Source organism: Scatophagus argus, chromosome 9, assembly GCF_020382885.2.
Source record: "Scatophagus argus isolate fScaArg1 chromosome 9, fScaArg1.pri, whole genome shotgun sequence".
NCBI classification, from domain to species: domain Eukaryota; kingdom Metazoa; phylum Chordata; class Actinopteri; family Scatophagidae; genus Scatophagus; species Scatophagus argus.
In genome coordinates this window covers 22,509,968-22,632,467 of record NC_058501.1, presented here as the reverse complement: position 1 = coordinate 22,632,467, position 122,500 = coordinate 22,509,968, and the positions used below count along the sequence as shown (strand labels likewise).

Below are 122,500 nucleotides of genomic sequence, written 5' to 3'. Positions count from 1 at the left end.
CATCAGCCACATGGTGACAAACCCCGGGAGCTGATGAGCCACGCGGCTGTGGTTGGTCGCCGTGGTAACAGCATCCTCTGCCCCTCACGTGTATGAAAGACACCGCACAGCGCGCAGCTCAGGAGTTAAAAGTTTGCACTCATATCATAACGGAAATGTTTCCAGCCGGCAGAGTCATCACCGTAATGAGGCTGTCACCTTGGCGATGTCCCAGGGTTACCGGTGACAGCCAGGACAGGTGACGCATGCCGCCGGCTTTGGCGTGACTCTCGGGAGGCCTAAGCTTGTGTTTTTCCTTGACATATCAACAACAGCACTTTGGTGTCACCTGTTTGGAAAAGGTTGTTATCTGCCTCCAATTGCTATTAATTTTACTAACATCTCTCCCTTTTCTGTTTTGCTATTCTCTGTAATATTCGGTGTAATGAAAATAGTGAGTCAGACTTGTCAGCCCGTGAGAGTTTTTTATATTTTTCTACGTTTAAAACGTTGTGTTGGAAACATAAAAGAAAACATCCTGTGGTGCTCAGAGTGTCGTCCATTTTACACTTCTGGCAGCACCAACAACACAGCGCAAACACAGCAACACAATGATCACTTTGAACCGAAGCTGCTGCAGAATCGATGAAAACATGTCATACGGGTGCCTGCGAAAACACGGTCATGACTCGTTTGATGGCTGGTTTCCCCTGTCGTCAAGGCACCAAACAGACTCTCCGTGTTTTCAAAGACGATGCGTTCAAAGACATTAAGCGCTAGGCCCAGTTTGCTCATCATTCCAATAAAAACACCTTCTTTGGTTAATTTTGTCATAGCTAAAATCTTATAGCACACAACAACTACAGTGTGAGAAATGTTTAAGTCATCTTTTAACTCTCTAAAGCTGCATTAACCTTCTTGAAATTCACCCAATTCAAGATTTTATGTAGATGAAACTGATGAGTTGTGAAAAGTGGGCATCAATCCGACGGATCAACATTTTCAGTGCAAAAGCAGTTTTGAAAGATCATGAGTGATATTATTTACTGGGTTGTTTTGGAAAGTGGACCTTTTTCTCCTCAGATGGTAAGACTGTTGGGAATATTAGTATAGAGATACAATGCAATGCTGCCCCCACATGGCGACTGAAGTGTAATGCAGTTAAAAGCTCTGGACCCAAAGCTTCTGTGAAGCCTGTTATGAGGTGTAAATCAGACATACTTCAAGCTTCAGGGTTTAAGGACCTCATGGACAGACACTACAAGTAGTGATATTTTAGCACCAGGCTGAATTAATCCAGTCAGAAAATGGAGCCAGAAAATCACCCAAACTCTGTCTTATGAATTATGCAAAATCACCTGCCCGCAAGCGTTTTAGGACAAAAACTAGTTTTGTGTCAGAATTAACTGACTGACCTGTGTGAGTTTAAAAGTGTGTAATAGAAATTAATAGGCTTGTATGTTGTGGCCTTTTCACAGCAGACATTTTGACTTGTCTTAGAAGGACAAGCACAGGTGTTACTGATAATATTAACGACGGCTCTGCTCTCTCCAAGTGTCCCTGCAACAGACGCAGCTGGATAACATTCAGTAATTATGTGCTTTTCCTACTGTGGCAAGTCAAAATACCATGTATGAAAAACTGAACTTCTGCTGAGATAATCAATCAATCAATCGATGACAGACATCACTGAACAATAATAATAATGTGGTCAGTCTCTGCCACGGTGGGCCCAGTTTGAGTTGTGAAATCCTTTCCCATGTCAGAACTTCAGAGTAGCTTCCACACTTCACATGTGAAAACTTGAATGCACCTTGTTTACAGGCTTATGACCAGATCTGAGCATCCGCTTAACATTTTGTTCCCACTTTATTCTCTTCTTTGCCAGGCTGCAGGCATTCACATCCTGCACGGTTCAAAAAGTGATTCTGTTGCCAGGGAAACTGTGGAAAGGTCGATAAACAGCTGAATCCAGTTTAAAAGACTTTGATATCTTCAGACAAGCAGAGATGGACTCCACCGTTATTGCTTTACATCTAGAAATATGGGCTGGTGCAGAGTCTGAGAGCTGGATAATAAAACTCCTCTACCCATCAGCTTCAACATTCAGCTATGGATTTCTTTTAAAAAAGGCCCTACTGGGGTGTCCTTCTTAGCACACCTTTGATGAAAGTAACTTCAGCGTGCTTCAAATCTGAAACCGCCTCTCCAAACGCCTTTCTGATGTCTGAATTGTCCAACAGCTTTTGTGACTTCTCACCAAGCGAACCCAAACGGATGTGTGCGCAGTGAAAAGAAATCAGGTTTTTTTTGCTCAAGCTGTTTCTTTCATTTTTCACAAACTTACACTGAATGTAGCACCATGAATGCATCTGAACAGACACTGGCTGAAAAGTGTGCATCGTTTTCCCCATCTGTTTGACAGCTTTTCACGCCGCTTTTCAGTGTGATCTTTGGGAACACACACACATTCAAAATAAAACTTAAGTATGTATTAGTATCAAAACAAACTTGGAGTGCCAAAAGTGAAAGTAATCATCATGCAGAATGGCCCATTTGGGAATAAAATGCACCTATCATTGGATTATAATTAAGTGATTCATTAATGTGATCAGCAACAGATGCTACAGCTGGTAGAGTTTTGGACTAATTTCAACTCTGTATGCACTGTTGGGTAGTTTAATCCATAATATGACATCGACGTTTATTAGCTGATTTATATCTTGTATGCATAATTAGAATTTATGAAGTAACTATTAACTAATGGTGTCAAATAAATGTAGTGGGATTAAAAAGAGTCTAAACTTCCCAGGTCCTTTCTGTCCCACTTTAAAGGACTCTTTCAGACAGGGGAGGACACGTACCTGACAGCTTCCCCCCGTGATAATGTTTGCACAGTGGTGCACCTTTTTGACAGCAAGACAGATCCATCCATCCATCCATCCATTTTCTATACCGCTTATCCGTCAGGGTCACAGGGGAGCTGGAGCCTATCCCAGCTGACTACAGACAAGAGGCGGGGTTCACTCTGGACTGGTCGCCAGTCAATCGCAGGGCCAGCAGGACAGATCAGGGGTTAAAATCTGCAGAAGCAGATGAGCGTTTCTCCCAATAAAGCAGCATGTGACACAATGACTTTAACAACCCAAAATTTGTTTTTAACTTCCACTGTGATGGAGGCAAAATGGCATCTTAAAAGTTGCCTTGTGCATCTGCGCGGTTTGTGGTGGTGCTCAGCATGAAGAAAGGCCACATCGTGGGGAGACAGAGGACCAGATAAAGTGGATAAACATGTCTGCAAGTGTCATCAACCACATTCGTTTGAGATCTTTGTGTCAACCCATGTGAATGTAAAACATAAAATAATAGAGAATTAAAATAAAACATTTGGTGTCAGAGTTATCTTTGCATACAATCAGCTTCATTCAGCTTTTTCATAATGCAATAACATCCAACAGAAACCAGCAAAGCTTGTGAAATCTTGAAATCATTTCCAAAATGAAGGTTCCACCTGCCAGAAAGGGTCAGTCCAGCCAAATTATACGCACAGATTCAACATGTTAAAATATGAAAGTGAAAATGTGAAATGTGAAAACGTGTTCAGTATTTGATCAAATAAAAAGTGAATCAAAAATTTTCACTTTTCTAGTGGTATTTATCGATTCAGATACTTCTGCTTTCGAAGCTCAAAGTTCATCTCCGTCCTTGAAAACAGCAACTGAGCAAGAAAATCTCACCACCAGGTCCATCCTGTGTATTTTGTCTCATCACATGATCAACATGTTTCTGACTGGCTGCTGGTGATGTGAGCAAAAACCTCCAGACGTGTTGGGTTTATGTTCTCAGGTCAAGATTTAAGTTGCCACACGAATTCAACGGAGGTGAATAAACGAAGTTCTGACTCTGCCTTATACAACTCATGTTGTGTAAAACATAAATGAAGCAGGACGTGATAATTTGCTAATCCTTGCTGACTGCATACTGTTTCGTTTTACTCCATCGACATCTTCGATTCCAACATTTCAAACAAGTTGGGACAGGAGCACCAAACGAGTGGGAGGGCTGTGGAAAGCACCAGTCTGCAGCAGGTAATCAGGTTCATTGGTAACAGGTGACGCAATCATGACTCGGTATAACGAGAGGTCTTCTCGAAAGGCTTGTTCACAAGCGGGGGTGGGGTGAGGATCAGCACTTTGTGAAGCACATGATTGTGTAAGGGACGCTTTGTAAGACTGTTGTCAGTAAACACAGCTTATTTCCAAATGACTGCAATTCTGTTTTTGTTACACAGCATCCCAACTTTCCGGAGGTTGTATCAGGGTGCTGGCAAACATCTCGAAACCAGGGCTAACCACCATGACTAGATACCACTTGAGATCACAGCACCGAGGGACATCATCAAAGCTACCAGAGGTCTCGGTCACTCTGACGGCTGAGTATAATCGGTTATTGATCCCTGCATCCCACACCCTCAGGATTCCTCCTTCTGTCTCTTATCTCCAGTTGGTGTGTGGGTGGTGCTGGATGAACAGGCTGTTAATGAGGTTGTAAGGACTGTAATTGATAGGAGCAGGAGGTCATCTCTGCACAGAGATTTGAGTCCTGGCCAAACACGCGACCAGGCTGGTTGAGAGTTCAGAGGCCTCGTCGAGCGAGGAGGATGGGGAGCGTGTGAAGCGTCGGGATGGAAGGCAGCCAAGAGCTGAGAGAAATGGCAGACAGTGGAAATATATGAGAAGCTGACAAGAGATCAACCAAGGGCGTTTAAAATGTGGTTAGAAGAAGGGCTGCAACTCACTGTTATTTTCATTATCAACCCATTGATGAACACACCAACTTTACACTACAGCACTACACTACCTACAGCTTCAAGAGCAACTTCCAGTGACATAAAACTGGGAAACGCATGAAACTACTGACATGTTAAAAATGCACAAAGCCAAAGCTGTCTGGTTTTGCTGATCCCGACTTCTCCTCAAGCACCACAAGGAGCTTGACGTTTGGGTTTTTGAGTGAACTTGGCACACACAATCATGTTTCCTTACGTTTCATCTGGCGCCATCTGCAGGTCAAAAGTGAAATGTTTCAGGAAAACACACCTGCCAAACAAAGGGCTGCTTAGTGCTGTTGTTATGTTTAGTTATGATGGCGACAGAGGTAAACTGACCTTAGCTGTTAGCCTCAGATCCATTTACAGACTGGTAGTCTTATTCCAGTCCGCTAATAACCGCAGTCCTGAGGACTCGCCTTAATGTTCAGGTCTGTACAGATTTTGCGGATTTGGACTCTTTCATTCTGTTTGTTTTGTCGTGTCATATTAAGTCAGAACCTCACACAGATGTGATGCCGCTGACGTACTCGGGGCAAAAAGACGTACAAGAGACCTCTTTATTGAATTTATTAAGTTGTTTTCAGACACTCAAAACTGATCAGCCCGTCACTAGTAATGCTGTTTTACATCATTAAAATTCATTGAGCTGTAAGAGACACCACCAGTAGGGTTAATGATGCTACCTGCTCATAGCTGTAGGTTAGCAAGTCCAATACAGTCTGTCATATAAAATCGAAGGGCAGTCATTAATTAAAACATGATCAACACTGTGCAATGCAATAAAAGTTCTTTTCAAACATGACCATGGACCATTTCTGAGAAAAGTAACAAGACACCAGAGAGGGATTTTGTTAATAACACTACATATACCTAAAAAGACCACCACTGTTTAACATCTGACCTGTTTGTGACAAGGTCTAAGGATGAAAATTTAAAAAATAAAAACAAAAAGCAGACCCATGTTGAACTGTACAATTGTTCGGAATCTCTAGATAATTTCCTGGTGAGCTCACGAGTCCTGCAAGCTGTTCTAAAGGAGGAAGAAGACAACATTGCAACATTGCACCCTATAACAACATTAGAGTATAATTTTTTTCCACAGACTTGTGATAATGGGTAGCAGTCCAATCGTGTGTTTGTGTGCTGTCTGAAGTCCATTCTCAAAACAATCCCCTCCCGTTTTACTGAAATCACCCAAATTGATGGAGGTTGATTACTGGCCTGAACAGAAACAGAGTGGATCAACAAAGACAAGAGTTTAACACAGAACTAGCCAAGTCTCTGCAAGACATCTCACGAAGCAGGATGTTCGACGGTCTTCAAGATTCCTGTTGATTTTCTTTTCAATGTGAAGCCATATCAGTGCCAGAATTCGATGATGGCGCAAACATGAAAGCATTTGTTAAATGGCAAAGCCAAATTTAAAAACCCTGTCATATCAGACACATGTTGGCCTGAAACTGTTGATTCCTGATGATCCTGCACTTCCAGAACTTGTTTTTCAACATGATGTATGGCAACGTGACGAGCCCATATCGCTCTGCAGATGGCTACGCATAACGATAAGCCAGATGTGTATCGAGACGCTTTGTCTTCAACGTTAAAAAAGACTTTTCTGTGCATTTTCCAACTTTCCCCCCCAAAAAAACAGCCAGAACCAAATTTATTTTCTGCACTTTCCATTCGGAGCCTTGGATGAAGATGTCTTCTTGTGTAACAGATGTGAGGAGGGAGAGATTCTTGGTTTCCTGGCACTGTCTAAATACCTCGATGGCTCATGACAAACAGTCCGAGAAGCCAGGCGTCTCGAGATTCAACAATTTGGTTTTCTCCTGATTGTGAGCATAACTTAACCCGCACACGAAGAGCATTACAGGCAACGTCATTCGCATCCAGTCGACCCTGTGAAGTGACAAATGAGGCTACACCTTCTCATCAGCAAATCACGCTTGGAAATTCACACACGACACAATCACACGTTCACAGGTTTCTCGCTCGCTCGTCTTTCTCAAACGGGGTTAGTCTTACAACTGAACAAGAAATAAAAATGTGTGTGTTTTTTTTAGGCGTTGTAGTGATACATGCATCCATTATACTGATATACACTTCTTAAAAAAAGTTAAAAAAAAAAAAAAGAAAAGAAAAAAAAAGAACATCAACAAAAAGGTATTAGAAATGCAGCTATACAGAGTCTTTTAGCTATTCCAGGGGAGTGAGGCTGACGGTCAGGTCTGACATCAGGAAGCCAATGAGCCTGATGTCCAGATGCTGTTCAGCTGAGAGGGTGGGGGCAGAAGGGGAGGAAGTGTGTGTGTGTGTGTGTGTGGGGGGGGGGCGGGGGTGAGCAGGAAGAGCTGGGTTAGTTACTGCAGCAGGGACGGCTGGTGGGCTGAGCCGTCTCTGTCAGGTCCACTCCTCGGTTCCGCCCGCTGCTGCCGCTGGCTGCTTGAGGCTCGTTCTTGGGTAGCTTTTTTGCTGTAATGACATAGAAACAAGATTGGCGATAAAAAGAAAAAAAATTAAAATAAAATAAAATCAGACAGCTCCACCTACGGTGACACCAAATTAGTGCTTAAGGCCACTTTCACACTAAATCCTCTTTGTTTGAGTTCATAACTTACATGTACAGTCACATTGCTGGTTGATCCCAGCCTGCAGTGCTCATAATATTAGAAGTTATTACATTTTTTTTGCAGAGCAAAAGCACCTAAAAATCTGTGACAAACAGGGATGAAGCTGAGAAGTTCCTACAAATGCTTTTAGCCCTGGGCTAAGTGCAGTGTGAAAAGCCCTTGCGGCGTTCTCAGGGACATCACGCCTCCGCATTAACCGTTATCAGCGTGGGCAATATGGAGCTGTAATTTGCAAAAACGTGTCGAAACCATCGCTCTCGGTTGCCTCTGCCGCACCTGCTGAAGCCTTGTTAAACTAAACCAACAGTTCAAATGGAATAGACCCGAAGGCGTATTTTGACTTTGTGAAGGAGGCACATTCAGGCTCAAACGGGGTGTTAAGCTGCTCTTTAAAGATAATTTGTCGATAATCATTTGGATACATTAGTATAGTTTAGGACAACAAATAAAATCACATAAGAGAGGAATAACACATAACAGGCACAGATGTTTTAGGGCCCTACACACCCACATGGGTGTCTTTACGCACAGCCTGTGGGTGATAAGAAGTCAGGCAAAAGAAGTGAAAACACCTGCACGGGCGGTGTGATGGTGTGTAGGGGGGTTTCATTTATTTTTGAGCAAAATGTGACCATAATGTGAACTGAGCAGATTTATCAGCACTCTCTAGTGGACAAACCGTGTATTAGAAACACCATTTCTATACGTGAAACTACATTTTACTTTGTGAACACTGAGGCCACCTGTTAAATCACTTTATTCATAAAGCCCAAAATCACAGGTCACAACGACTCACTGCGATTGTTTTATGAAATAAACTGTGTGTTCTTCACATGTAAGTGGAGCTAAAGCTTTCAGGTGTTGTTTCACAGTTCAGGGACAAAGGCCACAGTGTCCTTCAGACAACCTGAAGGTGTGGCTAAGCCTACATGTCTTCCCCTGAGGAGACGTTCTTACTACACTGAGACCAAAACTGCATTCCAACAAGGTCTAAAAACCAGGACATTTACAAAAAGACTTACAGGTACATTATGGGCTGCAACATCTAATTTCAACCGACACTCGACTAAACAAGTGGACTAACAACTAAACAACATACCAGCTTAGTCGTAACTAACGTACACCCATTTAACCTGCAAATATGTGAAATCAACTCCATTTGGAGGCGACTAACACAACAACAGTCACAATATTTGCTGTTAAACAGAACATAATGGATTTATTTCATATTACTGTTGGCATCTGCAGAAATACAGCTGGAAAGCTTAAGATATATGAGACACTTACCTATGGCCATGAATATTTCATTCACGTTCATAGAGGTCTTTGCTGATGTTTCCATAAAAAGCAAGCTGTTGTCATCTGCGTATGACTGTGCATCCTACAAAAATGAAATCAGGAAATCATTAATTAAATAGGTTTAAGTACCTCACAGTTTGTATGGACAAAACAGCTAAATGTGGATGAAGCACAGTCAGGCTTTGGACCAATCAGGCAGAGACTGATGGTGTGTCACCATGTCTCACAAATAATAATCACTCTGTTAATGATTTATGTAACCTTCATCAGACGTTAATGCAACATGTTATAGTTAATTAATAGAGATTTAAAGAACCCACACCTGGAAGTCCAGTGCTCTCTTGTTTGAGAGATCAGCCTTGTTCCCAGCCAGAGCTATTACAATATTTGGACTGGCTTGTCTCTGAAGCTCTTTAACCCAGTTCTTCGCCCGTACAAATGACTCCTGGCAAACAAAACAGGGAGGGGTGAGGGTTGGAGGATGGGGGTTGGATGGGGGGGGGGTGACTCAGTTAGTGAAAATAACAATAAGATCCATGTGATGGAAAGATGAGGACAACAGGAGCCTTCCCATGACATCTGGCGAGGCTTTCACAAACTATGCTTCCCATGAAATAAATGAAAATGTCTTACACTCAGGTAGAGTAAAAGCAGCATTTCGTACAGCAAGTTCTACTGTGAAGCAGAAGTTAAGCACACGATTTTATTTTAAAACGTGGACTACATGTTTGCTCTTTGAGCTCTGAAGACAAAGGACTCTCTCTCTCTTTGTTCAAGACACTGTTTGTGATTGAGGAACGCTCATAGCTTATACAAATGTTGCCATTAAACTCTGTCTATCTCCTCATCCTATTGTGTCACCAACTTTTTACAAAACCAAGTGACTATCGTCGTTTTAGTGGTAACTGTGAACACCTGCCTTATTGAAGTGGAGCAAGTAGAAATATTTTTAGGTGTTAATGTAATGTGTAACCTATTTTGAGTCAAGTGACTCATGTACATATGAGGTATAGACTGCCTACAAAACACTGTGCTCCTGAATGATGACTCATCTCTTTTTTGATTGAACTAAATGTAAGATGGAAACTCCCCACTATCATCTCAACGCTGACAACAGTGCTGTTAGTGAAAGCTGCGCTGGTAACAGCAACTACATGACAGAAGACCCGCGACCTGACTCACCTCATTTGTTATATCATACACCACAATGGCTGCCTGGGCACCTCTGTAGTACATGGGAGCCAGACTGTGGTAGCGCTCCTGACCAGCTGTGTCCCAGATTTCAAACTTGACTGTTGTGTCGTCCAAACATACTGTCTGAGTCAGAAAGGCAGCTGCAGGGACACAAAAGCAGAAAAAGCTCTGAAAACTGGGCCAGTGGCTACTGATCTACACAAAATGTGTGTAAGTGAAGGTGATAATTAAAGTACAACACTGAATGCAATCTCAGGTGGATTATCTGGTTGACTTGGTCCACATTTGGACTATGAGGCCCTAGTAATATCAAACATGTTTTAGAGTGAACATTCAAAACCTGTATGTTTGCTGAAGCATTAAGCAGGGCGGGACTCACACAAACACATTTTTAAATTTACGCCAGTAAGCTTCACTGACAACAATGCTCTTTGCTATTCTGGGGATTGTACAAATTACAAATTACACAAACCTTTCGGCCATCACTGTCCACTGACTGAATCTCTCTGGTTATGGATTTACCCAGACTCTCGTTTTAGGATTTTTTTTTTTTGTTTCTTTATTAGGCATATTAACACATATTGATGCATACTGGGTAGATCACCTCAGCTGTACCTTTACGTTATTCATGCCTAATAATCCATTGCGTACATTCACATTCTGATTCAGATTTTTTATTAATCTACAGGTGTTCTTATTTGATCTAAGCTGCAACTGAAAATAGTAACACACTATATCCTCTAAGTATTATGTTTGCCAAAGGGCAATAAGTGTAGGATGGTGCAGATAATAACAGATTTCTTCAACCTCACCCAAGCTACTGGACATGCCAGGAACTATGGGCAGATGTCCAGGAAATCACCTTATTATTTCTACAGTTCTCTGTTAGTATCTGTCATTCTCAAACACTCTCACAATTCTTCATCTTCAGTTGAAAACTAAAAACTCATGTCATCATTTTCCCTTTTTTCCTCAAATCAATCCTATATTATACACCATCATGCGCTTTTTACTGTGTTAAAACGTTTCCTCCGCTCTCAGAAGTACTGTCTTTACTCTGACTCTATAAATGCTAATCCTGTATTTTGTAATTTTGTGATCTTATTACTGACTGGGACTAGAGCTGCACCACATGGAGAAAAAACCCAAAAAAAATTCAAACATGCCGGGATTATTTTTGACAGATATAACTGTTGTGATATGATTCATGATTCAGAATTGGTGGAATGATCATTTCGTCCTGACAAATTTAATCTTCAATGAGAAAACTATTAAAATCACAATGATGTGACATTTTTTTCACTGTGACAGTTTTTCTGGGACCGAAGACTGGATTTGTTTGTACCTTTATGATGATATTTCATGCTTATTCCACTCTTTGATTTATTGCAAGTCTTTCCATAACAAGAAGGTGAGTAAAGTATGTCAGTGATATCACTCCTTGCACACAGTTTTGCAGACCTGTTCATGACTTGGCCTCATGGAGATACTTACCTCCGATTGTGCTCTCTTGGAATTCGTGAAACTGTCCTTTGACAAAACGAAGGACGAGACTTGACTTTCCCACAGCCGACTCTCCTAAAAGCACAAGTTTGAATTGGCAGATCTTGTTGCCTGCGTTTGGCCCATTGGGTCGTGTAGCTCCGCCTCTACTTGCCATGTCACACTGTCCGGTCTCTTCCTCTGGACGCTGAGGTGCCGTGAAAAACCGTAGAAAATACCTGAGCAGGAGAGAGAAAAGAAAGCCAAGAGTCACTGTCACATAAGAAAATCTAAACGATTCAAACATATATATCATTTTGGTTAAAACTTAAACTTACAGGTTTGCTGTGTTTAGAAAACAACTGTATGATTTTTGACATTTTATTGTCTGCAAGGGTAATCACTTAGGAATCTCACTGTTTTAATGTTATACTCTTGGTCTGGCAATATTTCCTTTAAAACAATCAATCCAAACCCTGTAGCCAAAGCACCACAGATGTCAAATTTTCGTGGAGGGAAATTCACTTTAGTTTGCTTCGCACCAAGTCAACAAGAGTTTCACTTTACCAGCTACACTTTATTTCCTTTCCAAACAATAGTTGGTGGCTTGCCATGACCAGCTGAGCAAATAAGTGTAACAGGTATGACAAAAATATACTAGGGCTTGCAGATAGTGTAATGACAGTCAATTTTCCCCCTGAGAGAGACGCCAGCATTTTGGCAACTGATGTTGCTCAAAACACATCTGAACTTTAGTTTCCAAAATTGCCAAGGTTTCTCTCCTGCCAATGTATCTGGTGTAGCTTTTAAAATCAACAACAAACCTCTGGCAACTCTGGCTTGTAGATTTAGGTTATGTGAGACAGACTGTCACAACAGGGATTAGTATGACTTGGGCCTGGGCACAGACAGTTACAGACACTTTTTTATCTGCCGGTCTGGAGATTTAAGGTGAATATCAACACTAACCATATCAACCAGACAACAACAGATTCTCTTTGTAACTTAGACATTCCTCATTACCACCAATCAAGTAAAAACGGAGCATCAGTCCGAAAATAATTGCTGTTAACTTCGTCCAAATCGCGTTACGACACAGTTGCCCACAAATAACCTGTTATGTTGTTGTTGACTGGCTCGAATTAGCCGAGGAACGAGTGCTAGCGTTAGCAACACAGCTAGCTACCTAGTAAGTTCAAAATGTCTCGCCCAAAGCCAATCTCTGCCTGCGAGAAAGCGTAATTTACCATGTATAACCTTAGTTCCAGTTTGGCTATCATAGTACATACCGATCTTATTCACACCAGATCTGAAATTTATATTACGTTAGAGAATGCCAAGACACAGATGATGCAGTTTTGGGTGTGTACAGCTAATGACAGCTAGCTAACCTTAGCCGCATGACGCTAATTTAGTGAAATGTCTGATCAACCAGTGGACTAAACAGAGTCACAGATGTTTGTTGGTTTAAACCAGGGTTAGCGCTGACATGTGAATGGTCGAGACATGACGACTGATCCGGATTCAACAACCGAACAACGTTAACTTACTGTGCTAACTAGCTTGGCCCTTCCAGTGTCGGATAGCTAACGTTAACGCTAGCCAGCCTGATAATAGACACTGGGCTGGCTAAAACAGTGAGTGAACGCTGTTTAGCTGTGGCCGCATCGGGAGGAGCCCCCCCGGATAGCCGCTAGCTAGCTAGCTAACGCTAATAGTAGCTACTCACCTTCCAAAAGCAGGAAGCCAGATAATGCGAATGGTGTCTCCAGGATAATATTTGTGGCACCTCACAGTGTGTCGAGTACCCAGTCAGCTACTGTAACGTTAGATTTCATAAGGCTCCGCGATGTCCCTCTCCCACTTCTTTCAACTTCCCTTTTCGCATTGTACGAAAGATGATGACAGATCGTATGACTGGAATTGACAATCCGCCTACGTATTGCTGCGATGGACCAATCATATGTTAGGATTTATTCCCAATTTAGTGGTGTGTGATTGTCCCCCAAAAATTAGACACAGCAATAAAATACTATCGAGACTTTCACCGGAATACTAGAGAGAAAGTAAAAACGTAAGAGGAAATTTATTAAGCTGTCTGTAGAGTAGTTATTGGAAAAGAAATACCAAAACGAGTTTTGTCATATTTTTTGATTGACTATCAGTGTGCATTACCTGGGCATATAAATCTCACATTAAATTAGTCCACATAAATTTATACTGAATTGAAAAGTATATTAGCCTGTAACAGCAATTTGAAGTGAACTGACTGGTGTTGCTAAGCAACGGAACTCAAACAGGTGCACTACGTAGCGTTTAACCGAAGAATTTGCTGTAGCTATCAGGAGAATTGATTAAAAAAAAACAAAAAACTTTTCCCAGGTAGAGAAGACGAAAGGTAAAGATACAAGGTGAAGTTTAAAAGTTGTGGATTTAAGATGAATGCGACTGACGGGAATACCTCTTACCAACTGAAATTTATCAATAGAAGTCCGAACATACGAACGGTAAGTCAGCATTAAGATAGCTAGCTATCTTACGCCTGCTATTTTGAGCTAAATAGGCTATCAGGCAGAATAGCCAACTGCATTTTTTTTCTTTTTTACCACCAGGCTGGGAAACTAAAACCTGCAGGAGACAGCGCGAAGACCTGCTTCCAAGAAATGGCAAGGGTAAGTCCACTTTCTAAGTGTGTGTGAGCTTTTTGACAGAGGAATATAACGTAAGTTAGCAGTTTAGTATTGCAGCTTTATCAGTGGAGAGCCTTCCTTTACGTGCAATATCAGTTTTATCTCTGACTTTGGCATTGAAAAGTGTATGTTCATTCTGTGAGGTGCCATATGAATTCCTTTTCCTTTTCAGTCCCCTACCCCACCGGTGGTAAGGAAATTTCGCAACAGCATCCAGCCAGAGCCAGGAGCTGCCAGAGTGCACCACGGGAAGGCAGACGATCCGGTTGTCGCCCCCACTCTTGTTCATGGCATCAGCACCAAATCTACCCTCACCGTCAGTGTACTTTTGTGTTAAAGTGGCAGTTACTTTGGGTTTTATTATCCCAGATCGGGTGGGTTGAAATACTTTTCGATTGCTGACACTGAATTATTCATTACTCTGTTTGGCGATGAGATTTATGTCTTGACTAAATTGAGGACCAAAAATTCTTAATTGCTGCAATCCAACTTGTACAATGTGTCTTTTGTCAGCTAATGGATCCTTTTAAGGAAAGAGGATCACTGTAATATGTTCAGTGTTTGCTTTAACACATACTACATGCTAAAACATAAAATACTGTGTGATTAGTTAACGGCACAAGCTGACTTTACATACACCGTCTTAAGCATGCTCAGTTTAGATGATATCCACAATGTGGATTTACATTCTTTACTTTTATGTGATTCCAACAGGGCACAGGCTTACTCAATCCTCCCCAAAAGACCCTGTTCCAAGAGAAGTTGCAAGAGCTCAGTGAAGCAGTGTACACCTCAAGTCAAAAAGCACCGTTGGGCAGGTCCTGTGATCGGCACGTTAGACTTCCCGCTTGGTGTGACGACAAAACTACATATGGTGTGAAAACAGTTAGAGGTATGTGCATCCTCAAACAAGGTTGTGGTGGATACAAATAAGAAGAAAATAGAAAAAAATCAAGCTTATACTTATGTTACTCTTCTCCTCCAAATGTTTGGTTTTGTTCTGTTTGGGGTATAGTAAGAGTAGGAATAATTTTACTGAAATGAAGAGCTTCCTCTTTTTTGAATGTCTCACTTTCCTTTTTTGTCCAGATTTGGATGTGCGTGAAATTATTCGTCCTTCAAAAACCGCAGAGGAGGTGGACAAGGAAGCTCAGGAGGGACACAAGGCTTACGTTCGTAGCCACAACGGCTATTTTGTTGGTAAGAAGAATGTAAAAATATATGTTATTCATAAGGTCTTGTTGATCATTTTGAAATGTGATGTCTGCCTTTTACCACAATAAAACCACCTTGCTCTACTCCAGGTGAGCAGATTGACAGGAAGTACGACTGGAGTCACTACAGTAAAGACAGCAGATTTGGGATCCTCACCCCTCATTTCAACGATGGCCGTAATGTCGGCAAAAGTCTCCGGTGGCTGGGGGAAACACAAAAGTAAGCGCTGCAATAAGTGGCCACAAGTGTTTGGTTGATCATTTCTATAGCACTATGCACTATGTATATACAGTGTGTGCAGTATATGTTGCTATTGTGTTGTAGGTTTTACAATCCAAAAACTGTTTGGAAGAGATCTGGAAACAGGGAAAAGATGGCGCAGCAACTTGGCAAAACAAACAATGCGTGAGTTCCCGTCACACTTCCTCTGACCAGTTCTGCGACCTCTGTGTACACACTACTGAAATATGTTTAACAACTTTTATTTCAGGAGAGGAAATACCTTGAATGTTCCACCAGATCACACTTTTGGAATTCTCTTACCGCTGGATGAATATGGTAGAGTTTATTTAAAAAAATGTCTTTCCTGTGTTCCATATAAGAAGACGTGTCAGCAGATGGCGTGTCCTGTAAATTACACTCTGGAAGCTGGAGCTTTTTTTTTTTTTGTTCAAGTTCATCAGATATTTTGCTTCCTTCCTGCAGGTGTTGGAGACATAATCTGCTCCACTGAGCCAGGTCAGTATGTGAGAGGCCGAGACCAGCAGCGCAGCCTGGTCAACGCAGTGCGACACCACCTGAAGAAGGTCAACTTCCACAACTTCCCCTCCCTGCTGCAGGCGTTCAGACACTATGACAAGGTATGACTGGAGTCACTTTGGCTCCACATTGCTGACTTGTATTTTCCACCTGCTGACTATTTAACTTATCATGTTTAAAGCAATCTGAAAAAAGACAGTGCCACTTTATTCAACACACAAAAGCAACATAGCATGACTTCCAAAATTCACCTTTTTATATTGAAGAATAATCAAAGAAATCTGGAACAATGAATGAATAACATTAATAAACATGTAAAGCCCTGGCAGCTTTTATTGATGTTGGTTGTGTTTGACAGTTCGAAATGTCTCCTGTGAGCAAAGACCAGCTGTTTTTATGAGGCCAGGGCTGTGACACTGTTGTTAAGACATGTGATAAAGTAACAGTAGCTTTAAAATTCCTATTACTGTCTCACACGGAACATATTGTAGTTTTTGAGCCTGTTTTGTTTATGTGAATCCCTAGAAAGGCAAAGGAATGATTGACAAAGAGGACCTGCAGGCAGTGTGCCGCCAGTTCCAGCTGGACGTGAGCGAGCCAGTCTTGGATGACTTGATGGACTGCTGTGACGCAGACAAGGACGGACTCATCAACTTCCTAGAGTTTTCTAACTTTCTCAACTGGAAGAACAAGATGCCCATCAACAGTCGAGAGCAACGCATTATGACAAATGGTCAGTAAAATGGATTTTAATGTATCGGTTTATTCGCTAAGATGCTGGTTATGTCATCCTTAAAGTGGGCATAATTTTCCAGAACTGCTCTGCTTCACATTCACATTTCTACGCATTAATTTCCCCTCAGGTCTCAGGAGCCGAGTTACAAATGCAGTTAGGTGTTTTGTGTTTATGGTATTTCAGGTTACAATAAGAATCTGGAAATGAAAGACTTGAACACTTTCTACTTGTTTTGTCTCCTGCAGAGCGTCAGACCAGCTCGGCACCAGCCAACACAGGGAGAAAGCCTTCATCAGAATCGGCACAGCTTCCTGCCTCTCAGGCCTTGGTTAAGCCTGAGGACCTGGAGCCTGTTGAGCCAGGCAGCTCGTTGAAGATCCTCAGGACCCTGAGGCGACCCAGGGCAGTCCCAGACCACTTCAAGACCTCCTCCTCCCTCATTGGAGATGGCAGTAATGTTCCATTTACATCAAGTAAGTCACAAATAGAGATGTGTCGTGTTAAGTATGCTGGATTTGTGGGTGACAACCTATGTTGGGATCCAGACTGTGGACGGTACAGAAAACAGGGGAGGTCAGGGGGGAAATAACAAAGAACAGCAATTTGCTCTTTCCTTTGCATGCAGATATCTTTCTAATGACACAAGTGCACATATTTGGAATCACGTTGTGAATAACAGAAAAAAATCTAGGCGATGTTATTATAACCTGTAATTATTAGAGATGGTGAGTCTTGCTTCTTATAAGATCACACTGTCTTAAATGCGTCACAAGTGGATTAATAAAAGTTTCCTTGAATTTCTGAAGCTCATGATTGACACACTTGTTGCTTTACAGGCCAGTTTGAGGACATCGTCTGTTTTTGACTGATGTCCACTGCATTTATAGGCACTAATTTAACATAAATATTCCATTCACTCGGATCATCTAAAAATAATTCATCATCAAGTGGTCTCTCTTCACATAGGCAGCCGCGCCTACGGGATCCCATCTGTGCGCTCCGACCTTCCAGCTCCGCGCATAAAGAGGATCAGTGACACTAACAACTACGGTGATGCATCCACGGCTGGAGATCTTCTGCATCCATCAGTTCACGCCCTTCGCGGTGTTCACGAGGAACACTTCTTCTGTCCTCGCACCAAGGAGGAGGTACGCACTGACGCACTGACGCACTGTGCACGAGATCAGTATCCGTATCGTGTACCCAAATAACCAAGGTGAGCAGATACATTCAGACCCACAGGAGAGGCCACCATGAAAACTGCTATCCAGGGTTTGTATGGTAATGAAAAAGGTGTTAAATTTAATATTTTAATGGACTTCTACGAATATCCGTTTTCAACATGACCTGACGTGTATGAACGCTGGCCATCTTTGAGTTTTATTATCCAAACTCGGTGTCACCCTTAATATTCTTTTATGTTAATTCTGCTGTTTCTGGTTCACACAGATCATTGACATTACAGAAAGTAAGATTTGAATGTTTAAGCTTTGCATATTCATATTGTTATTTCACATTCCAGTCCTTCCTTTCCTTCTTTTCTATTTGTTTTTTAATCTATTTTTTTTTAATTAAACTTTTGTCAAAGATTTGTTGATGGAACTTTTCCACCTTTTCCACCGTCAGCCTGTTTCATAATCATCCAGTGCATTTAGATAAAAATTAAATGAAAAAAATACTAGAAATACATAAATCTCAGTTATAATGTGACCTTGTTTTTGTAAAATGACTTTCTAATACTGACACTCTTCACCCTCTTCTTCACAGATTGCAGAGATTTTCAGGAATGTGGGTGTGAATATTTCTGAAGAGACGTTTGAGGAGGCCTGGAAGCTGGCGTCCATGAAGCATCCGGCAGGGGAGGTTTGTGTCGAGGTTTTCCGTAACGTACTCGCGGAAATAAAAGCGATGTAGTAACGTTCAGACTGTGTTTGCTCATGACAGCCAGTGTTTCTGTGTGAACGTTATATCTGCTGCCTGGTGGAAACTTTGCAGGACTAAGATGTTATTTTACACGACCTTCTCAAAACCTCAAAATAAAGCTATTTTAAAGAGCTGCAAGAAGGCATTTCTACTGAAAAATACAGTCCTCGTACACATCTGGAACAACGCAGACTTTTTCCCTCTGATGGTCAGAACTGATACCTGATGGTGGCGAGCCATGGTCTGAAAGCGAGCACCTTTTGTACTTTATCGTATTCTATTGTTAACATGCGGGATCAAGTTCCCTTAATAGTCACTCTGTCTGCTCTGCTCAGAGGAATAACTATGAATCCTATATATTTAAAGAGCATTAAAGAGCAACACATGCACATTAAATTTATGGAAATTTTTTTCACTAGAAACATCTGCTGGGCCGACTTGGATCTTGTGGCGGGGCCCTCACAGGCCCCTCCTTGGGCAGTCCAGGTCTAGAACCATCCATCACTTTTTGTCATTATATTGTTGTTCATGTGAGCTGGTAGGTGACCTGACTAAATACAGAGAACAACATCCTCTGCAGGTAGTTTCTTTGTGCTGTTGAATATTCTACTGCTGTTCTGCTATTCTGTTCAGCTGACTTAACCTTTTATTTCACCCTGTTACTTTATCAGGATCGCGGTTTTGAATCTGTTGAAACAACAATTACAAAAAGGGAACACACAAACATTAATGTTTAATGGCTAACATTAGCCTAATGTGTTTCATTATGAGCCCTGATCTGAGAATCCTCTTGACCTATTTTTCAGATTAAGGTCTTTTGAAGTGGTGCTGTTCTGTGATTTCATGAATTCATTGGAAGCCACTTCCTGGCAGAGCACCCAGCCAAAGGAGGGTTGTGTGCTGTGTTGTCAGCTTATAACATTGTAGTATCACATACAGTGTTCCAGGTAGTCATTAATTAATTAATAATTCATTCTGAGAATTCATCCAAGAGGACAAAACTGTCAGCATATGTATGTAAGGACGGAGTTTTTGTTTTTTCCCAGATGTGAACCAACCCTCTTCTGATATCAACCAGGCTCATATTTTCTCACCCAGCTGAGAGAACATCAGTATGCAAGGAAATGTCAGAAATGCACGTATTGGTGTTACAAAGCAGAATGTGTTCATCGTTGGTTTTGGTGGTTTGAAACCAGTCTGGATACTATGACTAGTTTCCTGTCTGTGGAAAAAAATGAAATGCACAGAAACACAGTGGAAAGTATTCTGCACATTAGACCGAATGGGTTAAAAAGTACCTGAAAAAGTAACAAAAACATACCTAAATGTTAAAAGGCGTCGTACTGCCGTCAAGTATTCAGTAGCCAACACAAGACAGACACAATATTAATACCACCACAAATTAAGACAGACTTGTCAGCCAGCAAGACATGTTTCCCTGTTAAATGTCAACTTATAGAGAATCAGTTTTTCTATTAAAAACTAGAATTTCATGCACAGAAGCAGCTCATTCGTCATGTCAACGTGTCACCTTTCTTTTGTTGGAAACAACTTGTCATCTTTTGTTGGCACAGCTAAGCTGCTGTGAAACAGTGTTAAATCTTTAGTCACTGCTTTGGACTTAACAGCCGGTGTGACAATGCTGCTGAGTAAATACTGAGAGGTGCCTTATCGTTCATTCTGTCAGAGTATAAGATTTGATTTCCAAGCATATTTATCTTGTAATTCTATTAATCAGCCTTAAAATGAGAATCTGACAGGGATACCACAATTAATTTATGGCTTCCCGGAGCCGAGACACATGCAGACATCAGACAGAAACACAGACTCTCACAGAGGTATGAGGAATTGTTTGCAATCTGTTTCGCTAACAAGATTAATCAAACAGGTTGGCAGGCGGCCTCGACTGATCCACGTGTCAGAACATTACAGAACAGTAAAAGAACTAATAAAAAAAACCATTAGCTTTTTGTATATTCACCACTTGCCTTTGTTTTCTTGTTAATTTCCATTAAACTGAGTGATGCACAGGCGTGGTAAATTGTTTAATGTGCTCTCACCATATCCATGAGCATATTGACACGTGCTAAGCTAACCGCACTCATTTAATCTCATTACGACTCTGCGAGATGCTCCTCTGGAACCCAAAAACCCCCCACGCAAACTTCCACGGACCACATATCACTATGCAGCAAAAATTAGAATAATCCTCAGCGTGTTTGATTATGCATGAATTAGCGGCCGCTAATGACAGAATCCTCTCTGTTTGTCAGATACGTTGTCAACATTAATAAAACTGCAGCAGGCTTTAACAGAATGGGATGACACGCAGCATTCAAGAGAAGTCAGACGTGACATTTTTGACAAGTGACACGTTTTTGGCAGTGACCGCCGGCTCAGACGCAGGCTGCATATGAGTTGGTTGAATGAGAGGGGAATTATTTTGTGTAGAATTTCTCACTCTCGCTCGCAGCGATGCAGCCATACTATTTTCACTTGGTGTAAGGCTTGTGTTGTGATCTCTCGTCAAGTACTTTCTTGACAACCATGTACCAGAACATGCACAGCAGGATTATCTTGTTTCCTGTTGCGTGTTATCGCAAGTACCACTACATTAATATATTCAGTCCCTCGTAATGTATGTCTGATGAATCACATGCAGAGACTTCAGTCGTGGAATACAAGGACTTCACCTTTAATGCTAAAGCAGAGTCGGCCGTTAGCAACGATTCCCAAAGACAGAAAGCAAATGATTTGCAAATTAACTGTTTACCGACAAGTTTTACAAAGTGCTCCTGAGTCTGAGTAGGCTCCTTTCGTATTCCAGTCATCACACTCTGACCTGTTTAGTGGCTGTACAGAAGTTATAAAAAGGAAGGTCTTGACGGTGAGGGATCAATGGCAAACCTTCTTGATATGATGAAGCAATTTATTTATACAATGTACAAAAAAACTGCAGACTTCAGTGTCACAGTTCATTCTTGACCTTAAGAAAATAGAAGTTTGGCAAAAAAAAAAAAAATCAAGTTCCCCTGCTGTGTAACATCAGCACTGAAAGGAGGCTTTAAAGGCATCTCAGGGTCTAAGGATGACTTCAAGTACTAAGACGGGTTTATTTCTAAAGTTATGAGGTCTTCAGTCATCTGCTCAGCTTTAGTGTTGCGGCTCTGGGTCCCGTTTCATGTGATCCTCGCAGACAGTCGGTTCATTCAACAATCAGTCTTGTGGCTGCTGTGCCTGTGGTCCGGTGTCATGTTGTCTTTTACAAATAAGTAAATTCAGCCAAACACTACCCCCCTTGCTGTCTCCTGTTGACTGACAAATGGCCTCGCGGCGTCGAGTCAAATCACTCAGCTGCTTTCCACTGCCAGTGCCAAACAGTCGTGACAGTCCAGTCAGGAGAGGCTCCCCTCGTCAGCTCCCTCTGGAACCTGAACAGAAGAGGGCCGGACAGCTTTAACAGGCTTTATGATAGTTTACTCTCATTTTAAACTTGAGCAGCGCCCCAGTAAATCGTTCATACTGCATGTCTCCTTTATTTAAAATTCACAGGGGCTGCAGAGGAGCATCCTCCAAGTGCATTCAAAGTCCTTGAGGATAAGCTGGACTGACTAACACTCAACTCAAACTAAGTTCTGCTTCTGGTCTCACCTTGAAAACAATGTTCTTCCTTATCCTGCCAAACTGCCTGTTTGCTAGCCTTTGGGATAACATTTGAAGTGTAACAGGCTTTCTCAGAGGGGATTCAAAGATCTGAAACAACGGGAGAGAGAATCTGGCTTACTAGATAGGTGGGCATTAGGTAGAACAGCCACACCATGTAGTCCAGCAACTAACAGGATTACTGACTGGAAATGAAAAGAGGCTGAGAGTGAAATTACTCCCCCTCCTGTTACGGCAGAAAATCATATCAGTGCTTCTTTAGGCTCAAATCAGCACAACTGAAGTGATGTGCTGACAGAATTTTACATAATCAGGACTGGATTCTTTACTTTTTGACAAACAGTCAAAGGTTCTTTTCATGCAAGGAGCACATAACACACAACATTTCCTCCAACTTCCTTTAGACACGACGAGACATTTCGGTGAAGAGACGTCATGGCGCTTGCGTGATATTTTGAACCTGGTAAGTGAGATGGGGCAGCGGAGAGCAGAAGCTGCTGCTCTCCAGTGTCAGACTTCATGCTGGGCGAAAGCGATTTGCTGGATACTCTGAATTTCATCCATCAGCTTTGAAAATGGATTAAAGAAATGTTTAAATATAAAGAGAGAGGGACAGCTGATCTGATTATTATTGTAAATTTCAAGCTGTTGCGTGGTTTGTTAGATTGAAACGTTCTTTGCCCAAACTAGATGATAACTGATAAGAGCCAAGATACACTTTAAAGTGCTCGGTTTCCATTTATTCTCCCAGTCAGTACCTCCATTAATATTTCTTACTTCAATGTGTATAAGCATCATTTTCAACATCCTTCCAAATGAGGCATTAAATATTAGACGAACTCTCATCCACCCACACAAGACACTTTAGAACATTCCTCCAAAACGATGCTTTCCACATATATCTGATAAACAATTCGACTGCCACCATCAGCTGCGGCTCTGTTACCCGCCCAACAAAAACAGACATGCCATATGTTGGAAAGCCTGCAGGTAACTTTGAGCTTTTGCCAACATATAATTATCTCTCTAAGTAAATATTTGTACCTTTAATTGTGATTCAGTATGCTCTGTAAGAGAGAAATAAACCAAACAGAAATTTTGGCACAAAATGTCTGAGCAAATTAATGATCAAAAATGAGCTTTTAGCAAAAGGAGTCAGCACACGCTGCATGAAGCGGATCTGAACATGTCGAAGCTGAATGAGGAAAGATTTGATGGCAGTCCCTACTTTTGGACGCACTGAAATGTCTGTGATGTGTTCGCTTGACAAGCCGAGTGCTTACTCGTAGACCGCGGTCGCCATCTTCTTCTGTGGACCGCCATCTTTACTAGGGGCCACCTTGAACATCTTTGTGCCTTCGGGGTCATCGGGGCCTTCGTGTGTTGACAGAATCCAAAACCTCATGACGACGAAGCAGAACTTCCTGTCTGCAAGGAAAAAAAACGTCAGAAACCAGACAACAAGAACCTCAATACGAGGCTGAAGCTCTGAAGCTGAGGGTACGAGTCCATGACGTCGTCCTCCAGGAAATTCAAAATCTCACCGTATTGATCGAAGACGACAGACACGTCTTCGGGCAGCACAAATACAATATCATCCATTGTAACCGCTAGCTGCTGCCTCTGAGCATCGCTGAGAGACCTGCACTTCTTCTCCACGTGCTCCATCATCTGAAAGGACAAGAGAGCTCATCAAAATAAAAAATAAAAAACCAACAGGGACGACAAATGAACTTCTGTTCGCTTATCAGCTCTAGAACAAAGCTCAAACGCCCACTGTGGGACAGTCAGCTGACTACATCCACTTTGTGTGTGCATGTACAGCATGTGCGTGATGCGTTACCTCACTGGACACTATGTCCACCAGCCTGTGGTATCTGCCACTGGCCATCAAGTTGGAGACGTGGACCAAAGCCTGCGATGGATGAGGAACAACAAGGTGATTGCATCGTGGTGAATGATGTTAGAGCCTCATGTCATTCCTCCTGCTGCTCACCTGTGACTGTTACCTGTGGAACCTCACGCTTAATGCATGTAAGAGTTTTCAAGAATCAAATGTCAGAACTTCCAGAGTGTCTTAAGTTCAGACACGCATCTGGAGAGACTGGATCGGCCGATGAAGCTCATGTCATTAGATCGAAAGCTCCAGAACACCTGCTGAGTCGATGTTGAGGTGATTTCTCAGCAGGAATGACTTTGTCCGAGTGACTGAGTTCTACATGTAACTCACTAAGATTACATTTTTGTGAGTTTCAGTTACTGTTAAGATAGATTAATTATTTTTCAAGTTGTCGTCACTCAGCTTTGGCTTTTCACCAACCTTATGAGCCCTCATGTCACAACCCCAATCTTTTCAAGTTTCATTAACATGTGAAGAATTGCAGGACACTTTTCAAACACTTGCCACATAAACTGAGACCACACGAGGCCTTCTGTTAAGCTCACGACCAAATGTTTCCCAGCTGTTTGATGCTGATGCAGCAGCAGTCAGCTGGAAGGCCTGTTGTCGTCTCTGTTACCTGCTTGACTCCTCTGTCAAACTCCACAGAGTTGATGTCTACATCAAAGTACAGCTTGGTGAGATACATGATGACTTTACAGCGGATAAATGTAATCGGATCCGGGATGCCGACCACGGAGATGGCGGGTTGACCACTGCGGTTCCCCTGCGGCCCATCGGCTCCCGGCTCTGAGCTGAACTGTCTGAGTGTCTGACCGGCCATCACGAACCTCTGCCTGCACATCCGCCGGCCCTGCGCGCCGGACTCCCCGCTGAAGGGACGAGCACAGCCCTCCGCCCACTGCCGGTGCATGGCCGACTTACGGCTACAGATCCGGCCCCTCTTCCAGGCGCAGAGGTCGGGCGAACGCCCCGCGAGGCCGCTGAGCTCCCGGCAGGAAGCGAGCCTGACGATACGCTGCATCAGGAGGAGGACGCGGCGCCACAGGGTGGGTCTCAAACAGCCAGCGCTGTCACTGTTGTTACCTATGGTAACCTTATGCAACTCACCCCATGCTGCAGCTTACCCATAGTCCTTATCGTGCTCACGACGTACACACACGGCTGCTGCCTTCATGTGCTGTAGGAAATGCGGGAACAACCTCATGGAGCTAAACTGATGTGCATCTCCCACTTCTCAGCGTGCTGGAGGTGTTTCAGTCTTTCGGCTTTTTCAGCTGCTTCTTTCCTAATTATTAACTGGTATATTTATTACCGGAATTTATTTTATATGGATTTAATGGCTTTGGCCTTGTATTTGTTTGTGTGACTCTGTTTAAACAGGCAAAGCCGCTGACAAATATCAGTCCAGACAAGATGACATATATTCATCCGCAGAGACATTTATTTAATATTAACGCTTTTTAAAACATGTAGGCTGACTGCATATTTTTAATTAACGCCACACTTTAACATCAACTCGCTTACATGCTTCGAGTTTTGTCTCTCATTCATCTTTCAGCGGCTGTGAAAAACGAAATGGAACAAAAGCTTTCAGCGGATTTTCTCTCGTTGCCATTCAGTAAGTCTTAAACTTACAAGGAGCACGTGAAGGCAGCAGAGTAGTTTTACTCACAGACTCCAGTAGAGGGAGATAAATATCCATTTATCTTCCTCATGGCGTGAGTCCATCCTGTATGAGAAAACTGGAGTAACTTTGAGCGTATCTGCCGTGCATGCATTATTAGCACACACACACACACACACACACACACACACACACACAGAACACGTTGTTCCTACGGGCCAGAAGTTTCCGCCCAGGCTTTGTTTTCTGCGCAGGTGCCCAAAATGACTGCGCGAAAATGTGAAATTTGATCATCAGACCAAAACATCATTAAACCCCCGGTGATTACAGGTCAGCGCCCTTTTCCCGTCGCTCTCCGCGCGCGCTCGCTCTCACGCGGCAGACACCTGCGCGCGGCCCCGCCCACCTGAAGTTCTCCCAACTAATTTTATTTATCAATAATTAGCAGCGCAGCACTCGGTTATTTGAAATTGCGCTCAGACACGGAAACCTTTCCGGGATGTATCATAGTAATTATGTGTGTCAGCTGAGAATGCTTTTTACATCTGCGAGTCGAATGGAGCAGAATATTAACGACTCCGCGCTGGATGAGATTAATTGTGGGAGATTCTGCAGATAAACACACGAGTGAAGGAGAGCTGAGAGTCCAGGCTGCTGCTGTTTGTTGCACCAATAATCAAGACATTTAACACAGAGTGAAGGTGGGAGAAAAGACACACACACACACACACACACACAGGCTGAGGTGACATTTGCAAACTAAAGTTCACCACAGGGCATGCTCGGACACGTTTGTTTTCGTGTGATCTCATCAAATTCAACTGTCACATGCAAACTGTCAAAAGAGACGCAGTCTGCATTTGCGTGGATGAGTTCAGACAGAAAAAGCAGCAAGTGAGAAACATTTCTGGCCTTCGTGTCCTGCAGGTTAATGAACCGACTTAAATTTACACCACAAACAGCAGATTAAACCTCCTTTGAAAGCAGTTCAGCGTGCCAGCAGGTACAGGACACTGAGGTCATGTCCTCTGTGTCCTCTCTGGACGCTTAACGTTTTTACCCTCCTGTATGTTCCTGGCATTGTGGAAGATTCTGTGAAGTAGCAGTTAGAACATTAATGAGAGAAAAATAAAAGACTGGACCCTCATTAGAACAAATGTCATGATGAAAGGAGTGAAGCGTACAGTTTTGTGCAGGCAGGGACACTCCTGCTCAGAGTGTCTTCGCTGAGCTCCTTCCTCTGCTGTGCCACTGAAAGGCACTGTTGTCCACAGCTGAACACCTGGCCAGATAAACATGTCACGTTGAACAAACCTCCTGAGTGTGTGAGGCACGTCGCCGGTGGAGCAGGGGTTAAACATGGAGCCTGGATTATCAATAACGACCACCACCGGTCAATAAGACGATGAGGTCCTCTGGGATATCTGTTTTCATATTTTCCTGAAAACAGGAAGTGTGAACAGACACGACGGCGAAGCTTCAGATTTAAGTTCTCACATGTGAACGTGGTGGAAGGCTGGAGCCGCTCTGAGGGGGGGGAAGTTAACGGGAAGAGAAAGAGCAAACATGTTTCAGTGTACCGTAACTCCACATTCTGCTACACAGGTCACAGTGTTTGCTTTTGTTATTTCAGAGCAAAAAATACACAACCCTGTGATGGATTTATAAATGATAAAATGTGCCACTGCGTCGAAATCTGTCAGCGGTGACTAAAGTGTCCGAAAACTCAATTTACTGCTCGTTATAATGTAAACTGTGGAGCGTCTGTCATATAAGAGGCAGCGAATGTGTGAATGAGGAAGTTTGCTCATATTCTCATCCTTTCTTTGTTTGTTTTCCCTCTAAAAATTTAATCGAAAAGGAAAGAAATGTTTAGCTGAAGTGGTCACAGCTCAGTCATTAGCTTTCAGAAGCCTCAAAAGGTTGAGAAATATTGTGTTTCCTGTGTTTTATGTCTTTTCCCGCATCTTGTTTGTTCTGGTTCCAACTTTACTTCTTCTGAAAATGTCTTGAAAATGAAGCGATAATGGACTGAAAAAAGCAGATTTGAGTTTTTTTGTTTTAGTCTGTCTTCATTATCAGATTCATAAAATCGCTTGGTCAACTTTACGCTTGAAAAGGATGGCATTTTAAAATGAAAAAAAAAAGAAAGAAAAGAAATGTTTTGTACATCTGAATTTAATCTGGGCTACAGGTATTGGATTTTGAGTGTGCTGGCAGGGAGCCACACACAATAGCAGGCACAGGTGTTGACCAGGAAAAAAAATAAAAACAGAGAGAGAAAAGAAAGTGATTTGAATTATAATTGTCGAATGTGTTTGGCATCTCTGCTATGGAAAGCAGTTTAAAAAGAGCCACAAAGTTTTATGTAAAATTGAAGCGTGGCTATTTCCAAAATTTGTTTCTGCGTTCCTTTCTTCCCCCTCCGCTGAATGTTTTACTAACTCTGGATTTCGTAACGTCGGGCTTGTTGATCAGGAGTACAGATATCTTTGACTTGAGCATGCGGTAATAAGAGAAATTAGCACAAATGCTCTAAGTAATAGTTCCTGATTTTTTTCACTCACAAATTATTTTTCAACTTGTTTTTGTATCTATGCATAAATTAAAAAATCTGCTGAAATTTATTATTCATCTGAGATGTGATTAATATGCAAAATTATGCAAATTAAGATGCAATTAGGCTGCAATTCTCTAGTGGAATTTTCCATTATAATTTAATACAAAGTAACAGAGTAATTGGTGTCACGTGTAATTACGGTTACTCAAGTGCACTTTCAGGCATGCAAATGATTCGCTATATGTTGGTTATCCTATGCAAATGCACCATGTGGTGTTTTAACAAGTTGAGGAGAACACAATGGGTGCGTGGTTACCCAGTGGGGCTGGAACGGGGTGAGGACACCAGGGTGAGGACACCAGGGTGAGGACACCAGGGTGAGGACACCAGGGTGTATTTTTTATTTCTTTTTTAGAATGACACAAGTTGGAAAACTTTCAGCAGCTCAGATTATCACCAGTTAGACTTCCAGGTTTTTTTGTTTTGTTTTGTTTTGTTTTGCTTTTTTGATGAATTGTGGAGAAGTGCAGACTTTTCACCCGTCACCAATCAGTTAATGAGAGAAGGCTGCTTTCTGGATGTGACTCGTGTTTCAAGGAAAGGAAGCAGTTTCCAACGTGAAACTGTTGCGTCTGTTGACACGATTCACAGGAAGTGTCACACCTCACCACGTCCACCTCCGCCACCCCTCCTCCACTCATTCAGAGCTTTTGTTGTGTGTGTGTGTGTGTGTGTGTGTGTGTGTGCCTTCACTGCAACTCTGCCCTGTTTGATCAATGACACTGCAAATGTCACAAGCAATCACAAAACATTATGCGCGAGGGGGGGGACAATTACACCGCAGCCCGGTGTGACAAACTTTGCATTCGGCGGAGAGAAGAAAAGCGATTATGTAATTGATATCTATTTAGATAGAATGAAAGTCCTGTAAACGCTCGGAGGGGAAAAATGTCTCGCAGAGCAATTCCTTCTTGGGAGGCAAATTGATTTTAAATTGTTACATGGCTGGTTACATGTCCTGACATCTTGCTTTGCTCGCTCTCACTCTCAGCGACACACACACACACACACTCGTGCAGACACACACCCTCTGCTATCTGTCTTGTTCATGATCAACGCTCTGAACAAAGACATCCTCCCTCCCGCCTCATACTCCCCCCCTCCCCCCCCCTCCTCACCCATCTTCTCTCCCTCTCCGCCTCCACTCTGTGTGCCTGCCTGCTTGCACAACTCTCTCAAAGAACATAATCCCTCAACAAAATGGAAACACAAAGGAAACTTGAGCTCAATCCTATAAACGCGCGGACACAGCAGACAATGCTTCCTCCCACCCGTTTCCCCCCCATCCTCGTCCCCCTGCCTCCCCAACAGCCATAAATGCCCCGTGGCACAGATCAGGCTTTATCAACCCTCCCTCCCTTCCTCCTCCTCCTCCTCCTCCTACATCCATCCATCCCTCCTTCCCTCCCCGATTAGTACCCCACCGCCGCCACCACCTCTACCCCGCCCGTCCTGTTCGTGCCGCCAGCGTCTCCCATACCTCCACACGGACGCTTTTGCCCTTTGATGACTTGGCTCGTGTTTGCGGACATTTTTTGTTTATCTTTTTCAGTTCTTACTTTGACTCCAGAGGTGTGGTGAGGCTCCACGTCTGTTGTTGTTGATGGATGCAGATGTGACATACAGGTACTGTAGGTGTTCATCAGAAAGTACAGCATCAGTTTGACCACCTGCATTTGATCCCACATTTTCAAGGCAATATGTTTGTCTTACTTTGTTTTTTCGGTTTTCTTTGGCGTTGAAGGACTCGTTGCTTGTCAGTCAAACCACTGTGTCCAGCACTTGTACATCCTTTTCTTTAGATTTTTGTGTTGTTTTGTTTTTGGTTTTTTTTGTCGATGATGTTAAAGTGTCCATGGATGAAGCCATCATGGTAACTAACAAGGATTTCTAATTAACAAGCACAATTGAAGTATGTTTTTCATCCATACCATCTCGAACGACACACAGAAGCTTCTTCCGATCTGATGCCTCTATTTTCCAGACGACATAATTTGTCCAAAACTGTCACAAAATAAATCAGTTCAGTGATGTGACAGTGGGATGGCTAAGGTTTAGTTAGGCACAAAAACAACTTAGTTGTACTTACAGAAAGATGATTATGGGAGCGTCATCATCATGGTTACACTAATAAACGTGTGGTCAAGCTTGCGAGTGCGGAGCTTTTGTCTCCCCCTCCTGGCAGTGAGCGTAATTACACAAATGCTGTCAACATGCTGAGGACGCCACAGACCAGATGGTCAGTTTTTCCTATTGCACTGTGGGACATTATCCAATGAGAATGTTAGTTATTGAGTAGTTGAATGCTAACATTGGCTGCTGTGTAAAGGGAGCTAACGGGTTATCAAATACATTGTTTCAACCTGAATATTTCCCTCCAGATTGTTGCTATTCATACTTTTTAGTACTTGAGCTTAGTACTTCAGCTCTGACAAGCGAATATTTACTGGATAACGTTGCCGTTGCATTGCCGACAGGTGTGCAAGCACAAGGGCTTGCATGTCACGGATGTCCCACACTGCTTGCTTTAAAAACTCAGCGTCAGTTTCCACTTTTGACTTTCACTGGTTGACCGTGAGATTGAAATGGGAAACTGATAGCAAAAAAGAGCAACAATGCAAACATTTATCTGTATGAAGATGTCTCTTTGTAACTTAATACTTAAATCAAGCATCCTTCAGGCTACTTCAGTCCGACGCCACAACACTAAACTCTGCAGGCTCCGTGGGCCCACTGTGTGATATTACAGTGATGCATGCAAGAAACGTGTGAACTGAAGATGGCTTGTGGCTTTGGCAATGTAGGTCAGTGTCAGTCTCCACCTTTGGCTCTAACTGTTTTGCACCCGTTTGTTATACAGCTCATCCAAACCAGCACCTGAGCACCAGCTGACGCCCAGCGTTCTCCCGAGAGCGATTCCTGCTCAGAGCTGCAGCGGCGCCGGAGAGGGAGCCCCCTGGAGGTGGAAGCGAGGTGGGTGGGGTTTGATCTGCTCTAATCTGTGTGTCGCTGAGAGGAGGGGATGGTGTCAGGGAGTTGTTTGGCATCAGTAGCGGGACTCTGAGACTGTGTGGTCTTCAGAGAACCACTTACCGCCCCCGTGCTCTCCTGCAGCTCCAGGCTCGGGAAGGTGAGGCAGGCTCTCCCTCCCTTCTTAACCCCACCGACCTGCTGATTAAATCAGCCCTACGCAGGGCAAAGCGTGATAACAGAGGCAAAGTAGGCCATCTTCACTCGCTGTCACAGGAAGAGGAAGTTTCTTGGTGTACCTTCACCTGTGCCTGATGCCTCGCTGGTGCTGCCGCTACAACTCGCTGCACAGCTGGAGACGAGACAGCGAGCGTGTTAGATCAGAGAGCAGCTCGGCTCACGTGTAGCATTTCCTGCTGCTGCGACTGCGTGGAGTGACCATCTGAGGTGTCAGAACAAAAGAGACACACAGGAGACGGCTGTGCCTTCACTGAAATTACTTACCGCCGTTTGAAAGTATGATTCTGCGTTCATTACGCAGAAATAACACATACAGCCGTGAGTCTAAAAGCTACAATTTACATTCTGCCTTTTATACATTTAACTCAAAATATTCTGCCCTCAAACAGCACCGCAGAAGAACCAAGTGACATTCAAACACTGCGAATAAATTCATGTTGATTAAGAAAGAGTCAGGCAAGTTGTTGCAAAATGGGGCTCAATAATGAACCCAAATCAATTTGGAAATTTAAAGTCGAGGAAAGAAAAACAGGTTAGAATTATTATATATATTTCCCTACATTTCACATACCAATGAGCAAATCCCACAAACATCAGAGATCTGGGATGGCGAGTCCTTCTCTATAAATTCTATAAATGTCTGGTCTCTTTTCATGGATTACTGTCATTTGCCATCCGCTATTGTGAGCGCCTGCCAGACTGGCTTGCCATTTCTGGGCCTGTGTTTCCAACCTTGATATATTTGCCAAATGAATATTTGAAGCTGTAATTAAATTTATCCCACCTCTACACCTTCTGTAAGACGGCCACCTTGCACATTTCTCACATGCCATATTTCAGCTATTTTTTGTGTGAAAAAAAAAAGAAAAAAAAAACACACACACACAGCTTGTTGCCATTTTTTAATGATTTGGAATGAGGATATTTTTTACTGGAATAAATCTGATTTCAGGACATTCATAATGGTCCTGCTTACATATTCAGACATAAATAGACATCGTGTAGCGGGAAGAGCCTTCAGAGCTGTCACTGGCTTCATAAACAAACTTCATAAAATGTCTGTAAATATGATAAAAAGAAATAGGGGATGAAATTGTAGCAGAATTTAATGCATTAAGCAAAAATTCAGGCGCCGCTCCTGACAACCAAGTTACTATTTCCAGACAGTCGAGAGAAAGCGCTTAAAATCAGCATAAATGTGTCCACCTACAGTAATAGGACTCGTCTCATTAACATATTAACATGTCTGCTGTGGAATTTAAGATTTAAAATCCAAAAAGTTCATTGTCTGTCTGAGTAACGGAGGGCACGAGTGAGCTTTGGAAAGGTAATGACTTATTGATAGAGTTCATATGAGAGGATGCCTAAACCTTTGTTCGCCCTGAGACACGAGGCCTTGACGCATGCGAGAAACAAACAAATCATTTGATTAATTCATGACGAGGAACAAGCTGCAACAGGAACACAAAGGAACAAACACTTCTCTGAAAATACAAAACACATCAATTTATTAAAAAAAAAAAAAAAAAAAAAGTGCCTGATTTTTTATTTTTTTCAGAATAAATTTCACTTTGGTAGTTTATGTCTCAGGAGTCAAACTCACACACACTCACAGCTTCACTCGTCCATTGTCTTCGTCTCCATCAGAGGATCAAATGACTGACGTGTCCCGGCGTTGCCCTCCCTTTGAATCCTGTTAGTTACACTTTAAAGGAGCTCCACTCCTCATAATTAAAATCCCCAAGCCTCCCAATAATTACCACTGGTTCGCCTGCACTTTTGAATTGCACTTGTGGTGACATAATTCATTAGTGTTTGTCCAAAGAAATGATTTAGAGTCTTTAAAGTGCTCCTCCATGCAGAATAGCTATTAAAGCAGCCATATGCACATATGCTTGGAGCGTTAAACGGTTTGTTGAAGTCAGTCGGGGTACAACCGATGATAAACATAAATTATGACTAATACACTGCACCAGTGGCTTTTTCGAAAATAAAAAATTACTGACACAGGGAAACCACTTTGGATTCGCTGCTGCAGCGCCGCGGCCCCCCTCATCTGTGTGCGCTGAAGCGAGGATGTAGGAAGCACAACACAAATGGCTCGGGCATCACCTTGAATATTCAGATGGGTAAGCTAATCGTTTATGCCTGGATACACCATTGTGATTACCTGGCTCCTTTGGCATCACTTCTGAGCTCTCTCAAGGCGACGCAGAAGCCTTTTGTTTTCATTTGGTTCCATTTAAAAGTTTAGACCACACAATGAGACTCTATCACCGAACTTCATGCAATAAATCTGCACGATAAATGTTACATCCTCTGCTCTAACAATCTGTGATTACCGTGCAAAGTGCAAACCAGGTTCCACTTTTTGTGACAAACACCCAGAGCGAGGAGTGCGTCTCGAATGACAAAAGAGGAAGACAATTTTGCCACCTAACAGCTGGTGCAAATGAGCAAAATTTCAGTGACTTTTACACCGACGCTGTCACTTTGTGCAGGTTGCTGTGTGTGCGTGGCTCATGATTAACAAATAAAAAGATAAAGCAACATCTTATTCAAAATGTAAACATCTTTATCTTGACATTTTGGCGATTTTAAATTGTTTTTTATGGACATACTTCTCAATTATTAGGCTTAGGCAATGTTGGGAATATATATGCTGTTAAAAATGAAATCAAAAATGTGTGAAAATACATGGAATTTAAATGACACGACATTAACAGTTGGTAATACGGGATCTTGATTAGGACTGGAATACTGAGCTGATAAATCAATTAGATGACGTCAGAAAATTCATCAGTAATTATTGCGCTAGCCGAATAATTTTGCGATGCGATTTTGATCATGAAAATAATCCTTAGGTTGCTGCATCGTAGTTTTGCTCGTTGGACTCTGTTCCTTCCTTCCTGCGTTGCAGCACTTGTTCCGCAAACTGCTGCTGAACGCGGTTCTCATTGTTGTTAAGGCCGACCCGTCTCGCCGTCCCAGCAGTCTGACCTGCACCGTGAAAGCCTCCAGCTCCCCGTGAACGTGGCCTGATGTGCCACCATACACCCTGCATTCATCACTTTGTTTCCCCTTTGTGTTTCTCCTTTTTTAAGGGAACTGAGGGAATTATTAGCGGCTTAGCACCGAGGGGCCCCTAAGTAGCTCTCGGGGTGTAAGCCTCTCTCCCAAGTCAAGGCCAGAAGCACTCTGAGCCCCCGGCCCCATTCAGTGATAATGTACATGTCAGCGGGGACATGCAATGATCCCTCACTTCTCCATGCTAAATGATCATTTTCTTTCTTACACTCGGTCTTTCATTCAAGTAAATCCACTCCCCTAAAAAACTCCCATAAAATATTAACACGCTGTCGAACAATAGTCCTCAGAAATCATGAATCAGCAGATGATTCCCAATTCCATGCACACAACAGGGGATTGTATTGAGGCTAAGTGTGTGTGGTGTGTGTGTGTGTGAGGGTGGGTGGAAGGGAGCCTCTCTGTTAGCATCTACACTCCCATCCAACAAAATTCCAAACCCCCGGCATCAGTACAGAGCTTATGATCTGTGGGAAAGCTGAGGCGAGTTGCGGAGTGGTGGAGCACCTCGCCCGAGTCTCCAGACGGCCTGATTTGGGAACGCCGTGAAATCCGTGGCACCTCTCCTGGCTTCCTGGCTGAACGGCTGCCATATCTTGTGATGGACTGAGGCAGGAGAGAGCGAAGCAGCCAGGGATGAATACGGCTTAATCTTTACCCAGGCCACATGTGTGTGCATGATAACATGGTTGCTTTCTTCCTGTGCAGGGTTATTCTCCGCCAGCTGCCAGGTTAGCTGCCTCGCACAGCCGTGTTTCGCTGCGATATTTGCCCGCTGTAAAAAGAACTATTGCACCTAAGGTGGGGGCTAATGCATGTTTTTGGAAGTGGCGGTAATTCCTGACACATTTCGAGAGACAGATAGGGTGTCTTATAGCAAATGACAATATATGTAAAGACACCTAGCTTTTCCCCCCTTTTAGTTCCTAATATTTTATTTGTGAGGCGCCTCCTTACACTGGGGATAGAGGTTATTTTTATAATTAAATGGCTGCGTTGTGATCAAAAGCAGCTAGACATGCAGCAAAATACCTAAACACACGTTTAAAGTCTGGCCGTAGGTCTGCAGACATAAGGAGAACGGTATTTTTACAAAATAGCATCACACCAGGTTCCTGTACAGGATAAATATAGATCTGAATGAGTCTGTGCTTAATAGTTGCTTATTTTTCCAATTTTGACTTCTGGATTTAAAGGCAACAAAGAGAACACTGAGCAACATTAAAGCAACTTTATGGCTCAGTCTTTTCAAACTGTCTGTGTGTGTGTGTGTGTGTGTGTGTGTGTGTGAGACTTGCAGGTGCTCTTTACTCCATACATTTTCCCATCATCTACATAGGCTTTAATGCAATCAGTCCGGCAGCTTTGGCGTAAATTTCCCTCCTTTCTCTCCTTCTCGCATAAACTTTCTCCCCCTTCGCTCATCTGCCCGACTACACAAAGCCCGTTTATTATGATTGCATTACCATAAATGATTTTATAACATCTGCTTGTCAATAATTATCCTACAAATTCCTGCGCCCTCTGACCCGTGCTCTGAATGAACCCCAGGTGTAAGGCACTGTGAGGCTAATGAGCAGAGCCACGCGAGCACATTGTGCCCACGTCACCGCACACAGCCACCCAGCCTCTTCAATTAGAGCCCGGCACACGCCTTAATATTAGCCGAAAATTGATGGATTCACGCGCTAATTGAAAACATTGCATTCAAGAAGAGGCTGGCTGTTAGCAAATGGTAAAGATATCTGATCAAATATCCTGAAGGATGCACAAATGCTTGTTTCTCCTCTAGAAGGAAAACATGGAGCGAGGATGTTGCGAGGATGTCCCCCGCAATTTATTATTTGTAAGTCCAGACAATTATAAGTAAAGACACGACAATGTAGATGAAAGCAGACATGAGGGCAATTTACTCATGTACTGAGTTAAAAGTCTCATACTCGTTACTCATGTAGTCGGCAATTAGAATCATTTTAATTTCTGTTTTTATTTATGAGCACGTCTTCGCTGTCTGTCAAAAGCAAACTCTGCTGATGAAGGCCATGAGATGAAACTCAAAGCTCTGGGAGAACTCTAGTAAGTGGACCTTGATTCTGGATTTCGTTTGGATTTTGTCAAACTAGCGTTCACAAGGTCGAGAGTGAACCTTCAACATGATTTCATGATTTCAACACATTTTCATTCCCGTCTTGCAGCTGATTTGTACATCAGATGATGTTCTTCCAGACTGCACTGTAGTGTGTTACAGTCAGTTTATATTCTGCTTATAAAAGCTCAATTAAACTGTTAAAATAAAGTGTTCAAGTTAAAGTAAACGGCTGCCTTTAGAGTCAGCCACTGCCACTAGAGTCTAATACACGCCTGTCTAACAAGTGTGCTGGATTGTGCTTTCTCACCAAACAAAAGAAAACTTCGTCAATCACAATGGAGCTCATTTGCAGAAAATAATAATTATAATAAAAATAAAAACAACCAATCCGAAGTCAAATTTACACTTTTCTAAAATTCGTACCTTCATGCACCTTCAAATACACACTTTGAATTTGTTAACAGAGCAAAAGTAATATTTGAAGAAAAAAAAGTTTGAAATTACAGAGCGAATGTAATTCATTTCTTCCAAAGTGCAAACAAAAATTGTAATTGAGTGCGACCTCAGACGTCGCCAAACAACACACTCAGACATAATGATAACAGCTATCTAATAACAAAATGAAAAAGTACAGTGTCTTTAATGCCACATGCTCACATTACAAGTGCTCAAAGACACTGAAGTGCATCAAGTCTTTTTCTCCCCGAGCAGCAGTCTTGTTGCTCTGCAGCAGACACAACTGCAGTGTCAGATGCAGTCCTAATTGAAAAGTTAATTAACTTTTTGAAGTCATCAGCTGTCATTCCTGCAAATCAGACTCCAGTCCAACCCCCTGAGACCAACTGTATATCAGTCTTAATGGCTGGGGACCCACTGCTTGGCTACGTGGGAACATTTGGTCATTGAAAGCACCATTTATGGAGTATTGTTTAATTAAAGTCAAATTAAGCGAACTGTATGCAGAATTTAATTTCTGGTATGAATTATTGTCGAAAAACAGAGTGCAACTCGGATAATCAAACTTTTCATTATCCTCTCCTCCCTCCTGAGGTGCCTCCGCCGGTTCTTTGTTGACGACTCCCAAAACATAAACGAAAGCGAGATACCCACAATGCACTGCGTGTCTGCAAGTTTTCTCACATACGTCAACTTCCCACTGACGAAAAGCGGTGCCGATACTCCGCGGACGTTACGGGGACGGCTGTGACAGCCTCAGTGTTCCTTCTCAGGTGACGCCTTGGGTTTTTTGGGGGGTTTTTTTGTAAGATATTTTCCAAAACTGAGGACTTTTTTAAGAGGGGCAACGTTTTTTTCTCCGTCTGATTATCATCTGAATGGCTGAACGCTAAAACTTGAGTCCAAGTGGAGATTTTTAGCAAATAAAGTGTCCACGTCTGCTGGGCGTTACTTCCGCACTCTTACTTTCCCTTGTCTGAAAACATTTCTCTCTGGCCCAGTGTTGCCTCCATCACACAGTCTTTCTGTCTCCGTTTCCCCCCCAAGCTGACTCTTTCGTGCTGACTTCTGAATTCAGGCCAGTGTTGTCAGATTCAGCGGGACAGGAGGTAAAATTCAGCCGTCGTGCTGTCTCGTTGCAGAGGTTTTGTGGAGACGGATCCTCCCGCGTTGTTTCTGGGGGTCAGCGCAGGTTTAATTGATTCTCCCTCTCCCTCCGTCTCCTATTAAGGCCACGGCGCCTCTCCATGGGAACTGCTAATTGGGCCTCCCCAGTGGCCACTTGGAGAAGCAGGCAGACGTGGCCCAGTAGACACTCCTGCTGGTCCACAGGGACGAGCGCAGATAAGAAATTCATGCTGACTACGCTGCTCTGTGGATCTGCTTCTTAAGGGACGACAGTCTGATGTCTCCCTCCTTCACCATCTGGACACCAGATTGACTGACAAACCGATTGAGACCAGAGAGACGTAACGTGATTTGGAGAAGATAACACCTCAGTGACTGGTGTGTGTGTGTGTGTGTGTTTGGACTGAATTTTAGACTTTGGGAGGTGATTTTAGGAAACTGAAGATACTCTTAAAATTAAGGGCATGTTGACATGTACGTGACAGCTTTCCTTCAAAGTGAGGACATTTTTGAATAGTGAGGATGTTTTTGGACGGTGAGGATTGGAGGGGTGTGGACAATTTTGTAAATTGTGCACATTTTCTTGATTAAAGTGAGGACATTTTGTGTTTTTAAAGGTTAAGTACATTTTTGGATAATAAGGAACTTTGTTAGAAGCGAAGATGGTAAACACATTTATTCAAAGTAAGGTCATTTTTGAAAAGTGGGGACAGCTTTAAAAAGTCAGGATATTTTAAAATATATATACAATATATACAAATATATTGTAAAATGTAAGTTGTTTTTTTTTTTGAACAAGGACATTTGTGGACAGAGGTGGCATTTTTGCAAAAGTGAGAACGTTTGTGGAACATGAGCAGATTTTTAAAATACTTTTTTTGGTAAGACACTGACATGACATTTTTAGAAAAGTACGGATATTTGTGAGAAGTGAGCACATGATTGTGGACTGAGGACAGTCTGGTCGGTAGGCCAGTCGGTAGATGAAGAAGTGCTTTTAGGGTTACGTTAGGTTTAGATTAAAGTTTAAAGTTTGTGATGTGAAGGAGTGCATTTTGTCACAGGTGTGTGTGTGAGAGAGAGAAGAATGAAGACAAAGCAAAGCAGAGAGAAAGTGTGGGAGTATACGGGATGGTTTAAAGGTCGTGTGAGCTGTGGGCATGGTGTGTGTGTGTGTGTGTGTGTGTGTGTGTGTGACGGTGTGGTTTCATTAGCAACAGTTGTGACGGTGGTGGGCTGCATGTGTATTGTTAACCTGAGTGTTTTTCCTTTGGAGGAAGTGTGAATTGTGACTGTTGGGTTTGTGTAGCTGTCAGGTCAGGCACACTAAAATGTTTGACTTATGTGTGCTTTCCTGCCCATGTGTGACAGGACATTGGTGTGTTTGTGCAACTGACCTTGATGTTTCTTACTCAGAAGTGAAGATGAGCAGATAGGCAGCAGACTTTCACCTCAGTTGTTCTTTTCTCGCTTCCCTTCAACCACAGACACAGAAGAAGATGTTGTGTTTATTCCCTATCAAACTGACGTTTACTCAGTTTGTGCATCCTGTCTGTGCGTGATAGAAAACCAACACATTTCCTCGAATATGACATTTAAATCTTTTAAGATAAACTGTTCTTTTTAAGAGAGCTGGAAAGCAGTTTTCTTTTTTCCTCCGGTCAAACCAATTTCTTTTTAGAATAAACCTTAGAGATAATGCAATACCGAGAGAGGAAAAGAGTTTCATGTGCATATGCTGAGATATTCTCACGGTCCTGAAAGGCTGAGGATGCATAATATTTACAGTAACATGAATAATATCAAAACATTCACACTCACTTTGAGTCAGAAATTACCCGTGGCTAAAACTTTGTCTTTCAGTCTCTTTGTTGTGGCACGTTTTTAATGAAATGCCCCAAATTTACCTGAAGCACTTGTCACCACTTTTTCAGTTTCGTTTTTTGTAGACCATCAAACCGAAGTCAACCCAGAATAAAGGTTTTCCACTGTCTGCCTTTTCGTCTCTGAAAAATAATTTAAAAAATCTACATTTTGTTGTGGTTTAAATATGAACTGGAATACTGTTAGAGCAGAAGACGTGAACCAGATCTCCTCTGCACAAATCTTTTCAAAAGATATTGAGCAAGGAAACATCCTGTGTGAAAAAGAAAAAAAAAAAAATCATATGAAAACTCACCAGTCATAATGGTTGTAAAACCACAACGAAGTTACAACTGTGCAGGAAGAGTGGAATCGAAAATGAATCAGGCGTGAAGTTTCTCAGCGTGAGTACAGAGAAATCACAGTGGATTCCAGAGAGAGCCCGGGAGTCAGGATTAGCGTTTGAAGGCTAAATGGTGTTATAGGTTCTGATTAAGGAGCATGTACGTCGCACTCGCTCCACCTCTGAGACAGCCATGGATGTCAATAGGGCTAATTGGCTCATTAGACCAGGTATTTAACTGTGCTATAATCATTCTGTGTCATCACTTAAGCCCTGGTGGAGCACGAGGGGCTCTGGCGATTGAATACCCCCCTCACCTCTGGAATAATTTGAGGTATGAGACGGAGAGGCTTGTCTGACGGGAGGAGTGCAGGGTGGCTCATGACATCCTCTGCTGTGTTGATTCTCGGTTTCCCTTTTTTGAGCAAAATTTTAATTTTCCTGCAAATATATGAAAAAAAGGGTTTTCTTTGTTTTGTTTTTTGCTTTATTGTTTGATGGGTTAAACTTCTTATCTCTTTGGACACAGAATATTCACGGATATTCATGTGAATCTACTGCAGCCGCATGACTTATTTCAGTGAACAGTTAAAGAACAAGACAGTCCAAGATCAAGAGTGTACCGAGACTGGACCAAGACTCTGAGGGATTGAGACCAAGTCAAAGCCGAGCCCGAGACGGGGTGAGTCCGAGTCAAGATCCGGACCAGACCGGTGCGAGTCCCACACTGCATGGGGCGCTATGAAATGTGGAACATGAGAACCACAGGCCCTCTTCATCTGAAAGATCCACACTCTCACAAAATTAAATGTCTTCATAAGATAACCAAAATGCATTCCAGTTGGTGAAAGTTTCCAGGCAAACACTAAGAAGCTGAAGTCAAATTCATTTTTTGTCTTCTCCCTACAAACCGCCATGAAGTGCAGTTTGTATCACAGAATTATCCGATGCAGTGATGTTCTCGCAGATGTGGTCTTGACCTGTCATGAAATAAAGTCCTCCATGCCTGAGACTGAGACAAGACAGAGTAAAACAATCGGGTCAATTCTGAGACCGAGACCTTCAGATAGTGGTCTTGATACTGGACTCAAGACCATGATCTATTTGAAATACTACAGCACTACAACAATGGATTTCCCCTAAAATACAGTTTTAATCTTGAAAGCACATTTTAAACGACTAAGTAATTAAAGTGGCTTCCATTTAACCACAGGTGCAGTATATGATTAGAGATCTGGCACAAGGCAAACCCCCAAATCTGCTGGGAGCACAAACTCCTGACTGTTAGGTGGACCTTTATTGGAAAAAAAAGAAAACAACTTTGGTAATTAATGTTGCAGTTGGCACAGAAAAGGTAAAAAGGAAAAGAAAAAGAGAGATAAAACATAAAAAACAGATGATAATCCCTAAGCACACCTGGACAGTACCTGATCCGGACTGTCCATGGTCCCATCATAAAGTCTCGTCTAAATTCACACAAGTGAGAACACTTAAAGTACATAACAGAAATGCACTCACTAAGTACCTTCATAGTCACAGTAGAGATCTTACCGTTCCTCTATGAGGAACTGAAACCTGATCTGGGACGAGGTTTGGACCAGGTCTGAATGAAATTCAGTCTAATTATGTCGCATAGGTTTTACCGTCTCTGAGGTGTCTCAGATCTGTGTCTCAACATGTCTGAAACCAACAATTTAGTCTTTGAAGCACACAAAGGAGTTATTTTTGAAATACACCACTATGACTTTACGTTTGTTCTGTGACATTCTTTTCTCTTTTCACGGGATTCGGCTTCAGCAGATCAGCTAAGACACAAACTGAGAAACGGTTAAAGTGGCTGTGGCTGACACATACCATGTGACCACGTGACCATGTGACCATGTGACCGTACGGCCGATTCCAGCCATTGACTTTTGTTGCATGTCACATCCATCTCTCTCTCCTCTCCCGTGTTTCCTGTCTATATCTACACTGTAAGTATATGTAAAAGGAAAAAAGCCAAAAAATGAACACATCTTAGCATAGCAATGGACTGAGATAATCAAATATTTCTGAGGCCACTAAATTTGGTGGGCCCACTGAATAAGCTCTGTCACCAAATCCTAGCTGTAACGGTCCTACTACTCAAGTGTGTGTTCACCCTTTTAATTCAAGAGAAGCATACGAGGGGGAAACTGGTAACACAGAAGCAAGTTACTAAAATGTTAGTTAGTGCTCTGACCGTAACAGATTGATGACACCCTTTTTGCAGAGGAATAACCTGTAATGACGGAGGTCTTCGTCGAAATCCGCAGTCTACGTGTGATATAATGTGCTGCATCAAAGTCAAACAACAAAACAAAAGTGCAGCACAGCTAAAAATCAGGCAGGAAAAAAATCCCAAAAGTTGTTGACTTTGTTTGTTTTCCTGTCTGCACAGTTGCACACATCCATTGGAAGCTCGTGCCATCACCGCCATGGTCTTTGCTTAAAGGCGGGGGGTCCTAAGGGCCTGTGGAAGCTGGCATGCTGCTGACCATGCCGCCGTTTCCTGTGAAAGGAATGTCTGGTGTGGCATCAGTCACTGCTGGCATTCTGGAGATGGTCTGCCAGTCCCTCATCATTGTGCCACTGCTGCACACACACACACACACACACACACACACACACATAAACATGTCATACTCGGCTCCCACCCTGTGCATGGCAGTGATAGGCAGAGGACGAAGAGCGCACATCCTTATCGACGCCAATCCAGATGAACCTACAGACACGCTTCCCCAACACCCCAGACCCACTCGCTGCACAGTTGGCTATCATTAGCCTTCTTTTAGCTATGACAGTCCTAAGGCTAAGGGGAGGGTGGGGGGCATCACTGCCAAGGTGCTCCCCTGATTTGCTACATTTCCCAGGGCTACGGGGCCTCTAGGCTTACTGGCCCATGGAGACATAAGCCCCGGCCTCCCTGGAGGCTCTCGGCCAACCCAGACGCTTGGCATGGACCGAACCGCCCAATGGGAGCCGTCCAAGAGCAGTGGATGGCTATGATATGTTTCCACCGAGGGCAATTTCAATCATGTGGAATTTCGATGGATGAAAGGAATGTGTTTCGCTGGGGGTGGACTGAACGAGAGCAAGTCAGGCTGCTGCTTTCACACATTACCCCATCACACAGCACAAGTAATCCAGTATCTTTCATCAAAATGAGCCTGAATTCAGGGCTAGAACATTTGGATTTGGAAAACAAATACTCGCTATGAACGGCAGTTTGAAAGTCATTCACCTAAATTATGACAAAACATTTTTCTCACTTATGTATAGCTACTGTAATGTGAATTGGTTTTGTTTGATCTGCCAGACTTTGAGATATCTGTCTCTTTGTGATGCCAGCCCAGTACGGTGACTGTGAATGGGATTTAGTTTGTAGCACTGAAAGCTTTAAAAGCGATGGTCCTCCTTAATCTGAGTCATCCAGGTCAACTATGACTTAAAGGAACTTTCATTTGGCATTGACTTTGTCCCTGTGGATGAAAGTGGTGTGAACACCACCACCTTTTTAAAATCAAATCAAATCCTCTTGTCATCAAATTCATTCACTTTGTATAAAGTTAATTTGATGTGTGTCTGTGACGTGACAAAAACATGATGCTACGTCCCGTCTCGACGCCTTTACTTTGCGACTTTACTATGCGACACAAGAGACTTTTGAAGGACCTGGTAGACGAGGGAGACGCCCGATGGACTCTCCAGGTGACTTTTTGCTATATTTGAGGGGTTCCTTCAAAATAAGGTGCTTACCAGTTTCTGCCCTCCAGTTAATGGTGGCACTTTTTTTTTCTCAAGTTCATAAATATGTGAGCCCAGCAAAATACTTACAGTAGTTCATTTCACAGTTTCTGTCTGATCATGTGAACAGATGATTTTAAGTAACGATAAAACAACAAATGTAATTTTCAACACTCGACTCCTACAGACCCGTCACTTAATGCTAACACAGTGTGTGCGTGTGTGTGTGTGTGTGTGTGCAGATTAGCCAGCTGACAGCTGGGCTGTCCCGTTGATCATGTGATCACCGCCTTGCACCTCGTGGTGGTCCATTAAGAGTCCGTGTCCTGCTCACTACTTCCTGTCCAGGCACTGAGTGTCATCGTTGAATTAATTTAATGAAACTGTGTGTCATGGAATGAGAAAATGAAAGAATCACGCAGTACCAAATCCATTGCTGTCTCAATGTTACTGCTCTTCATAAGCGTCATGAACCTGAAACATTATAAATAATCCACGTTTTACAATTCATAAAGACTGTCATAATGTCAAATACTTTAATAGAAGATGGCGCACACCAAAACACACCCCCAACCAAAGGGTTAAAGGCACACCGATGAAGGATTACTATAATTTTTAATCTAGACATATTGTTTTTTTAATTTGCTCCAACTGCTCTGCCTTGATGGTTTTGATTAATATGGCCAGGAAGTGTTTATGAACAAGACATATACTGCGATTCATCTGCAAAATAATCCAATCATTACCAACTAATGACGGGGTGGGGGGCTGAAAAATGATGCGAACCCACCGCGGCTCCCCAACATGCATCAGGGCCCCATCGACGCAGAGGATTGGAGGCCCCACCTGTCACGGCGATGCAGTAATTGCATTGTGGGCTCTCTTCTCTCCTCGGCTCGCACTCCTCTCTTCCCCATCCGCCACTGTTCAGCTGCACAGACAATGCTCGTCTTAATGAAGCCGTCTGACGAGGTGGCAATTACAGACTTCTGTCACTGTCACCAGGGGCAATCGTGGAGGAGGTAGAGAGGAGGGGGAGGCGGGGGGGGGAGGCAGAGGATGCCTTACCCCTGAGGGCTTCTCCACACCCGCTGCGTTACGCTGGATGGCAGGGTGGCTAAGCTGCTGTCAAAGGCAACTCGAGAGTGCGAGCTGGATTAGAGCTTTGCCGTGTGAGTGATTGTTAGAAATGAAGTGATGCATCGCAGCGTGTGGAGATGTCTCCGGATTGACGGATGATCCGGTGACACTTCCGTGCACACTTAAAAAGGCACTTCCAGTGCTTCCGTCTCCAGCAAAAAGACATGAACAGATTGGTCTGAGGTTTTTGATTGACTTTCTTTAAACCAGCTGAATTTCTCTAATGGACGCTTTGTAGGGTCAGTTCACCAAATTAGAAAAGACAAAAGCAAGAGAAAGTTGCACAAATTTTACGCATGAAGATCAGTTTACTTGACTCACCCTGGGAAAACAGTTGTTGAATGTCAACAGGGGGTGCAGACTTTGAATGACAGGCATTTACCAGATGGGAAGGAAGTAACAAAAGACACAGCTCAGCTGCATTATGGGAAATGTTGGTTCAAGGGTTTTTGGAGCTTCAGTCAAATTACAGACTTAAGTCTCGGCCTTTGCTGCATCTGCACTTTGACCCTTCTGCTAATGTCACTTAACTTTCTTCTGAGTGGCCCAGCTATACAGAACTGCATTATTAAAGTGTGTCCCTTTGACTGTCACAATAGCTGTGCAGATAACTTTGGTTTTAGTTGCTCAGATCTTGAGATGAATATCTCTGCCACCTCAGCGCCACACAGGTGACTGGCCTACTTCTTCAGTAGGCAGGGCTTCCAATGAAAAGTCTACTGTGAACTCTGTGTGTCTCTGTGTTTCCAGAGAAATGAGGACACTGTTTCTACAAAGAGCTTTTGCTTTCAGATTTTCAAAAATTGTTCTTCAATTTTCAGTGCTGTAACTTCCATCGACCTCCGTTTTTTGGGAGTGACAGAGACAGATAATTTGTGCAAATTTAGTGAGCTGTAGTACTCAAACTGACCCTTGATTCAGGCTCAGAAATGGCATGATGGAAATGAACATGGAACTAACATTCTGATGCACTGACTTGCATTGCTCTATCCAGTAACTGGTCCAGCGGTTGCATTTTTGGCATTTGTTCCGCCTCATCCAGTCAAATTCAGTGGAAGTCAATGTTACGGCTCGCTTTATTCACAGCTTCGGTAACAGAATGGAAACAGCTGCAACGGGGTGCATTGAATCGTAATCTCAATTCCTGCACAGGTGTCATTATAACTTAGTCACTAAACAATGGATCGCCACAAAGTCTTAAACTCACCGGAATTGCCGTGTTTTGTACAGCAAACAGACACTAAGAACACAATTAGGTTAGCCAAGCTTTGCTAAAAAATGTATGCAGAATTAGAGATTCCTCTGGTGGTATCAAAAAAGCCACGATGGCTGAGACGGGAATGTGCGTAAGAGGCTTAAAGGCATTCCAATTCTTAATGGTGATGTGATGGATGCACCAGTACAAAATGGCGTTGCAGGCCCGGATAAACGGTTCAGTACAGATTTAGCTCTGCTGAAAGACGCACGCAAGAGGCCTCTGTGTTCCATGTTAATGGCGACAACCGGGAAAAAGAGTTTCACCAAAGTTCATGTACATGCATGCAGTAGGAGAACTTTCTTTTAAAATGTTCTTACGTGGAAGAAACGTTCCTCAGTGTTGATTAGTGACAATAAATTACAATGGATATGTTTATTTATAATATTTCATTAGAAAAAAGAAATTATTTGAACAAAATTCAGTCCTGCAGTTACATCCATGCAGACTCCCTGATTACAGCTGCGAAACAGAAGGAAGTCTTCCTTGTGTCTGCGATTATGTACTCAACAGGACTGACAAGCAAAAAAAGAAAATTCATTTTTAAAGTTGTAATAATGTTTTATTTTTGTGAGGTAAAAATGCTCTTTAAATATGTACGATCCATAATTATTAATCATTAAAAACTTATGATTAAAATTATTTTTCATAATCTGAACACAACAGACGGAGCAACACTTTCCACAGGAAGCCAGTAAACTAAGATAATTGTTGGTTTTAGGGATCATAATACCCACAGTACAGCACAGCACAGTAGGTCCTCAGCCCAGCACGAAGTTGCAGTTTTGGCCCTCAAAGCGAAAAGGTCGGGCAGCTCTGCGTTAGAAAATATTAGTGCCATTCAAACCTCTCCAGCAAAGAGAGTTTACACCCAACAACAACAGCTTTAGATTCCTCACACAGCAGTTTAACACTCTGCGTCTCTTAGTTGGACAGAAGTTAATTAAATCGGAGTCTTAATGCTGCACTTCAGTGTTTTGACGTCTCCAGCAAAGCTTAAACTTCAACTGTGTTTGCAGAGCAGTTCATTCCACACACACACACACACACACACACTCTTCCCTTCACCACCACACAGGTGTGCCCTGGTGCCTACAGATGTTGCCATGGTTACATCATGCCTACCTGCCCTATATAATTATGTGGGATACCATGACATGGTACACAAAACAAAGTAGTGTAAACACATCATCCATCCTTCTGTCTCGCTTCTTGCATCTTCAGTGAAGAAACCACAGCCTCCTGTTAATCTGCTTTACTTACTAGAAATGATTGCAAAGTATCTTAAAGGTTCTCATCTCTTACTCCATGTTCTTACATAATTCTGCCAAAGTTTGGTTTGTTATATTATCTTGCTTTCTTTCTTTTGACAACATTTTTGAAATTTGCACAGTTGAATACAAACATACTGGGTCTGAGGCGGACATGTTCTTCATTGTCTTTGGTGTTGGAGTTTGACTTGTGGGGGTTTCTGAGGCCTGATTTTGTGATCATTTTTCTGCCAAAATACCACCAGAGGAGTGTGTTTCCTTCAAGGATTTACTCTCATCAACAAACAAACCTGAACTCCACAGGTTGGCTGATATCCACCTACTCTAACCCCATCATGCAGTCAAACAGAGTTAGTTGTAGCAGGTTCGACCAGACCAGAAATGATGTAGAAATTAGATTTCCTTAACTTAAACAGACAAACTGTAAGTGACATAACATGAGAGACGTCAGTCAGGTTTAACAATAAGAAATTAATGGATGTGAATGTTAGTCTTGACACTGAGGAAGTTGTTGTATGTTGAGGTTTTGTTGATATTTGAATGATTAAAGGCATATAGGTTAGTAAAATTAAAGCGTTCAAGTTTACAAAATCTGATTTCTCCATACATTCTCGTCCCCTTTGATCGGGCCAATTGTGACAAAGTGACATATTCAACTTTTACAAACCTCCTGTGGTTATCACTTGTGCTTTGATTGGCTATAAATTAACTGATAGTCTAAACAATGAACTTGATCATCAGAAAATAATGCATCAGATCTGGGCTGTAATCCCGTTGGTCTGCTGCCCTGCCTGGCTAACACCTGGTCACCTCATCCAAAACTGTAGGTTAGATTACACAGCGTTAGCTAACGGGCAGAGGTCATGTAGTTTATCTACAGTCTGTGACTAACCTCAGTCACATATGCATAAGAAGTTCCAGTCTGTTGTAAACCAGGAAAGATGACGGACTGGTCTGTTTTGTAAGATCTGTTGCCTTACCACAACAAACACTTCCCACACGCTGTTTCTCATTGTTGAAATCATTATGCTGAACAATCTGGAAGTTATCACCCGTTAGAAAACAAGACTTGAGGTGCACAGCTCACATTTTCCGCCGGTGGCAGTAACCTGGTGACAGCCACCTACTGATGGCGGACCTGCTGTGTGCACTGCAGCAGCAGTCAGACTCGCAGGCCAGATTCTGTTGTCCCATCCCGAGCTCCGTCGTGCTGGCTCCACACTGGGAGCCTCCAGCCTAAAACGAGCTCTGAACGCTTTTTGTTCAAGATGCACAAGTGAAGTCCGTATCTTCACCTGCATAAAAGACACCAAGTGCCAAAGCTAGAGGAGGTTTTTCTGTCAGGAAATGGTGGTTTCACTCAGTGTCCTGACACACTGAGCTTGTAAACACATTAGTTTGCCATGACGTGAAATAGTGATACGTCATTTAAAACTAGGTGAAAAAAAATGCTGAATTACTGTTTAAGACATGCAGTCAACAACAATTAAATGAACAATGAAATATGCATAAGAAGTTGGTCAAATGAAATAAAATAAAACTCCGTGACAGTTTTTAATCACTGTGGTCGTGGAAGATCGGCTTTGAAGCTGGATGACATAAACAACCCTGTACATCGCTGAAAACTAACAGCAACAGAGGAAAGTTCCGATGCATCATTTAAACGAACCAAACTTGGTGAACTGTTGCCTGAACTTTTTAAGCAACCACTGAAGGCCTCATTAGTTTGAATTGGCATTGACCCAATGACATATCAGAGCCACATTAGCTGCAGTGGCTCTTCAGAAGCCCTCAGCTCACTCAGACAGACAGAACATGGTTTTAAACAGCAGCTGCCCTGGACGTCCAGGCTGGCTGTGATTGAGTAATGAGCACACAGTCAAACTGAGGAGACGCAGAGGGCAGAGGAAGTTCAAACTTTAACTTCGGTTTCTGAGATTTTGTGTCTTGCTTCCTCAGCTAAGCACTTCTGAGTAGCAGGCTACATTTTTTTGACAGAAAGCGTTCACACTCGATGGTGAATTAAAATGACTCACAGTTAAAATCCCCCTAATTTATTAGTGCAAAGAGGTACTTCAGTTTCTCTCTCATCTCTCTCTGTCTCTGTCAGTGATTCATCTTTTACATGTTAGTGAGAATTTCCCTGTTGCTTTCCACCTGGTTACAACTGACAGCCGTCACTAAATCCCACCCACATGCTTCGCGCTAAATAACCAGTAATCAATCTGTTATTAGTGTTCACCTTTATTGCTGACACTCCGAGCTTCATTTTCTCTTGACAGTCAGCGCTAAACTGTGATTGACAAACTTCAGAAGTGGACGTGAAACGACGCTGCCTGCATATATTACTCACACGTTCTGCAGCTCGCCAACGCCAACGTTAGTGTGTAATAGGCGCTATTAATAAAGCCAAGCCATGCGTGACTCGCCGCCTCTCATGGCTGACTCCTTACCGGGGATTCAGTTGTGTGAGTTTGGATCAGTCTAATCACATTTGTTTAATTAAGCACAGCTAATAGACTCTCCAGGAGATAGGATGTCTCACTGTGACGGTGGCGCTGCACTGAGATGCATGTCAAACACAGAGGCCTGCTAGCGCCGAGGCTCCCATGGTTCAGTGCTGGCTGATGTGCCCGACATCCAGCCGCAAGCTGCAAGCCTGACACAAACAAGCTGCAGGTTACACACGGTGGGATGGATGGGATTCGGATGAATGTCTGACGAGAACATCTCTTTGTAATAGCTTTGAACTCAGTGTTCTCGACTGATGTTGCCATGACAGAAAACCAGAGAGTTTAACGCAGCCTTCAACTCCATTAAACACACAGATTGCAGTTTCAACCACAAGGGGTCTCTCAATCAAAACAAAACAACAGACGTACGTAAGGTACGACCGTTGGGAGTTGTTGTCTTCGTTGTTAAACAACCTGGATTTCTACCTGATGTGACCGATGTGCCGAAATGTTCATAAACAAAGTAGTTTTCGGGTTTTATTCACGTTACGTTTTGTCACGTTTGTCGACTTCCTTCCTCACCCTCTGACTCACCAGTGACGTGGGATGTTTGGGTGGTTTGTGTGCGCACCTTTGGAGATCATTCCTCATATAGAGTCCAGAGAAGGAAAAAAAAACCTCATGAAAAGACAAAAAATCGTGGAGTGACCCTAACTCATGCTGATGTTAAGAAGATCCCAGCTTTCATTTACTTTAAAGCGTCAGCATTTTCTGAAAACGTGCCAACTGCAACAGCAGGTTGCAGAATGCGCCCCAAAACGTGTCAGAGCCCTCTGGTGGTCGTAGTGATTATGACAGGAGCAAAGCGTCGTGTGAGGAAGGACGCTGGAGTGAATGGACGAGTCGAAAAAACATCAGACTTTGACACGAGGGAACGCTCCTCGTTTCAACATTGGAGTGTCAACACTGGTTTCTTAACACCATTACGCCGATTGTTCCTTAACTTTAACCAGAGATTTGCCATTTCATTTAGAGGACTTGCTGGGCTAGGATCATGAGAAAGCTAACTGTGGCTGAGAGAACAGATTAAGGAGGGAAGAAGTTCTGCCGCAAAACTTACCAAGAAACCAAATCATTAAAGTCTTATTGTACACCACGTAAAATAAATTCACAAGCGCGTTTCACCAAACTCTCAGCTCGTGCAAACTTAAAAATGATCCTTGTTGATCCACATGATCCCTGGATGTGTTTGTGGTCAGGAGGTAAGAACCTGAAGGTAATCCAGGTGTAGGGAGGTTTTGTTAACAGGAGAATAGTACATCGCAGCACATCCCCCACAGTCTGACTGACAGGTGAGCTCTGGTGAGAGTGTTGCAGAAACACCTCAGGATACCTGAACAATGAAACCAGCAACTTTCCTCTCACAGAGTCCTCTAACATCTGGGCAGCTGCCACACATGTTCAGCTGCCGCGCTCCGCATGCAGTCATGTACTAAGTGACATTAAGCTGCCGCAGCTGACGGGAGGGTTCACACCAGACAGTAATTACACTTCTGGGTTGTTTTCTTTCGCCCAGCTGACTGACATCCCATTAACATCTGGAGGCGTGCGCGCTTTGGAGGCGCCGCTGCGGGTCAGCTTTTATTGTTCTGATTGGCTCTCATCTCCACCGTCCTCCTTGGCAGCACGCAAATGAGGATTAATAGTGTTTCATTTGAGAGGTGAGGCTGCGGAGTACTTCTGTTTCGCATATTCGGAGAGGTGCTGAATGGAAAAGGCGAGGAGCAAAAACACTGAGAAACCCACACCGCAATTTGTGCTAAGGTGATCACAGGAACAAAAATCTTACCTGGGATAAAGCCAGGAGACAAGTGTTAGTCCTCTCAGGAATCCTTGTTAATCTTTAAAAGGTAAGCAATGATAAAAGAGCTACTGAAGAAAGTTGCAAAGGCTAACCACAAAACCAGAGCAAAAAGGGAAAAAAAAAAGTGGCTGAGCATTCCAGATTTAGACGAGACGTCTGTCTTTTAGCTCTTGGGCATCTTTCTGAGACAAATTACTTTCAGTAGTCAATAGCCTGTAATTAAAATATACCCACTTGATGGAGAGGCAACAGTGTCTCCCTGTTTAGTTATGGGTTGGAAAGATTAATTCTGGGGTGTATAACCCTTGTAATTTTCCAAGTGCTGTTTATTGTTTTCAGAGAGAGAGAGAAAAAAAGTTCAGACGATTGAAATGTCTCAGCTCAAGGTCTGCTTTGATTTGCTTACACTTCACACTCACACACACACACACGTCTTTTTTGTGCTTTACACGTGCCCTCTTTATGCTTCAGCAAGACGGTTGCACATTATCAATTTGCATTAACGTTTTGGAACTCGTCCACAGCTCTCACACATTGCTGTCGCCGCCACCGCCGCCGCCGCCGCCTCGTCAACAGTCTTCTCTGCGTTTGAATGCAGGGGTCAGGGCCTCCTGCTTTTGAATCAACAAAATCATAAACATTTGGCACAACCAGTCAGACGACAGCACGTTAAAACCCAGAGTACATGAAGTGTCTAACAGACGAGGGTCATCATCAGCTGCCCTCCCCTCCTGCTGTCTCTACCCCTCTCTTCATGAGACTCACTGGTCCCCCTTGTGGTCAGAGTGACAACTGCAGCACATGCAAGCTGTGGAGGCAGCAACATGAACTGTTGGATAAAAACACAGGCTGCATTGAAATCACCAGCTGTTGTCTGTAATGATGAAAACATCCCTAACTTAGCATGAATTTATAATTACGCAGAAAGCAAATTTGAATCTCTTTACTGGAACTTTTCAATTCCCATTCAGTCTCCCGGGAGAGAGCCGGTGTGAATCATATGCAGAGACTGTGTGTGTGTGTGTGAGAGAGAGAGAGAGAGAGAGAGAGAGAGAGAGTGTGTGTGTGTGTGTTTGTGATTTCTTTTCTCCCTTTTTTAAATGCAGATCTCAGATGCTTCATAATGAAACTTTTGTGGAGTCCCAAAACCACAACAAATGAACTTTTCTGAGAAGTATTTGTGCATATCAGCTTACAATAAGAGCTCCAGTCCTTCTGTGTCTTCTCTGATAAATAAACTCAGTGCGGACAATCACAATCATTTTCCAGATTTCATTTCCTTCGGCTCTTACCTTCTGTTGTCTCCTGTCGACTTGTTTCAGCTCCTTATTTTTGCCCCCTAATTCTATTTTCAACGGGACGTGTAAATTAAGAGTAAATGTAAATGGATCACTGTGTTATTTATGCTAAACACGCTAAGAGAAACACGTTCATATTGTAAGTAAACAGCTGCATTACCTGTGGGCTCCTGCACACCTGCTAGTGCAGAGCAGTTAGCCTGTGTGCAGATGCAAACTGTCAATCATGTCACACACACGCACACACACACACACACTAACAAACAAACAAACAAACAAAGGCATGCACACAACAAATGGGTATAAATGTGTGGTGTGTAAGGTTGCACACACATACAAACACACACACACACATGACACAAATAAAATGTGCATTGGAACCACAATATGTGATGCACCCACACACCCACACACACACACACACACACACTGGAGCTGTTCACACGTTGGACACAGACGTGATAAAAATCAAACAATGAGTGGAGAAGAACTGTTCGTTCATGCGTGAACTATTCCGGTATTTTCATGATGTGAAAATCTTTTGTGTGGGAACATGAACGCACCACATGTATGGCGAGACGTTTCTCCCTCGTCCCGCGCTGGCTCTAACATGTTCTTCATGAGGACTGTTTCATTTCATTTCATTTCAGTTCATTTCTGAGATTTTTCCCGTCTAATTTCACACGCACATCCTATACTTCTCATGCAGCAGTCAACAGTTCCAGCTGAAAATCAATTAAAATCGCACAAATACATTCAGACAGCGTGAGGGCGAAAATAAAATCTTTTCTTTTCCCCTCCGTTATCTGTCACTGTCCTCTGCGCCTCGGCTCTTTCTGCTCCAGGCTGTGTTCTTAAAGATGTCCAAGAAAAGGGAAAAAATAATAAAGATAAATAAAAATCCTTCTGCTGTGCGCGTAAATTCGGACAAAATTTGCATTCCTTAAGCGTAGATTTTTATTTTGGTTTTGCTGTCCTGGATAGGCCGGAGGTAGGATTTTTACATGTGATGGAGAGTCTGTGTGTGTGTGTGTGTGTGTGTGTGTGTGTGAGGGAGAGAGATGGTCGGAGTTAACTAAGTGGGGAAAAGCAACAGCTTGCATTGATAAAATAAAAGCGGCTCTGGTTTAATAACGATGCTTTAAAAATGTCCACTGACAAATAGAGAGAATAATATTTATTTTCCACTAAATACTTTTGTTTAGATTGGAGAAATTAATGGGAAAAATCGCTTTCGGGGAGCAAGAGAACAAGCTGTGGTATTAGTCTCTCATCAACAAACTCAAACTTCATTTTTCTTGAAAACTTTTTTTTAAATTGTTCTTATTTTTGCGCTTTTCCAAACAAAATCGGCCACTTGAAATACGCATCTCTGTGTGTGGGTTAGAGCATCTGATGTATGGTTTCACATTCCGCTCAGGTGTGCGGGGAGGAAAGCTGGCAGGTTGCCCTCCGCTGTTAAAACAACAGGCTTTGACTCTCCACGGAGCAAAACGCACGCCGCTGCGCGCAGTCGACTGTTTACCAGACTTTCCCCTTCTTCTTCTTCTTCTTCTTCTTCTTCTTCTGCTGCTGCTTCTTCTTCTTGACGTGCAAACATGTGGCGTGTAAATATGAAAATGAATGAGTGTGAGAGCTCTCCTGGCACCGACCCCCCTTCTCTCCCCCCCTCTCTCCCCCCTTCTCTCTCTCTCTCTCTCTCTCTTTCCGTGTCCCCGGAGAGCAGCGCGTCGGAGAGGAGCGGCTGTAAAAACCAAAGTGGGGCAATGAGACAAGCTGCGCCACAGCTGGCAAATCATCGATTTGAGCATCAGAAACGGGGAGGGGCGGTTCGTTTACCTGCCACCCTCTCAAAGCAGCCCTCCTCACATGCCGCTACTCTCCTCTCCTCTACTTCACCCCCGCAGCCCGCAGCGCACGGTTGCTCACATTTCTGCGCTCCATCCGCCGTGTGCGCTCCCCAACTTCAACCTCCGCCTGTGCGGTTTCTACGAGACGACTCGTCCCCCCTCCCCACCGCTCCTCAGCCATAGGACTTTTGACTTTTTTAAAGCAGTTTTTCCTCCCACAGAGCAGTCGCCTATTTTTGGATCTCTCGTCGTGGAGCAGTGACAAGAGGCTGTTCAACTTTTGATGGAAAACAAGAGGTCGGGCGACTGCTGACTTTAAAGGTACGGTGCCATAGCGTAGCCTAACAGGGGTTATCCTCAGTGATGTGTCTCTGCTGTCATTCTGTCATATGCATCGTGTTTTTGTGTGTGTGTGTGTGTGCATCTGTTTTAAATCACATTTTTTTTTATTGCTCGACTCATAAAAATAAGGTGCCTCTGCTCGGATTTAGAAGGATGAATGACTCGGTTCTAAATGAATTAAAAGCAATTTGCAGACCTAACCGCTAAATCACTTAAAACCCACACAAACCAGAAGAGGCTGCTAGGATTTTTATATTTCATAAATAATAATAATAATAATAATTTTTTTTAAAAAAAATACAGAATCTAAATGTCCCGCGTATTGGTAAATATGAACGCTCGCACTCAGAACTTTTTCGCCATCTGATTTTAGATGTGCAGCAGAAGCAGGCCCGAGTGGTTTCTGCACGAGCAGGCAAAGCACTCGTGATATCGGCGGGGTTAAGTACATCCATCTCCTCTAATTCATTTAACAAGTTATTCAGCGCGCAGCAGAGGAGCAAGCAGGGATGCTGCCATCGCTGCTCCTCACCTGATGACTTTAACAACCACGGATTTTTTTTACATTTTTTTTATTTAGACTTTTATGGACTTATAATTTTTCCTTCACATTATGAATCTTAAAGAAATATTTTGCATTTTGTTTTCTTTCCCCCAGTGTATGGTTTAGAAATTAAAACAGGCCTTCAGGCTACTTTCATTTTTACACATTGTGATGAAATGTGTGTTGACAAACCACATTTTTAAAGAATTCAAACCGCTGACTTGTCTGTTAGAAAGGCTCAAGCTGCAGCAGCCAAAACCAACTGCCCAACCGCTTTAACTACCTTTTATTAAGACCATTAGAGCCACTTCACGTGTTCTCTCCGTATACTTAATATTTAATTACGTTTCAACTTGCTTCAACACTTTTTTTTATGGGTGCAGCATGAAACACTCTGTGTGACTCCCAGGAAGAGCTCAGCAAGGTAAAAAGAAAAGACAAAGGTGTGTCAGTATGGCTGGTAAACAAACAGTTAACAAATTTATTGCTTTCTTTCTGCCTGACCTGTTGTGAGCCAGTCAGATGTGATGATACAGAAATGTTGTAGTAATGCTGTTTGGTCTGTCTTGTGGCTTTTGTCACAGTGCTGATAAAGTAATTTCAGGTACAGACAGACGTGTGTGTGTGTGTGTGTGTGTGTGTGAGAGAGAGAGAGAGAGAGAGAGAGAGCAGTTATAAAAAGATGTATTGCCATCTTTAAAAGTGTGTGGGCACTTTTGTTCTGTGGTTTAAAGGTCTTTAAAGCTTTCCCTCTCTGCTCTTTTGGACATTAGCTGACATTTCACACAGCAGCATGGCCGGTGGCTCCGTCTCTGATATTCATGACGACTTGTATCACATATCAGCACACAACACACACTCATTTGTGATAGAGTTCTGTCACAAAGATTATATTTGTTAACTCGGCCGTGATGGCGCTGTGAAAAAGGTAAAGTGCAGGGAAAATCGTAATTAAAAAAAACCCCAAAACCTGGTGAAGAAGTTTGCAGGAAATCAAGAAGTTGATCAGATAATTAAATGGAAATTCTCCTGCATTCAGTGTCACCGGTTGTTTATTATCTTGCCGTTGTCATCAGGCTGTGTGTTTTGCTCGCTCACATGCGATTACGAGGTCAAGCATGGCACCTCAGCATGGGAAAAAAGCAGGTTATGGCACAGCACCGGTGAGTTTTCTCCTTTTATCTTTGCAGATCTGTGGCAGTTCAAGGTGCTGTGGCTTATCTGGTCAGTGCCTTTGACAGCAACGGTATGCAGCCCTTTTCCTGTCTCAGGCTGCCATGTGTCACTTCTTGTAAAAAGTCCTCAGACAAGACGAAAGCCTCAACGGCAGCTTGTGAACGTTGAAACAAAACTTCTCGGTTTTACTCCTCGGCTCTGAGTCTCCGTTTCTGCCACTTTTTTTCATCAGTCTGTGGTTGTGAAAGTGGCACAAGAAAATGCTTGCCTACATATCCACAGTGGAGTGTCAGTCTGTTTGGCAAAATGTCTCTACATAAACTTGTTTGGCAGGAATGATAAGAATCAGAGTGCGAGGACAGTGGCAGCATTGCCTTCGGCTGCCAGGTCACACAGATCCAGCAGTGAAGCCTAAACATCTGTCGCAGCTTATTAGTGTGTAATTAATTCCTCTGAATGCGTCGTTCGGTCGTGTTCAGAGCTCTTACAATAACCCTATTGTGATTTACAATTAGGAGGAGATCCGGGAAAACACCAACGTGTTTCCACCTTTGTACCTTTCTTCTTCTAACTTACAGGTTTAGCCTCAGGTTCGTTTTGTTTTCATTACAACTAATCGAAACTAGAACATGCTGCGTTTACTGTACTGTAGTAGCGTGATGGCAGGAAATCAGCTTGTGAGGGATCTCTTGTTGACTTTTCCTCTTAAAGCCCAGTGACACATTTGCATCACGACTCCTTAATTGTCACTCTTCAGGTTGTCAGGTGTGGCACCGCGTGCGTGCGTGTGTGTGTGTGTTTGTGTGTGCAGGACGGGAGATCTGTGCACCAGCAGCTAAACCTCATACGCCTCCAGTGCAGACCAGACGAGTTAAGAACAATCCGGCGGCTGCACGTTGGCGTGCCGAGCTCTCGCTCCGTGTCAGCTTAGCAGACGCCGAAGAGCAGGCTGTCAGACGAGGGCGCACGACGAACTTTGTCCTGTGACCCTCAGAGACCAATTAGTGCTCACGCTGGAGAGCATAGGTTGTGACTTTGTTGTTGTTGCCTTTGCCCCGAAAGACGGCTAAAATGCTTTGATTTGCAGCTGAATTGTGCTCTGAGACGTCAGCTTTGTTGCTCACGAGAAAATAAAAATTTGCAGGGGAAAGTTAAAAAACAAAAGAAAGAAACCTCTGGATGTGCGCTGCGGCTCCGGCGTCTCAGCTTTGTGTGTCGGTGCTTTGAATCCCACAGCAAAAAAAAAGATGCAGATTATTTAAACTGCTACTGTTGAATATTTGCTGGGAGTTTAGAGCCGGGCTGTGCCTCACTCTGCTGAGACCGATATCTCGGCTAAAACCATTAATCGTCTTTCTTTACCACCTTGATAATTATCGCTGTAGCAAAATAACAGCTCAGCAAACAGTGAAATTATACCTGTGGTAGGGAGCAGAGTAAATACCTGTTTAGCTGCCAGCAAATGTATTTATTAGACTGTCGCCAGTAAATAAGAGGCCTGTCTCGTTTTTTAATGTGTGGCTCTTTGGGGATTCCACCCGTCCACCACCCCCTCCACCCCACTGCATCCCTCCGCTGTATGAAATAGCTCTGTTATGATTGCTAATAGAGGAGAAAGATAACAATGATTCCCAGCATTTTCTTCTTCTTCTTTTTTTTTTTCTTTTTTTTTTTGTTGATGACATGTTGCGACTAGTTTGGAAAAAGCAAAGGTTGGTGTGTTAATAGGGGCCGCTGCATTCCTGGGCCCAAAAATGTAAAAGAGCCCCCCCTCAGTCACAGACAGTCACAGACAGTCACAGACATACCACCCTGGGTGAGTGCTTAGTGTGTGATTCGGGGAGTTACAGCTCATTTTGTCATTATCTGGAAAGTTCTTTATAAAAAGAAAAGGGGGGGGGGGGGTTATGTTGTCCCAGCATGTTTGACTGCATTTATTCTGGCATATGCTTTGCATACTGTTGATCCAGATTCCTCGGCTTAGTGATAAAAGCGTCACATTGTTTTTGGGCCCTGACAATCAGCCCCGTTTGTCGAATGGGTTGGCGTGTCTTCGCCGGGAGATAAAAAAAAAAAAAAAAACAACAACAAAAAACAAAAAACCTAAAGTCCGTCATGTCGGTTTTGTCACGCTTTTACAAAATGACATCCCTCCTATGTTGGATTGTTTTTGTTGTTCCTGTTATTTAGTGTGCTTCATGCTACCATGGAAAATATAATTTAAGAACGCATATACATCTAAGTTTTCACGATTCAAATCACATTATTACAGGTCTCAACATATGGTTTTTTATTTCGTTGAGGAGGGGGGGGGGCTCTTTGTCTTTTATTCCGATGCTTGTCTTTATCCAATCTGTGTAGGTTTTTCTGAATCCTTTGTTCAGAGGGAAAAAAGAGAGCGATTTAGAGGAAAGCGCATCCTGCTAAGATCAGGTTGTTAATACCCACCCACATACTCCAATGAAACAATTTCAACAGATACTGTATTCTCTCTCTGTCTCTCTCTCTCTCTCACACACACACACACACAAACACTCACACACACTCACACTCACACCCTTGCCTTATCAACTGTTTTGTTCGTCAGCGGCTGGATGATGCATCCTTTGACAAGGGATTAAATATGCAAAGAAAAATATGTAGATAGAGAAGCACATCCTTAAGTCCACACCTCTCATTCCATACTTCTTCCTAAGCCTCGATATTAAGAGCCGTTTTCCCCACATGCTCGCGTCCCATCTCTGCTTTCATCTCGGCGTAGCGTCACTTCTCGCACACTGAGGCGAGTAACACCATCCCATCACCTGCCTCCATTTCTCTAACACTCCCAAGAACTCCCCACAAGGCCGAGGGGCTGTGCCCTTCACCGCCCCCCCCCCCACTTCAGGAAAAACCCAGCAGGACGTGGCGACCTTTCTCACCCGTCCAGTCTGTCCTCGCTCGCGGTGCCACAAGGCCATCTTCAGTGTGTGTCTCTCTCTCTCTCTCCCTCACACACACACATCCTTCTTTCTAACTCTATTAATTGTTTATTTGTTGCAATCCACGAGGCAGTAATTAGTATTATGAGTTTAATTATTGGGTCATGTGATGACCGCAGTCCAGCGAGCGGTGACAGAAAAGTCATTTCTTTAAAAAAGTAATTCCTGCCCCTGATGCCATCGGTTGTTCTATGACTAATTGGTTTTCTAATTCGATGAGGGACATAAAAGAGAGCGCGTGGTGGAGGGCCCTCTCGCTTTTGAATCTTTAGAACATATTCCTGTAAGGAGGACTTGACACAGGCCTGAGCTGCGCTGGCACATCACGGCGTTTTACGATGGCGACCTGACGAAGCCGACTGCAGCATCAGGGTTCAGGCTGAGGCCCCGTCCCTAAACTCTGAGGCCTTGCTCGACGCTGCACCGAAGCACGCTCGCCGTCGCCTCTGAGCGGATGTGCATGCGTCTGTGTGGTGTGCGTCAATGTGGGAGTTGCATTGTGTACAGTGAACACCACAGATCATAAGGGTGGGTGTCGAGAGCGGAGATGGTAGAACAAGGGGCCTGAGCGGAGCGGCAGCGGTTGTCGTTTTCACATGGTCGACGGGGCGTGGCATAGGGTGGGGGGTGGGCAGGGGGGGGGTCATCCTGTTTGCCGGTGATGGCGACGCAGGCACCGTCGAGGCCAACTGGCGTTAGGCCTTCCTGTCAGCAGACCTGAGGTGGAGAAGACCACTCGGTCGGCTTCTATTTCTGTCGACTTCATGTGATTATAAAACAATTAAGCACTTAGGAGTCGACTCTCAGTTCATTACATCCCCCTTGTTCTTTCTTCCTCTTTTCTCCCTCCTCCCACACCGAAGTGCGGACATATGAAAATGCAGAAATCACCTTACTTCACTGGTAATTGAAAGCCACACTCGCTGTGTGAGAGGCTAATAGAAAACATGAAACTAATCAGATCCGTTCACAGTGGATTATTTAGTCTATCTGTGCTCACCTCGTAAGAACTGATGAGGCAATCTGACGGTGCTTCATGAGGGAAAAATTAATAAACCACCTCGACTCTGAACTTTATACACAAGTGAACCTTGGATTTGTGCAGTTTGCAACAGTTTGTGCAGAGAGTCAGTCATTTACAAACAGGAGGCCTCACAAACGGCTGCATTTCTGAGAAGACAAAGAGCAAAATGAGTCCTTAGCCGACAACACGATGACGCTGTGTGTGTCAGATCTCTAGACTGTACATGTTGTGTTTTGTAGAAGCGTTTTTTTTTTTTATCTGTTTTGATTTAGTCTGGCGTCTGTAACACATTTTGAAACTCACTTGCCTGCATAATGACCTACAAATACCGACTGTCCCTTAAGTCACCCGTGTGAACTTATTCATTGTAAATACATTAGATGAGCAATTGTTCATCCCTAAAATATTATCTGCTTCTGTATGTATTTATTGTATTTATAGACACGCCTTGATTCATTTTTACTACTCATTTAACTGCTTGTTGGTTTTGCATGGCACCTACTGTACACCACCCTCGTTTTCATTTTTTCACTGTACATCACCGTCGACTCGTCTCACCGAGTTTCATCTGTGCACCCACACTGCAGGCGTGTTTTGACACGTTCCCCGACAGATTATTAAATCCCTTGCAGTCTCTAATAATACTATTATGTTTATGTGTGTGTTTTTATTGCGGGAGACACTTGCAGAAAAGAGCTCAAAGTGGAGCCGGTGACAGCGCTAACCCCCGTTGCTGTTTGTGTTCCCTCAGACTGGATGCGCAGACTAATTTGTATTAGTAATCCAAATAATCGTATTAATGCCCATTAGAAGCATCACAAGTGGCGAGCATGAAGACATCACAACACCTACGTACAGTAAGTGATGGCGCCGGCTTCGCCTGACACAGTAAATAAAGGCGCTTCACGATTCTGAGCCAACAACGATGTGCTTTCTTATTCATATTTCCCCCCCTTTGTGTGTTGATTATTAGTGTCTTTTTAACAAAATAGACATAATATTTAATTCCTCTTGAGACATAAACGTGTGGTTTACAAAGCAGCAAGTCAGCTGTGATACTTTTGATAAATGTGTTATGATGAAAACACACGGTACCTGTGGTAAAACACACGGCGCAGGTGAAACATATCTGTGGTGTAATGCTTTGACTCCTGACATTTAAATACAAGGTGTCTTTGTTGCAATTTAGCATCCAGTCTGTCATGTTTGTCATGTCATTTTTCATGTTTTCCTTACAAACGCAGCCAACAGGCACAAAATCTTGCCTGAACAATTACACTTGTGTACACGCAGAGCAGCACGCCGCGTGCTCTATCTCTCCAGCACAAAGGCGCACGGGCTTGTAAAAACCCACCTTGAACAGAGCTAAATCTGCATTCAGCACATGATTATAACAGCACACGGCTAGTATTTTTAAACAGGCTTTCTGTATTTCAAAACCCGTTTTTTCCTCCCTATTCTGCGTGATACAAAACAGTATATGTTAATTGATAATCAGCAGTGTTGATTCAGTGGTGCATTCAGTGCAAATCTGTGCCCTTCTGGATGTCAGAGGGTTTTCACAGCCTCGTCAGTGCCAACCTCGCTGGCAGTGCCGGCACCTGTTGGCGGTGCCAAGGCCTGGCAGGGGTTATCGATGCTCTCTGATGGTGCCCGACAATCACAGTGGAAATGACTGCGGCTGCTTGCGTCATGCCAGATAGAAAAGAGCATTTGCCGACAATGGCTCGCTTTCACCGTCGCTCCTGTTTTCCGAACACCGCAAAGTGTGGCCAAGGGGGAAGAAGACAGCGAGAGAGAGAGAGAGAGAGAGAGAGAGAGACAGACAGGAGCTGCAGTGAACATCATGTAAAACACGTCAACGTGGAAAACATGACAACATGAAGAGTGTTGTGCTGCGATGGCGTGCAGGTCTAAGTGATGCAAAGTGATCTGCTGAGGAGGCTTGGGGTGAGGGGGGCTGCCGCCTGTCTGGGCGAGTCATGTTACTACATATCACAGTGACACCAGTGAACCTGAACAGTAGGCTGGAAAACAGGAAACACTATCTAAAATGCTGCAGGTTCATTTCAGACAGACAAATTATCGCCTGACATTCATTATTCCTTATTTTAAAATGTTTTAAAAAAAAATACACAGTTGCAGGACAGTATCATCCTTTTTAATGCACCGATCATGGAGCAAAGAACTCAAGACAGACGCTAACTTCAATATGATTCATTTGTGAATTTTACTTTCATGTCTTCAGTGACTGTGGAAATCTCTGTCGCATTTTTCAGAAGCTGAATAATATCTCATGTCGGAATGAATCTCTGAAAATATAGTAATTACTCCACAGTTTGGGTCCTTTATTCAGACACGTAGCACAGCCATTTAACCACACTGCACACCGCAGCTGTGTTTAGTACACAGTGCTGGAAGCTCAGTGAAACCCCGAGAATGGTTAAGATAAGAATTGATCACTGAATCTGAGCAGCAGCCTCTGCTCATGAATTCAGACATGTCGGGGTCTTATACCAGCAGTTTCAACAACCCTTCCTGTAAGAAACCACATGTGTGGGACCCTTTTAAATGCAGCCGCCTCCTCAGAACTCACACATCGCGCTAACTAGGTGTCAATATCACAAGACATTGTTCCATCGCAGGTTCCAAAGGTGAGTTTCACATTGTATTTGTTCGTTAAAAGCTTCTCTGCGGTGAATTTCTAATGTAGTCTTTTCGGACACAAATGTACCTTGAAATGAGTAAACTTTTGACCTTGTATGGGTGGGCGGAACAACGATTTGGTCTCACAAACCGGGGGTTGAATGGGAGGTGTAAATGTACTGTTACTGCTGCGCGGTGACACTACGCACTGTCACTTCTTCCATGATTGCTTCTTTGATTTGTTTCAGCTTCAGGCTTCTTTTAAAGGGACCCCAGGAGTTTTGTTTTTTGTCCCCCCTCCCCACCTTAAAGCTGAGCTGTGAACGTCTTCTGTAAATGTGAATGATTTTCTGCTGCCGCCGTCACCAGACTGCAGTTCCTGTCGAGCTAAGCCGAGGAGCTCATGTCTGTGGTGTTGCATTGTTTATGAAACAACAGCTTTGTGTTAGAGGATGTACCATTACTGTATTTATGGTCTCACACAGAGGGAGTTTATGAGCCCTGCAAAGATTTAACAGCAAGCATGCAGCGTTATGTGGCATTTCACATGCACCTGACCTCCACGGACGGCTCACAGCCTCTGGCTTTGTCGTCGCGATAGGTGTACACGCTTCCTGTTTTCTGTTGGTTTCCTGTTTTTGTTCTTACACAACCTGGACAGACGTGCTTGTGCAGTTTTGTTTGATGTGGCTATTGGCCTGATGAGTTGGATCATATTGTCTCATCTTGCTTGTTCTACACTTCTGTTGCCAAAAAAAGCTTAATGTTCAATCTGTGGCACAATTATAGGGAATAAATTAATATTTCTTTGGTATTACCTTCTGCTATTTATATGGTATCAGTGCTACCATATTTGAACACATGAACACAAAAAGCCCTGTGGTCTCCACAGCGACGTCTGCCTCGCACGCTGAGCCCTGTGGCTTCTCGTAGGACCTAAAGACGGTCCACACCTCACACTAGCAGACTGCACTGGTGCATTTATTGTCACCTGAGCCTGAGTGTCCGCCGGATATTAGTCTGGCCTTTGCTCATAAAGTCAAAGTGACACGGTTAATATTAGTCCACCTTAAGGTTAGACACAAACACCATATCAGGCCTTTATTGACAATACCAACAGACATTACCTTGTCTGATCATTTCTGCAGTTTGCTCCTGAGCAGCAAAGCCCACCAACAGGGAAAGGTTCATGAAATAATTACAAAATAATAACAGTAGCTCTCGCATCAACTTGAGAAAACCATCCTGCTTGCCATTGTTTGCATAGATTGTTTCGCTCTCCAGCCTCTAAACATTCCTCCTTTCCCTCAGTTCTTCCTCCACTTTGACAGTTCAGGGTTTTGTTGACAGTGTCAACACAGATTAGCTCGTCTAATATTTTGGTATAATCCAGTTTGACATAACCCACTGTGGAGGTAAAGTTTATGTGATAATAGCAGAATAATAGTGCAAAACATAAGTGTCGAGATGGGAAATTTATTTTATCTATGGGACACAAATTTGCTTTTTTATTTGTAGTATTTAGAGGTTAGACTGCTTTTTATGATACTCTTTTGAAAATATAAATAATTTTCTTTGTTGCATGATTATGCCAGAATACATGCATTTTATTTCTAATGCAATGAATAAATATTAGACTGAGAAATCCTCTCAACTGGAATTTGAGTACAGGCGTCTACTGACAAACCACCAACCAGGGATGTTGCTCTCCACCTTTAGTGTGCACAAGAACAGACCTTTCCCACTTTTTTAAGGCTGTCGTGAATATTTATCAGTGTAAATTCAGAGGGTGCATCACTGCTGAGAGTTCAATAAATCCTCTCTGAAATATATAGACATTTACAGTCTCTGTTATAGTCAGTTTCTAAGAATGGAAATCAGTGAGTTTTCACATTTGATTTCTGGTGTCAGTTCATAGAATATGAAATAAGAAATACGTCAATGACAAACTCTGGTTAGTTAAAAGAAGAAAAGATATGACTACAGACTGACTGTGCACATCTTTGTCATATTTTAGACAAACAGATGTCACCTATGGGGTGTGTGTGTGTTGGTGTTAGGAGACACACAAGCTTAAACATCACAGTATCCTTGGGTTCTTTTTAGTTTGTTGTGATGTTGGTTTATTTCTGAATGACCACAATCTGGAGGTCAAATCACTGAATGTTAAGTATTTTGTAAAATAAAAAAAATCTATATTTACTGGACACAGGTTATTGAAAAAACAGACAATAAATTAAGGTATCTAGTGTGTGTGTGTGTGTGTGTGTGTGAGCATCTGTGACTACCCGGTAATAAATGCAGGACCGCCTCACTCTAATCAAGCTGATTAAAAATTCCTGCGCGCACAGCCAATCGCACCACCGTTCTCCTCTGCTGTGTGTGTGTGTGTGTGTGTGTGTGCGCGTGCATATGCGTGCGTGTTAATGTGCACGTGTGTGATTTCTCTCCCTGTCCACTTTCTCCACTTTATTTGTCTCCGTTAGGACTTTTTCGGCCTGAGATGCGGAAGAATCAAATGTCGTCTTCTTCTTTTTTTTAAAGGGGATTATTTCTCTCTTCCTCACACACTCTCCACCCCCAACACACACACATACTCTCTCTCTTTCTCTCTCTCACACACACACACACACCCATCTTCTATTTTTTTCCTAATTTTTATACCCCCTCTACCACGCCATTTGAAATGAGGAGGAGAAAGGGAAAGCACAGGCAGCGGCGGCACCAGCAGGAGACGAGAGGAGAGGGGGAGTGATGAGTCAATACAACTAATAATTTAATGGGGACAGAGAGGGAGAGACGGAGCGAGAGGGGGAGAGACAGAGAGAGGGAGATAGAAAGAAAGAGGAGCTCCGTCCGGACGCCAATCCCCAACCAACAGGACACCTCCTACTATTACTATCGCCGGCAGCTCTCTGATGCGTCCGCAGCAAAGCCTTATTTATCCTCGACACCGGAAAGTAAACCGTACTTTTTGACCCCCCCAACCCTCTTTCTGCTTGTTTTATTTTGCGAACCTGTTTCGGCTGTCCGCATATCGTCTCAAGATCGCCTCGACAGCGAGCTCACACATCGGTTGTTCAGTATTTCTCTCTCAGTCAGTCTCTGCCGGTAGTCACATCTAGCTAAACCGACGTTAAGCTATTTGTGTGTACGTTTTTAGTCTTCCCCCCCACCTCCTCCTCCTCCCCCTCCTCACTCCCCCGCCGACCCCCTGTTCGTGAACATAACACAACGAGGGTGTTTGTTAGGTCTCGGCGGCGGTTATTATCATCATCACAACTGTGTCCGAGGTGCTGTGCTGTGTACTGACGACGGCTAACTGTTACAGTACGGCTGCCCGCCTGCGTGCCTGCCCGCCCGCCTGCCCGCCCGCTCGCCTGCCTGCCTGCCTGCCTGCCGATTCGGATGTTGTGGTGCGAACTAAAGCAGAAGTCGCCCTCACTTGTAAGCGATGGACGCGGCTAACCGCTCACTTTGTGCTCAATGTCGCTGGCTCTAACGGTTTCGGCTGCCGTTTTTTTCCTCCGCTTGGACGGAATAAGCTAACGTTAGGGCTACACGGACAACACACACACACGCTCACACACACACACACACACACACACATAAGCGCTCACCAATGTTCGCCTATCACGGTCCATCTCGACCTCGTCGTCTCTCCCACAGAGCCGGGTTGTTGTTTTCTCGCACCGCCTGCCAGTCCTCCGCGAAGAAGAGCAGGAGAAAACGTCTTTTTCAACACTGATTTTTTTTTTCTTTTTTTAAAAAATAAAGAACCGCTGGCTGTCATGCACACGTAGAGAGAGGGAGAGAGAGAGAGAGGAACCGGGAAGCGGGAGTTGTTTTGGGTTTATATATTTTTCTTTTTCTTTTTTACCCTGGCCAAACTTGAAGACGCGTTTTCCTGGCGGTGTTTTATGCTCCCCAGTGCTGAAGTGCAGCGTTTCAGGTTGGTTGTGGCAGATTTTTCTCTCAACTTGTCCCCTGCCTTAACTCTCCCTTTAGGGCTAATGTGTCCATTTGAACTACTGCTCCTGTTTTGTTTTGGTTTGGGTTTTTTTTTTGTTTGTTTTTTTAATGTTTTAAGGTCATTTAAAAATCCTGACCTGGATCCGGACTGTATCCGGGTCTGGATTCCTTTGGCCCCTTATTTGTGGGGAATTAGTTGCCTCATTGCATGTTATGAATGGTGGAGTTCATGATCTTTTGCGTGGGGGTGGATGATTTTGCCCTTTTCACTCTTTGACAACAGCATTCCTGTTCGTGTACATCAGCACAGTGCATTAACGTGCATGCAGACTCTCTCATAATTACTTTTCCATTGCAGGTTTATAAATGAACGTGTCTGATGTGACGATTGATTGAACCTTAAAGTTGGCACAGGCAGTACAAATAATTCAGTCAGCTTCAGTGGCTTTCGTGTCTGTGCGCTAAAGCACCTGCGGTTAAAACCTGCAGACTCCATCTTTCCATCCTCTCTGTCTTTTTGAACTTTTTGATGGCTATCCCCGTGAGTCAGCAGCTGTCTGACTTTAAGTTTTCCTACACCCAGAGTGGTAAACTTACTCCTTGCCACGGATATCGGCCTGCACTTGCAGAATCTAAAAATGAAGTTCACACCTGTAAAGTCATGCAACTGACTTTACAGTTGTGTGTCTATCACAGCAAAATGACGTCGCGGCCCTTCGCCAGCCTTCCCCTCCGAGCTGCGTCATGAATGTGGAGCCACACCAAGTGACTCAGAAACCGAATTACGTTGGTTACCCCTCGCTGCGTGCGCCGCACCAGAACCTTGTTCCTTGAACTGCACTGAATTCATTCAAGTGGAATCTCCCAGCAAATGAATGTGTTTGCACTAAAACCGGGGCTTGTTTGCCCCCTCTCGCATGGGAATCTCTAGCGGGACACCCATACATAATACATGTGTTGAAAAATGGGAACATTACAGCGGCACGAAAGCGTTGCCATGGCTCGAGTTGACGTAACTGAAGCGAATTGACAGTTATTGCCCTAACGGGTCTGTTCTCAGAGGTTTTGGTTACTTATATCACTTTATTTTTTAGCTCTGTAAAAATGATACGACACAAAAGATTTCGTGTTGGTCGCCGTTCTGTCGTTCGTTCTTGTGCTTCTTTTATGCCTCACACACACACACTCACACACACACACATCTCCACTGACGGCTGAACCATTGCGTGTCTGCCTCCCCAGGTGATAGTGAGCAGAGGTGCTGAGAATGATGGAACATCTCAGCGAGACGTGTTTGGGCAAGGAGAACTCGGAGCTGGTCAACAGCATGGCAGAGGCCAAGGCCCCGCCGGCCAAGCTGCCCCGGCTGGAGCAGAACGGCAGCCCCCTGGGCCGAGCCAGGCTGGGCAGCACCGGGGCCAAACTAGCCGGGGTCCCGTACAAACCCACCAGCCACCTGCTGAAGGCCTGCCACAAGAGAGGTAAGATGGAGAGAGGGAGTGTGTGTGTGTGTGTGTGTGTGTAATCACCAACAGTTTAGTTTGATTTAATGTCTGTCATTCAGTGAGGAGTAAAAGCACAAGAATTTGATGCTTTCTCATGATGTTTCCTCATTTGACTGTTTATTTATGTAAAGACTTCCATTTGAATTCTGGGAAATTTGTGAGGGGCACCTTTCACTGCTTCTGATCTGAAATGATTAGTGGATGAATCGATTAGTTGACTGACTTAGTTAAGTTAATCACCAAAGAACAGGAACATTAATGTGATGGGATTTGCGGCTTTTCTTTCTCTTGTGTGACAGTGAGCTCAGTATTTCTGATTTGCACCTGACAGTGGGACAAAACAAGCAATCGAAGTATGTTGTTTGTGGCTTAAGGGAAATCGTCCCGAACATTTTTCACGTTGTATACATTTTGTGAATAATTGACAGAATAAGTAGTAAAGGAGTCAGCCGTTAGTGGCAGCCTTAGTCTGTGCAAACTTGTTTTCAAACAAATGTAGTTGAGCTAACTTTGTGCGTGAGTAAGAGAATAAACCATGTAACCGGAGGAAAGCTATTTAAATGCAATTTAAATAGCCCCCCCCCCCCACACACTCATACACACCACCTTCCACCCACCAACACCACCCCCTGCACGCTCTCCAAAACTCTTAAACCTTTTTTTTTTTACAATGCATCTTTAGTCATCTCAGCACGCACACACACACACACACACACACACACACACTCTGCACACACTCCCACTTATTTGCCCAGACAATAGCTAATAGAAGAGCACTGTGAGAATTATTCCTGTGTTGTGCTGCATAGCGCTGTGTCACAGCTCCTCTCTCCAACCGCAGCCCTCCTGCTCCAACGTTTGTTTATTAAGGGAAAGTTTTGGTCCTTAAAGAGCCATTCCTGTTTAAAGGGAGCCTTTACTTTGAGATTATGACATAGCTTTTTAATATAACTGGTGTCGTCTTGTGAAAAACGCGGCAGGCAGAGCTATCCAAAACATCAACCTTTTTATGATTGTGGGGTTTTAGTTGTTTTTTTTTATTTTACTTTATTTTAAGTGGATTGGAAATGAGTTTCAAAACCTGCAGGTTTGGAGTTGTAATAGCACTTGGCAAGTAAGGGTCGTCTGTTTGTTTGTTTGGCTGGTTTGGTTTTCTTTGGGCAAGAGGGACTCAGGAAGTGTTGGAACGTGGCTGTGTGAGTGTCCTCGGATGGGCCGTTTCTCTTATTTGCTCCTTTAATCTACGTGTTGCACTCCAGCAGAGAGAGCCTAATTTTTCTCCTTCATCATCTCTGCTTCTGTTGGCCTCCTACGACGTTTGTTCCTCAAAGCCTCCTTCCTGCTCTCCCCTTCCCTCTTGCCAGTTTTCTTTTTGGGTTCCTTCCACGGTAAAGGGTGAAGCAGCCGAGGGAGGCAGGCGGTCCGTGGCGGAGGCTTCGCAGAGGGCCCACAGTGGGCATTGTGTCCAAGCCCGAAACAATATTTACCGCAGCCCTCTCTGGGCTCCCTGGAAACAAAGCCAGTATTGATCCCCCAAATGAACCTACACAGCAGTCTTTATTGTTAGATCCTTATCTATTAAAATCGGGGGAGGAGAAAAGCAGCTCTTTCAGCACATTCCCTGGCATCTGTCGGCTTATTGATTGTTTTGCCAGAGCTGTGTGCATCTTCTGGAATGCCTGGGATTGGAAAATATTAAAATGTGAATCAGTTTAATCGGCAAGGATAATAAATGTACAGAAATTTGTTCAGGTGACAGCGGAGTGAAGACATACTGAGGAAGTAGGGCTTCAGGACACCTCATAAGCAGTGTAGAGAAAGCAGTAGGTGCCTTCTCCATCAACACTTCTGCTAAATTTTCCTCTGTTGTTTCCTTTCACACTGAGACTTCAAAAGTTGTCCGCCTTCCCTCAAACTTTCTTAAATTTCATGGATGTTATTTTCGAAGAAAATGGCATATTGGGTGGTATTTGCATAGTGGGTCCCTTGAACGTTCGGCAGTCTTTGGACAAGGATTGCTCATTCCACCTAAAAGCAGAGCCGCTGTTGACACAGACTAGTAAACCTCAGGGTGTAGAGGTGGCTTGGGATTTGGAGCACTGCATCATGGGAGGATGATTTTAGGTTGGCAGGCAAAAGGAAGAGCTAATGTGAGCCCAGATCCTTAATAGTGAATGAAAAGTTTATTGTGCCAAAAAGAGGAGACGTGAGCTGAAGGATTTTTGTGGCTGCTTGATGTTTGTTTACCCTGATCTGAAGGTGATAATTCTTTCTATAACACGCTTGTATATCCTATAGTGCAACATCTCTGTAATATTATGTCATCGTCTTAAAACCTGGAAGTCGAACTTAAAAACCGCAGGAGGGAAACCTCCAGCAGTTGATAAAAAAAGCTTCTTAAAGTGGGATTACAGATGGAAAAACCAACTCAGGAGGAAGATCACTGAAATGAAATGACGAATGGAATCTGTTATACCAAAAAGAACAAATTCAGTGCAGCGTTATTGTGTACCTAAGGAGTATTTGATTCCTCACGGTGATGTGAGAGTTTGGCACTGAGACAAAGAGGTGAGAGTTTAGATAGAAATTGCCCAATAAAGGATGAAAATACCTTTGTGGTCCAAACTCATCTTTCAGTCAGTTTCTGTCCAGAACTTGCACTCAACAGCAATCTATCCCTTGACGCTTGTCAACTGTAACTTAATAATCAGTGCTAAGTATTAATCTCGTCTCGCACAGAATATTGAAGGTCAAAGTTTGCATGCGAAGAAATGCGAACCCTTCTGGTTCTCACTTGTGCCTCTGTGTCCTCAGGCAACATGCTGCCTGTGTTCTGTGTGGTCGAGCACTATGAGAATCCCATGGATTTTGACAGCAAGGAGGAGCACGCCGAGTTTGTCCTGGTGCGTAAGGACATGCTCTTCAACCAGCTCATCGAGATGGCCCTGCTGTCGCTGGGCTACTCCCACAGCTCAGCGGCCCAGGCCAAAGGTAACTGCTGCTGCCACTCGATGACTCGTCGTCATCTCTTCACTTCGACCTCCTCTGTTCTGTTCTGCCACCTTTTTTTCTCTTTTGCTTTAACTGTCTAATGCTCTAATGCTCGTTAACGTCTTCTCTACATCGTTTTCTGACATGCTGTTTCTTCGGCACACACTCAAACACACACATACACACACACACACACAGTGCACACTCTCTGACCATAATAGCCTACCGCCAGCAGATCTGAAGCCACAGTAACACATCCTGACACTGATCCCAGACAGGAGATGCTCAAATCTCTCAGGGGTCACACACACACACACACACATTCCCACACAGATACATGCTTGTTCATGCACAGTTGAAATGCACAGGCTTATTCACAGAAATGTTTACGTGCACATAAGCAAGTAACACACACACACAAACACACACACATACTGTATATATTTATACACATTAGACTCAGAGGGTGGGAGGGGCAGGTGGAGGAAAGGGTCTGCTAATTGCACTTGAGTACATGCAGGCTCAGGGTGGCTGTTTCAAGGTGCCTCTTAGCATGCTCTTTTATTATAGCCTGTCCATCACAGTTACACACACACACACACACACACCTTAGTCCAGCTCTCTCATAAGCTTACATCCCGCTGTGTGGGCTTCCACCTTCTTTTAAGGCAGGAGAAATTCTTACATTATTATTGAGTTCAGCTACAAATATAGAATATAGAGAGTGTTTATGGCACCAGGATGCCCCTGGAGTGGCTGCATGTGATTTTATACACGCTGTTCAAGTGCTGCTGTTTGAATGTGAGACCAGTCAGTGAGCTAACATGCTAAAATGATGCTGATGTGCACTTTTTTTTGTCTTTTTGTCAATGTGTTTGTGTGCCATTGTTCCCACATGTGTCCTTGTTTTTACGTGCGTGTGTTTGTGTGTGTGTGTGTCTGTCTCTGTGTGTTATCCAGGTATGATTCAGGTAGGGAAGTGGAACCCCGTCCCCCTGTCATACGTGACAGATGCACCAGACGCTACAGTGGCTGACATGCTGCAGGACGTCTACCACGTGGTCACGCTTAAGATCCAGCTGCACAGGTAAGAAACGCACACACACACACACACACACACACGTCATGTTTTCTGTTTCTGCTTGAAACTAACACACATGAATGTTTTCTTGTGTACAAAAAATGTGTGTAGATCATATAACTTTCTGTTTTTTTGTTTTTTTTTAAACTGCCTACCACCCACACAGGTGCAGTGCCATAACCTGAAACGCACGCACACACAGTCACACACACACACACACACACCACAAAGAAACACAGCTTTACCTGGTAGTGTTTGCCTCCAGCTGTCACACATACACAGCACGTATCGTATGCCCAGAGGCAGGTGCCAATCTGCAGATGCCCTCTGCATGTTTGATACTGAGATCATCATTATTAATCACACACTCCAGTCTAACCTTTCCAAGGAAATGGGAAAAACCCATTTGAATACCGAAAATTTCTGATGGTGCTCATTCGTGATTGGGGTTATTTGTCAGTTTAAGCGATCGTTGAGTCCACGCTAACAAACAAGCTCACACTGTGATGAGTGATCCAGTGGATTCTTCTCTTCCAAGTGATAATGCAGATAATGTTGGCATTTCAGCAGTGGGGATTTGTAAAGTGATCTGTGATAATGAAGTAACAGTTTCTGACTCGAGCACTTCTTTAGCTCTTTTGATGAAGAAGAAAAAACGCGGTGGGCAACTGGAGACTGCTCAAAATGCTAAAAATGACTCTGCAGCAGATGAATGTGAGGTTGTTCACCTGAAATAGTTCCATAAATAAAGCTGGCTGCACTTGCTATTTTAAGTGAAATATATTCTGAATCTACATTGCATATAATAAAGAAGACTAACAAGCTAAAACCTCCTCAGAAGGAGTACTGCTTGCTAGCTGTCTTTTGCCATCACTCACCATATTGAATGCTAAATGCTACTCTGTAGGTGTGATGCTTCGCTGTATTTATACACACAGCGAGAGCGTATGAGCATTTATAGACATGGATGCAAAGGGGCTCATATGTGCTCATAGATGCACACACGCGCGCGCACACACACACACACACACAGAAACAGAAACAGCCGAGTGGCAATGGTGTGGAGGCTTGTACCAGCTGCTGCTGCTCCTACTCTCTTTCTACCTCGCTCTGCCTCTTCTTCTCCTCTCTGCCTTTTTCTCTTCCCTCCTCTTCTGTGTCCCCACCACCATCACCCACTTTCACCAGTGAAGTAGACACGCACGCACACACACGCGCACACACTCAGTGATGTGAAGACGTCCACCAGCCAGAATACAGAAGGTTGTGTTTATTTCCGGCGTCCCAGCCCTGAATGCATGGATAGCTGCGTTTCTGTCTCTCCCTCCTTCCCTCCCCTTGTTCACTTCCTGCTCCCCAGAGGCTTCCTAGCTGCTGGAGCAGTTTAAGGTGTTCTGGAAAATCCATTGTTTGTGTGTGTGTGTGTGTGTGTCTGTGTGTGTGTTAGCCTGTGTTTTCTTACGAGCAGATGTTAGCCTCGACCATTGCACGCGTGTTGTTTTTTCTCTTCCACGCACACGCTCGTGCACCCTCTTCGCCTCTTTGCTCGGTCTCTCATCTCTCTCCCTTGTCAGGTGTCAAGGCAGGTCTAACGAAAAGTAATTCAGCGCTACTTGCGACGCGAAACACATTAAACATATGTCTTGCACGCGTGAAGTGCTCATCCAGAGCGAACTGGGCGCTCTCACCGGTGCTCAGTTCAGTTACTCCGCGCTTCCACCCACCATGTAGATATATTTCTCATTTTCAAAACCCAGAAATCTGAGTGTTCCTCAGGTAGAGCCGAATCCCTGCAGGACAGAACTCGAGCACCAGCCGACGTCAGACCCAATCTATTTGATATATAAATCTATTTTGATTTTGCTGCCTATTGTTGTCAGTATTGTTATTGTTTTGTATTTGTTTTTCCCCTTTTCTCTCCCCGCCCCACCATCACTTCAACCCCCCCTCCACCCCCACCCCACCCCGACTGCCGCAGAAATCTAGCCAGTAACACCTTAAATTGTTTCGCCGAGCACAACGAGCCAGGAAGGTAGAAGTAACACGAAATAATAGTCGCCACATGCAGCTGATGTATAATTCATGCATCAATCCAGCAGATGTGTTGTATAAAGTAATTAACTAATCAGAACAATCAGGAGAGAGAGAACGAGAGAGAGAGAGAGAGAGAGAGTGGGAGAATATGAACGAGGGAGAGGGAGCGAGGCAGGCAGAGAGAGAGAGAGAGAGACAGAGCAATCTCCAGATGCATCTGCTTGATGCGCCAAATGAAATCTGTCTGTCTTGGAGGGGTGCTTGCAGCAGGGAAAAAGAGCGTGAGCCCGTGTGTGTTCAGCTCTCTTTCTCCCCCGGTTTGCTCGCTCTGTTTCTCCCGCTCTGTCTGTCTGATTGTTCCAGAGATTTGGCCAATTTATCAATGTATATTTTAAACAGGCTTGGACTAATATTGCAACCCGGCGTTGAAGCTCTGTTTTGAGCGAAGTAATTTCCCTACCCAAATTGCCAATTTTTAATAGGGCAGTGATAGACAATGTGTCAAAAATTTTGATTATGTGGTAACCGTCATCAAGTAGAAATGCACAACAGTCACTAATTTTCATATGTGTGGATTTTGCTGCTTTCCTCTGATTTACATTGTTAAAACACTGAATATCTTTGGGGTTTTAAGCTGTCCTTTTGGTCATTTGGTAACCTGTGGTGATTTTTCTCATCGTTTTCTGTAAAGAAATACATCGACAGAATATTAATGAGTTAATCAATAATTGAAATAATCTACACTCGATGTTCATTGGTGTGTTATTTGATCATATAAAGCATTTTTCATTTCCCATTTTCTGTCAATTTAAGGATGAGGCTGCTTACAAATTGAGCTTTTTCTGAAATAAATGATGTTGGATGGTGAAGCACCGAAGTGTAGATGCTGTAGGAAAACTGCCCTCAAGTCGCCTCACGAGTTGTTTGGGTCAAATTTATTTCCAGCTTTAAAGATCAGTCTTATTACCTCTTTGCTCCATATATCAGGGAAATGTCCAACCCTTACAATCAGATTTAATAACTTTGATATTGTGTTGCTGAATGTGTGCGTTGTGTATTTTATCATTTCAGTCGAGATACCATCAGGGCTTCTGGCTTTCCTTTCAGTCTCCTCTCCATGTGAATTGTTTCTCATGCCTTCCCCTCACCCCTCTCTCTCCCCCCTGTCTCCCTATACATCCCTATCTGCCCCTTCCTCCCCCCCACCTCTCTCTCTTTCCTTTCCCGATCTTATGTTTCCTGTACCCCTCCACCCCACACCCCCATATGTCTCCCCCCACCCTCTTTCTCTCTCCACAGTTGTCCTAAGCTGGAGGACCTGCCGCCCGAGCAATGGAGCCACTCTACAGTAAGAAACGCCCTCAAGGAGTTACTCAAAGACATGAATCAGAGCTCTCTGGCTAAAGAATGTCCCTTATCACAGGTGCTGAAGCCCAGTCTCCTTATTCGAAAAAACAAAAACAAAAAAAAAAGATTAACGCCCAACCCCACCCCACTCCAGCTACCATACTGCACAACAAAACAAGCACCCCTATCTCCATCACCTCCGTCTTTTATCCTTTACTTATCAAATGCCCTGAGTTTGATCAAGTGGGAAAGAGAATTGGCATAGAAAATCCAAATCAATGGCTATTGTCATTTGTTTGCATGACTTTTTTTTTTTTTTTTACCACCCCCGACACACACACACACACACACACACACACACAGACTTGTGTGAAGCGGCAGCCAAAAAGCAGAGGTGTTGCTGAACGTATGGTTATTGTTAGATAAACATTGGCCCAAACCCAGAATGATCTGCATTGTTTTTGTTCTTTTTCTCATTTAGTGAATTCTCAACATGTCGTAGCATCAGGCTGGCGATCACGTGCGTTCACGTGCTCGGTGTTACACCCTGTGTTTATGTAAGCTGGGAGGCCTGATAGAAAGCACCAGTGCAGATATTGTATTAACAGGCAGTGTAGTCAGTATATCATGGAGGCAGCTCAGGACTGAATGGAATGAAACGGCAGTATATCTCTCACAGGGGCCAATAGTGTGTGTGTGTTACAGTGTGCTTTGTGTGTGTGTGTGTATTTGCTTGTGCATGTTCCTGAAATGTATATCAGCGCACAGGACGTATACATGAAAGCGTTATTTATAATTTCCCTGCGTGTGTATGAAGATGCAGGCTTGTGCGTAGGTGCCTTCAGTATGTAGCCAGCTCTCCTCCTAGGCCACCGTATGGTCACCTGGAGACCCTCATTTGTGCTTTGTGTGTGTGTGAGTGGCTGCTCTCAGTGTGTGTGTGTGTGTGTGTGTGTTTAGCCGAGCATGAGCAGTGCGCTGATGATGTAAAGAGTCCCTGGGTGGCGTTCAGGCGGAGCCCAGCCCGGTCTGGTAATCACCCTGTTTACGGTCCATATGTGAAGACGGCTCAGAAGAGAGCACACGCAAGCTCAGAGGATCTAACACACAGACACACACACACACACACACTCTTCCTCAGACACACATTTGCTACCCCCACATACACACTAGTCTCAAATTAAACTGAAGATTGTTTTAGCTTTTCAGTGAGGATGAAAGAAAGTCTTAAAAAACACGTCGAACCGAATCTGTTTCCGTCTTTCTTGGACGTATTTTACAGCCAATTTTCTCCTCAAAATTCAGATCTAAATGGAATAGTTTTTTCTTCCTTTTCAGTGTAGTTTTATCATTCTCTTCTGCTCTCATTGTCCCTGCCAGTAAATCGTTCAGTCAAAGGGATGCTCAACTGCACAGCTGAACTGGCTGTTAAGCCAAATGTAATCCTTGATTTTTAAAGCTTATCTTGTATTTATTAAATTTTACCTCGACAATATTTTGTTTATTTCATTTATTGCCATGTCTGATTTTAAGGTAGCAAACTTCAAAATACTAATCCATCTTGTTAGTTTTTTTTAATGTAATTTAAAGAGAAACTGGCAGCTTTGTTAGGCAGTGACTTCATACCCTGATGATCTACATGTATCTGCATCGAGTTCAAACATGGCGGCCGTGATGGTGTTTGGCATCTGTTACTCTGTGGGGTTTAATGCGGCCTGCTGCACTCGTTGAGCGGGTGGTTTGTTCCTCCTAAACCAAATGGTTTACTGGACTGGTTGTCATGTTAGTGAGCTGTTAGTGTCCACGTCGCCTCGACACATGGCCTCCCAGACCTCTGATTAGTGACGTCAACACCTGCATGTCGTCTGAACAGCAGGTCGGAAGCCAGGAAACATTCGGCCCACCCCCTGAGGTTTCTGAGTTAGCCAAAAAAATGAAATGTGTGGGACGGGAAAGGGGCGTTGCAGGAAGGAGGAGAAGTTTGGCACCTTTTTAGGATTAGCGTTGCCTTGATATTCTTGCTACATAATCCCAGGCCGAAAAGAGAGGTTAACAAATGAGAGAATCACAGCAAGTGAGTGAAAGAGAACTGACTTCACCTCTGAACAGAGCTCTGAAGAGAGAGGGGGAGGAGGGGGAGTGGAGCAGGGAGGGGAGGGCGGTGGGAGGTTATTTCGTGAAATGCTGCTTTTGTCTGGGGCCTTGTCAAACATTTAGTTTCATTCTTTTGTAGCGGGTAGTCAGGCTTTGTGTGTTTGGCCTATAAATGCCACGAGCAACCTCAGAGACAGAAAATGTATTCACTCATGCCTATTGTCAGTCTGCTAGAGGAACTGGCTCTGACCTGCACGCAAGTTTAAAGATTTCTCAGGTAACAGCTTGGAGGAACGCGGCTGAAATAAAACTTTTCCTGATTCTGCCTCAATCAGCTAATCAGGCTTATTTTTTTTTCTGAGGCTGCTAAAGCTTAGCAACCTCCTAGCCCATGTTCACAGAAACTATGGCAACAAACGAGATCCCCCATCACCCCACTCTTTCCCATTGCCACCACCTCTTCTTGCCCACCCCCTGCTCACTCTCACTGGGCGGCCCCTGATGCACCAGCTGCTGTGTTGCGTAGCAGCAAATAGTCGTCAAAATGCCATCTTTGCAGGTCCCTACTACTTCGGCTGCCATAGACACAACCTGGTTGCCAGTGTATGTGTGTGTGTTTGTATATGTTTGTATATATATATATATTTGTGTGTGTTAGAATGGGAGGAGGTTCACCCCAGTTTAGGTGCCATAATTGAGCTGTGGTAGATGTTGGTGCAGTGTTGCAAATGGGATGCGCTTTTCCCCCAACTGATTCAAGACAACAGGCTAAGTTGGTATGTATATATGTGCGTGCGTGCGTGCGTGCGTGCATTTAATTGTTTGTGTGTACGTGAGTTAATCTGCATGTGTGCATTTGTGTAACTGCACCAAGCGTGTTTGTCTGCAGGGGTTGTACTTTGTGTGTGTTTGCATTTGCCAGTGTGTGCACCACACTCTAACGCTGGCAGCTGGGTGCCTACAATACCTGCCTGCCTGCTGCACTGCTATTCTCCTACACACACACACACACACACACACACACACACACACACACGCTCGCTCACCCACCATCTCCTTCTCTCTCTCTCTTCCTGTCTCCCATGATGGGGAGTGGAGTAGATGTTGGGGACCGATAGTAGCCCAGTGCCACTTCCTGGTCTTGCTGATAAGCTCTCTGTGCTGCAGATGGCTATCACTTAAAGGGTCCACACACATGCTCATACACACACACACACACACACACTCACACACAGTGGCACTCACACACACAGCCATGCTACCTGTTGACAAGCCCTAGCACAGCCCTCCCGCTGGCACCACAGTGGCAGCAGAGGCTCCGGTTATCTGCTTGATTTCACTTAGTGCGTATGCGTGTGTGTGCGTGACAGAGTGGGTGTGAGTGCGAGAGAAAGAGAATAGGTGTGTGTGTGTGTCTGTGTGTGTGTTGTTTTGTTCACACATACACGCAGGGCCCCCTGTGAGAGGTAGAGTGATGTATTGAGGGAGAGGGCTGATTAATGAGGAGCGTTTATTAGAACATCTGTGTCAAAGATGGCGGAGAAAGAGGGAGTGAGAGAGAAAGAGAGAAAGAGAGAAAGATGGGAAGAGAGAGGGAGAGGCACACCGTCTTCTGCAGGCCTCTTGTTTGTTGCCTGGAGCCGCCTTAGCCCAGATATAGTGTAAATAAAACATGTCAGGCTGGAGGAGAGCAGTTCATTATCCCACAGACTTAGAGGGGCATTCGTCTTCCTTTAAATTTATGGTTTTCAGATAGATATTTGGCTTGGGAGTTGGCTGCTGGAACCAGGTTAAACAGGGATGTGTGGTTTGCTGCCCTACCAGTTGTCACAACGCCATTCATTATGATTTACACTGGCTTTTGGCATCACAACGAGCAAACAGGAGTTATCATTTAAAGACCATAAGAGGCTGAACTCACAACTGCTGTTTCTTAATGCCAGTAATGCGGAAATCCAGTAGGACTACCTGCTTTCTGCAGAAATGTATGACCCCTTAAAACAGGAGTTCCTAACCCTGACCTGAACTGATGCAAGTCCAGATGCTTTAACCTTCCCGGTTTTTAACATGGTGACGTGATGCACTAGAGTGACTGGCACAGACTCACACCCGTCTGCAGTCTGCACCGTGACTCTCACCTCTCTTACCTGCATTTGACTTTGAGAAAAATACGCAGCTAAATGTGTCAAAGTGCAATAACACTTGAGTGTACCTGGTGAGAGTCCATGCTGACTGTTTGAGTCGGTGTCTTTTTGTGACTTCTGTTCAAATGTACAGAACAGTGACACATGAGTGAACTCTTCCCTGACATCTAGTTACTTTTTTTTCCTCTTAGCTGTATTTTAACAGCATCAAGCTCAGTCAGTGTCTTTGGGAACTCCAGCTTTATGAACCCTTGTGTGGTGCTTTTGGCCCCAGGCATCCCATAGAAAGGTTCCGCCACATGAAGTTAAATACGAAAAGCCAACTAGCTTTTGCTTCAGTTCATCCTCCAGTAGATCCCTGCCTGCTACAGTTTGATGGATGAAACTTGTGTCCTTCGTCCTGCGTTTGTTTTTTTTCTTTGCCATGTTCTGGTGGTTCCTGGTGTGTTTGGGGTGGTGCCATCGGATAAGGTGCGGACAGCTTTAGTGGAGAGTTCAGGAGTTCAGAGTTAGACTGACCTCTCTGACAGCACAGCTGCCATCCTTTACCCTCCTTTTGTTCTAGAAAGGCTGCAGTCTGAGAACCAGAATCATCCTGTATCAGTTCATTGTGCTCACACTGCCATGCTGCTCTGCCAGAAGGTTCCCCCGCCGTCCTCCAAGCGCATACATTATAAAGAAATGATAAAGATGGCATACCTGTAATTTGAAAACAGATGGTTTGGTTCTTTTGAATATTTATAACAATCAAAAACAATTTCTCCTGCACAAACCTCGGTATTTGCCCGGAGGCCGGCAAGGTGTTGAAACATTCATTTTAATGAAACTGGAAGGGGGGGGTATCGCCTCTTTGTTTATGTGAGGCGAAGGAGGGCGGTTGAAGTGAAGTGTAGGGAGGGCACAGAGTCGACTGTAAAGGAGGAGATGGGAGCACACGCGTCTGGGAACGACATGCTCAGTGCGACCCTCGATCTGCTTGATGTTGTTGTCTTAAACAGATTGTATAAATAAAGTGCTTAAAAATCAAAGAGGTTTTTGTGTTAACATCGCCCAACTCCCCAGATGCTGATACTCAATAAGCCGCCATCGTCTTTCTTTTTGAAGGTATATGTCTTTCCTGCCGCCTGCTCTTGATCTTAACAGCAACAGAAGTCGGTTGATTTACAATGTACCCACTGTGAAATAAAACAAAAAGTTCAAACTCAACGGCATTTGATAAAACAGATAAAGCCTTGTTTGATTTGATTTGTTTTACCTTTAGAAGAGGAGAGATCCAAAATTTCTGCATGTCTGATACTTTTCAGTTGGCTTTTTTTTTCCGTGCTGGGTTTTACCCTGTCCCTATCTTTTATTTGTTTTGACAAGCTACAGTGTTACTGCATGTTTCACAAGCTTTAATATTATGTCTATATTTTCCACAATGAAAATCTAAAGTCTCTCTCTCTCTTGTTCTCTCTCCCTCTCAATCAATCTCTCTCTTTCAGAGTATGATTTCCTCCATTGTGAACAGCACTTACTATGCAAATGTGTCGGCGGCGAAGTGTCAGGAATTTGGGCGCTGGTATAAACATTTCAAGAAGACAAAAGATATGATGGGTAAGCAAAACGGAGGGGCGCAAAGTATGGCGCTCACACTTTTGTCTCTTTACACACACACACATTCACACACATGCACACGAGTCGCCATTACAATATGTTCTCTAACCAACCGTCTCTTTGTCTTCCTGGTGTTGCGTGAAGCAGAAATACATTTTTATCTTGTCATCTAATAATGCAACAGTTTCGCAGCTGAACGCAGTGTTATCTCTGATTTATCCGTTATTGCTTTAACTAACACCAATGCAAGAACCAAACCGAGGCCTCTGACTGTTTTATTTTTTTGTTTGCGAGCGAGTATAACGCCTTAGTTTTCCACGAACAAAAGGCAGCGATGACCAGTCACTGCCTCGTCTGAAATTCAATTAGATTTTCTTATCAACCCTCTAACAACGCATGCTTTATATTATCTCAAAAAAATCCCCTTTGACCCACCAGGAAATGAGGTTACATGATACACCCTAGCTGGAGATTGAATTCCTGTATATTTTTATGTGTTTTGATTAAGCAGAACACCACTCTGTTGCAGGGCTCATAAGGCACTATAATGTTGAGATATTAGCTTTAACAATCTGTTGAACAATCTTTTTTCCTTTGCTACTGCGCGCGGTTGTGACAGATGAGATATCAAAATGTTTTCACTGTCTCCATGCAAATAGCGAGTTGTGATCATATCTTAACTGATGTTTTTTATTTTTCGTCTTCTGTTAAAGTGGTAACATACGCTGGGAACATTATTTACTTCAGACCTGCTGCACTTGTGTGTTCTCTTGCATACTCCTACACACTTTCTGTCATAATTGTTGTCTATCTGGTTTTATTCTCCTCAAAAATGGGGCTGCTGCAGCTGCCAGTGTGGCCTTAATGATGCTGGTGTTTTAAATGTCATATTTCTGTTTAGCATTGGGTGGGAGAGAAGTACTGTAGAAGCTTTAACCCCATGTTTCTTTCCTCACAACTCTATGCTGTGTGTGTGTCTGTGTGTGTGTGTGTGTGTGTGTTCATGCACGTGCCCTGCCATCCGACTGTGTAGGCATGCGCCAACCCTCCCAGCTGGAGGGCTACCTGGGGACGTGTGTCCTCCGTGAGAGCCCGCGTGCCAATGCACTAGGTATGTCGCATCATGGGCACACACACAAACACACCCTTGGTTGTTTCACTTTGGAGGACGTTGCACTGACACGAAGTTCTTACAGACTTACCACAACCAGGACACACATAACCTAATCCTGATGGTTACTTTAACCAAACTTTAGACCTGCACTTAATGAACAAGAAAGAGTGAAAACGAACTTTAACTCTGAACTTTAGTGCTTTGCTTTTATCGCCATAAAGACTGTGGTGAGTGTGTGAACCATGTCAAGTCCATAAACACACACACACACACGCACACACACACACGCATTGATTTGTCTAACTTGTGAGGAGTTACATTCTTTTCTTAATACCTAACTTTACAGCCTAAATGTTAAATGAGTCTGTTGCCTAAACTGAGTCTCAATTAAAATCTTAATCTTGATCTGAAAACTAAATAGCAGTAAAGTCAAATTAAAATGAAAAAAATGACTCAATTCGCTCATACTTTGGAATCTGGGACCGATCCCTTCCTTCACCAAACTGTTAGCCTGGCCACACCCTTAACATAATGTCCCCTTTTAAACCTCATTAAAATACTATGCAGTTGACTTTAAAGAGAAGTGAACTGCTCAGTGATTCATTTTGAGCCACTCACTCTGTGAGCATCAAGTCTCGATAAGGACAAAACCGCCAGCGTACAGAGAAGCGGCGATAACATCTCAAGATATGCTTACACGCCACAGAGACTTGAGCACCCATGTGTCATGTTAGCCAAACCTCAGACACAAATTCTGGGCTTCAGACGAGCTTCCAGGTGCCTACAGCACGCCTCACCGCCACCCCCAGCCTCAGTACTCATGTGACTCTGCATTTACTTTACCACACTGTACCTACTGAGCGGTTTGAGCCTGAAGTCAGTGGGAATAAGTACCTGGTCACAAGTACTGGCGAGCTGCTCAGCCACTCTGCCAGCTGAAGTGATGCTGCCGGCCTCCAGCGGATGTCGTGTCTCTTCTTCTGACGTGGCAACCCTCAAGCAGCGAAGCCAATGTAGGAGAGAGAGTTGGGTCACTTTGTATGTCCCTCTCTCTCTCTCTCTCTCTCTCTCTGTCATACTCACACACACACACACACACACACACACACACTCACACTCCCACCCTCCCTCAGCCCACATCCCATTCCCATTGTGTGTTTAATCCGGGACTCTTTTGTGGCAGGATTCCACACGAGGACTCCCGCTTCTGTGGCAGCCTTTTTCTCCCAGGGCCTGCCATGCTCTTCTGTCACCCCTTCTCTTTTCAATTTGCATGGAAATGCCTCCGTGTGCCTGTGTGTTTGTGTGTTGTGAGCATGCCCCCCAGCAGTCTGTGTGAGCGAGCATATATACACATATACACACACGCACACACACACACACACACACACATATATACACACATTCACATATGAGTGAATAGACACGCCATACCATCAGAGCCAGGGAATGCCAGGGATTATGGGAAGAGATGTGATTATTACCAAGATTTGTTTTTTTTTTGTTTTGTTTTTTCCCCCCACATCATTTGTTCTCGACAAACGCTCAATAGACCCGTCTTGGCCGGGTGTTTTGTGCTTGCTGACAGTTGAGAAACAGGCAGCTCAAACACACGATTATTGTGGGTATTTTTGGAAAACATCCATGCACTTAATCTTTCATCTGTGGAAAAATTCAGCTTGTTGAAGACCCCCACCCCACACCCCCTCCCCCTCTTCCTCATAACAGCAATTTACTCTTTTCACAATCTCATACGACGCCTTTCTGTGGGATGTGGAGGCCGCAGCACACTTCTAAGGTGTTAATGTTGCCATCCGTATGAATTCTTAAACGCTGCCCCCTCACTTACTCACTCGGCGCACAAAAAGCCTCAGCATATGCGAATTCCTTAAAGAGAGGCGGAAACCTGAAAACATTCAGCAGCTCCAAATGCTCATTCATTTCGCTGTGGGTAGTACTTTGAATGTTAAATCATTGTTTTCATCCTCTAAGCACATAATTTAAACCTGTCTTAAAATATTCCCGAGCAGCCATTATGGACTTAAAGATTCCCAAAGCAAGAGATGCCGCAAAAATCTCCAAAATGCCATTAAATGACGGCATATAGTTATATATTTTTTGTCTCGCAGTTCAATTCGAGTCAAGTGTGTTTGCTCAAACAATGCTATTTCTCAGGGTACTCTCTGTATCCTCCCCTGTATGCACTCCTGTCTCCATTCACTGCTCCCTACATTTATATTTAGGCCACCCTCCCCTAAAAGTGTCACATTGGCTAGCTTGTGTTCCTTATTTTAGAATTAAGGATGTAAAGAGAGAATCAGATTTATCAGCATTGCTTCTGCTTTTGTGGACACACACACACACATTAATCTTCTACCTACACATACACACACTCCACTGTCTCTCCCAAGATTTTTTTTTTTTTCACATGATGAGGCCACAGTCATTCTGAACTTAATTTCGAAGGCATGGGTTGTGGAAGGCACAGGTCAAACACAATGAAGCTCTTTTATCTGCGTTTGCATCTTTTTCTTTTTTCATCCGCTTGTTGAATGATCAGCTGTTTCATATCCAATCAGGGAGGAAGAGGCCTGTGGAGGGTTCTGGTTTGTTCAAAGACACTGAACTTCTGTGTCTTTTTCTCAGTGCTTTGGGTTTCTAGATATGAATATGTGCTGGCTGCATAAAGGTCTTCACTTCCCATAACTTATGAACATAAATGGGGTTGTTAGTTGAAAGGCTAAGATTCACTAGAGGCTAAAGTTTGATCTGATGCAGAACAGATCTGCTTAATTTCCTCTGATTAGAGGCTGTGACTTCTCCTCTTTGTTTTGCTTGTGGTGTTTAAGACTTTAAACCAATAACAGACCCTGTCTTTTCTTTCTATCTCTTTCTCTCTGTCCCTTCTGCCCTACACTTTCGCCCTCTCTTTGCTCGTCTTTCTCTCTCCTCCACCAGAGATGGATGGCCTGTCCGACCTCTCTCCACCCGGCTCTAACCACAACCACAACCACCTGGGCTTCTCCCAGCAGCAGCAGCCGATCCCCGGCAGCACAGCAGAGCAGACTCCTTCCTCGCCGGTGCCCCCGCTGTCTCACGCTCCGCCACCACACGGTGGCCAGACGGGTGGCCGACAGCCCCAGCTGCCCGGACTGCACCACCCGGGCCTGGTGTCCACGCCCATCAGCCCTCAGCTGGTCAACCAGCAGCTTGTGATGGCACAGATCCTCAACCAGCAGTACGCAGTGAACCGGCTGCTGGCACAGCAGTCCCTGTCGCAGCAGTACCTAAACCACCCACCTGTCAACCGCAGCTCCCACAACAAGCCCTTGGAGCCACAGGTGGCATCAAACACGGAGGTGTCCTCGGAGATTTACCAGTGGGTGAGGGACGAGCTGAAGCGGGCTGGCATCTCCCAGGCTGTCTTCGCTCGTGTGGCCTTCAACAGAACGCAGGTGAGGAGGGAAGACAGATGGGCGAGAATAACATGGACTCCTCTAACTTTAAAAAACATAAACACAAAAGTTCAGTCATTGGCAAAACTAAACTTACTGGGCGTTACGTAAAGTTGCCCTTTCATTCAAAATTTGATAAGGAGGTTCTGATTTTGATAAGAATCCAGTTCAGTGGAACTATCATGGACTTGTCAAGAAAATGCCACGTGATACATAATGATCGACTCTGTCAAATGCAGGAAATATTGCGTGTTACATTGGTTTTCAAATTTTATTATTTATATATATATTTGCTGCATCATTTAAAGCTGATTCAAAATGTTATTTTTTTGGAGATTTTCTTTTTAATTTCATTTTTCTGTCTTGAATTTTGTCCCCTTGTCTGACTCATATCCTCACGGTGATAAAATGTGTAGAGAATAATCAGTAACCATAAAAAGATCAATCAGAGGTCCTTTAAAACAGTGAATCTTCCAGGATTTGACTGAAGTATTCACTGAAAAACATTATCTCAAAATTTCCAACAGTTACTTCTTTGAAATCAAACTGCACAATACAGCTAAAGAGTATCCCTCACTGTCTTAAGATTCCACACCAGCAAGGCAGCCGTGAAACTGGTGTTTGAATTGTTTATTTCCACACTTTCTACCTCATTCATAATTCTCACTCCAGTAATGTAGCACCTCCATCGTACTTCAAGACAGCTGGCAGCCTGCCATGTGACCCAGGCTCTGTCATGGCGTGCGTTCTCTCCCTGCCAAAATATGTGGTTTCACTTCGTAGTGTGAGGCCTTACACACATACCCACACACACAGAAGTCAGTGATAATGTTTTAAGTTGCACCGCCTGTATTTGGGGGGGTGGCTGGGGGGTGGGACGTGACAGCAAACCTCATTACGACTCCATTTGCTTTGATGTCTTTGTGTATGAGAAAAGGAAAAATAACTGAATCTGATTAGGATCTATTAGAATTAGAATGTACAGCACCCCAACCCCCACCCCACCCAAAATATAAATGTGTGCGCGTGTTATATGGTGGAGTCACACAGTGGTGTACTTGTGCCGGCTGGCAAGCTCCCACACAAACAGAGTCTTATCTGTGGCTGATATGAGGAATTAACCCAATGTGCCGTTGGAGAGTTTGTCTTTGGAGGATCATTTATTAGCCGTGTGGTTTTTTTTTTTCTTTCCACAAGTCTGTGTTAATAAAAGGAGAGGGGGAGGGGAGGGGTGTCGAGTGGTGACATGAAGGGCCTGCTGTCGATGCAGGAGGTGGATCAGAGGAGGCGGAGGGGAGGGGCTGAGGCTTTTTACTTATTTATTTTTTTTGACCAAAGAGATACAGAAAAGGTTGATGGCAAAGAATGATAAGCAGACACATACAAAGAATGCAGACGCCCTCACACACACAGACACAGACACACACACACACACACGTGCAGACATAACTGAGAAATGGCATTAATCTATACCCTGAAAACCCACAGTCCCCTTTCGCCCGTAAAAACGTCACTCTGAATCAGATATCGTTTGAGCATGTGTTGTCTGGATACCGCAGAAATACCTTTTTAAACACGACACATATATATTTTAATAGTCAGATAAACAACACTGAGCAGCACATATTTGCTGCTTCACTCATTTCCCAAGAGGACTTGTATGCTCCAAAAAAAACGAAATAAATAAAAATAAAAGCATGAGCATGTTTTCCCCATCACCTTGTTTTATTACCAAATCACACCTATTGATGGTGAGAGAAGCGGAGCGATGGTTTGCACAGTGTGTGGCCAAGAGCTGATGAAAAGGCCCAATCACACGTCTCTGATAATGGAGTCATCGCCGTCTCATAATGATGGAATTGAGCGCTATTGAAAAGTAAACAGAGGATACACTGATTGCCCGCCGTACAAGACTTTCATGTTTCAGGCGAGTAGCTGCAGCTCTTATCCAAAGCGACACACGGCTTTAAGAATACGTCCAAGATCTGCAAAATTGCGCACAACAGAAGTGTTGTTGGTGCAAAGGCCACACAAAAGTTTCAACAAAGTAGTTTTGTCGCCCACGAATGGACGTCGATGGAGTGCTGTTGAAACAGGCGGAACAAAGTGAGATATTTTCTTTTAGGTCAAGACTGAAGCTCTGAAGAGCTGTGAGGATATGGAGGAGGCCAGGAGGATGTGAAGTTTACTCTGATAATGTGATTTAACCACCAACTGAACTTTAGACAAAGCAGGAGGGAAGTGGAGGGACTGTCCTAACCAGGGGACACGGCGAAAGTCTGTGACCCCCACCTTCCTCAACGCTGAGGTAGAAATGGAGCAGCTAGAAGGAATTATTAGTTGTCATTTTAAGTAAGAGTGTCACATATCCTTCGTCATTAGGGTCTCCATTTACACTCTTCATGTCTCATTGTCTGAGAATCCTCCAGTGTCATGTGTTTTCCCTCTCTGGGAGCTCTGGTCTGGTTTTGTTTTCCTTTGCCCGTTCTGTCACCTCCTCTCCATCTTTCTTGTTCTCCTTGGTTCATCCTTCTCTCCTCCCTCCCGATCCTGCAGGGTTTGCTGTCTGAGATTCTGCGCAAGGAGGAGGACCCAAAAACAGCATCCCAGTCGCTGCTGGTCAACCTGCGCGCCATGCAGAACTTCCTGCAGCTGCCAGAGGCTGAGCGTGATCGCATCTATCAGGAGGAGAGGGAGCGTAGCTTGACGGCAGCTTCGGCCATGGGCGCCGCTCCGCTCATCAGCACCCCACCCAGCAGACCTGTGCAGGTAGCAGATTGTATTCCTCGCTCTGCATGTTTTCCTCTGACACCCCTGTGTTTACGTTTATTTTACCCTCAACCTAATTAGTAGACCAGAGTTTAGAGTATTTCACAAATTGAAATAAAACGTAGCGTGCAAAAGGTTTATTCACAGTAGCGTGAGAATTTAAAGTCGTGGGATGAAGGCAGATTTATACTTCTTCATTAAGGTGGTGCTGCTGTAGATGAGTACAGCATGAGATCTGATTTACGCTTTGACCGATCGATTGTTGTAGCAGCGCTGCAGCACTGGATGAATGTGTCGTGCATTGTAACCCAGCGTTAAGCATCTATTACACATCTAAAATAACCCTATTTACATTTTTTGTTCACCCTCTGCAAGAGGGCAACAGTCGGGAAGAGAAGACATGCTTTTCTAGAGCAATTTTTCTGCTATTACTTAAAAGGAAAAGTTCAGCATTTGTTCAGTGTTCTCTGCAGTGTCAGGAAATGCAGTCCCAGATGACCGATCACAGTTTTCATAGCCTCCATGTAGCCCAGATGTGTGGTTGTGTTTCTGAGGGAAGCAGATCAGCTGTGGTCAGGTAGCCACGAAGGGAAGCCAAATCCAAGTCTGGGGAACAAGAATCCAGCCAGGTTACCAGCCAAAGTAACTAACTAATTAAACCTCTTGCAAAAAAATTTTGTTGAGGTTTATCGTTTTTCCTTCAGAACAGCTCTGATTCAGAAAAAAATATTTGTAAAACTCACAAGATTTTCTAGATATTGTTGCTACTGTGTCGATATTACGAGAGCAGGTTTGCATGTTTTTAAGAAGATGCATTTTACTGTTTCGTTTTTCGTTGGCCAGACGTGCGTAACAAACCTATTGACAGATTGATCAGCCAAGGTTTCAAAGTCTCTCAAAGAAAACGTCTTTCCTTTTCGTTCCTTGTTCGGTCTAATGGAGTGTAAAAAGTGTGCATCGTCCTTTTGAGCGCCGTTACACAAATTTCTACTGCACAAACACAGGCACTGCGCTCATTAGCGCACTTTGTTTACATGTGACAACAGCAAGCTTGCATACAAGCACCACCCCGACACACTGTTGTGTTACACACCTCACATTCCCCTCCATTGTGTCAGGCTGCACCCTGTCTGGAAACTCAGGGAACAAATAAAAGCCTGTTGCTTCTGTCAGCGTGCACACTAGAGAACATACTCCCTACATGTTAATGAGTTCTGCATCATCCCCGCCCTCACCACACAGGTGAGAATGGTGCACAAATGGTGCATAATTTTTTGTGCAAATTTTGACCTTTTTTGGCATGTATTAGGCAGCAATAACAGCCCTCCCGTTTGCAAACTATAGCTCACTCAGTGATGACGAGCTCCATGAAAGATCAAACATCCATCGCTTAGTTCTAGCCAGTCCCCGTTTCAAAACCACTGCGCATCAGAGCACAACTTTCTACCCTCACTGCTAATCAGTGTCCCTCATTTGAAAGCCATGTGGCAACATTTCTACAACTTAAGCCCATTTGGAGTGCGGTCAGCTGCATCTGGGAGGTGAGGGGGGCGGACAAAGGCCTCCTCTGTCTCCTCTGCGAAGATTTGGCTTTTATTTAGGTGAGGAGGAAAGACAGACACAGGCACAGGCCCACCCGTCTCCAAAATGGAGCCTCCTCCTGAAACGGCTCAGCATGATGGCAGTCGTCGGCTTTACAAAACTAAACAGAAAGAGTTGAAGCATTCTGAAGCAGCGGTGCTGAACTTTTTAGCCGGGCCACTTTGCAGTTCGCGGCTCATCTTTACAATCAGAGGCCGTGTCGGCGTGGGACGGAGATTCACAGTGAGACGCTGGACTGTTGCACATTTTGTTTGGCTTAATAGCCCACTGTTAATGTTTTTTATTAACGTCACAGAAGCGGCGATGGGGATTTGGAACTGTGAGTTTTTAGATTTTCAATAATCACATCAGGTGAATTAGAACGAATGCACTGAGGGCCTTTTAGCACATCTGAGACCAGCTCACAGAGCCGTAGAGCACAGAGCAAAGCAGAAATGGATCTGCAAGCTGAACAATAAACACAGTGACTTCTGCGTGGCATACATACTTCAAGCATGACTCTGGTTTGTGGTTTTTATTTTCACATCACTCAGAATCCTGTTGGCACATCAATAGAATATCTTAAGGCATAAAATACTTCTCCTGTATAACTTAAACCCATTGACATTTATCATGTAGACCTGTTCCCTACGCAGGGCGCACACACACACCTTTGAACACACACGCACACATGTTCGCACTCTCATACACCTGGCCATCTGCCAGCCTCTCCTATGGAGCAATGCTGTATGAATTCAGGCACATAAATCAGCCAGGGTGGCAATTGAGCCAGAGACAGAGGAGGGTTTTTATTGGCCTCATAAAAACAGATGCAGAGGTATGTTTCTCTCACGTGTGCTGATGGGTCGGCTCAACTCCCCCAGAGCCAGTTAGTGCACGTCCCGGCCTTAACAATTAGCCCGACATGGTAACCTACTGCTCAGACTGACAGGCTCACGTCAAGCCGTCGTAAAAAAAAAAAAAAAAACTGGATAAAAGGCCTAGAAACACTAGACATTCCAGTTCCACCACAAATTTGATGTTTATGTGATTGTTTTTAACACGTAGAGGAGCTTGTATTAGGTGTCTAGACCCATACTTGAAAATATACATGATTTTTAAGCACATGCTGTATCATGAGTTGGTAGCTGTTGGTGTTATTATGGTTTATTTGAATGCCGTGTACTTGCACTCATACCCGGCCCCGTCGATGTCTCCTTTCAAAAGGAGCTCGTATGGAATGATTCATATGCTAATGGTTCTTGGGTAATTCTTTTATTAGGATACTTGTTACCTTGTCAAAGGATTTTTGTCAAGATGCAACAAGCCGCTGAATGAAGATGATTTGATTTCTCTTGACTTGCATTTATTTTTTAATCACCAGCTTGACACTGGAATAATAACATTTCGTACAACACATCTAAGTGTTTTTGAGCAAAGTAACGCTGGCACCGTGTGTGGGTGTAATCTGCACTCCACTGTGTGTGTGTGTGTGTGTGTGTGTGTGTGTAGCCAGATTACTTTTATTCTTCCTCATGTGAGCTTCAATAAGTACTGTTGTGTTGTGTTCCCTACATTGCAGCCCCGAAGGGAAGACTGTAACAGCGTGAGGCCTGAGGACTGGAATCCCCGAATCCCCGTGGGCATTTCCCCTGTGAGCAAATAACCAGCAAATAGCAAATAACAGACAATACACACACTCCCAACGTGCAATTCAGTGCCATGTAGCTATTTACAGAAAACATTAACAGGAGCAACATGTGAAGTTACTTTAGAAGTGCAAGGCTAATATTAGCATTTTGATCAGTTCAGTTTTTAAAAATTGTCAAAGATATATATAGAATAGTAATATGACTATTTTACACCATAATAACACTTAAGATTTTAATTACATGCAATGTTGATAACTACATCTGGGTCAAATAGAGCTTTTGTTTGTGTGTGTTTTAGTCCGATTTGGTATGAAAAAGTCTGGAAAAATAAAGATAAATATTGTTGCGTGGTTACAAAACATGTACAGATACGCAGTATTTAGTGTACTCTCATGACTCTGATCCAAATACAAAGAAAAATATCTGACAAAATATTTTAAGAAGAAAATGAGTAATATTATAGTGTAGTATTATTATAGTATTTTCTGTAATTTCCTTTGTCTTCACTCTTTTCACCAGGTGAAACCGTCGCCTCTGCCCAGCGAGTGGAACGGCAAGACGGAGAGCTCCATCCTCAACATCAACTCCACCATCTACGATGAGATCCAGCAGGAGATGAAGAGGGCCAAAGTTTCCCAGGCGCTGTTCGCAAAGGTGGCCGCCTCCAAGAGCCAGGTACTAAGACACACCCTCACACACACCTCACTGAAGAAGAAAAGAAAGAAGAAAGCTGCATGCCCAAGTATCTCAGTGATATTCTGCTCTTTTCTGTCAGCAGCAGCCCTGACACTGCGACCATTTTGGGTTTAGCCTCATTTACAAAACATAAAATACTTTCTTTTTTCATCTTTGAGGCTAAAAATCCTTATGAACCAGTCTGTGGACCAGTCTGTGTAAATCTTGTCGTTTTGTCAAATGACAACACCAGCACAACGCCAGCAGTATAGATGGGCTGTGTATCCAATCCTGAATTTCTAACCCTGCGTACATACTCGCTCAAAAATGTCCACCCACACACACACACACACACACACACACACAGCTGACGGATATCTTGTAAAAGTAAAAACAATGGAATAAAGACCCTTCAGTCATAACCTGAGGGGAATCTGGTGCACTTGAAGTCAGCGTACACACATGAACGCGCACACATCAGGCAACAGGGTAAACATTTAAAAGGTTCTAACATATTTAACACTAAAGGCACATGCCATCATGCAGTTAAAGGGAAAGAAGTAGCTCCAACAGAACTTGCCTCAGTGCATCATTGCGGTGATTTATCGACATAATGACACATGTCCTCTTTATTGTGGGTTGGAGTTTAGCTGTCGACACTGTTTCAACACCAAACAAGGCTGTTTATATTAGCTTCGCTCAGTAAGACGGTGGGGCCCCTGTTATCTTCTCCCAGAAAGCAGAGCGCTCACACAATGCAAGCTTGTGTGTGTTGGAAACACACCGCCAGTTTAGCTCTTTATTAAAAGTAATTTTAAAAAAATGTAGCACTAAGGAGTTATTATTAAAGGTTTTCACGTGTCTGTCGTAGGCAGAGTTGGGAAGATTTCCACAATTGTGCTTGATGAAGAAGCTGGGGGGGGATAGATCACCAAGGGCGGAATAATCTAGAAATATCTGCAAAGGCTTTATTTTTTTCTTGCTGATTAGGATGATTATACCCCCAGATAGCTTTGTTTTACCAAATTGCAGTTTGATGCACAAACCACTGTTTTTGTTAAGGAGTTCAAAGACTCTTTGGAAGGATGGAGAAAGAGAAAGGGGGAGAGCGAGGCGGTCGCACATGTCTCTCTCTTCTCAAATGAAGGTTTGTCTGGGAACAGGTTTCCACCCTGCCTTCTCCACCTCACTCCCATCTCTCTGTCTTGCCCCTCTACCTCTCACGTTCCCCGATTTCTGCCTCTCTTTCACGTTCCATTCATGGCAGGCGGGTGTGAATGTGAATTGAGCAGCAGATAAGAAGTGTGCTAATTATGCCTGTGAAAGGGGGCCTGGGAGAGCACTTATCTCTGGCTCCATCTCGTAATGGGCGCTCCCCGGGCAGCTGGTCTCCCCCCTCACTACCCAGCCGGCATTGCCACAGCTACCAGCACCACCAGGCCAGGCCCGCTGCTCCCTGTCAGGACCCCTGAACTTTGAAAATCAGAGCTCAGCACCTGGTTTTCAGTTGTGGTTTCCACACCAATCTTCTAAAACCACCCAGCATTTGCCTTATTTCTTTATAGATTTAAAGTGGGACACGGTTGTAGTGTTGCTTAATTTGTTTTTTGCTGTCAGCATACGATTCTATAGTGTTCTGCTGCCTAGGATTCACATATCAATCCGACAGTATGAGTGGAAATGTTTCCTTCAGTGTTTTTGACGCAGCAGACCCCATAGGATTCCCATATTAGGTTTTGTTGAAAGCAGCAGAGCTCCAACGATTACCAACCAATCAGCTGATTAGTTGAAACTAAAAATTGTTAATTGTTAATCAGTATTTGCAGCTATTGTCATCATTTGTCATTGATGTTTTATACTACTGTAAAATGAATCTTTTTGGGACCTACATGTTTTTACTCTGTTTGTCATTTTTTTTCGCAATTTTCTGACAGCTGAGTAATCAAGGAAAAAATTAGTGGACAAAGAGAATAACCGTGAGCAGCACTCGACAGCAGCAGTTTCCTCTCTTCCTCTCTCACATTACTGCAACTGTTCTCCATCAGGTTCTATCCAACGGTATCAGGTAGATGAGGCGATGCTGGGTTTAAGCTACCTCATATTCAATGTCACAAGAAAAACACGCTCGGGCTGCTAGCTACTCATTTCTGTCTATTCAGGAAAAGGCACTGCAGGAACTAAAGAAATGACTGAGCAGGGAATTTATTTGGAATTTATTTGGATTTCCTGGGACACTGGGTGTGGAGCACATCGCTGTTAATTGTTCCTGAGCTTGATATAGCGGTAATCAGTCAGCCAGGAAGATTGGCAAAATGTGTATTTAAATGACACGTAAATGACAGCTTCAGTCCAGAGAGGTTTGCAGCCTTGCAGGAAAAAAATAACCACCATCCAGGCTTTGGGTAGAGCACCATGCCAGGAGAGACTGTGCTGGGAGTGCAGTGTGGATATGGTTGGTGATGAGGATGGAGGATGGGCTGGAGCTGGCAGGATGCCCGTATGGGGTCCAGAGAAGTAATCGTTGGGGGGAGGGTGAGGTAGAGGCCTCATCAATGAGGCTGGCACCGTTCTGTCAGCTCGGTCTGCACTTCAGCTTCCGTCTCTTCAGCTCAGCTTAGGATTTCCCAGCGTGCTTACGCAAGCACGGGATCATGTGACCAGGATCCATTGGTATCAGTCGCGCATACATGCCAGTATTTGTGCATCGCGTAGTGAGTCTTCGCGTGCGTGTAATTAGAATTTATGTACAGCATATCTCCCTAATTCACAGTGGGGCAGATGATACAGTGAGACAGGGAGGAGAGGAGTGATGGAGACCTGGGAGGAGAGGAATAAGAGATGTGGAGTTGAAGGAGGTTACAGGCAGTACTGCTCCTCTGGGTGGAAGAGCAGTAAACCGGAGTTTACTGATTGGTGCATGCCGCACTGAGTGTGTATACTGTCTATAGATGTGTGTGTTTGTGTGTGTGTCCATCAAATATGGGTTTATGCGGAGGCACATTTAAATGCATGTGTGTGTGTGTGTGTGTGTGTGTGTGTGTTTGGGGGTTCCTGGAACGCAGCCATCCTGTCCTCTCTCAGGGCTCGTAACCGCAGCAGGCCTCAGCCACCCTTTAACTGCCCCTCCTCTCGCCCATATTCAGTGTTGCATTTCAATCACTCTTTTACTGCCACATATTCGGCGTAGTAAGTATAGAGCAGTGAATCTAACCCAAGTCATATTACTTTATCAGATTAATGGCTGTCATTCACTTCAGACATTTTTTTAAGCAATTCATGCAGCAATGCTGATTTATTTGGACTGATATTATATTTACTCTTAATAAAATAAGAATCATGATTTATGATCCGTTCCTCAATAATTCAAATTGACCGACCTGGTCCAAGAATGCTCCATCTCGGTTTAGCTTCAGGAGATGTCGGACTTGGAGAAAACATCTGCGTGTTACTGGTTCATATCCAGCGATGACACTGCCAGAAGTAGCTGTACTCGCCAAACGGCCCATTTCATTTTAGCCTGCAGAGGTGCAAGCTCTGATCTGCATAGCCTGAAACTGATGTCAACATTATTAACTGGCTCAGTAGAACTAGAGCGCTATCTAGCAAGCTACTGTGCTTTGTTTTCATTCATGTTAACAGGGGAGGTTTGCTGTGCTGGCTAGCCCGTCAGAGAGGACGGCTAATGTTCAGCTGAGCTACGGGAGGTTAGCCGAGGGAGGGGTGGAGCGGGTTAGGGCCAATCCTTTGACACGACTTTTATGTCTGAACATCCCCAACACTTCCTGAGAGGAACTGCGCAACGGATAGAATCAGAGTCCCTGCTGTCATAAAACAAGCACCCAGGGAGCCCTGCGCACCGCAGGGCTCAAAGCCCTCCGACTCCTCAATGACCAGAAGAGTACAGAACCGAGTCACCACCGCCACCACCACCAACACCGCCCTCTCTCCCCATCTCTCCCTCTCTCTCTCTGTCTCTGTTTCTCTCCCGCTCACTCATTCTCCCCTGGAAGAGGCTACGCTAATTAGCCAGGCTCTAATGAGACAGAATGGCACTGATCTGGTCTGCCGCTGCGCCACCGGGGGGGGAGCCGGGCAGGGGGGCTGGTGCAGTAGGGGCGGAAAGGGGAGAGCGAGGGGGGGGGTTGGTGTATGCCATCTGTCACCCTGCACCCGCCTGGCACGGCAGTCCCTGGTGTGGAGGGGTGGGGGGAGTTAGTGCCTTGTTGGTCTGGAGAGACGGGGAGTGGGTGGAGGTGGGTGGGAGCGGGTGGGGACACTGATATGAATAGTAAGGGAGGGTGACAGAATAGCTGGAACTACTTCCTCATGTTTGGAACATGTCTAATGTTCTGTCAGGAGTGGAATGTTCTTGGTGGTTGTTGCATCTTTCATGGGGGTTCGAATGCTTTTCTTAGCTTTAATCTCAGATATTTGGCACAAGACCCACCCGACCAGACCAGACCATCAACAAACACACACACACACTCACACACACACACACACCACTTCTATCACTCTGCTCCATCCAATGGCTGCTTAACAAGAGGGGCAGATGGTTGACCTTTTGGGTGTCTGTTTCTAGATTGTGACCGTTCAGAGGTTTGTGTGTTACTGAGAAGCCACTTGGGGTCAGTGTGTCAGAAGTCCTGTTTTGTGTGAAGAGTTGTGCACAAATGGCATTAAATGATATCCTAGGATAGTGAAATTGACACCGTGAAGGCGTTATCAGATACTTTTTAATAACAAGAACTGCTGGAGGCTATGTGTTGGAGTGACACAGTGAAATTTTGCTCCAGTTTTCATAAGTTGTATACTCTCTGCGCTGTGACAGGGCAGGCATCAAGATGTCTTAATGGATTCAAAGTTCTCCACACTTCTCTCTCCCTCAAATTATGTAGATCAGAGCGAGCATATCACAACCCCTGGGGATCTAAAAAGGCAGTGACTGTTTATTAATTGATTTATTTATTTATCTCCTGTGCCTGCTTGGTTATTAGGTTGCCATGGGAAACAGGCAAGGCCAGATCCTTTCTATTATTAAAGACACAATTTCTTGAACTGGAGACCCAGCTGTCTGAATAATTAATTTAGCGAATGAATTATCTTGCAAACGGTAAGTCTTCCCCTCCCTCTGAAATGAGCCTTTCTCTTATTGTTTAATGGACAGTGGAATTCCCACCAGCCTGTTTTCTCTCTGCTGCCTGTTTCATCGAACCCTCCTCCTCCTCCTCTTAGCGGGAGCCCAGGGTCTCACTGAGCATGCCCAGAGCACTTTGTGTCTCTCCTGCCATCTCTCTCACTTACGCCTTACATGCCACCTCTCACCCCATCTGTCTCCAATTGCACAACCCAGCTCTCTCCTCCATGCCTTCCTCCTACCCTGCAGTCCAAGCTAGGAATCTGCCCCAACTGTCAGGACTCCAAATTGTCTCTTCGTCATCACCTCTGATGCATTATTATTTGACAAATGTTTTCCACTGTGGAGCAGGTGTTAGCCATCTTGCTAGTTAACTGAACTAGCACTTCTCTATCAGTTTACTAGCCCTCTCTCAATGAATAGCTCTTCAAGTGTAAGCAGTGCTTATCCTATCAGCCTCATGCCTAACCTTGTTAGCAAATGCTAAAGCTGTCCCGTCGACAGGCACAGCTTTTTGCTAGCTCTTGCTTTGCTGCAAATGTTCACTAGCTAACCCTCTCCCACTGTCTCCACTTCTCCTGACAGACCACACAGGGCTTGTTCTGAGGCCCATTCTCGCTAATCTGATCAGGCAGGCAAATACGCCGGGAAAAGCGCTTTAATGATCCCCCTAATTACCTCAAGTCAATACCAACTGTATTATTAGACTCGGGGAAAATATTCCATTAGGGTGCCCCCCGTGGGAGTCCCCCCTGTGCGCGCTGATGTCACGCGCTGCGCGCCCCCTACGCTTGTAATTAATTTTATTTACACACTCAGGAATGCACAAGGTCGCACCTGCAGCCCGGAGCCGCCCGACTCGGCCCACCTAATCAGATCTGTCATAATTATCATTCTGCATGCTTCTGACACACGCCGGGAAATATTTCAATTTAACTACAGCCACTAGCTCCGGCAGATGCAGTCTGAGAGAGAGAGTGTGTGTGTGTGTGTACAGGAGTGTGTGTGACTGAGTGAGGGGGAATTGCATGGGGAGATATTAGGACCTATCCAAGTACTCATGCTGGTGCTTGTGTGCACTTGGTTCTTCTAGAATTATTTTCTTTCTCTCTGTCTTTCACAGTCTGCGTCCTTATCGTTCTCTCTCTCTCTCTCTCTCTCAGGGAGACTGACTTTCCATCCTCATCACTCTGTCTGCACCATATTCCTCAGTCACTGGTTTTAAAATATACCTCATAAACTGAGCCTGAAGGGGGACGTGTAAGTTGCCTTTTCAGCCACGTACAGAGAGACATTTGAGGTTTTGTGTTTACTTATTTGCCACTCGTGTAAATATTCTATTTCAAGTTTAGGATTAATTTCCAAGACGAACAAGACGCGCAGCCATAAGCACTGAATAAACTGCTGCATATGAAGACTCCTGCTTCACTTTTTTGGGGATGAAAATTTGTTCTCTTTCATTAGTATCTGAAGCAAACTTGTAGGCCAATTAAGAACACTTATTTAGCTGACATAGACAATTTGCAGGTTCCCCGCTATTTCAATCCCTAATTCAATAAGATCAGTCATGATTTATCAGCTTAATTATGCTTTGATATTAGCAATTAAACCCAAGCTTTGAATTAAATCTCAATCAAGCTCTTATAATTGATGGAATCAGACTCCATGTAGGTGCTTTCTGTGTTTGTAATGTTGCTGCCGTCGTTGTTTATCTCCAGTTCATCTTCAGTGTGCTTGTTGTCTTCTGTGCATTCATCCTCCATCTGCCTCAGCAGTATTGAACAGAAAAGATTATAAACAAGAGGTAAATTTGTGGTGGGAGAACAGTGTTTGAACATTCAGTGTGCTGTGCCGGTACCCAAATATCAGCCCACCACCAGGCTAAACTAGATTATGGTGCAATTTCAACAATACCAATATTTGATACAAAGAGGCACATGTACTGTAGCATCATCTGTGACTCGATTTTCAGCCATTTTGTACACAGAAACAGTCTGAAGTGCTTTAGTGGACAAAGAGAGCACAATTTCACTAAAATGTTATATTTAAAGTGATTTTTTACGTTCTTTGAGATAAAATGTGTTGCCTGAAAATGCTCTGTTAGCACTGTGGACACATACCGAACATATCAAAACATCCTTGTTGTCTTGTCTTGGAGATATTAAAATTAAATATGTGCTCTTAGCCTCTTTACCGCTCTTCTTGAGCGAAACAGTCCAACATGAGTAGACTGCGGCTCCACAGGGGAACTCCCAGGTTATATTATTGTTACTATGTGCAGCTGTGTTTGAAGAAGAACTTTGCCGACAAAGAACAAAACACGCAGTAAAAAAAAGGGAAACACTGTAACCACACAGATGTTTAATGTGCTCTATTTTAGATGGACTGGTCATTTGCCTTTGGCTATTCTTTATGCTCCATCTGCCTCTGTTTGGTTGCTCGAAAATTCCCTGCACACTTTATTGGTTCGACTGCCATGACGTAAACTGCCACACAGAACTGGTTGGTATTGTTTCTGGAAGCAAGTGCTGACACAGAGAGGGCCATTTCCTGCATAGTCATGCCTGGCCTCCACAATGTGCGTCGTGTTAGCTGTCAGTCTGTTATTGTTGTCAAGTCGCTTATTGTATCTGGAGAGGTCGCGACCCCTCTTCAAAAAACGTTCACTGTTTGGCTAAGACTTCTCCATGTCGCAGCTCGAATAGAGATGAATTGTTTGGCATGTATGATTCACACTGGCAAATTTTCTCTCCTAAAGCTCAGCCACTGACTTCCTCACAAAAGAGGATAGTGACACAATCTGGCAACCGCAATCTGGAAAGCATCCACTCTGACAAGACATCAGAATCATATCAACGTGATTTAATAGCAAAAAAGGCGAGTTTCAAATGATCTAGATGACTCAGTTTTTAATCCTCAAAGGCTTTCCTGAAGAGAGAAGCGGCTTCGTCGCTCGTACACACGACAACCCCAAGTGTCATCATCCATTACGGTGGTCGCAGATCCAACCGTCCTCAGGGCCTATCTGTCACTTCAAAAACACGTCCTTTTGATCCATCTGTTTTGTGAATGCTCAGGACCAGCATGTGAATTGGAATCGCATGGTGAGGTTATGAAAAATGATGCGGAGGTAAATTAAAAATGTGGCTCAACAGTAAATTCAACTCTTTGATCGTCGTCTGATGAAGGGCCTTAAATCGCTGTGAACTAAGTAGTGTATTCTTGATATTCTGTCTTGTGTGAGTTGTTGTTGAGTTGTGTTGGCTGTTTTCTGTCACTGATATCCAGTTGTGTATTTCACAGCTGAAATGGTTGGAGAGCTGAGCTTGTGACCGTGGGGTCACTGCTTTGAACTCCCAGAGGTGATGGGATTGAGTAAAGGTGGATTTACGCTCCTGCGCGCTGACGCCGTCCTCCTCGGAGACGGAGCGGACGTACACGCAGCGTGTTGCAAAAAGGCTCAGTAATCCCCTTTTCAGTAACGCCGCATAAATGGAGTATTTTGTGATCCAGCAAAGCGTTTTTCAGGGCAGACCTTCTGCTCCCTGCGCTCTAAGTGAATGAAAGAACGCAAACACGATTGCTTTGGGTATATAATGAAAGCACAGTTCAGTAATCTTCTTCTTTCTATGGCGTGACAAATTGGTATGTTAAAATCTTGCTAGCAGTCATTTTCAGTGCAAACCTTGCCCTCACAGTGATCATGTCCCTATCAGTCAATAAAGGAATATAAACATGCTTACTTTGGGCATATAATAAACGCACGACAAAGCCGTCATTATTCGTCTCGTGTTGCGGCGGTGCTTCAGTAATCAAAGGGTTAAATTTAAGGACCTAAATAGACTTTTGCAGCGGATTTTGGGCTTTTGCTCACCTGGCCCATTATCTGATGACTGAAATGGCACCAAATCATCTCTGTAAGTTGTTATTAGTTCACTCCGATGCTCACGTTATCTCTGTAACATACAGTGTGTGAAGTAATTGCTGCACAGCGTGTTGATCAAACAGCTTTGACTGGCTGGTGTAGAGACTAAAGAAAAAACTGAATGAAGACACCAATAGAGAAATAAGTTGTGGGGTTGTGCTTAGCCTGTGAGCAGTGTATAAGGACTTATTGTTTTGGCATATCCCTGCTGTCCTTCCACTTGCCTTTGCCGTTCAAACAAGGCCTCTGACCTCATTTCCATTACCCTATCTTCTTCACAGTATGCCAGAGATTATTTGTACAGTCACTCAGAGCTGTTTTGTTTGCATATTAAGACTTAGTCTACCCCCCAAAAATCTGGCCCTGAATTGTGCAGCCAATTATTGCTTATTGTTGCGGGAGATTCACATATGCCTAAGCATCAGGAACGTTTCAGCACTCCACTGTCGTCAGCAGATGGGGCGTCCACCAATGGCGTAATGTTTTTAAAACACTGCACACGTTACCTTGCACGGTGAACGCGCATGTGCAGTCACTTTGGCTTGTTCAGGGGAGAGAAACGTGTTATCGGCTGCATTTATCTGCATAGTGTTGTCTGCCAGTGCTGGGCCTCTGCCAGGTTCAAGGAGGAGGAAAGACAATAATGCATTGTCTTCCCCCTACTTTTAGCTCTCTGTCTTGTTCAGACACAGAAGAGGTTTGTCTGGCTCCCTCCGAAACAGTCCTGTCCTCCAACCAGCCAGCCACAACAATGGCAGCAATCATTTCTTCATCTGCAACCTTTTGTGTTTGCTTTATTTTGTGATGTGTCATCCAGACCTTTTTCGTACAAACAGAGCAAATCCAAATGGCTCTCGATATACCAATATACTGAGGTATTATTTTTGGTCACGCGGTAATCCGAGGAACGATGGAGGGGGGGAGGTCAAATACCAAATTGATGGACATCTGTGGGCTTATTTTATTTATTTATTTTTGTACTGGAGCAGGTCAGCCTGATGTGGCTGATAACAAGCAAATGTGATTAGAGGGAAGGTGTTGCCCAGGCCATGTGACAGACCTCTGCCTGTCTGTCTGTCTCTGTATCTGCCTGTCTACTGTCCCTGTCTCAGCAATGCCAGTTGTTCATTTATGTCCCGCTGAGCCTCCATGTTGGTGGTGTTTGCAGGGGTAGTTTGGTGGTGAATGGGTGAATGGGTGGGCAGATTGGGCGGTGAATACCAGGCTGTTCTCTGACAGAGCAGGCCTATGCTCTTATTGGCAGCTTGTGACTGCAGCACTCACATACGCGGTGTACCACATCGCATAGCTGGGTGAATCTCACGCATGAATTCAACTATTATGTCGTGAGGAAAATATTTTTATCAGAACACCCGGTTGCTATTTATACCAGGACTATACAATAGCCTGCTGAAGAGTTTATTACCCTTTTCATTTGGCACCTTATGACCCCAGAGCCCCATGAGCCTCTGGTCAGATCTGCGTCCGCTGTAAAACAAGAAGAGGCTGCTGGTCCTTCATTGCCAGTCCTGTTGTTTGAAACTAATTAATAATTAAGCAACGATGACCTGGAGGCAGAGGATTATTGTGCAATATTGTCGCAGGTGTGTGCCAACATAGCAAGATAATCCTATGCCTGTCAGTGCTTATTGCTTCGATGAACCTGTTTGCAGCATCTGTGAGTTCAGCTCAGAGATGTATTCAGCATCAAAATAAACTGCCTCTCTAGTTCACTCCTGCTTTGTGGTTTCTGAGGTAATCTGAGTTGGGAAAATGCTTTGGTTTGCTTCAATAGGCCAACTGAAAAGCTTTCTTTCTTATGCGGTTTCATGAGGATGTTGTGCTATGATTGACCAAATGAACGCCACTGTCTTCTGCCGCTTAGTCAGAAGTAAACACTAGACGATTTTTAATACCGTCACTATCATACCTGCCCAACAGAACTCGAAACATTTCTACAAGCTGCTTGTGTCCCATAATGCTGTGAATTAGGACTGCAATTATTTTGATCGATTAATCTGTTTATTTTTGCAATCAGTCGCGAATTGTATAGTCTTTATAATGTAATGTCAGAAGATGATGAAAAACTCCCATCACAATCAATTTCATCTGAAAGTTATTTGACATCACTAATTGATTTATAATTTTGTTCATATTATGTGAAAATAAATTAAAGAAAACAAAGAAATTTGTTTGACCAAAAGCCCAAAATTCTGTTTTTTTTTTTTTTGTTACAGGATGGTAGTTGTTGAAGATAAATTTTTGACATTATCCAGTGGATTCAGCAGTGGAATAAACTGTGTTTGAGAGACTTTTTTTCACCAAAGACAAAATTTAGTGGGAAACACTCAAGACAAAATAAATAAACAAATAAATAAATAAAGCAAAGCTGAAAATGATCTCACCACCACACGATACTGCAGAGCACTGAACATCAGCCTCCTGACTGATGCAAGTCCTCTTTTTAACCAGATGTTCGTTTGCTCCCCGGCTGTCTGCCGTTTTGAGTTGGCCCAGCGTGGCGGGTATGGCTGCCTGTGGCTTTTGTGTTGTGAGGGTTGATTAAAGGTGTGAGAACTAAACATACATTCTTACCTTTTATTTAAAAAGAAAAAAAGTGTGAATGTTGTTTCTGATGTAAGTGCAGGTTTGCTGTCAGTGGTAATTATCTACCTCATCAGACGCAGACTTTCTATCACCAGTCTGGTTCCCGTCCCTGCAGTGCTTTGAGGCCACGATGGTTGAAGCGTGACTTGGGAAAATTTCTTGACTTGAATAAGAGTTGCTGTGGAGCACACAGTGAGTGTGTATTGTATTCTGTGTTGGCTGACAACTAGGCCTCTTCTGAACTACCTGTTCTATTTATTTATAGAGAGCCCTTAATGATCTTCAACACAGCACAGAGTACACTGGATTGAAGAGCCCTAGATTTTTGTTTTCTGGACCGTGTTGGAACACTTTAGCAGCAGGGGCAGCAAGTTCCATGATCCAATCAAGAGCAGTTGGTGCTTGTCAGCTGCGGTGGAGAGGCTCAGCAAATTACATTAAACAATAAAGAGGAAAACAGATTTGCAACAGTATGAAAATGCTGAACGGGAATGAACAAAACATGTCGTTGGTTCAGTAATTCTTAGGAAAGGGTGTTGATGTATAAGTTAATCTTACATCAGATCAATTCCATGCTATGTATTCTATTTTTTTCTTTTAAAGTTTACTGTCAACAAGGCAGTCAAATCGCTAACTTCTCTCACTCTGCCTCTTTCCATTTTTCACCATCTCTCTCTGTGTCCTCCCTTCATCCCCGCTGCTGCTGCTGCCTGGACTGTGGAAGCAATGCAATTAGACAAACACAAACAAAGCTCTTGAAAGTGCCATGGAAAATGCTGACTGTCCACTGTGTTGGCCGGGAACTGTGCTAACTGCTGTTTGACGCACATCACATACACATCTTGCACATTTTTTTTCCCTGTGATTCTTTCTTCAATGTCTTCTATAAAAGCTAAAGCTCAGAAACTGTGGAAATACGAGCAGCAAAGTGAATAAAAGCTGCACAAATGAACATTCACACTTGTGAACTAATAAACTCTCTGTACTTTATTTCATCAAATGGACTTCCTGGCATTGAAATGGAGTTCACGTCGCGCCTTTGTTTGATTGGCTCTGCTACTTTGGGTTTAATCCTGCTGGTTTGGGGAGTGTTTGAGTTGGATTACTCCATCGTTGGGCCGGGGTACTGTTTCTCTGGCTTTGACAAGACGGTGTGTGGTGGTTTGTGTGTGTGTCTGTGTTTTGTGGGCCGTGTGTGTGTGTGTGTGTGTGTGTTCTCCCTCACTACCGAATCAGCTGAAACCACAGACAGCCCAACTGGAGCGCCGTCCAAATCCCTCTGCATGCAAATTAAAAACGCAACAATAAACGTGGCAAAGGAACAAGGTGGGCACGCAGGCTTTATGGCCCCCTGTACCCGCTCTCTTTCTCTCTCTCTCTTTCTCACTCTTTATGTCTCTCTCTCTCTCTCTCTCTCTCTCTCTCTCTCTCTCTCTCTTCCTCCCCGTCTCCGCTTCCTCCAAAACCCCTCCTGGGTTTGATGTGGCTTATGGGAGGAGCTGGAACAGGGGACAACCAAACTGCTGAGTTATCTCTTGCATGCAGCGTGGCGGCGTGGCTCTGCCCTCTGTGTGTATGCTCGTGTGTGTGTGTGTGAGTGAGTGTGTGTGTCTGTGCGCGGACCAGCAGCGCGGTGTAATCCTGTGAAAATGAAAGGTGCTGCCACGCACTGGCCGGGAGATTACAGCGCCGCTCTGTCAGGCTGCCAGGACAGACCCGGCTGAGCAAGTAGCCCTGTGTAACACACACACACACACACACACACACACACACACACACACACTTTCACACCTTGCTGCTTCTCTTTGACGCTGCTTTTCCTCCTCGCTGGTTTCACTCCCAGGCCGTCCCTCCTTCTTCGTCCACTCTTGTCCCATTACGGCTCTCTTGTAGATTCACTACAGCTTCATCCCCCCACTCGTCTTCGCTCTCCCACACAGCACTGCAGTGTGTTATTTCCCTTCACACTCACACACACACTCACACACACACTGGCCTGCTGAGGTTTTCGGTCGTCACGTTTGAGCCTGGGAGAGCACGTCACTCGGTCCCTGCAGAGCCCGTCTGTCTGTGCAGTCGTGAGTCCACAGCTCGATGAACAAACACAAACACACATTTCGATGTTTGTGTTTTGATTTATTGAATTTATTCCATAACATCTAACTCTATACTTGTAGTCCTCCTCTGTAACATCAAATTTAGATCTAATCTCAGCCAGATCCCAACCCTGACTTGCCATTTGTTTGTATTTAGGGATTAGTCCATCCGTTATTCCCTCCATTGATTGACTGTTTATAAAATGCGGCCTGAGGTCTTCAAATGAGGTCTTAAAATTGCTTTTTACTGTCTAACAAACCTTCCAAAAAAACTAAACCTTTTAGCCTACTGTCATGAAAACAAAAAACAGCACAAAAAAAATCCTCCAGTGACGATTATGCTCCATTTGGATCAGCATGCTGTTATTATGAATGTTTTCTCATGTTGATATAAAACTGTGTGGCAAATATATGGAAAGTCGCATATAAATGAATGTAGAATTGATGATCACATTGGCACCAAAATCTGTTTATTTTAGTGGAATTTTGCACAAAACCATCAGCAACTAACTCATTTAAACAATAACATTTTCTAAAACATTAGCACAGTCGGATCATATCATCGTCATGCGTCACTTTAACTCAGTTGTCCTTTGCGCATGTGCAGCTCTGCGCAGCTCGGCGGCTTTTTTCTTCATAAAAATAATTTCTAAAGGCACAAATGAGTTTCGTGCTGCACTTTGACTCGTCAGTCGTCACGCTCAGACTGCCTGTGCAGTGCAGCCGTGGAGCTGATGAAATAAAGCATTTGTGATGGTGCTGCTCCTCAGCTCTGTCTTTCATGGCCCTCTGCTGGAGTGTTTCAAACATGGGAGTCACTCGCTTCCTCCCAAGGGTGCTGCACAATAAGCGAGTGTGTGTTTCTCGTCACGTTAAATTGTTCCTTCCTGCTGTGTTGCCTGACCTTGGCTAATTCACGTCTTCCTCAGCTGTGACAGAAAAACATGCAAACTGCAGGTGAAGCTTTTGTGAAACAATGGGCTGTTTTGTGTCTGTTTATTTCTTTATTTTTTCTGCCTTTGCTTTTGATTCATTTTCGTACTGGAAAGAGTTTTTGCAAAACGATTTTTTTTTTTGTTCATGTTAATTACTTCTGAAATGGTGTTGTATTTGATCTTTCTCATTTCACTGCTTTGATACTTTGCTAAGCCCAGTCTTTCTGTCACTCACGTCTTTTTTAAGCATATTTAATAGTCTGGCTCACTTCTTAGGCAAAGATTTATAAAACTGATGGACTGTGTGAACCAGTTTCTGTACTCTTGGGCCTACAAGTACAGTTTCTGCACTCTTGAAACCCTTCCTGACCTCCTCTCTCTCTCTCTCTCTCTCTCTCTCTCTCTGCCTCCCCCTCTGATGCCTCCTGCAGGGTTGGCTCTGTGAGCTGCTGCGTTGGAAGGAGGATCCCTCTCCAGAGAACCGGACACTCTGGGAGAACCTCTCCATGATCCGCCGCTTCTTGAGCCTCTCCCAGGCCGAACGCGACGCCATCTACGAGCAGGAGAGCAGCGCCGGGCAGCAGCATCACAACGAGCGGCCGTCGCACTTGATGCACATCTCCAGCGACCAGCTACAGGTGAGCGTGACAGCAGGTGCCCTCCCTGACTGAGCTTGGTGGGTAAGGCTCTGAGCCCCAGCTGGCTCAGGCATCAACACTATTCTGGAACATCAGTTTCAGTATGAAATGTAAGCATGTGAGTGTGACTGACATTAAAACACCACTGACATGTTTTTAATAAAACATAACACATGGCCACATGTGGAAAGGCCATGTGTGTATGGGAATGAAACACCTTTTACATAGTGACGGCACAGGAAAAGCCACTGAACTCATTTGTAATAAAGTTAATCTCTGTGCAGCATTGAATTGAAAATCTGTACTTCGGTACTTTCAATATTATCAAGTGTGGATATTTTGTTGTTTTGAACACGTGGTATTGAAAAGGTATCAAAGTATCTGTACCTCTGACATCCTTACTGCGCTGGACGTCAGCTTGGGAATCAGGAAATTGTGAGCTAATTCGCTATTTTCTGACGCTCTGTAGTTCAAATGACTGATCGATCAGTCGAGAAAATAATCAGCGAATAAACTGTCAGTGATGATGACGGTTGCAGCCTGAATTCATGTAAACTGGCTGCATGTGAGGCACAGCAATTAACGCTGTCCTGGTGAAACTGTGCTGTTTTCCTACTTTTCCTCAAGTTCTATATCAAAAACAAATAAGTAACCCCACCACCCCCACCCGCCCATTCTTTTAATCTTAACTAATTTCCAGGGGTTTGTAATAAACAACACTTTGGAGTTTTTATGAGCTCTTAGTAATTAGAAACACAGCAACACTTAAAAGTTCCTATTTTTCAGTGAAAGTCGTCTAAGATATCATTAGCCTGAACTTATTTAAAGGAGCTGCTTTATAGGAGACATCTGGCAGATGAATAGAAAAGAACACACAAGCTCAGTCGAAATATCTTTGTGAAATACAATAATACTTCTATTAAAAGTCTGAGCCACAGCTGAGTGGGTTGATTAGTTATTTGGTTACTCGGAGACATGGACAGCCACAAAGGCTGCCATTTACAGGATATAAATAAGGTAATAGGATTTCTTTTACAAATCAAATCCAACAGCAGATACAGAATGTGGGAATTTGGTGCATACTTTGCATGCAAACAGACGTGGTCGCAGATTGATAAAATACGATTATTTCTGATTTCATGGTGCAGCTTTTACTCTGTCCATAAGAGACTGGTGTTTAAATACTTTGTGCCGGTCCTTCACTAACACGATACATTAGCCAAATTAGCTCACATTTGCTCAACAAGAACTATCATTGCTCAGTATATTGGTACAGTAAAATCACATCTTTGGGTGCATTTATGCAGCTGGCAAACAGTCCCTGCAAAGTGCTGTTTTGCAAACTTCATTATGAAACACCTATTCTACAGTGTCTGACTCAGAAATGAAAATAAAAGAGCACCCATTTTGCAGGGTCAATAGGGACCACGAGTTGCCCACTCACTCCCTCTCCAACCACACAATGAGACATTTTACGACTAATGTGTCATGTGTTTACACTAACGGGATTCTGACGGCGGAGTGAAAGCCATCGATAGCATTCTCACACTGCAGCAAATCAGCCAGACCATCGCAACGTGAATTGTGCACAGGGAGCCTGTTTATCACCGCCCGGCAATAGAGCCTGATAAGCAGCAGAGGCTATAATAGAGAGGCCAGTTTCCCACTGTGTGCAGGGCTGTCTGTGTCTGTTGAGTTCATGTGTGCGTATCTCTAGTGGTGTGTTGCTGTTGCCTCTGCCCCCACAATGAGAGACACAATCTCCCACTACCAAAAAAGGGAAAAAAAAAAAGTCATATCTGCAGAACTGATTACATTCAGTGAGATATTACATGGAAAATTCCTCCAACCAAGTGCCTGTTCTATACACAGCGGGCCCATTTTTCCTCACAACTCAATTGATTTTAATGAAAGGCCTTATTAAGGCGCCGATAAGTGTTCACTGATAACATCCCCGTCTCCTTTCTCTTCCCCTTTTTCTTCCCACTGCAGGCTCAGCCACCCCAGTCACAGCAACAGCACCAGCCCTCTCTGTCTCTCCAGCAACCCTCCCAACCCCTTTTGTCCCAGCAGCCCTTGCAGCAACAGCAGTCCACCACCGGGCCCCGGTTGCCTCCTCGCCAGCCCTCCACCGCCTCCCCGGCCGAGATGGAGGACGATGTCAGCCGCGGAGGCAGCATCAAGTCCCGCAGCGGCGGGGGGAAGATCTCCCTGGAGGCTCTGGGCATCCTGCAGAGCTTCATCCAGGATGTGGGCCTGTACCCCGACGAGGAGGCCATCCACACCCTGTCGGCCCAGCTGGACCTGCCCAAGCTCACCATCATCAAGTTCTTCCAGAACCAGCGCTTCTACATCAATCATCCAGCCAAAGGGCTCAAGGAGCCCAACAACAACAACAACGGCACCGCAGCCACCACCAACACCAACACCAGCAGCAGCAGCAGCAGCAGCTCGGCCTTCGAGGAGGAGCTGACGGACTTCAGGGAGAGCGGAGAGCTGCTGAAGGAGCTGGACGAGAGCACGCAGACCAACAGCACCATCTTCTCCATCAAGATCGAGGAGCAGTTGGCCCGAGGCTCCGAGGCACATGCAGAGTTGGAACACGAGGCCAAGGAGTAGGACTGTCCCCGTCTGAACGCGTACTGAGAGTCCTCTCACGCACACCACACACACACACACACACACACAGACTGTTGCCTGTGCTAAATGTAACGCTCCGGCTGACACAGAACCACCACCCCACAAGTACAGAAAAGTAGTGTTTTTAATCAGTCCTGCGTCCGGACTATAAGAGGAGTGTTTATAAATATATCAGCTGCAGACTGACAGGCTATGTGAAGTGAGTATTCACACACTGGAGAGCCCATTTCAGACTCAAGTACTACTTTTTGGATTTTGTAAAACTTGTATTATTCACTGTAAAGACTGATGCATCATTTAAATAATCTGCACAAAAAGTTATTCTAAGTATGTTGCCGTGGATATTTGCTGACTGCACTCTATGTCTGTTGTTTTACACTGACTTACTTTATCTTTTTGAGCTACTGATTATATTTAAAAAGGAAAAAAAAAAATCCCCCCTGGAGTTTGCTAGGACTTTGATAGGTGTTTACGTACGTGATGTTTAACTGGATTTTTTTTAAAAAAACAAAATAGCAAATGAAATCAAGGACCAAGTGGTTGACAAGGCCTTAATTATGAGGTATCGAGTCTGGAGCCTGCTGGCAGATTAGTTATTCTTTTAAAAAGCGCATAATGTGATTATGGATCACTTCAAACTCTGGAACGCGATCACCCAGCCCAGGTGAATCTCCGAGAATAGCTCAGTCTTTACATATTATTTGTTAGGGAGGAAATATAAATATATATATATAGACATTATATTGTAACTGTAAAAAAAAAAAAAAATACAGTCTTAAAGAAACTATGCCAACAAATGCCTTGTACTATACGGCACTGCCGATGTTAGATTATTTTGCAAAACCTTTGTCACTGTAACTTTCTGAATCGCCACACAGTTAGAAATGTGAATCACACCATGTTTATGTTGTCCGACATTATTTATTTGCAGTTCATGCAGTGTTTCTGATGTAATTACTTTTTTTTTTTTAAAGTTTATGTTACGTAGAGCTTTTTTAAAATTCCACCAACCTTTTTTCTATTTATAAATGTGATTTCAATGGGCAGTAAAAACAAAAAGTGTCTTAAACGTTTTAAATGGAGAAATGTGCTTTAAAGGTTGCCTATAAAAAGTGCTGTATGTCAACCAACTCATGCTACAAGCTTCACAATTAATGTTGTATGCAATTTTTACTATCATGCAAATAAGCTTAGGTAAAATGACTAACCTATAGAACACCTTAGAAAGAAAAACATATGCAATCTGTGTGAAAATCGATGTCTGCGATGTGTCTTCCTTTGGTTAACAATCCAATTCAAAAAGCTATTCCTGTATAAATCTTCTGTAAAAAAGTGTTTCTTTTTTATGAGTTTATTTCAATGAGAACACCAGTTATTTTGTTACGACTGACTGTTTTATAAGTGTTTCTCGGTTCCTTTCTGCAGAAATGTTCTAACTAGAAGTGGTTATTGATTGTTAATTACACGATTAAACTGTTTGTATTGTACCACAGATTTCTTGGCATTAACTTGACCAGAATCTTCTGACACCTGAGTGGGATTTTCTCCTCTGCGAACGAAAGGCCAAACAATGTGAATTGTTTTTAAAATCCACTGCTGAAAGAAAAAAATCAACTCCAGTCACTGACTCATTCAGCTGCAGCCACTGAACACGTCACTTGTAATAACTGTAAATATCACATCTTATGAATCGTTGATTGTTTATTATTGTAAATATATTGGAAGTTTGTGCAAGAGCTCACCGTACAGTTGAAATCAGCGTTCTGTCGTGCCTCTTCCTCTCAACCCGACTGTACCTGAGCTCTTCTACTGCTGAGTGTATCTGAAGCACCTGTGAAATCTGAAATAAATAAATGTTAGGTGTGAACACCTGTAATAGCAAAGACCCTCTGCGGGGAGCTAAGATATAAGACAGCACAGGTGTCCTGACCTCGCTGTGAACCCCAGGTGAGGCCAGGTGTCGGCACCTTTAGGGAACTACCCTCACCTGTTGACACCCTGCGATGTGTGCCGGCCAGTCTTGGTCGGCAGCTCCTTGATGTTCTGCTCTTTTTTTGTTTTGTTTTTTTTTTCATGAATAAAAAAGCCAGAGTGTAACATTGTGTGTGTTCAGAAGAAAGACAGAAAATCACATACAGAAGATCACACTTAAAGGTGGAAATCAGGAGGAGCACCTACACAAGCGGTAAAAACACAGAAAAGATACCCACGACAAAGTAGAGAAGCAGCATTAAGCTTCGTAATTTCCTGATCCTTACGTGTGACTTGCTCACTGACAAGCAGAGGTGAACTCCAGCTAATACTCCTCCTCATTACCACTGTTGTCTCAAGGATCAGCCATATTTATCTCTGCCTTAGAAAAGGTTTTTCCACACAGATGGCTAATACTTTTCTAAAACACTGGTTGTCGATCTTGGAGGTGGTCACAAGAATTTATGAATTCATTTCTGGGGATAAACTGGTTTTTAATAAGTAAGTGAAATACACCCCCCACCCCCCCAAAGGAAAAAAAAAGGTTTAGGAAATACAACAAAACACTGTCACCATGCAGCTGTCTTGATGTCTTCATTTTAATGGTTCACGTACTGGAAAGCATCACAACCAGAAAGCTTCAGTTTTGTGCTGAACGCTGGAGTTTCGCCACGGGTGGGTATCACGGGTGATTGCTCAGAGCAGACTGGCAATCGCAGAAGAGTTTTTAAACTCCGTCTCCATTAGGCTGTTCGCTGGCTCTCCGCGGCATCAAACACACTTCAAAGACTTTCCCCAGATGTCAAAATAGAGATCATAATTACGACAAGAATGGTGACTGATGAATCACTGGCTCTGTTACCCCGGCCTCCTCGTGCTGTGGCTTATTTTAAAAAATTAGCAGGCTACACTCCCAGAAAGCGCTCACAGTCGACGCCACATCATGCTGTGGTACGCTGATCTCGGGGGGAGAAAAGGCCAAGCACATACTGAATCTTCTTGTGATATTTGTAGAAATTCTCAAAGTCATAGCAAATAAAGTTTCCACATTAAAGGCTCAAGCTGACACACGTGGCTCGCCGAGCGTTGGGTGGACTTACTGAGGTCAACCCACCGAGTAAAGCTTCATTTTAAGCCAGGGAGAGTCACAGATATATTCTGAAAACAAAAACCTTTTGATCATTTAATTGGATCATTTTATCATTTAATTCGCTGGTCTTCTACTCCTCTATAAATTCCCACATAATCAGGCTCCTCAGGTGCTCAGTGACCTCGTTGAGGTTCAGCAACATGAGGTCCATTGAACAGGAATTTGGACCACCAGCTTTTATTCAGAGCATCAGCATGTGGATCCCGATCCTGATCCTGATCCTGATCCTGACCCTGATCCTGATCCTGATGAGATCATTTTAAACTCTGAAATGATCAGTCATGCAGTCGTGTTGTTGCTGTCTGTATTTTCTTTGTTGAATTTGAGTTTTTTATGTATTTTCTAAACCCACCAAGTGATGAGACCTGCATATTAGCTTCGTCTATAAATGCTGTGATGTGGCATCACTTTATGCCACAGTTGTATGTCCTTGTACAAATAAACATCAAATAAATAAACCCAAATGTCAGCAAAAATAGTTAGACGATTGCAATATGACCTATTAGTAAGTTACATTAAAGTGAAATATTGATTTATTTTACAATTTCCAGTTACAATTTGAAAACAAATAACTGGAGAAAATGTGAAGCAGTGAGAGCTTTACTTCACATTTATAAAAATTATTGCATCCAGAAATGTGAAAAATTTCACAAAAGTAAAATATAAAGTTCTATGTAAGACTCAAGTAAAAAAGTACAACACTTCAGTAAATGTACTCAGTAAAATTCCACCATAATGTACATTTTTTTATTGCTGGGCTGCACATCTGCAGGATGGACGCATGTAAAGAACGTATCCATGCTCCAGTGAACACAAACCCCCAGAGTGCTCATGAACATGTCAATCAACTGTGCACATTAACACTTCAGTCGATTTGAAGGAACACTGGAGAAACAGGAGATTGGGTTTCGTGAACGCAGATTTCAAATGATCATCATACTTTGTTTCTTCTCCCCGGCTTATTTTGTACATCACTTAACAACTGTGTGAAAGGCGGCCTGAAACTTGCAGCCCTGCCAGACTGCCAAGTGTCTAACTGGGAGAGGACCTTGGCTCAGTCCCTCGCAGTTTTCAGTTATATAATCCATCACATAGGATACTTCAGTCATCAGCAGTCATCAGTCTAATACACAACATTCAGCAACTAATTTAAAAAATCCTGACAGTCACATAGAATCAGGAGGATGTATGATTGTATTTCTACAACAGAAGTAGTAGAAAATCCAAAGCACGACGTGGAAACTTGAAGTTTCGCAGTGAAGTAGGAGACGTGTTGTGTCCACCAGTTGCACTTGTGAAATGAAGAATATGTCCGATTCATATATTGATTCATACGTTGTGCTAATTATTAGAACTACAATGCGCAAAGTGTACAACATTTTGGAAATTCTTTTCTTCTTCCTGTTCTGTCACATGAACCTTCACTCACGTTTCTTCAACAAACAGACCCTGACGGTGACGAGCTGGGCAGCGACGTTCACTCCTGGTCCTGATCATGTCAGTAGTTTTCCCTCATTGTAGGACTGACCAGAAAAATGTAAAACTGGACACATCAGAAGCTGAAAATCTTCAACACTAGAAACCTCTGTTTTTTGAAGTTTAGTCTTGTGGGTGGATTATTTTCATAGTTTCAGGGAAAACAAGATACAAACCAAAGTGCTGCTTTGTGAAGACTGCTGGTGAAAGTTGCAGGTTGCCTAATCGCACAGCGTTTGCCACAACGAGCGAGCTGAAGCTAGCATGGAGCCAGGAAGTGGAAACACGGCAGCAAATGAGAAAGGACGCATTTGTTTGCTTCTGCTAGCTTTTCCACTGTTATGTTAACAGGATAGTTTAACAAATTCTATCACCATCTAAAGATTCTACTCATATTAACATCAGAAACAGGCTGTTGACACTCAACATGAATTCAATTTCTTTCCGTTCTCAATTCAGTTGTTTGGTTCTTCAGACATGATATAAAACACATCACTGTAAGGCACAAAACTGCCTTCTGAGAATAAAAGCCCTTAACATGGCTGTGCTAGGGCCATACCCATAATCCCCTGCAGGACCACAAGTGGTTGTTATCTCTGTCAGAGCAAACATCGACACGCCAACGAGGGCTCAGGCTGCATTTAAAGGCCTGAAAGAGATTTACTGGGCCGCACCTTCGTTATGTTTCTGCTGCGTTTAGCTCCAGATTAATAGGGACGTTACACTCAGGTTGCCGCAGCACAACATCGTCAGGTCTGGTTTGTGCAGGGGAGTCCTCAGTGCCTACCCATGAGCCCTTGGGACTGCGCAGTAAATCAAACAGGAAATGCAGCAGAAAGCCTAATAAAGTTATTCTAATGATAGCAATCTCCGCGGAATCACCCCAACGTGAATCTGAAACTTCTCTCTCTCTCTCACCCGCTGTCTTTCCTCCTCTCACTTCTGTCAAGCCGCTTGGTAAAAGCCAAACATTTAAAAACATGTTTTCTCAGCCTCCGAACGTGGAGAAGCGGAAACAGAAGGTTAGAGGTGTGGAAATTAATAACATTAATCAGTGAGTTGCTTTACACCCTCTTCTCTTGCTCGCATTAATTCAGCAATATCACGCTCACATGAATATGCATGCTGATTTCTGGAAAAAGAGGCACATGCCCTTGTCTTTTCCTGATTATTAACACGTTTTGATTTTCAGATAGACAGATAAATAGAGATAGATGGACAGATACTTTATTCATCCCAAGGGAAATTCAAGAAAACCTCTGCCGAAACCCAGGATTGAACCAGGGACCTTCAGATCTTCAGTCTGACGCTCTCCCAACTGAGCTATTTCGGCTTCAGTTCCTGTACGATTCCCAGTATTTTCAGTCAGGTGAGTCAGGCTTCACTTTGCCAACAGTTTTGCTCAGCTGAGCTGCAAAGTTGGGGCCTTTTAGCGAGTTTTAAGTCGCCTCAGATGTTGGAGTGTTTTACATTCCAGATCTTGTATTTATGTTTGAGGGCCTACACCTCTGGCTGCCCTTTTTACTCTGTCCCAGAGATAACAGCTTTTGTTTGAATTTTTTTGAGGCAGACACAACAACAGAGCCTCGGCTCCAGAGCGCTCAGACCTTCCACCTCTGTTTACAACCAGAGCATCTCAAGCATAATGTTGTGAAACGGGCACGTAGGCCCATCTGTCTGAGCTCCCAAAGACTTCTGTTATCTTCAAAGTTTGTGCCAAAGCCTCCAGCCCAGTCATTCTGAGCTCACAGAAGTAGATGTCCCTATCAATATTAGTCTTGTGCTGTGTATCCTTTGTGGTGGGAGCCCTGAAAAAGAACGCTGAAGTGAAATTCACAAAGCGAAGACTTTATAAAAGCAACGTTCTGGGATATCAGAACAAGAGCCAGTCCAGAATCAGCTAAAATATTAATAAAACGTTGGTTTTGTAGCCTTTTCGTCTCATGATGAGGATGAGTGCATAACTGACTGTGCAGCCTGTGGCGAGAGAGAGAAGGGGAAAAAATTACGGTGAAAATAAACTCATTTATTGAGTCTGCGGCCTGTTGTTCATATTCTAGGAATTTAGCTGAAGTGGCCTCTTGTTATTTGAAGTACTAATTGAACCCATTTTCCTTTTCCAAACCTGTCTTACCACTTTCATTTTAAAGCAATAACTCATCGATGAACAACACCACTCAGCAGACGCCACTTGTCACAATGGTTCCACTTATGCATTGACCAAAACAGACTCAATAGTGAAAGTTGCATCACAGATTTTCAGGCCGCTGAGAACGTCGATGTGCTTGCCACTTGTCGGTCTGAATTGTGTATAATGTATTCAGTTTTACGCTGTTTTTAAAAACACAGATCTTCAAAGCGTCACAGGAGTTGAACTGATGGATTTGAGGGATGCATTTTCACAACACTCTGCCTTTTTCACCAAGCTGTCCTTGGAGGTTCACACACTCAGGCCTTTTTCAAAAAAACAAAATAAAAAAATAAAAAAATACCAGAACAAGAAGGAGAAGAATCCAATTCAGTCTTTGTCTTTGATATTCCTAAATGTCCCTAAACCATGTAGAACCTTTGCAATATTTGAACCTTATTGAAGTTAATTCTGTGGATTTAGGTAAAGCGTTCTCGCATCTGTGTCAGTGTTTGTAGATGTGAGTTGTGATCTTCCAATCATGAGGATGCTGATCCAGGAAGAGTTGACACGTCCTGGTCGGCAATCTGCATGGGAGTTGAGGTGCGGATATTTCATTCAGGCACTTCTTTCCTCTGATCATAATTGCACTGCGACAGATGGGCAATGGAGGAGCACGCAAGTATACAGCATGCATAGAAATGTGCTCATAGCTCTGAACAGAAACAGCTTTAGAGCAGTCAGGTGTGGGTTTTTCTGGCACCTTGCTTGCCTACGTAACGCCTACTTCTTCACGCCAGGGACAGAGTTACATAAAAATGCTCGTAAGTTCCAAGTTTGCGATGTGAATGGCTGTAAATCTTTTCCCAGTACAGGTGAATGATGGAAATTGTGGCCATGTTTGAATCAGAGAGCTTCCCTACCAAGATGATGGAGCCGTTGTGAGACCCCCTGTCACCTTTTCCTCCTTGAAGAATAAGCATCAACAGAGAGAGAGGGAGAAAAAAAGGGGAGAACGGAGAAGAAGCAGTTAAATTGCCTTAACAGCTGTGCAGGGTATGAATAACTCGTTAGCTGTGTGCATTTTAAGTCATCAAATCCCTAACCCACCCCCACCCCCGCCCCCACCTGCCCCCGCCTCCCCACCTACCCCTCATTTGCAAAGGGGACAGGAGGGAGGTGCTAATTAAAGTAATAAAGAGAACAAATCTTATCAAATCTGGTGCTGGATTTTTTTACAGGGTGGGGTGGAGGTGTTGGTGTATGTGGAGAAAAAAATTCCAGGGTTACATCTGTATTCTCAAACACTCGGGGAAGGTGCTATTTCATGTTTAATTAATTAAGCAGTCTCTTTAACTGTATCTTGACAAATGTGATGCCAATTAGATAGTGAGGAGAAATTGTTTATTGTTAATTAATGGTTGATTTCTGGTGGAAAAGAAGTTAAATCCTCTGGTAGCATATTTTCTCCTCACTGTTACAAGGAGAGAATGAGTCTCTAGGTAAACTTCCTGTTGGATGAATGGATGGAAACAGGATGTAACCGAGGACCAGTCCACCTTAACTCACACCCCCAGGCCAACCATAAAGAGTGTTGGACAGGGGGACAAAACTTTCCAAATCATCCACACCCACTCCAGCACCACCACAAGCCTACGCTTCACTCTTAACTCTGGCAGTTTCCAGTAATCTCTTGGCTAATGGCCTCGTGGTGACACATATGGAGTCTCTAACAGGTGATTTGACTGCACCATTTTCATAATAACAGCAGGGGTTTGGGTATCAGATCCATCCATTTTCTATAGCGCTTATCTGTCAGGGTCACGGGGGGGCTGGAGCCTATCCCAGCCGACTATGGGCAAGAGGCGGGGCACATCCTGGACTGGTCACCAGTCAATTGCAGGGCCTGAGTATCAGATGACAAGTTGAAATGTCTGTTAATGATGATTAATCATCTTCACCGGATTTTATAGGCTGAACCTGGCGTCTTTCGCCGTCCCCTCACGTGTTCTTGGCGTCTAGCAGATGCTTGAGTTTTTGCTAAGATGTGCTTGAATCCTCGTCTGTACGGCTTTTTGACCTGCAGGAGGTGGCAACCGTCTCGCTCTTCTGGTCACTGATTTGATGTACTGTTGTTAAAGGTGCACTGAGATGACATAAGAACAAATGTTTACTTTTGTAAACACGGTTTTATGAATGTAAGCGAAACCCATCACCATTTGATGTCACTCATGGCAGTGAACTTTGGCCTTGTCTCTCCTTCCCGGCCAGTGAGTGTTCAGGTGTGTGACGTTGCACCCACAGGTGTGTTTGATTTGGTGTAAGGCTCCTTACCCGACATGCTTATGGGTTCAGTTTCCATCTTAAATGTTGTTTAGGTTTGATTTCAGTGGCGAATCAGCCAGGCCAAACCACTTCAATGCCACTGGTGACATGTGATGATGACAGAACATCATGCTCAGCCACAGTCACACAGCTGAGAGGTGAAGGGTGAGAAATTCCTCAAACAAAATGACTGCTGTTGGAAACACACTCAAATACTGGGACAAAGTGGATTTTGTGACTTCAGGTAAGTCGCTGATGTGAAGACAGCTTAAGACTGTACATGCGCACTTTTGTTGAGATTACAAAGCATCATAGTTGACGGCTGACAAAATGAGCGAGCAGATTGTTAGACTTTTACTGATCTTTTGTGTTGTCTAATTGAAGCACCTAATGATTGAGGACCTGCAGCTGTGAGACGGTGGGTGGGGTCAACTTTATAAGTAGAGGCTGCGGCACGGCAGCCTGTGATTGTGACACAAATGTTTGTTTTACCTGCATATGTAAACGTAAAGCTGGGAGTGAAGCTTTTCACTCAGTTTTCTTTTGCTTTTGTGCTGCAAACAGATGCATGTGTTTGCCTCAGCAGTGTTACAGAAACCTGCGCTTGTCATGAGCTTTGGCTTGGAGTTTCAAATTTCAGATTGTTTCTTGTTTTCATGTGACTTTTGGCCTTCTTTGAGAAATCAGTCAGTTTAAGTGAAGTGACGCACACAGCAGAACGACAAAATCAGTTGTAGCCGTTTGAAATCATCGATTTCATTGAATCAACCTGCAACAAGCTTTTAATCTTTGCATCTTTTCAGTTTCTTTGTCTGAAAAGAATCAGTCGGCTGTGTGTAACGAGTCGCTCATGAGACTGACCTTGCACTAAAACAGCTCTGACCTCTGCGTGCACGCCAATTTTCACAGCATTCAGATCCCACAACTGAAATCATAAAAATGCCTTTTGTTCCTCAACACTTCCTCCCATTGAAACCACTTGTGAATTATCATTTTCTCAGGGAATACAGTCTGCCGTCATCTTTCAATTACTGTATGCCAAAGTGAATTAGTTAAAATAGCAACATGACACACTGTGAGAGTGTCGCCGTCTCTTTGGCGCCCGCAGCAGAGCAACTTTTCTGTG

At 43.7% G+C, this 122,500-nt stretch overlaps 4 protein-coding genes and 1 non-coding gene across 12 annotated transcripts; 2 read left to right on the top strand and 3 right to left on the bottom strand.

Moving 5' to 3' along the window:
• Positions 1-5,362: 5,362 nt before the first annotated feature.
• rab5ab (RAB5A, member RAS oncogene family, b) lies at positions 5,363-13,312 on the bottom strand. 2 transcript variants are annotated; one of them, XM_046398867.1, is made up of 6 exons: positions 13,148-13,307; positions 11,431-11,657; positions 9,925-10,076; positions 9,065-9,187; positions 8,731-8,824; positions 5,363-7,285 (listed from the first exon to the last, which is right to left on the bottom strand). In XM_046398867.1, exons 2-6 carry the CDS (start codon positions 11,594-11,596, stop codon positions 7,170-7,172), a joined length of 651 nt encoding a protein of 216 aa, XP_046254823.1. In that variant the 5' UTR covers positions 11,597-11,657; positions 13,148-13,307; the 3' UTR covers positions 5,363-7,169. The 2 variants fall into 2 exon arrangements, with proteins under 2 accessions (XP_046254823.1, XP_046254825.1); XM_046398869.1 differs by lacking the exon at positions 9,065-9,187 and having other exon boundaries at positions 13,148-13,312.
• Positions 13,313-13,363: 51 nt separating this feature from the next.
• efhb (EF-hand domain family, member B) lies at positions 13,364-18,879 on the top strand. Its single transcript, XM_046398865.1, has 14 exons — positions 13,364-13,492; positions 13,801-13,925; positions 14,031-14,090; positions 14,281-14,424; positions 14,823-15,000; positions 15,198-15,308; positions 15,413-15,542; positions 15,648-15,728; positions 15,814-15,881; positions 16,029-16,183; positions 16,608-16,815; positions 17,064-17,291; positions 17,785-17,966; positions 18,586-18,879. Exons 2-14 carry the CDS (start codon positions 13,857-13,859, stop codon positions 18,730-18,732), a joined length of 1,761 nt encoding a protein of 586 aa, XP_046254821.1. The 5' UTR covers positions 13,364-13,492; positions 13,801-13,856; the 3' UTR covers positions 18,733-18,879.
• A 2,716-nt stretch (positions 18,880-21,595) lies between these two features.
• si:dkey-82o10.4 (uncharacterized protein LOC797793 homolog) lies at positions 21,596-25,888 on the bottom strand. 2 transcript variants are annotated; one of them, XR_006844259.1, is made up of 6 exons: positions 24,924-25,888; positions 24,248-24,319; positions 23,949-24,075; positions 23,688-23,832; positions 22,393-22,494; positions 21,596-22,172 (listed from the first exon to the last, which is right to left on the bottom strand). XR_006844259.1 is itself a non-coding variant. In XM_046398866.1 (5 exons), exons 1-5 carry the CDS (start codon positions 25,326-25,328, stop codon positions 22,088-22,090), a joined length of 834 nt encoding a protein of 277 aa, XP_046254822.1. In that variant the 5' UTR covers positions 25,329-25,883; the 3' UTR covers positions 21,598-22,087. The 2 variants fall into 2 exon arrangements, 1 of the variants encoding a protein (XP_046254822.1); XM_046398866.1 differs by lacking the exon at positions 22,393-22,494 and having other exon boundaries at positions 21,598-22,172; positions 24,924-25,883.
• Positions 25,889-55,554: 29,666 nt separating this feature from the next.
• LOC124064483 (DNA-binding protein SATB1) lies at positions 55,555-113,811 on the top strand. Of its 6 annotated transcripts, none has more exons than XM_046398994.1 (13): positions 55,555-55,944; positions 69,551-69,789; positions 72,628-72,804; positions 73,765-73,891; positions 77,219-77,267; positions 82,989-83,100; positions 84,134-84,211; positions 87,173-87,669; positions 90,226-90,438; positions 93,602-93,673; positions 94,191-94,346; positions 109,478-109,684; positions 111,677-113,811. In XM_046398994.1, exons 2-13 carry the CDS (start codon positions 69,576-69,578, stop codon positions 112,301-112,303), a joined length of 2,529 nt encoding a protein of 842 aa, XP_046254950.1. In that variant the 5' UTR covers positions 55,555-55,944; positions 69,551-69,575; the 3' UTR covers positions 112,304-113,811. The 6 variants fall into 6 exon arrangements, with proteins under 6 accessions (XP_046254950.1, XP_046254945.1, XP_046254948.1 ...); XM_046398989.1 differs by having other exon boundaries at positions 77,219-77,342; XM_046398992.1 differs by lacking the exon at positions 55,555-55,944 and adding an exon at positions 64,283-64,344 and having other exon boundaries at positions 77,219-77,342.
• A 4,370-nt stretch (positions 113,812-118,181) lies between these two features.
• Positions 118,182-118,254, bottom strand: trnaf-gaa. Its single transcript has one exon. It is a non-coding gene; the product is annotated as a tRNA-Phe (tRNA).
• Positions 118,255-122,500: the final 4,246 nt, after the last annotated feature.

Coding starts and splice junctions, on each gene's coding strand:
- si:dkey-82o10.4 (XM_046398866.1), bottom strand. CDS start 25,328: ATGCAGCGTATCGTCAGGCTCGCTTCCTGCCGGGAGCTCAGCGGCCTC. Junction 24,076..24,247: donor TGGACATAGTGTCCAGTGAG/GTAACGCATCAC, acceptor TTGTCCTTTCAG/ATGATGGAGCACGTGGAGAA. Junction 23,833..23,948: donor TGTCGTCTTCGATCAATACG/GTGAGATTTTGA, acceptor TTTTCCTTGCAG/ACAGGAAGTTCTGCTTCGTC.
- LOC124064483 (XM_046398989.1), top strand. CDS start 69,576: ATGATGGAACATCTCAGCGAGACGTGTTTGGGCAAGGAGAACTCGGAG. Junction 77,343..82,988: donor AAGAATGTCCCTTATCACAG/GTGCTGAAGCCC, acceptor TCTCTCTTTCAG/AGTATGATTTCCTCCATTGT. Junction 109,685..111,676: donor TCTCCAGCGACCAGCTACAG/GTGAGCGTGACA, acceptor TTCCCACTGCAG/GCTCAGCCACCCCAGTCACA.
- rab5ab (XM_046398867.1), bottom strand. CDS start 11,596: ATGGCAAGTAGAGGCGGAGCTACACGACCCAATGGGCCAAACGCAGGC. Junction 10,077..11,430: donor CCAAGAGAGCACAATCGGAG/GTAAGTATCTCC, acceptor GTGTCCCTGCAG/CTGCCTTTCTGACTCAGACA. Junction 7,286..8,730: donor TGAAATATTCATGGCCATAG/GTAAGTGTCTCA, acceptor ATGTCATTACAG/CAAAAAAGCTACCCAAGAAC.
- efhb (XM_046398865.1), top strand. CDS start 13,857: ATGAATGCGACTGACGGGAATACCTCTTACCAACTGAAATTTATCAAT. Junction 14,425..14,822: donor GCACCAAATCTACCCTCACC/GTCAGTGTACTT, acceptor TGATTCCAACAG/GGCACAGGCTTACTCAATCC. Junction 17,967..18,585: donor GTCCTCGCACCAAGGAGGAG/GTACGCACTGAC, acceptor TCTTCTTCACAG/ATTGCAGAGATTTTCAGGAA.